Source organism: Haliotis asinina, chromosome 11 (genome assembly GCF_037392515.1).
Source record: "Haliotis asinina isolate JCU_RB_2024 chromosome 11, JCU_Hal_asi_v2, whole genome shotgun sequence".
Classification (NCBI taxonomy): domain Eukaryota; kingdom Metazoa; phylum Mollusca; class Gastropoda; order Lepetellida; family Haliotidae; genus Haliotis; species Haliotis asinina.
This window is the reverse complement of record NC_090290.1, coordinates 41,014,802-41,158,980: the sequence shown is the minus strand read 5'-3', so window position 1 is coordinate 41,158,980 and position 144,179 is coordinate 41,014,802. Positions and strand designations below refer to the sequence as shown.

The 144,179-nt window shown below is 40.2% G+C and overlaps 1 protein-coding gene across 1 annotated transcript; it reads right to left on the bottom strand.

The window, feature by feature from the left end:
- Nucleotides 1-34,663: 34,663 nt before the first annotated feature.
- Nucleotides 34,664-92,031, bottom strand: LOC137256347 (uncharacterized). Its single transcript, XM_067794127.1, has 3 exons — nt 91,804-92,031; nt 50,504-50,566; nt 34,664-35,911 (listed from the first exon to the last, which is right to left on the bottom strand). The coding sequence occupies exons 1-3, from the start codon at nt 92,017-92,019 to the stop codon at nt 35,660-35,662; spliced, it is 531 nt and encodes a 176-aa protein (XP_067650228.1). The 5' UTR covers nt 92,020-92,031; the 3' UTR covers nt 34,664-35,659.
- Nucleotides 92,032-144,179: the final 52,148 nt, after the last annotated feature.

Here is a 144,179-nt window from a genome sequence, read left to right as displayed (position 1 = left end):
CGTGGGATCAGCGTACGGGTGACGGCTAGATTTGTACGTGGACAGTTCTTTGGTCGTTCATGCTGACACCGATTTCGTGAACAGTTTTTACCCAATCTGTTCTTCGCTCTGTGAAGGACAGAGGGAGTAACAGAAGACATTGTAAGGCTTTAATCCTTTCTGTAGATTTTTAAGGGACATGTTATCACAAGCTGCTTGGGAAGTCTGTCTTCCACGTGCGTCAGTCTGTTGTGCTTGAGCGTTATAAAGTAACATGTTGCTTATGTGTTTCAGCTGTTTTTGACAGTGTTTCATCTCACTCAAGCTCAGCGAATATTGAATCAGTTGCTTCACTCCAAGCCCCAAGATGTTGGTTAAAGTGCGCATTCAACTCACAAAAAGTTGCATTCATTTAAGTTCTATAAAGGATCAACCCACGTTTAAGCGTATATATGACTGTACAAACATTGCAGGTTTTCCCATACTTTTTGTTTGTCGTAATATAATAAACATGATACTAGGTCATAATTATTGTCACATGATTGCCATGTTCTTAAACTGAATTAGCATGTTAGATGATGCTTTGTACATAAGTTAATGATTAAGAAGGACAGTTGAAGTGAACTTTGTACATATTTTAAGTGAAATGCATTACAAAATGATACAATGATTAGCATGTTAGATGATACTTTGTACATGTTTTAAACATACGTTAATGGTTAAGAAGGAAGTTATTACATGTATTAGAATAATTTTGGAAGTGAAATATTTTATAAATACATATGTATGAATCAAATGAACATGAACGTCTTGCGGTTGTTGCCTTCATCTGGGATTAAGGTTCTTGTACAAACACCCGAACCCATTGTTACAAGTGTCACCACTTTTCGCAAGGAGTCGAAAACGAAAAACGGCCCATTTTTGTACGCGCCGAGAAAAAGTCGCCTTCCTGCGAGTGACCCTTTTGTACCGACCCATTACTGTACAAAGCGGTCCTGGCACTAAGGCGATGTAAAACCCATGTTTCAACAGCGATTAATAGTTTGTAGCGCTTTGTACCGAAAATGCCCCAGATGCACAAAGTGGGCTTAGCTTTAAGGCGACCTTAATTCCCAGTTAATTCATAGATGTGTATCATGAGAGAGGCTGGCATTTTGTGTCGAATGTGGTTACTGTTCAACAAGGCGACCTCAGCTGTATGGGGAACGATCCTTACTCTTATATTTCATGCACGTGTATGGGCAGGGTATTTAGACTCCGTGTATTGAACCAGCCTTGTGCAACAGAGTTCTACAAATTGCAAACAGGCCATTGGTGCCAGGAGTTTGGTTCATGTCGGATGGGTATGATGGCACTCAGTATAGTCGACACCGCCTGCTGATTAGAACTGTATTAAGGGCAGTTGGGTGGCCGAGTGGTTACAGCGTTAGGTTCAACACATGGATACTATATGTGAAGCCCATTTTTTGGTGTCATCCGACGTGATATTGATGGAATTTGCTAAATGCGACGTAAAACCCAACTCACTCAGTGGTCCGCTGTATCAGTCCACCATCACACAATCGTTACAACCATGATATCGGTGAGTGAACAGTCTCTGAAAATACTGTTTTTTTTCAGTATTGAAGGATGTCATCGGAAATATTAGCTAATGGTAATCATGTCAACAGAAACCCGAAAGCGTACATACTGCAGGTCAGTTAACGGTGTTATATGCGGATTTATGTTTGTGGAGAGAGCTCTGTCAGTGACCTGAAAATTCTGTAAGTCCCTCCGATTCCTAAATAGTAGCCTTTGTCTGATTGGTTGAATCTATTTAACCGTATGGCGTTTGATTGGACTTCATAGGTCGCTCAAAGTTTACCTGTCGCGACCTTCTACTTGGGTTTTTTTAGACTCAGTGGTGGAATGTAACGAATCACTCTGAAACTCGGTTTACTTAGACTGCACACATACCAGAAGAATGGCTCCTAGGGTCACACTATGAACGACTACATGGAGAAGGTTAACCGTACCTACAATATGGAAATAATTCACGATTATATACTATATACTAATAACTAGTACTAATACTAACACTTGAACTAATAACTAATACTAACACTTAAACTAATAATTAGTATCAATACTAACACTTAAACTAAAAACTAATATTAAAACTAACACTTAAACTAATAATTAGTATCAATACTAACACTTAAACTAAAAACTAGTACTAATACTAACAGTAATACTGATGCCAATATTAATGCAAATACTAACTACACTTGTTTAGCTGACAGCCATGCAAACATATGTGGCTGCCACTTGAATACAGTGGGTAACAAGATCCGAGCATTGGGGTAGGCGAGTCGTTAAGCATTCGTTGGTCACACGGAACGCCCGAGTTCGATTCCCCACTGGGTATAATGTGTGAACCCCATGTCACTGCCATGATATTGCTGGAATATTGCTAAAAGCGGTATATTACCATTTGCGAAAGTTTATTCCGTTTTCTTATTTTGCCATGCTAAATCCAGGTAATAACCAATATTTGGACATCGTGATAATATGATAAAAATATTATGAAATTTTCGTTTCATAAACAGCTTCATAAAAGTTTATGAAAAATGCGTATATTTATTACACTATAGAACTTATGTATAATAAGGTTAATAATATATATTTCTATGAACACAATATCGTAACATATTCATATCAAAAGCAGATACTGGATAATTTGATATGCTATCTATTAAAAAACTTCCAGTGTTTCGAATTGGGCATTATCAATCAGATGTTGATGTTAGGATATTGCTTCCATTTGTAATAATCCTGTAATAATCCTGACACATTTGCTGCGGATTAAACGCACTCAGGCAATCATGAAAAATATTAAAGATCAGTATCTCATTGTCGTATTGTTGCGAGGCCTTTAACAGACTTCTATTTCCTGAGGCTTTTTTTTCCATACTGTGATTTTACCTCCGGGAATTTCCGGTTGACGATCGGGCGTTTCCGTGACATAATCGCACGTTTCCGACGTTATATCGACTACACGTTCACTTAGGCATGTTTGTTGACAATTACCTGTCTCTCGTCGACGGACGGCACCCGTGGCGAGCCACCTCCTCGTGGTGGGTGCTGGGTAATGCCAAGAGCTCGCCGACACCCCTGTAGTGGACCCGGGGGGATATTTGGTCCACCAACCCGTTTGCCGTGGGTTGCGGCCCTGTGTCGGTGGAGAAAGGGATCCTGGTGGTTGAGGGCAGTGGGTATCTGGAACCGTGTTCCTGCTGCTCAACACACCACTTTGGCCCTGACTTCACCTAGACGGGAGGTTGAATGGGCCCGGTTCAACCAATCGGCTGGTCATGCCAAGCCCTGCGTGTGACTTATATACCTATTCACTTTTTATATATAATATTTGATTTTGATTGGTCTTGGCTAACGTCTTTCGTTATCAAAATTAATTCTGCCTAGTCTCATGCCAGAAGGCGGTGGCTCATGGGCCAATTCGGCGATGTTGACCTCCGAAATCTGTATGTTTCCAATTTCTTGTTTTGGGCGAACCAGCCAGACATTTGATTTGGTAAACTTACGCAGCTTTTCGCGTCATATTTGCTGAAGTATACCCTTCCTGTATCCCTGGTGTTTGCATGTTGGAGATCCGATGCAAATCAACACCGCTTGTTTGGCACTCCATGGTGGGTGGGGAGCAGGGATGCTGAATTCCATTCTTTCCACTATGGCTCAACAAAATCCTGGTTCAAACAGATCGAAACGCCGACATGTTGATTCAGATGACGCTGATCATGCTGTATCTCCTGTACTTGATTTATGGCCTAGATTTATTGTCATTGAAGCAGTAGACAAGCAGCCACTTAAGCTCAATCCGTTTGCAATTTCTAAGGCCATATCCGGAATTTGCGGAGAAGTGAAGAACGTAACACGTCTTCGTAGTGGATCACTGCTTATTGAGTGTTTAAGGAGGCAACAGTCTCTTAACCTCTTATCCGTGAAAACATTTGCAAACATTGAGGTTGTTGCATCTGCACACAAAACATTAAATACTTGTCGCGGCATTGTTCGTGACAGAGCACGTTGCCTGTCCGACATGTCTGAAGAAGATATTTCACAAGAGTTACAACATCAAGGAGTGATAACAGTCAAACGTTTTACAGTGAAGACTCGGGACGGTGATATCATTCCGTCAAATACATATCTGTTTACCTTTTCGCTGTCAACCTTACCCAAATCTATAAAAGCTGGTTATGTCAACATCGGAGTGGAGGTCTATATCCCCAATCCTCTCCGATGTTTCAAGTGCCAAAAATTTGGACATGGATCCAAATCATGCAATGGATCTGCTGTTTGTCACCGTTGTGGAGAAGGACATGAGAACGTAGATTGCTCAGCAGATATCAAATGTGCAAACTGCAAGGGTCAACACGTTGCTTCATCAAGGTTATGTCCTGTGTGGCAAAAACAGTCGAAAATATTAACGATCAAACATGAAAAAAACATCTCCTTTAATGAGGCAAAAATACTTGTTGACAATCAGGTACCAATTCAAATCAATAAATCTTTTTCTTCAGTTGTTGCTTCTCCACCTATTAAATGCTCATCAGTTTCTGTTCAGACTGATTTGACATGGATCAAATCAGATCAGCCCTCTAACATGACTTCTGTCATTGAGTCCCTCACATCTTCAACTCAAACTGTAAATCAAGTTCCGATTGATGCCAATGTCCTTGATGTTCCCAGTACACCAGTCACAGTGCAACCAGCTGCTCAACCTTTGTCCAAAAATGAAAGAAAGAAATTAAATAGAAAACAGACAAACAAGAAAACTTCATCTTCAGAGATAGTTGTCCATAACTCCTTTGAAGTACTTGATATGGACACAACACCTTCGTCGCAGAGCGGAAAGAATCCGTCCTACTTCCGACGAGAACGGTCGCCAATTGAGCCTCCATGATGCACTCTTCCAACATAATCCAATGGAATTGTAGGGGACTTAGGAATAATTTTAATGATTTACAGATTTTAATACAGGATTTGAAACCATCTGCAATGTGTCTACAAGAAACGTATCTTAGGGACACAGATAAATGTGATATCAGAAAATATAATGTGTATAATCACTTTTCACCTCCAGGTCTAAAAGCCACTGGAGGCTCTTCCATCTTGGTAAGACAGGATGTTATTCACAGCGTTGTTCCATTAGCTACTCATCTCCAAGCAGTTGCAGTTCGACTTACATTTCACATAGCCTTAACACTCTGTTCTTTGTACATTCCACCCTCTTCAGCTTTACAGCAGGCGGATCTACAAGGTTTATATGATCAACTTCCGAAACCATGTGTCATCATGGGTGATTTAAACGGACATAACCCTCTATGGGGCAGTGTTAGTACTAATGCTAAAGGCAAAGTAATTGAAGATTTTATCTCTGACAATAACATATGTATCTTAAATGATTGCTCTAACACATACTTACATCCTGCTACGGGAACGTATTCAGCATTAGATCTGACTCTAACAGATGCCAATTTACTAAATGAATTTGACTGGTCTGTTCATGATGACCGATGTGGAAGTGATCATTTTCCTACATTGCTTCAAGCTATAAACCCCACTGATGAACCACCTTTAACCAGATGGAATTTTACCAAAGCAAACTGGCCATTGTTTCAAACTCGTTGTTCCGGAACACTGCAGCCTGAAAGTTTCAAAAATATTCCAGACCCTATTCAACTATTCTCGGAGAAACTGAAAGGTATAGCAGATGAAACTATTCCTAAGTCCTCTATGAACCCTCACATACGTAAACCATGGTTTACAGATGACTGCAAACGAGCTAGAAAATGTAGGAAAAAGGCAGAAAAGTATTTTCGTCGACACCCTACAGTTCATAATTTTAATATTGTGAAAATAAACAGTGCAAAGGCTAGACGAACATTTAAACAGTGTAAACGTCAGTCCTGGAGGCATTATGTGTCTAAAATTAACTCACGCACACCACTATCAAAGGTGTGGAATATGGTTCAAAGAATTAAAGGCAAGGGTTCGAAGGCAAGCATTCACCACCTCAAAGATGGTGATGATATATTAACAGATAAATCTGACATCGCAAATAAATTAGGTGAGACTTTGGCCAAACACTCTTCATCATCAAATTATAATCCTAAATTTCAGAAATTTCAACAAAACCAGGAATGTCAAAAAGTCAACTTCAGTTCGGACAATGGTGAAGATTACAATGAAATATTTTCACTTCATGAGCTCACTACTGCACTTGAGCAAGCTCATGATACTGCTACTGGAGAAGATAATATACATTATCAACTATTGAAACACTTGCCTGAATCATGTCTCCAGACACTTTTGAACATATTTGATGAAATTTGGACATCGGGCAGTTTTCCTCCTTCGTGGAGAAACGCAATTGTTATCCCTGTTCCAAAGCCTGGCCGAGATCATACAGATCCATCTAACTACCGTCCAATATCTCTCACTAGCTGTGTTTGCAAAACTATGGAGCGTATGGTGAATAATCGTTTAGTGTGGTATTTGGAAACCAATCATCTCATTACTGATATTCAATGTGGTTTCCGAAAAAATAGAAGTACTACTGATCACCTTGTGCGTCTAGAATCGTTTATAACAAATTCCTTTGTAAATAAACAACATGCTGTGTCATGCTAGTTTCAAGTCCGTGTGGGTTCTACCCTGTCTGATCATTACAATCAGGATCAGGGTGTTCCACAAGGCAGTATTTTGTCTGTTACACTTTTTAGTATAAAGATAAATAGTTTATCCAAAGTTTTAAACGATTCAATTGATGGATCGTTATTTGTGGATGATTTTAATATTTCTTGCCGTGGGAAAAATATGCATACTATTGAACGGCAACTGCAGTTGTGTTTAAACAAAATAAATAAATGGTGTCTTGAAAACGGCTTTAAGTTTTCTAAATCTAAAACTAATTGCATGCACTTTTGTCGAAAATATAAGCCACATAGGGACCCAGAACTATCTTTAGATGGCACTCCCATCAGGATTGTTAAGGAGGCCAAGTTCTTGGGCCTTATCTTTGACTCCCACTTAACATTTCGGCCTCATATTCAGTTCCTTAAAACTAAATGCCCGAAGGCTCTTGACTTGTTGAAAGTTGTTTCCAACTCAAAGTGGGGAGGGGATCAAGCTACCCTCTTACATCTATATCGATCACTCGTTCGTTCAAAACTTGATTATGGCTCCATCGTATATGGTGGAGCCTGCAAAAGCAACCTTAAACTTCTTGATTCTGTCCACCATCAAGGCCTAAGACTTTGTCTTGGGTCCTTCAGAACTTCACCTATTGACAGTCTCTACGTTGAGGCTTATGAACCATCTCTTGAGCAGCGACGTATAAAATTAGCTTTACAGTACATTACTAAGTTATACTCAAATCAATCTAACCCTGCATATAACTGTGTTTTCAATCCCCTTCATGAGGATTTATACAACAAAAAGTCTTCTCTTGTCCCGCCTCTAGGACACAGAATTAAACCCTTTCTTTCTGCTGCCGGCATTGAACTGGAAAACATAGCTCCCTCCCGTCTTATTTCTTCTCCTCCTTGGCAATTGGTTAGGCCACAAGTTGACCTAACATTAACATCATTAGATACTAATGAATTACAGTATAAACAAGAATATAATCAATTAAAACATAAATATAGGAATTATAAATCCTTATTTACAGATGGGTCCAAGGACGGTGGCGCAGTTGCTTGTGCCACTGTCATTGGATCCAGAACAATATCTTCTCGATTACCCGATAATAGTTCTATTTTTACAGCAGAAGCTAACGCCATATTAACATCTCTCAAATATATTCAAAGACACCCTAAACGTAAACAATATATAATCTATTCCGACTCTCTTTCTTGCCTTCAGGCTATTAAAAATATCTCTTGTAAACATCCACTTTTAATAGAAATTATTGAATTGTATAATAATCTTGCCACTGGCCAATACGACATCGTCTTTTGTTGGTTACCCAGCCACGTAGGTATTTCCGGTAACGCAATGGCCGATCTTGCTGCCAAGGCAGCACTCAACAAATCTGTGACACCACTTCTTATTCCATACTCAGATTATAAAGCCAGCATTAGAACTTACATCCGTGATCTGATGCAGAAGAAGTGGGACACCCAAGTGGGCATAAATAAATTACATGCAATAAAACCCTATATTGGTTATACCTACTTGGGTTGTCAGTCCATATTTGAAGAGGTCATCATGCGACGATGTCGTATTGGCCACACCAGATATACACATGAATACCTTTTGAAAGGTGAGGATCCTCCGTTCTGCATCCCTTGTGATGAAAGAATCACAGTCAGGCATATCTTGCTTGACTGTGTTGAATATTCCATCACAAGGGATCAGTATTTTAATTCACATACTATGAAGGATCTTTTTAACAGTGTTAATCCTCATTTAATTATTGCATTTTTAAAGGAATTAAATTTGTTAACCGAACTGTAAATAGATAAATATTTTAAAATTGGAAGATTAAATTAGTAACTCAAATCGTTAGTGGCTGTACCCTCAAAGGGGGTTGAAGAACCGTAAAATAATTGTCCTCCTGAGAGGGTACGTAAGTCCAAAAACATTTGACGTAAATTTCAGTTTTCCAGCTTTTTAATCGTAGAATAAGTGTGTTTTTAATTTATGGCTAGATTTGTCTAAATTGCTAACAGCTGAAGGGATGATGTAAATCCAGCTAGGGTCCATGCAGGAAGCAAATGTACTGTAAGTCCCCATGGTCCTTAGTATGGTGATCTACCTTCAGTTGTTGGCAACCTATAGCTCATTTTTATATTGTACTGTCCTCTATAGATACATTGTTTTAGGTCTATTCACTAGTTTTATATTCTATTCTGTGATATTCTAGTCAGTTTTACTGTCCTTCGTTGACAGGGTTTTACAATGTCCGTGCTAGTAATTCATTTGTATTTTTATAATTAATCGTTCTCGTCACGATATGGCTGCAATACTGCCGATGTGACGTTAAATACTAACTCACTCACTCGTCGACGGACAAAGGTGCCTTTCACTGCACGTGTTTCTTGTGCAAAGGTGGTTGAAACTAGGATCTTTCTCTCTGGCTCACCACTTTAGAATTTACTGAAAGCACATTCGCCAGTCACTTGCGTGATTTCAGTTAGGGGAAGTGAACGAATAACGAATAACATTAATGCCACTAGGTGACCCAGGCGCCCCTTAGTGGAGAGGTCTAGTTGTTCGCTCGTCACGCCAAGGATCCGGGTTCGATTCCTGCTTTCGGTTTGACTTGTTTTGAATAGAAGGAAGCATATGCTTTTGGTCATGCTTTTGTGATCAAAGGATTTGTTTAATTTTCAGAAAAAAGCCAAAGTTGCCAACCAATTTGTCAAATACATTTGAGTTTTGTACATTTAACATGGTCGTAAGATAAATGCAATTTTCTCGAGGGCAATACGGTCTGATGTACACCTCTTTGGAGCACTGTCACCCGATTTGGTACAGTATCCCTAAAACATAAAAGGACGACACAATTGCTTGATCCACGAGGTATGGAAAATTTTACGTGGTGACCAAAGATGTGATAACTTGTATATGCACTGTTTCTTTTATACTCATGACAATAAAGGTTGTCACCCCAGTCCTATTAACAAAATAGAAGGAGGTGACAAGCATTATTGACATTGGCATATTTCAATATTGATACAATCAGTTCCACTGTTTGGAATTTTTGTCAAGAAATTTGTCAAGACGTTGTCATCCTCATGAGCATGGATACAAATATAATATATATAAATATAACATAATATAATATATATGGATACAAATATAATATATATAAATATAATATAATATAATATATATGGATACAAATATAATATATATAAATATAATATAATATAATATATATGGATACAAATATAATATATAAAAATATAATATAATATAATATATATGGATACAAATATAATATATATAAATATAATATAATATAATATATATGGATACAAATATAAGTTCCAAAATCCATCAAGACCATGATGGATGACTTCATCGTTCCAACAGACATATTCCCTTTGGTCGAGTAACATTACACCAGCTCCTGATCTGGGAGCTACATTTCAGGATTTGTGAAAGTCCCGGGGTAGAATAGGCCTTCAGCAACCCATGCTTGCCATAAAAGGCAACTAAGCTTGTCGTAAGAGGCGACTAACGGGATCGGGTGGCCAGGCTCGCTGATTTGGTTGACATATGTCATCGGTTCTCAGTTGCGTAGATCGATGCTCATGCTGTTGATCACTGGATTGTCTGGTCTGATCCCCAGTAATTTCAGTCTCACAAGAACCATTCGGTACTCCAAAGTCACATCAAAGTTTCACGTCTTGATATGTCACTCTGGGAGTGAGTGAGTTTTACGCCGCGCTTAGCAATATTCCAGCTATATGGTTGAAATATCTAAGTAACAGAGTCTGGACCAGGCAGTCCTGTGATCAACGTGTTGATGAAGGCCAATGCCAAACCAGTCTTCATGGGACAGGAAATATAAAATAAATATTGCACAGTTTGGCACATGACGAACGATTGCTGTTAAGAAGCAGTGTACTTGGAAACGGGAATCTGTATGGCTAATTATGATTGGGCCTGTTCCCTCGAGACGAGACTGTTATGGGCATTACGTAGATATCCATGTCACGTGACCCTTGGAACTCCATTAAGAGCAACCCCTGTTGCGTTTGCATCCGATGGGAGTATGTATTTCACACAGATGAAACAGATTGTTCAGTTCCTATGAATAAGTTAATTACATTTGTTGGAGAAAGTTGATTTGCTGGTATCACTTTCCTCTGTCCGGGTGGAGTTATCTCCCTTCGGAGTTGTGCCCTAACGAACAGTAGATGGCGTGATAAGGTTATAATGAAACTGGCTTAATTCACCAAAGCATGTCAGCTGATTTTTCAAGTTATAGCACGTTATACTGTCACCTTGCAAAAAAAGAGGTACCAGACGGGACCGTAGAATGAGTATCTTGATTTGGGAAATGTGTGAATTTCCTTTAAATACCATAAAATGTGCCTGTTGACCTTACACAACGAAATACAAATGTGTTCGGTATTGCTGAAATAGAGAGGCGAAAACAATTTTCATTTAAGTGACAGTACCGACGTCTTTGAAATTCTTTGAAAGATTTCCAGAAAGTAACACCCTGGAGATGCAGTGTCGCGATCGATCATTTAGAAGCATCGATTATATAGCTAATACTCACTTCATGTACAGACAACCCCTGTAGTGTAGTGGATAGAGCCGACGATTGGGAGCGGAAAATAAATGGATCGATTCCCATGCTGTGTTATGCCACAGTAGAAAGTTGGCGCTAACCTGCATCAGGCGGACAAATGAAGTATCCATGTCTAATTGCAGTTTACTTCATCAAGGTTCCATTACACTAAATCAGGAACACATGCTCCCTGAGTAAATAGCGTATGTTAACATCCGAAGAAATAGACGCATGTGACAGCTGTTATTGGATGAAATAGTGTAACGTTTTTATGTTTTTAAAAGAACACCCACCCAGAAATTAAAACCGTCCACAGTTTTGACGTATAATATTTAATGCTGTCGTCTTTACCACCATGACAGAAGCTTAAAGTGTGTACATAAATTTTCAAGTAGGTGACATTTGGTATTGAACTTGTCTGGTGTGTTCAGCCTCCTGTGATCGGAAAATTGTTTATATTGTAGTTTAAAGGACTGATTGTACATACAATGACTGTTTACAGACTCGATAGTTCTTTAAAAAATATAACGTTACTGTAGAAGTTTTTAGGAAAAGATCTGGTGGTGTGTAACCTCAGCGGGCTGCTGTTGCATAAGTCCGAACTTGTATTTCACAGCATTGAGAAGCTGAAAAAGTCCTGTATGGTATTTCTATCCCGATTACAGGTAGTCAAAGTGACTAGGTTTAACTTTTGAACTTGCAAGAAGGGTTTCCATTATAAATATTTTTCACACTCTTCATACTGGATGTTCAGATCCAACTTTTCACCCTCAAGCATTTATTTGTACTTTTATGAAACTAATCATCATTGTTATATTAAGTCAGTTACTGCCTCTGACTGTAATATTTACTTTATTCTCAGGAATGCGATATATATGTTTCTAACTACTGTACAGGAAACTTTCTTCAAACACAGGCTGGTATCGGTAATCCCTGTTTGACTGACTTCTCTTTACAGCTGAACTTTATTCGTACCGCTCACAACAACCAAGAACGTCTTTGAAACTATTCCAAATTCAGCATCCTCAAAAGCACATACACTCATCTCGACTACCTGACTGTTCACGAACCGCACTGAAATATTTCAAAGCCGTTACCATCCGGCCATCAAGACACTTTGTATAATCCCAAGGAATATTTCAACGTTAAGTGTCTTATATCAGTGTTCTGGGGCCTGTTTGCCATAACACTGTCGGCGATTGCCCGTCCTTCATCTCCTGGTCACAATGACGTCTGCTTCTTTCTGCCACTTTGCCGCGCTCCGCTGAGTGATCTGAACGAGCAGCAGACGACACTTTCCCGCGGTGAAGGAAACTAACTCGTCTCAATGACCTCATTTCCATTGTCAAGTAACAGGCGTTTCAAATCCTATGACATATGTAAGTGGTCTTTATGATGAAGATGACAGCGCATGCGTCATAACAAAATCTAAATTGCTCCGCAAAGGGAAACAGTTTCGCCAAGGGTCTCCCGTTTGACGTTTTGAAATGGCTTAGCAAAGATGGGCGCCCAATAAAGTCTTTCTCGTTTCGAGATGGTTTTTTTCACAGGTTGAAGATGAACCTAATGTTCGACAACCTATGCTGTACAATGCTATTGAGCAACAGGCTTTATTTTTTTCAAGTTTCGTCGAGCTTAAAGAGGCTTTCTACACACACACACACACACACACACACATATTTTGATGTAATGGTAATTCTCGGAAGAAAGGCTTTACATATATCCGAGGTGGCACCCGCGTGTTTTGCGTGTTCCCTTCAAACAGGCATCAATAGCGGATACAATTCATTCGTGGAAGAGCGTAGGTTCATCCTTCTCGTGGCATCGATACTCATGCTATTGATCACTGGATTGTCTGGTCCAGACTCAGTTGTTTACAGACCGCCGTCTCATAGCTGGAATATTGCTGAGTGCGGCGTTAAACAACATTCGGATAGACAAAACCCGCGTTGTATCCTTAACTTGACACATTTGGTGTAGGGGACTCAAGGGAAAGGGTTATGTTCTCTGGTCATGTGGAGGGTGCCCGTCTTCATGTTAATAACCAGATGGAAACTGTCAAAAGTAACAAGGACAGGAAGGTACGTCTATAGTCATCCTCGATATCTCCAGGGTATACGTTCCGATAAATCTCCACTATACCCTGGACGCATCTACGGCTCTGCTCGATAAATTTATTACCTCCCTTTGCTGACTCCGCCTTCTCACAGTAGCCAATCAGCTAGGCCGCCGTTATAACTGATCTTGCCAGTGTCAACAAAGGTAGCGGTCGCAACTGCAAAGGTTTGCTCGCAGTGCGTCCCAGATTTCAGGGAAATCATACAAACAAATTGACAGGTCCGAAACTTTAAAACAACATATGGAAGAACGCCTTCTAACCCTTCCAGAGAACCTCTGCAAATGTTTCTGTTCCCAAGTATAATCGGTTAGATAATTCAAAAAACGAAAGTGAGTTGTGATTGGTTCGCTCAACTTCCCAGCGTAGACACCTGACTGGATCAAAAGACAGTCAAGGGAGGTAATAAATTTATCGGGCAGAGCCGTAGATGCGTCCAGGGTATAGTGGAGACTTATCGGAACGTATACCCTGGAGATATCGAGGATGGTCTATAGTATGGGAGTTATGTTCTTCGTGCAGCTAATATCGCTTTGTGCAGGTGTAACCTGGTGTCCTGTAACCTTTGCATGTCATGAGAGACGACTAACAGGTTCGGGTGGTCAGTCTCACTGATGTGGTTGACACAAGTCATCGTATTCCAGTTGCCTAGATCGATGCTCATGCTGTTGATCACTGGAATATCGCTACTTACGACAAGCTTAGATTATCTTTAGAAGGGTGTACAAATAATACCAAAAACGCATGCCGGAAGGTTGTGTATATTGTACAGGTGATAGCATTTCTGAAAAGGTTAAATTTCCTTTACATGTTTACCTGTTTCCCTGTTTACAAAGTCAAGTTAATGATTTTTTTTTCTGGTATACTTACTGCACAGTCGAAATTACCACCATAATGTGATTACCTCACCCACAAATCTCGTATAAACAAGGACGATGTCTGAAGACGTTTAAAAAAATATAAAAAATAAATATTTGTTTCCTTAATCGGAGTATGATTACACGATGTCATTTAGAAACTGGTCAAATGCAACACATGTCACACAAAGGCAGCCGCCTAGCCCGCTCAGCCACCGCAACCCAAATATGACATATGTTGCATTTGACCACTTTCTAAATGGCATCGTGTAATCATAGCTTTCGGTCGTGGGTACCTTGCCAATTCACACTTATCAGAGGGGTACACAAAGTACGCAGTCTAGACTACCAGTTGTCCGACTTTCATTTTTTGTGGAAGTCGTGGTGGCTGAGCGGGCTAGGCGGCTGAGTTTGTGTGCTGGCGATTAGGTGCCTGACCCTGGGGGTGCGGGTTCGAATCCCGGATTGGACTAGACCAAAAAAAGTACTAGAATTTGTACTTTACTAAGAAAGTGAAATCCCAAATATGACATATGTTAATCGGATTACTAGTGGATTGTGGAAAATGTTTAAAATATTCAGTAGTTTTCAAATCACTTCCCGTCAATAATCAGATAATACTTGTTTAAATCATCGAAACAAGACATTTAAGGAAAATCAATACACATCAGAACAAACCCCTTTTGTAAGCTTGAAAGTGTTATGGTTAAACATTTGCCGTGGCAAAAGGTGTAAGGAATCCCCTCTGATCCAGTAAAACAGAACAAAGATAAGTCTAAACTATTCAAATATTTATTATTAAGCAAAGAGAGCAAGTTATACAAAGTCACAAGTCAATTTCACAATACCGATTTCAAATACAATACAAATGAGACAAAATCTAAGGCAATGGGTCACAAAATATATAACAAATTCACCAAGAACGAGAGCGAGAAACAGTTATGCAGAATGTAACACAGCGAGCGGTCAGGCAAACGTTACGTAGATCAGGCGTTGATGGATATTGATGATGTATACTCCAGTAAATGTGTCCGTGTCCGTGGACAACATGGCAAGTAGCATTTATATATACATTCAGTCATTTCCTGAAAGTTCGAGCACATACGACCATCGTCACTAACGTGGAATTCTCCAGAAAAGTAGTGTTTATGTTTTTTCAAAGGGAGGTAACTCTAAAGTACTGTATTAGAGGCGTGCCGCTTGAACAATTCTCTATAGGAAATGTGACCCATAATAACCAACACTAAAACCTTAAATATTGTGATCTAAGTACAACTACCGTCATAATAATTAATAACAACTCAAATCACGGAAAATACACTGTTGTAACAAAAGCAAGAGTTAGACATTGTGTCTCGATTCCTCGAACGCTCTGAGGTGCGAATGAAGATATATTTGAGCTTGAGATTAATACGTTTTATGAATATTATAAAGAAATATACCAATATACCAACCAGGTAAAAATAGTTTTCGATGAGGAACCCGCAGATGTCTGCAAAGAAGATTTAGTAATATTGTCCAAACAATGAAGAAACATAAAGCTCTGGGTCTTGACCTTATTGTAATGAATATAATGTCAAATCCTTTGAAGTTTATGATCCACTTTATTGTGTTTACTTCAATGCTATCTCTACTGTAGCTAACATACAGTGTGCATGTTTAACTCGTGTCATAAAGTCGATCTTCAAAGAGAAAGGAAGCATGCCAATCATCCAAAATGGAAATTGTATTATTGATTTAGGAATAATTATTATTGGCCACATTTCTTTCATAAATGTTCAGTGCTTTTTGTACCTTGACAACAGGCTTTAAGGTAGCGCTTTAGAGTGACCTCCCTTTGAGTATCTGATGAGTTTACTTCCGAAAGTCACGAAAATTCTACGTTAATGGCGATAGTGGCGTATCGTGCTCGAATGTTCAGGAATCAGTGACTTTGTTTATGAAGTCTGGTTGTGTTGACGACACCGGACACACGCCGATTGCTGGAGTACATCAACAGCCTGCCTCTGTCAACGTTCGACCTACATGACCGCTGCCTGACCGCTCGTCGTGTTACATTCAGTATAACATATTATGTGAGTGGCCCATTACTTTAGATTTGACTCATTTGGATTGTACATGAAACCTCTGTTATGAATCATTGTATCTTGTTAACTGCTCAATACAATATAACTGAAAATTTTAGACTTGTTAGTGTTATGGTTCAGAGAGGATTTCGTATACCTTTTGTCACGGCATTTTTAAACCGTTACACAACAATATTCTGTCTTCAAAACAAGCGATTCTACAGTACATGACTGGTGTTTCCTCAAAATGGTCTCCCTTATTCTAAAATGGGCATGCTATGACAGATTTCTTAGTACTGTTTTAAGTTATTCAAGCATATGATACGTAACGACTCAAAGAGTTATTACACTTGAAATAGAAATAAAAAAAAACCCCACCAAAACAATTAACTATTAACATCAGTTCTTTTATTTAAAAAAAACGGGAAGGCGCCAAATAAAATGAGCGGGGTGCCAAACACAAATTTAAAGGGCTTGGCACTGCGTTAGCATATATACAATTCACATACTCTTAAAAAGAAGAAACGCATAACCTAAATATCAATGAAAATTTGGTGTCATTCAAGGACAAGTAGATCAGCGGAAAACAAAGGTACATGAATGTAATTTTGTGGAGCAATGCATTTGCTATCGTCGTCCGTAGTTCATGAGAATAGCAGTCATCACAGTCATTATTGCTGTCCCCCAGGTGGTGTTAAAGTCAGTACCTCGTATGTCCATCTCCAGCAGCTTCTACTGCTCGACACTTCTTGGGTACAGATCGATTCAGTTGTTGAATGTTTTATTGTGGAATCCTTCTCCATTCCTCCTGCAGCATGCGGAACAACTGTTGAAGATTCTGTGGTTGATTACGACGTCGACGTACCCGTCTTTATATCTGTTCCCATAGGTGTTCGATTTGGTTTAGATCCGGGGATCTGGTGGGCCAAGGAGGGTATTGATGTTGGTATTGACTAGGCAGTCCATGGTGGCACGTGCTGTGTGGGCCTGGTGTTCTGTTGGAAGAGATGCTGTTGACAGTGAAGGACGTACGGACGGAGAATCTGGTCGGTGTATTGGACAAGCACACATTCCGATCTGTGGGTGTATGAGATCTCTCCCCACACCATAACACCCGCTCTACCGAATCAGTCCACCTGTCTGATGCAGTTAGGAGCAAAACGTTCATGACGTCGTCTTTAGACCCGGTCTCTATCATCACGTCGTCTGAGGAGATAACGGGATTCATCGCTAAACCATATGCGCATCCAGTTTGCCAGGTTCCATGGCTACACCGTGTTACACCATCTCACTCGTCGACGTCGATGTAGTCGTGTCAAGGAGGGGGCACCTTTTGGACGTTTGGCACGCATTCCTACTTCTCGAAGACCGTCCATGGTTGTCTAATCAGACACTCTTCGGGCTCCAAACTGTCCTTGTGCTGTGTCCCGGTCGGTACGACGGCGGTCACGTAGGTGGGTTACCAGGATGTACCGATGTTGGGCAGGTGTTGTGACTCTAGGTCTACCCCATCTAGGACGGTCATTTGTCGAATTTGTTTGGCAAAATCGATCCCACAATCGAGTTATTGAGCTGGGATGAACGTTGAAGATCCTTGCCACGTCACTCTTTGATTCGCCAGCTTGCAATCGTCCAATTGCCTGATTTCGATCGGCTGCGTTGAGACGTTCCATTCTCGTGTACAGCACTTGCAAAGATCGTGGATAAAATTGTGAGATTCATTTGGGTCTTTCATAGCCACATGCTGTACTCATGTTTTTCACGTGAGAAACTATCATTGTGCCTGATAAAACCGTTCAAAATCATTTTTGGTTGCGTTCGGTCAAGCATGATCTCCTCAAGCTCTTAATGTTGGATGCAGGAAGCAGGATGCAAATCTCTTTCGGTAATACAAATTTGGTATTCTGGTATTAAGTCGTGTGTCATAAAAACATGTGACATATCTGAATAGTGTCCTAGTTTTAAGTGGGTCAGACAAGGTGAGAATCTATGCACCCTGTTATTTTCGATCCATTGGGATAATATTGATCAATTAGTATTAAGTATAACATGTCATGGTGTGAAGTTGGAATAAAATAAATTCTGCGTGCAAATTCCGCCTTACAGTTCCAGTTTGATATATAACCATATGTTGATAATACGGTCTTATGCAGCGAAGACCTGAGAGATCATTTCAATGAACATTGTTCAAGATTCAACCTAGACACTAACATCTCAAAAACAGACTTGATAGTTTGCTAAACTCTTCAGGCACACATCTGCATGTAGGAATTATAGACTGAGAAATACCAAAGAAATACAGTGACGGCAAGTGCAGTTAAATCCTTTGTCCTTAATTAAAACTATGTTCTTTATTCTGAAGAAAGCAGGGAATGTAAAGTTACCAGATGACAGTCGATTTCAGTGTTTGACAGTATGATATGTTCCATCCTTTCAATGGAGGAACATGGAGATAATGCAGATTTTTTAACGCGTTTGAATAATATTTTTAAAATAATAGCTGATTTAAAGAGATTTTCTACATTTCATTACCTGCTGTGAAGTAGGTACACAGACATAACTATACATGTAGATACATTCTTTCATAAGACTGCAAGGTTGTGCAGAGAAAAATACTCTCTGAAAACCTTTACTATGAATCACTGTACATCCAACGCATGGAAACTGTGACTGCATACGATTATCACTAATTGTGGTTTATAGGTGTTCACGTCTCCTAGTTCTTGTAAAACTGCGCGGTCAGCAAACATTCATCAGGTTCATTAGGGTAACACTTACTGCGTTGTGCACGTGGTAATAGAGGGAAATCGTGGTTCGTTCATAAGATGTCTGTCCTTGAAACGTTTGTTAACGTTTACACTTCCTGTCCAAATTGAAATTTCATTATACTCTACGTTTTTGAAGGGTATATTTTCTTTTCCCGGAACTGTTTTTACTATGCATTAATGTCGATAGGTAAATTAGGTCTTAGCTCGCAGTTTCTACAAGAATAGAGAGGTAAAATTTCAAGATATCATAAGGTTGTCTGTATGGACATGGGAAACCAGCAATGTATAAATACCCGCTATTAACAAAACAGATGCGCATTCCTAGTATAAAATATGGAACATGCAAACACAATCTGCCATAAGAACGTTTAAATAATGGTCAAGAATGAGGTCGCCTCTGAATATAACTGGATTCTCCTGCTGTCGCAGACGTGTTCCATTATCCTTTCAGACGTGAGATGCATCCAAAAAAGTTGTATCTATTTAAGAGTAGGCTGTAAACATTAAATCTTCTCTCGTACAACTAATCTATCAAAATGAATGGTCTAACGTTTTTAGCGCCAACAAAACTGTTGGTCATACAAGACATTAAAGATCTGACAAATTTATCAAACGGTATAACTGAAATATTTATAGCTGTAAAGAAAAGTATAATATGACAATATAATTATTCACCATTTTGTTATCATGTGAAATATTTATGTTTGTATATGAGATTATGTTTTTCCTGCACCCTTTGCACCATACTGGGTGTTTCCAAAACTCTCACTCTGTACTTTTCCTTGTCATTTCATGCAACAAATCCGGACGACCAAATTCATCAGGTTCATTAGGGTAACACCTACTGCGTTGTGCACGTGGTAATAGAGGGAAATCGTGGGTCGTCTTTCCTTGAAACATTTGTTAACGTTTACACTTCCTATCCAAATTGAAATTTCATTATACTCTACGTTTTTGAAGGGTATATTTTCTCTTCCCGGAACTGTTTTTACTATGCATTAATGTCGAGTAAAAAAAACCAAAAGGGTTTCTCACCGAGAGGTTTGATTGTGACAACTGACTGAAACATACTTTATTCACTCAAGAAAAAGATTGTACACATTATCTTATCCAGCCTAGAAAAGCATTACCCCCAACATGACACAATTCATTTTACAACAATTTACACAAGTGACAGACGAGGACAGAGATAGGTTCAACAGAAGTTTTGACTGAAAGATACAGATACGTATATATTTGAAAACATTCTCTTTTTCAGTGATTGAGAGACCTGCATTGCCGTGTTAGATAACATAAATACCAATCAATGTTCCATCTTTAACAATAATTTCAAAAGATTTTACCAGTTAATGTCTTTGCATAGTTTACATTGGAAATTCAAGAAAGTCAAGAAAAACAGTCTAAAATCCATGGCCACATGTTTACATTTATTCCTAATAAGTCATCATTACGTGTACTGGTTATATATCTTCATCTTGTGTGCAAAACACTTCACATCCTTGTTAAATCTGAATAATAATAATTAGACGCACATTTTTCACGTGGGTATAAGATTTAAATGATGCAATGTCTATGAGCTAAGGGAATGGTGTTCCATATTTTAACTACTGGGTGATGTAGAGTACCTCTGTCTTGTGCATGGTTGTGTAAAAGCATTGGAGTTTCTTAAGTCATAGCTTGGCCGGTTGCCTACTACAGGTGCGAGTAAATCCTGAAAAAAGATGTTCTGTTTAGTAGGAACTTTAATTTTCGAAATGCTCCAATCATTTTTAGATGTCTTTCCGACAACGTTATTAATACGATGATGCCAATTCCAGTTACCCGAGAAGATTGAATCCAACTTTTTATGAAAATCAACTATTTATATGTTACAGTCAGATTGTGAAAGCTGTCGTTTCGTGAAATGACTAAGATATTCAGTCATTTCGTGAAATACCTAAGACGGTGAATCAGTTTTTCGTAATTTTGTGTAACAGCAATCAATATAATTCAGTCATTTCATGAACTTTCATTTCATCTATATGTGGTGGACAAGGGTTTGTGAGGTGTGACTGCTCTGGACACACCAAGTGTCAAACAAACAGGTGTAAGTGCTTCAAAACCAAGCTGAAGTGCAACAGTCTCTGGAACACTTGGCTGAGCAAGTGACAATAAGTGCTGTTGAAATGGTGAATCACATTTGTGGAGTAAGTTATTAAGTAAAATTTCATGAAATGAGAGATGTATATTGATTGTTGTTGCACAAAATGACGCGAAATAGCTGACCCTCTTAGTAATTTCACGAAATGACTAAACATATATATTGCAGCAATCAAAATGTCTTTTCGACCATTTTCCAAAGTAAACATGTAGCTTCAGTTTTGTTCCTTGTGCTGTTATTTGGACTATCCCATTATAATGGGTAGGTAACAGGTAGTAGCTATTCTGTTTATTGAACCGTAAATGTTATTGTTTTAAGGCTTCAGCAAACTGCCTGTCTGCGTAATAAGGTGATACCTAATGAGAGGATACCCCTTGGCCTGGAAACACCATATCAATTAGAATTGTGTTCCTGCATCATGACGAGACCCTGTTTTCTACTGTGACGCTGGCACAGAGCGAAAGTTACCATGATGTCTGCAGAATCGTATCTTCATAGCTCTTCCGGCTTGTGCCCTACACACAAAGATGGATTCCTTCAAAACTGACGAGAGAGCAGCTAGACACTGAATTTGTGCACACCGAATATTGTTGATTTTGCTGGAATATTGTTAAATGCGACGTTAAACTAAAATATCGGTTCCGATCTCTTTGTTGGATATACTACTGAAACATTGAAAACCCAGCGGAACAGGTCTCTCGCGGACCAGGAAACGATCTCAGGCCGTCTAATTTTGTCTGACAAAGTCGATGTCAGCTCCTCCAGGCTGCAGGACATGCTCGAGATATGGCTTCATTTAGTGAGCTATTTCCGGTTCTTATTCCACATCTGGCTTCATTGGATAATTGGTTATCCCTCCCCAGTTGTTTTTAGTGTTAATCTGCTCTTTATCACAACGGATTATATCCTTTGTTTGGGAGTACACATTCTTACCAGAGCACTTATTCTGGTAATGCTAGCCAAAGTGTATTTCGTGCATTCTATGCATTTCATACAGTAGATAAATACTGAATACAGTGTTAACAGCATTAATCTAATGGTATGTGTGTGTGTGTGTGTGTGTATGTGTGTGTGTGTGTACGTGTGTTTGGTGACGACATTTTACAGCTTTGTCACACACAAAACGCCACACACATTGATGTTTGCAGATTTAGGAAACCATTTTATTAACCAGTGTTTGCTAGTTTGTCCTCCGACTGAAATAATTCTTCTGCAACGTTATACCTTTCGAGTGTATCCGGATGTGTACGTGTTTCATGCAATAGATTTATGGCCGAGTGCGTGGTGAATTATTTACAGGCAACGCTGATATAGCGTGACTATTCTGTGACTGCGACGAAAAATAATCTTCAGTCTCAAATTCAGCAACAGCAATAAATATTGGTCTGTGCAGCGTCCTACAAAACGATCGTATCGCTATGACTGGCGTGACGTATCGTAAGGTATCGAGCTATTGCCTCCTTTGTATGCCTGGTTTCAGTCCCTGTATATGCAGTCTGAACAACAAAAGAAACGCAAATGTCGAAAAAACGAAACCTCATTAAAGTAAGCGTTCATGTTTATGTATTCTCTTGACAAACCTGACAGAGGAAACAGAGTTGCGTTTCTTTTGTAGTTCAGTATATACCTGTTATCCGCTGTTTGTATGTTTATTTCAATTCGTCAGATGCCACTATAAGAATCGAGACATCAGGCACTGATTTGATTGACTCATGTCATCGTAGCGCCATTGCGTACATCGATACGCATGCTGTTGACCACTGGGATATCTGATTTACAGACCGTCATATCATATGGCTGGAATACTGCCAAATGCGGTGTTAAACAGCAACCAACCAACTGCTGAAACACTTCTGAGATTACACAGTCCATGTCTCAACATAAACTCCAGGCGATTTGCATTTTCAAAAATCTATTAAATACCTGTTGCGTTCAAACAATCGTCCAAATATGTAACAAAAGTGTTGATAACATGATTTACACGATTGTTGAAGTAAAAAATCGATTTTACCTGAAAATGTTGATTTTGATGAGGTTTCTTACAATTGCAAGGAATACAAAGGCATCGCCACAACACAACAGAAATCACCTTCGAGTTGATATTGTGCTGCAAAGAGCATTCACTATCTGTCAATAAAGTTTATCCAGAATTAATTTTGAAGGTGTTTCAAGCTCAAATCACCACGTCACGTCTTGATTCTGCGACTCGGAACATCCCGATTGAAAGAATGCATGCTAGAGAGTATCAATCGTCTGTTGCCAGGAATCTGAATATTAGTCTGAGCAAAGATATCACGGTTTGCAGCTCTTTGTAACTTAACAGGTACAACAGATGACTGCCCCCGTACAGGCAGACCTCGAGTTACCAGTGCAGCCCAAGATCGGGTACTGCAGTTGTGTGATCGTACTGCCACGCGTGAAAGCGCAGCAGCCAGGGTGCCTAGACATCAGATATCCCGTCAAACTGTACGGAACTGTTGAAAGAGATTGGTCTGAGAGCCAGGAGACTCGACGATGGGTCGTGCTTCTTCGTCAACATCGCCTTCAGAATCTCCATTTTCTAAATGTTTTCTATCCATTTGGTTGTATAGACACTGACTTCCTCTAAACTTTCGTGCACTAACGTCTATTTATGGACGAGTTATACATGCTTGAAAATACAGAGTTTTCGCAACAGATTTCTCGTCTATGCGTTTCTCTTTTTGGATAGTGTATATCTGTCGTAATACACACAGAAAGGTAAAATCCGATAAGCTCTGACATTAACAACTGATAAAACATTACGCCAATGCGCCTAACGACAACGTGTATGTTGCTTAGCAACACTTTATATACGTAACAAAAGAATGTTGTTCATACAGAATCACGGGTTGACTTGATGGAAGAGGAAGGTCAAATTAGCAATTCATTTCATACTGAACACCCAAATAACCTTCAAATACTATTTCCATTAAAACATGGTTGTTTCAGTTTCCATAGCAACAATAAAACGGATTTAGAACCCTAACGTTGTTAATAGAATTTCAGAATAAACACGCAAAACAGCAATATGCGCGATGAGTATTCATTGATGTAAGAGAAAGTATTTTGGTGATCATGGATTTGACCAATGATACTGTTTGCAGATCAGAGTGAAGGCAGTCCATGATACCCCCACACCCTCACCCCGACCTGCCTTCTTTAGATGATTCTAGAGTATCCCAGCATCATTAAAAATGAGAACCAGTAGGGTACGCAATACCCGTGTAACGAACACACGGAGTCTGATTATGAGAAGGAAGCAATTCATTGAGAGCTTGTTACTTTCTTTAACTTCCCTGAAGGATTGAATGTTGTGTCGGGTTTCAAAGTAATTACATTTAATTTATGGAACCAGAGCACGCAACTCTGGCGTCTGACTACAGTGTATTTTAACACAACAAACTGTTTTCTTTACAATATAATAACAACAGAAGAAGCTAAATCGGAATCCCAATGATGTATGTTTTGTGTCATTAACTTTAACGATATTTAGATGATGTTTGCTTTGAAATGATGGTAGGCGGCGAGTGGTTTATTCATATCAACAAAGTAATTGTTAAATGACGTAGTTCTAGAGTACGTTTATGCAACGAATGAAATACACCCTCCAGTTTTTTAATCGTTTCAAAGTAAATTGAATCTGAGATCAATTTGCAGAAATTCTGCAACAGATGGAGCTGACGTTTGAGGTAGTAATGTAATGTATCTAACCATTCGGTTCACATCGAGTAACGTCTCAAGAATACCTGACACACGCAGAGATGACTGGCCTATGAATTTGTCTAAAGTAAGTGAGTAAGTTGTAGATTCAAAAACTAAAACTGCCAAACCAAATATGTCTAGTATTAAAGCTTCAATATTATATATATATATATATAAATTACATTATAAATTACAAACATAAATGAAACATGAAAAAATATTCAGGCACAGTTAAGACATTCAGTTTATGTTACTTGGGTGAGTGAGGATCTTTGATACCAATCATAAGTCATAGATAGAGTTCACTTGTCATCATTGAAAGGCATTACTCCCTTTCCTCTGAATCACCAGAGAGGTCGAGAATGTATTGTTCAGGAAAAATGGATGCTTGTTATGGATATAGAACTTAGTAACTTATTATTGACAGTGACTTTGGAATGAATATCTACCATTTATTCATTAGCTTTTAACTTCAACGGTTGCTGTGACCTTGCATGTGTTGGTGATAGCGCCATAGGAGAGGCATTCGTTCGCGAACACCTGGCATCCTCACCATTTGATAGCGATTCTTTAGCTCCTACGCGTGTCTGAGATGGAATGGTGTAAATACCTATGCTTTTAGCAGAGATTTCGTCTAATTTGTTTGTTGTTTTACGACAGCAAAATTCCAGCTAGTCATATAGCAAGGACATGTTAACGTTGGGATCTGGAGCTGGGTCTGCTTTCACACAGCACTATGCTGTTGATCGTAAGTCACCAAGGTAACCTTAGTGCAATGTTAAAGAAGGGGAGTTGGGGTTAAACTTAGCAAAGGTTGCTTCGTGAAAAGGGACCCAGTCAATGATCGAGTGAGTGCGTTAACATTTAACGTCACATCGGCAGTATCTCAGCCATATCGTGACGAGAGTCAATGATCGACAACATGAACATCGCTCTACATAATCGGGATTTTGGTTGCAGTGATTATTAAACAGGTAATGTTTAATCAAAGTGAAGGCATGATGAGAAGGAGCAACCTCACTTTAATTATTTATGTGGTGAAACTTTTGGATTTGACGAGTTTTTATCATACATATGACGTCATTATAGACTGAAACAAATGCAGATTATTAAATATCTGTAAAGAAAAAGTTTAGAGAGAGAGAGACCTTAAAGGGCAGACTTTCATAACTTTGTAAAAGTACAGATTGAAGCAAGAGAGATCCTTTAAGTTTCCAAATAATCCTTTCCAATACCCTCCTCGCCGACCGTGAATGTGCTGTGGCTGTGGCGGATAGATCTTGCTGAGAGACCCCAGGCTATGAGCAAGGCTTTTGAATATTTGACAAGCAGCGGCCAATATACAACTCTGGTCTTTGTTTCTGTCGTTCAATAATCTCTCGAGATTTGCCGAATCAATCTGTTACCGATTGAACAGAACAAACCCCATAATGAGCAAAACTTGTCTGATTCCATGTTCATCCTTGTTGAGCGCCTGTTGGTATTTTCTAAAACCTATATTCTCGAACGTGATTATCGGTTCCGATTTCCGTAAATTCCGATTTCCCGATTTTCCTCCCGATTTCCATATCTTTTACATATAACTTCAGATGGAGCTAAATAAATAACCAGATATGTAAGAAGGGCATTTAAAAAGCCATGTATTTCCTCCAGCTATATTTTGAAATCCACGAATGTGTATCACAAGTCACCTCCCCTTAAAACTCAAGCATAAACGAAATTGATTCATTTGTTAAAGAAACGGAACCAGTCACAAAAATATGTATGAAGAGTAAGCGTGATAACCCGTAGTATAATAACAAGATATGGCTAACGGGATCCAGTGTTTGTCCGATGCATACAAATTTAGGAGTCACCATGACTCCCTGATATCATGAGATAGAGTCATTGACATGGTTTTAGGAGTCAACTTCACTTTAGAACTTTCATCAAGACATCAACTCTGATGTAGCATAGGCGGATTCAGAGAAGGTGGTGTTGAGGTGGAGGGAGGGGTGCGCATCCTCCCTTTTGTCCTTGAAAGTTTATTAATTTCACTTGATTGTCTGGTCGAGACTCTACTATTTACAAACTGTATCCATATAGCAGGAATATTGCTGCATACGGCGTTAAACAACCGACCAACCAAGTAACCAATTCGAGTCGCAACCGATTGTTGTTCCTCTATATACGGGGCTGCATAACCGACCGAACGTTTGTTTGAAGGTTTACTAAATATCCATCGTAAATAGCCTAAAGAAGGTCGTTCTTCGATTCCCCAAAAAGAAACACTGCATTGCTGGTTTCTCGAAGCACTTCTTGAGAGAGATGGAAACAAGATCTATATTTTGTTTCAAGACATTACCGCACGGGTATTAAGCAGATATGAAACGACACAGAAAGAGTTGTTTGGCCTATAGCATTTCTCTTTGATATTGACCAAAGCACGTGTTTAAAGATTGCAGGTATTTTTAAAACAAGTCATAAAAGTTATGTTAATGGAGTATCGATGCAGTTCATTAGGAGTTTTTTTTCTAATCCTTGAGATGCTTTAACCCAAGCTGTCGAGATACTGATGAAGGTGACATGTGTAAATTTGGCTACAACTTTGCATCTATCTTTCTGTCGATCGACTGTGTGAATGAGTCTGTCGCTATATATAAATGTGTATATATAAGTGTATATATGTATGTCTGTGTGTATGTATGTATGTATGTATGTATGTATGTATGTATGTATGTGTGTGTGTGTATGTGTGTGTGTGTGTGTGTGTGTGTGTATATATATATATATATATATATGCGTGTGTATATATGTGTGTGTGTTTATATATATACATATATGCATACACACTCACTCACTCAGGTGTCACGTGTAGTAGATGCCGAGGTTGTAGGTGTCGGCATAAGAGATGTCGGTGTAGTAGGTGTTGATGGAGCAGATGTCACGTAAGTAGATGCCTGCGTGTAATAGGTGTCGTTTTTGTAAATATCAGTGCAGCAGGTGTTGGTGTAGTAGATACTGGTGCATTAGGGGTCGGTGTGGAGCCGGTGGAGAAAGTGTCATTGTGGTATGTCAGTGTAGTAGGTGTCGGCGTAGAATGTGTCAGTGTTGTAAATTTCTGTGGCATGTTTTGAAGCTTGTGTGTCAGTTAGGGACTCACATTATGGATGAAAAACTTCATTATTCAGGTAAATATAATTCTTCACTCAGGTTTTTCTTGACAGCGATACATAAATCTGTATCCAAACGTATCTGTATCCTGAATAAAGAACTTGCTCATCCATCACGTTTGTCGTTAGTGTCGTAAATGTTAGAGTAGTATATGTTGTTGGTGAAGGTGTTGGCGTAGTACGTCTGTGAAAGATGTGTCAACTCAGGTGCCAGGTGAAGTTAGGTCCAGATATATTAAGTTAATGCTTTTTGTCCGAACATTTATTGTAACGACATCAGAACCATCCGACAGTCGATCAGACTTATTGCGACAAGGGACCCCCATGCCCGGGAATGGATGGAGTACGAGAGCCTCAAAGCAAACAGAAACAGGGATTCACCTTGGACCACAGACCGATTTATTTGCAGTTCAGTCATGCTTGTCTGAAGTTCCGCTCTCTACACTGTTGAGAAAATGCATTTCTCCGAGGTCCGAGCACCAATGTGTCAATCGGTGTAAATGCATGTACTTTTGAAACTGGAAACGGCTTTGAAATCCGAAATACTTCCTGGGCACCACTGTGAAGGTCGTGTCAACACGAAAAATGGGTAATTTTGTATTTAACCGTGTCTGTGTGAGCATGCACGTGATTATATTACACATACACATACAGACCTCTTGTTCAGAGAAGGCAGACGCCGTTGGCGATGTAACGCCGAGCGATATACCGAGGAGGCTCTTTACTATCCTTATCGGTATAGGGAGGTAGTGTCATGACGATTGGGTGATATTATGTTGCATATTATTACGACACGTTAAAAGATTTGGACACGGTGACAAGGAATTTGCCAGTTCTGTTCATTGTGAGTTGTTTTTTCTTTATATTGTGCAACACCTTAGGGCATCTTTCGATGGAGGGGCTGTGTGGTAGTGGTAAAAGCGTCCGCCCGTCTCGATGAAGAACCGGGTTCGGATGCCAACATAGTTACAATGCGTGGAGCTCATTTCTGGTGTCCCCCGCCGTGATATTGCCGGAATATTGCTAAAACTAAATGCACTCTCAAACTCACTATTGTTTGTAACATTGTGTCTTTCAGGAAAGGACCTCAGAAGAATCTGACACCACTGGGCACTTTACGTCTGGAAGGGAATGTGACGAGTAATCGTGAATGTCGTGAAAAGCAGACGAAATTGCATTCGTAACTCGTGACATTCCCGCAAGTCACTGAAAGAGGCGAGTACTTATGAATGACGACATTGTTGTTTTATCGGATGCAGGGCAAATACTACAATCTAAACTGACATATTACAACACAAATATGACGTTATATCTCTGTTTTTATTTACCAACTCAATACTCAGCCTCTCATCTTGACAGCTCAGTTTGGCGACACTTCATACATAAATACTACACGAAAGAAATTGGTCGGGTCTTAGATACAAAACAGAAGCATACCGGTTTGCATAGCTCAGTAACATACTTATATAATCTGCTCTCTAAGTCAATAGTTTGACCTTTGCGTCAAACCGTATGCCCTCTCTGTTAGGACAACCGTCTTTGTCGCTGAAGTAAACTGAAAATACCACTTAGAGATATACTGTGTGAAAATCAATGAACTTGCACCAATAGCGTTGCCTTGACAATAGACAAATAACAGTTAAATACAAAACTTACCAATATCATTGCACCATTATGTTCAATTCGACGATCGAACAATGCACTAAAACGCCTTCATTATCCAAGCGACCGTTTATTGCGGCACTTCTCGTTCACATACCTTCTTTGAAAATAATGTTTGAAACACGTTTGTAAAATACTAATGAAATCAAAGACGCTTTGACTTTAAGGATGTGTTTTCAAGGCACGATAGCGTTTTGTACTCGTATGCTCTTAATCGGCTATATTTAGTTTGTATGGGTCTCCGTATAAACATACCACTGAAATCTATGGAAGCCCAGTATTGACTTCAACGTACCACGACAAGTGTCATCTTATAAATACGAGGCAGAACATGATACATTCCTTTGAAAGAGTGTTCCATACATGCGAGTATCATTAGTATGCAGTACATATCAAGAAATGCATTATTATCTTTGATCTCTTTAATGAGAAAATATACTATCTTCCACAAAAATGTTATGCATTTGCATAGAATTAGTGTAGAGACGAAATCTGTTTCGTAGAGAAACAAGTTTATCTGCCGATATTCTCGTGGCGTCTCGTCAGATCGTGACACGAATACTGAATATTGATTCCAAGGTCATTGTTTTGATCACAAGGTCTGGACAAATGTCTCGTTAAAATACGATTTTGTTTCCTTGTGGTTTGTATGATATCAGTGAATACTGACGTGTTCTTTGGTGGAATAAATGATTTTGATACTGATTACATCCTGATACAGATACTGGTCAGATATTTATTGCATGTTTTCGAAACTGGAACGCTCTGAAAGGATGAATAGAACTGATGAAATAGTGGCGGAAAATCCAACATAATATCTGCGCATGCGCATTATCGTACTATGTGCACGGTTTCTTGTTTATTTTCGTATTAAACGACTATCCTGCTTCATCTGAACTAACTTTTCTCGTTTAATGCTTTAAAATGATTTTTTCATCACACAGATCACTGTTGATCTCGAAATACAGTTGTATGTTATTCTACATGACAAATGAATTTATGCTACTCTATCGTGTACATGCCAACATAGGTGATTACTCAATGTCTATTTCTCGTTCGTTTGTACAATGTTTCCACTCTGTTTAGTACGATGTATTTACCGATTAAGCAGCGCAACACTGTGGGCTGAACGGGATTTGTTTAACCACTGTCATTCAGATCACATTGGAGAGCTTCATTGGGGACTCCAGTCTATAAATAACAGATTGTTTTAGGATATACTTCTTTTTTTAAAAGGAGTTGTACCCCCTGGCAGGATTCTCAGAATGACAAATCCCGAAGGTCGGAGATCCATTAGCGAAACATCTATCAAATGCGTGAGGCTCCCTCGAGGTGATATCTCTAAATTTAGAATGGTTTTAGGGAAATAGCATTCTCGAGCCATCCTTCGACAAGTCCGAGCGTTCATTGATTCTTCCCACTCAGGGCGGGTTTAAGAGTTTTATCAGTAAATAATTCACCCTGATACGCTTTCTGCGAATTGCCTTTAAACCCCAGCGGCATAAAATAGAGGTTAAATACCAAACATAACTTTTTAAGCATCTGTACATTATCATTTAATGGGTTTACAATTGAATTCCGACTATAGTAAGATCTTCAATAATGGAATGATATTTCCCTTTAATTCGCCATCTGAAACTAAATATAATCAAACTTCGTTTTATTTCCTTTAAACTTCAATTGTCATTCAGCCTTTATCGATTTTACTTGACAAGAAATTTGATGAAAACCTTGAAGTGACACTCCAACAATGTCATCTCAACCTCGTCTTGTGTCTCGACACAAATGCCTAAGAAAATTGCTTCTACCACTTCGTTTGAAAGTTAAGGGTTTGCGTGTTTTCTACCTGTACTTCTGGAAGTTTGATTGATTGTATTGGCTAGGTCATTGATTGTCTGATAATGGTCATTTTATCAGGAGAAGGGATCGAAAGTGCCATTAAGTTAGATTGGTTAAACCATTTCAGTCAAATGTTAAAACCACCTCTTGTTACATCGTGAATCTTCAATAGTTAAAAGATAAAATTATCTCCAGTTAGATGGAACACCAGTCTTTAGTGAAACTCCATCTCGAGTTACAGAGCGCAACTTGTTATATGGTGAAACCATCTTTGTCAAATAATGAAACCATTTACAGTGAATACGTCCATCTATAGTTAGATTGTGAAAGAATCTTGGCTTACACAGTAAGCCAGCTTCAGTTAATCAGAGAATCTACTTCTATGTAATAAAAAAAGAAAAAGAAAAAACAAATTCACTTACTGTGACATTTAAAGATGACCTCTAGTTTTGTTCCTAACTAATTTCAGTTACGGCCCGCGTGAAAAGATCTGGGTAATGGTGACTGGTATTATTAATGTGATTAAAATGTAAGCACTTAAGAGAGACACATTTTACCCAACGATACAAACATGTATTTGGTGCTTTGTTTCAAGTTGAACAATAATACTACCTGTGTGCCGATCCCGAAACGAACGATAGTATGCATAGTTACTGTCACACAAAACAGCTACTGTCAAACAAAACAGCCATTGTCAGACAAAACAATGTCAAACACGACAACCAGAGTCAAACAAAACAGCTACTGTCAAACAAAACAGCCATAGTCAGACAACACAGTGTCAAACACGACAAGCACAGTCAAACAAAACAGCTACTGTCAAACAAATAAGCCTCTGCAAAACACGAGAAACACTGTGAAACAAAGCAATTCAAACATAACAGTCTCTGCAAAAAAACAACAACAACAAAAAAAAACAAGCAAAGTTAAAATACAAAACCCAAACAACCAAAAAACATACAAAAAATCCCCTGAACAAAACAACTACCATCAAACACGTCAGCCACTGTGAAAAAAACAACTTCTGTCAAACAAAACAGCCACTCTCAAATAAATCAAAGGATGTCATGCAAAACAGTCACTGTAAAACAAAACGACTGTCAAACAAAACAAGCTAAACAGAGACAGACACCATCAAACAACTAAATGCACAATTGTCCTAACAAATGGTCCGTCGTCTGACAACACACAAATAAATATATCCAAAAGTTCTACATCTCCATTAAATCTGATGTAAAACACACTACCTGGCAAAAGAAAGTCTACACTTTTTAAGTGTAGACATTCTTTTGTCCGACACGTTTTGTTCTCTATATAATAAAGAATGAGGAGATGACATTTCTAGTTTTCACAAGCAGACATACATTGCCAACTGAAAAGCTATTGTCAATAATCACTTGTTTGTCGTGACAAAAGTGACAGGGACTTCGTGACGGATTATCATACAATTTTATTTTTCTTTCATTGAGGCCCTTTCGTCACGAAGATCTATGTTATCACTTTCTGTAATAAAATAATCGCATTCACGAAATGTTAATTCGGCTTCACGAACAAACTTTCCTGATTCTAACAGACTGCTTTCAAATGAAAAATTAACAAACCAGTATGGTGACCCCCCTTAATCTGAACTGACTGTTTCAAATGATATCAGAATTCACGACTGGTCGGATATCATTATTCCCTCCATATCTATATTTTCTCAACGAAAAAGTGACGGACCACCCAATATTTGATATTAGGTATTACATGGGCCATAATATGAACTATTAGACAAAATATAAATAATGAGTGTGGTCCGTGACGCTTTGTGTTGAGTATAGGCAGAACCGAGGGCTTTCATAAGTAATGACTTAATGATATCCGATGCCATTTACTATTTTGACTTGTGCTACTTTGACTTGTGGGCAGCTGACTTGCCTTCGCATGTGTTTTTGACAGGCGCTACCAAAGGAACAGGATCCGCTCCCTTTCCGCAAACTTTATATGAACGATAGCGACCAACGGAGACTAGGATCAAGTGGATGGAATGTACAATGGTTTTTATTAGCAAGGTTTTCTGTTTATAGAAAGCAGTTTGTCCTGAATAACGGCGTCCAGAATAGCAAGTGTTTTCCGTAGTAACATAAATGACAAATGGTAAAAACGAGTTTCAACACTGACTTCGAATGTTTCAATAATAACGACAAATTGACTGCACACACGGCATTCTGGGCACGCCCTTGCCTGTTGCTATGACTACAGTTTTGGCTGAGGGTTGGAGGGATTGAGTTTTAATATTTTGATTTTTCTAATAAAATATATATATATATCTATTTATATAAGTGTTAAGTTAATGAAAGCCAAGCACTATTGATAAACCGCACTCACTCTCCCAGCATTCACACACGTTTTGATTTCCAGAACTAACAGGCAAATATTCCACAAAAATTGTCAAGAAATTCTAGTTTTTAACGTCCCCATTAGTCCTATTTAGTGCAGGACTGAAAAACTAAAATCAGTATAAACAAAACTGTTTCGAAAATATGACACATTTCTTTCCGATGTCCGTTCTGATAAGGTTCGGTCTACAGAGGTTCCGTAATACTGGGACTGAAAAGGGACTGTACACAAAAATGGTATCTTAATATTGACATGAGGACATTTCTTGTGTCCATCGCCGTGAAACTGATGGATGATTGCTAACAGCGGCTCAAAACAATACTCACTCTCAACAAATTATACGCATCAGTTTATATAGATGTTGACTAAGGCCTTTCTCAAAGTAAACACGAATGCGTAATAATTCATTAGAAGATCTGTGGCCGGTTTTGCACACAGTATATAATAACTGTCAATAATCCTTTAGATACACACTGAAGGCAAGGCCTTTTTCTTCAACCTCATATATATTTCGGGGCACATGTCAAAAGTTCCAAAGTCATTTCCTGACACTATATGCAAATGTTTGGAAACACGCATGAACAAATTCTGTCCGATAGTTTTCAAGTGATTATACAACCGTGACTAGTACATCTTGCTTTTACGAACATTTCCAAAATTGTGAAGTGTTGTTTATTGTTTTTGTAAATTAACCTCTGACGGAGGGCGCCATTAAAAATGTCTTAATAATGCAATGACCGTCATATACACGTTATATGCGATATTCTATATTATAAATATATGATATCTCTCGAAAAGGTGATAACCTTGCATATAAAACAAGAAGGAAACATCGCCAGTGATATCACTTGGTCGGAACAATGATAAATATTACATGGTTTTCCGTGGTAGGTTTGATGAATTAAAAAATGCCTCGGAAAATAGGAAATATTTAAAGAACTATTAGCCACGATATTTCGTTTCGACACTTGGCATTGTTCTATAGTGACTAATTTTACAAAGTTGATGATGTTTAGCAACGTATCCTAATTTCCGAACTTGAGTGCATTCCTGTCAATGAAGCACTCATTTGGAAGTTTTTACATACGACAAGTTATGCATAATCTTGCGGTCAAACAACTGTTGACCTGTGACCTTGACACGAGGTCAAAGATCCTTATGTGACCTTGACTTTGCGATGCAATTGTTCTGGTAGTCACGCCTTCTCTTCATCATCTTCGTTGGTCACGCCTGCGACGATCGGGGATGCGAGATTGGCACGTTCGGTTCAATCCAATTGTTGGCAACACCCTACCTATCGGCGCTATACTGGCCGATTTTCACATCTCGGTAAGGATACACGGCCATGGGAGACTGGATGAAGATTTGTCCAGCCATCCAAGGGTTTACACTCAGGATCGTAATCCTTGATCTGAATCCCAATCATCGATCGTGCATATCCCTGCCGCCATATTTCTTCCCAAAGCATAGACTCTGCGATTGGTATTCACTACAACATGCAAATTCTTCGCTGAATATCGAGTCCACTAGTCCGAATAGGAATACTAGATCTTCTTCCCAAGGCTACCTGGCTCGGAGGTCTTAAATCTACGTTAGGGCAACTGAGCCCTTGTCTGTGTAATACTTCAATATATCGTATGCCCATATTAGGGTGGCCGGATATACTTCTACTTTTGGAAGTGTCGAATGCTGGGAGATTTCGGTAGATATCGACCGGAAATCGGTGCTGCCACCTGCATCGGAGGAAGCGCCGCCTGTCGGAGTTTCAGGATGCGCGAACGGCAGATCACGCATCTTAGTGGCAGACTTCTTTGAGAAACGGCCACTTGTATTGTCTTAATGAAGCACTTCCGGCACACCACCTTGTGTCCGCACGGGTAGGTTTGCATTGTTGCCTTGGCGCCGAGGCATATCACACACTGAAAAAGGAAAGAAATGGAAATTAGTTTTGACTAGTAATGATATATAATACTGTATAGTCCGTTGTTTAGCTCAGCGCCATTACAGCTGTATGGCGAGGTCTTGTGTACGTGAAGACAACTGTCCATTCCTTAAATAATTGAGTTTAGACATATCATTTTTCAGGAATGGAGAGTTACGGGGATATTACCCTATTTAAATTACATCTAAAGTATTGGGAATATTTCTGCAAAATTTAATGACAAAAATGACAAAAGTCTTTTATTTGAAACTGGTACAGATCGACCCATTCCTGAAACATATTGGAGCCAACAGACAATCACTTTAACGTCGGGTATTGAACATACGAACCAGTGACTGATATTATGATCACAGACGTGGACCAACGACGCACAGTTAACCATACCATCGAGGCTAGAAGCCCGATTCATGAAAGCGTCTCTTAAAACATAATTCAACATATATCAACCCTCTGTCAAATATAAACTCGTTATGAATTTTTAAACCATAGGTCCGTAAACAATTTGTACAACACCTTCTACGTCATTAGTATACAATCAGTACAGTACTTCTTATATCATGTGTATAAAATTGATACAACTATATTTACATCACCAGTATGGATTAGTTCAACTCTCTTTATAGCATCAATATATAATTTGTACAATTCTAATTATAGAACAAATCTACGGCAATACAACTGCCACTGTCGCCAGTATACAATTAGTACACCTTTCTATACATGGTCAGTATCCAACAAGTACAACGCCCCTCAAATCACGATTATAAAACTAGTAAAGTCTACTTATATCATCTACACACAATCAGAACAACTTCACCCATCCCATCACTATACAATAAGGGCGGTCGGGTGGCCTAGTGGTTAAAGCATCCGCTTGTCATGCCGAAGACCCGGGTTCGATTCTCCACATGAAACCTATTTCTGGTGTTCTTCGACGTGGTATTGCTGGAATATTGCTCAAATCGGCGTAAGATCAAACTCACTCACTAATTACCCCCCAACACGTGTTCCCATTACGTCAACGAGTACATCTGTTTCTGCAGTGTGGTAGTCTAGTGGATAAAACGTCCGTTCGTCACGTCGGAGACCCGGGTTTGATTCCTCATATGATATGGGTACAACGCGCGAATCCCATTCCTGGTGTCCTCCTATTGAATAAAATTGGGTAAAGCTAAATTCGCTCACGATACAATAAGTACAACTCTTTTCATAAGAATACATTTACATTAACTCTCATTTTATCAATAAACATATAAGCACAATAGAAGAACCAGATATCACCCTAATGCCTGAAACAGGGAAAAGTCGTTCTTATGACATAATATGTGACACAAGCACGTAGGACCCACCAGCAACTGCCAGAGGTAATTGGTATTGGCCACACAGCGTGTGTTGGGTTCAGTAGTAAAATGTCAGGTGGTAGCCAAGTCCTTTGGGAGCTGAGCATTTCATGTATCACAAGCTCTTGACTAGCTTTCATGGATTTATTCCTGTGATACTGAGGCTATGAATTAAGCCTAAATACACCGAGATTCTCCATAAGCTATATTTTGAGCGTAATCCTCGGACCTACGCTACTCAACATTGGCAAGATGTCTTCAACCGAGGGAGTTGAGGCTGTGGACATACATATTCTCTATCAAAATGGACGCAACGTTTCGGGGTTTGCGTCCATACCAAACCACCCCAATTACAATAATGAATTTTCCTTCTCAATGAAAACATCATTAACAAAACGATAAAAGAATTTGTATGTCGACAAACGGTCTCCCGCTTTGATCATGCTGTTCTGAATTCAACGTTCAGGAGTAAGATATAAGGCGCTACATTTATAACATTTATACCTACACGCAAAACACGATGTTACATGCTCTTTTGACATGCCAAATCCGTCATGTATCTATAGAAGCTGCAAAACATTTTCATAATCACAGGAATCACAAGTATCGAATGTACTATTCTACAATTATGATAAACGTGTCATGACAGCTATCCTGAGTCAGTGTTAAATTGTCCTATCTATATATAACCAGTCTCAGTTGCACACTTTTTGGGGGCACAGAAATCTTTTGAATAAAAACAAAAACAATCTGTCCATAATCCTGCTAGAAGTAGAGTCCATGCACAAGTTGGACCCCGTCAGAAACGCACACCAAGCAACGTTAAATGTTCACCTAAAACGGCAGAGGACATGTGTTAGCGGCCTTTTAACATAAAAATTCGACACAAACAAAGTGACCGATATTATGAACACCGTCGCATATCATACGCTGACATCCAATCAACGAAGTCAAAAATCCGCAAACGTGAACCAACATCTTCGAAACGAATGAAATAAGTCAGCGAGTACGGCTTTATACAGCTTTTATCAATTTTCCAGCAATATCACAGCGGGGGACACCAGAAATGGGCCTCCCACATGGTGTCCTTCGGCGGGACGAACCAGCGCTTAAACCTGTAGGCTACCCCACCACCTCACAATAAACTGTATACAATAAAGTGCGGTTACAATGAACTCAAGGCACTACATATTTTGGTTCGTTATAAAGAGGGATCGTTATACGCATTTCGAATATAGCACATTGTAGTGTCCAGAATGTAAAAACAGTTCGGTTTAAGAGTGTCCGTAGTAATAACCGTAGTTCAATGAATTGCATTTACTTCCAAACCACCGTGAACTGTATGAGCGAATATTCTTATAAACTGCAAGGGGTAACTATTAAGGGGGGAAGCAACAATTGCGATAACGATAGTCTATGGCAATATATCGTTGCCAAACTAATGCTAAAGTTTGTTTCTCCCCGAATTGTCTCATATGAAGTCATTTCCGAAATAAAAAATTACAATTTATGTGAAAAAGAACTCACAACACCCCACCCCACCCCACCCCCCTAAAAAAAATCAAGCAAAGAAACAAAAAACAAACAAAACAAAACAAAAAAAAACAAAACAAAACAAAACAAAACCAAACCAAACCAAACAAACCAACCCCCCAAAAAACAAAAACAAAAAAAACCCCAAAACAAAACAAAATAAAACCCCCGCACATACAAGAAAACACCACCACAGAACAAAAAAAACAAACCAAACCAAAAACCAAAACCAAAGCAACAACAAAAAACACCCCTACCCCCCCAAAAAAAAAAACCAAACCAAAACAAAAAACAAAAACAAACGAAATACCCAAAAACAAACGAAAAACAAAAAAAGCCACAAAATAAAACAAAACAAAACAAAAAAACAAACAAACAAATAAAACCAAAGAAAACAAACAAACAAAAACAACCCAAAACAAAACAAAAAAAATAAAAAATAAACTAAACAATTTGAAGTAGCTTCAGTCTCTTTTCATAACTGACAAGAAACCCAGGTGAAATAAACAAATAAAACATAAAGTCAGCGAAGCTGCAATTCTACACCTAAACAATAAAATACATGCAAAACAGGTTTGTATGTTTAACTGCGTTTTTAATAAAGGAAGTCAATCATCAAGCTATCGACAGTCACACATTCTATTGGTGCATCGATAGGTTTCCCTTTCCACCATCGATAGTTCGACGCATAGTTACAGACCGAATAAATTGTGCAAATTTAACATACCTACTAGTTTATTTTGGGCTTATTTGTGATCCAAATGCAGCTAACCTGTAGGCGTATCTCGAAATACTTGTAACTTGAAGAAGATGATATCAGTTTTTATTTGTAGAAGCCATCGCATACTACACCACGCGAGTGAGACATTTAGACGATCGTAACATCTATTTTCAGTTCTTTGTTTTCAAACTGAACGTCACGTGAATCATGATAAATCATTGTACGTGTAAGACATCAACCTAGCTAGATATAAATGGAAACTGTCAAGGAAACACTATTTGGGGAACATGATAAAAACGAATTATCAGTACATTTCTCATAAGAAATATGACATATGCCTTGCAGTGCTTTGTGATCTGAATCTCTTAACAACAGGTATCTGTGCTTATATTGAACGCTTAGGCATGGAGTATCTTGTTGTCGTGGGTTTCGGAACCAGAAGTATAAGGGCATCCCAGTTTACCACAAGAGGAAAATGGCAGTATGCAGGAGAAAAATGGTTACATGCTGGTTTGAGTACTCCTCTTTATAGCACACACACTCGTGGTCCTTGTTGCTCTCCCAGTATCGGTGGATGAGTGAGTATGGTTTTACGCCGCTTTTAGCGATGTTCCTGTAATCTTATTCCGAGGGACACCCGAAATGGGCATTACACATTGTACCCATGTAGGGAGTCGAACACGGGTCTTCGGCGTGACGAGCGAACGCGTTAACCACAAGACTACTCCACCACACCTCTTCCCGTACGAGATTATGAAACATCGTAATGAAACATCGTAATAAAGCGGATTTACATTTCTTTCCTGCAGCTACTTTCACCTGGCATCAGTCCATGTTTAAGCGAGTTAACATACATACTAAGTTCTCACGACACCTTTTTTTCAAACTTTTTTCACTTGCTTGGAAGGAGGATTCTTATTACATAGTACCTTTGTAATTATATATATTTGGTAGGTTAGATAGCCATTGAAATAGTGATTCACTGATTTGAGTTTCACGACTGTTTTAGCAACATGCCATAATACTACAGCGGGGGACGCCAAAAATTGGCTTCACACACTGCGCCCATATAGGGCATTGAACTCAGTCTTGACATGAAGAGTAAACACTTCAACCCCTTGGCTACCCCAGCGCCCCGTTGAAATAGATTTGATACTCTTGGTAGCAGCGTCCATGGGAGCTCAAAGTAGTAATGGAATCGAGTCCGAATACTCTTTTTCTTTGTTCTCTTGGCACATTATTACAGAGCTCTAGGCGTGGTAATATCAAATATCTTTGACGTTGTGGGGAAGGGGCTCGACTTTCCGTTCCATCTACACACGCTCACATTATGGAGGCGGTAGTCCAGTTGAAACAGTTGATATAAAACACAGGTGACTTATACCTATTCGACTTAAGGGCATAACATCACGCTGTTCTGACAATATTTTGGCCTATATTTTATACATTAGGGGCACATGCCTTCGCTGAAGTTTCATATTAATGCAACAAAACACTTATTATCCTTAGGACTTGCCTGAAATCGATAAATGAAACTTCGAGGTGAACAGCTACCAAACAGAAACACTGTCATTTAGAGAATGTAAGCGATTGCTCCGTACATCGAAAACTGTCGCACGCGGTGTTGACGGTGCTTGCCCACCTGGTTTCAATCCCAAGGCGTGCACGAAGGGACGTAACTCTATGTGGTTCGCTTCAAATAATGGTCGTGTAATGCAATCTTGCATTAATTTATTCTGACTTCTTAATCTAAAATTGACAGCTAACTACGTAGGAGGTTACGCTGAAGACCCCGGGATCCATTCCCCATGAGGGTACAATGTATGAAGCCTACATTGCTTTAGTATTACTAAGTGGGTCGTAAAACTACACTCACTCACTCACTCCTATTCTGACATGGTATTAAATGTTCCATAAGTTCATGTTGTCGTAAAGCTTTGATTAAAACCAACTGCACATTCCATATTGCATTTAGCTAATCTAAGAAATATCACATCCAAATATTCAGTCGTTCCAATGGAATGAAGCGTTATTATTGATCATCGTATCCTAGCAACTTGGTACTGGATGGAAACGAGTATTGTCAAGACTGGTCGTACTCAAAAGTTAACCCAAGCATATTAAATATGAGATGACGGCACTTACAGTGAGAAAGGGTGTTCATTTAGGATTGACTATGACACGCCAATTGACGAGCCTAACCACTTCATTCCACGTTAGGCGCCAGATCTCTTTAATGTGTTCCATTGAGTTCCTAAGCAACCGATAATAATTTAATTTGATAATGCTCTCAGAATAGCACTGTCCTCATTTCTCCTCCCCTCCTCCCCCCTCCCCCCCCCCCCCACACACACACACTCTTTCAACAACAAAATAACAATCTCTCCTTGAGAAATTATGTGGAATATGTTTTCTTGTAACTATATTTCGAGGAACACCCTCTCGTTCCCAGAGACTGTTTGCTACTATTAGACTGCATTTTAATGTATTTTCACATTGTGAATTCTGGAAGGATTTGCTTAAATGTTTCCAATCTTAGCTAAATATGAGAAAAACTTCATTTATTGATCCACGGGGCATTTGCTATTCAGTTCAGAACTATATGTCAAAGGTGAAAATAAATGCCATCTGAAGGTTACTGAGAAAACTGATAAAAAAAATCATTACGAAGTTTTTGAACATTCATTGGATAAACTATGAATGAATTAAACGCGAATGTATATAATGTAAGCATTCCAATGAAATCCCATGTGTTCCTTTTCTCAATACGTAAAACTGTAAATTCTAAAATTAATCTTATTGTCAATAAAAAAAATACAACGACGACGATGACGACGACAATCGAGCATGGATGCCCTTTCTGAGAAGACTGATACTAAAACGTCCTTTGATCACAATTACAGCGTTAAAGGCCAATGATATCAATGGTAGATTAATAGGAGAAGATGTCATTTCTGATAGCGACAAAATAAGACGAGGTATTATTTGGATCAGTTATCGGTTTTTTAACAATTATCATTTAATAATTGAATTTCTACAGGAAAAGCAACTATTAGGTAGAATTTGAACAATATGTTTTGTAAACAGATAAATGGTATTTTATTCATGTTAGAGTAAATTAATGACTGCGATTGTTAGTCGCTCTCCCCTGAAAGTGGGTTTAAGCATTTAATTGATTTAATTTCACTAATTTTGAGTTAATGTCACCATGAGAGGGCACGTAGGTCCCAACATCTTCAAAGTTTAAATTGAAACATACCAGAGTTTTAAACGTAGTATTTTTTGTTATTTTACTAACCGGCTGAATCCTACCTACAACCACCAACGACAGAAGGAATGTTGTAAATCCCACTGGAATCCATGCACGTAGCAAAGGCGCTGTATGTTCCCATGTTTTCCTTGGCGTATCTTTAGTTGTTGGCAACCTTTAGCCTCATTTTGCATTGCATTGTCTTCGTAAATAAAATATTTTTATATCTACATGCTACTTTTAGACAGCAGTCTGTGATACTCTAGATATTTTAGTGTAGTCTTTCAGTGTTGTCACAACCCCTGGTCTACAGTATACAATCCTTTACACTTAATATAATCCACGAATCCGTTGCTAAATGACCAGATTGTGGCCACATGAATACGTGCAAACACCTAGTTACGGGTACAACAACACGTAGTATACTTGGACAAAGTTTAGTAAGAATGTGTTCCAATCCACCCAGGTGTGAATGGGTTCCTCTTACGGATGGGAAAGCCACACTAACTCGATGAGCCTAGTGCTTGCAAAAGCTGTATGATCCCCAAGGAGTTGAGATTGAAAAATGTGACGAGCGATTGAGATTGACATCTTATGATCGAGGGAAAATCAAAACGCTTTGAACAGGTGAGCTGAGCTGGATGTTGGTGGTATATTATTGTATAATGTATACTCGGCAGAACGCCAGCCGATTCGGTGAACGACAACAAAAACGTCGACCAACACATGAGGGATACAGTGACGTACGTCGACTAAGTCGGCGAGTTCGAACCCGTAAGTCGCCTAAAACATCGGTTACAGAGGATCAGTTCGCGTCTAGATCTTCAGATGACCGAGGATACCAGTCAGGTTTGAGTGAAAAATATTGAACGAATATGGTTTTACGCCACCTTTAGTGATAATCCAGCAATTAGTATAATAAGACCAGTAATCATATTGAAAATGTACAGTACTCTTGCTTCCAAAGGGGGGATGATTTGTCAAAAAAATCCCTGCCATGCAAATAACGATCCATATAGCATCAAAATCACTGAAGTGTCTGGTCCATCCCCGAATATTTCAATACTGTGGTTATATTGTTATCTATGCCGTAAAACAATAAAAATAATAAGCAAATAGAATATTTGTCTCTCAATATTTATTACTCAAAAGAAGATAAGGAACACTTGGTACGTTCCCATTACTATTATTCATTTGTCATCCGTTATTTCCATTCTGAACCATCTGAGATGAAAAAGAACAAATTAAATCATCTAAATCCTTGTGGCAATATTTCATTAGCTGTTCATGAGTCAAATGATACGGAAGAAACGGCTAATCGAAAACGGCTTATGAAGTACATCCACGTGATACGCCGGACTGGGAAATCAGGGCAATATTTAACTAATAGGGTTCTTATCAAATCAACCTCATACATATCTGATCTGAATAAACCTGGCCAGGCGACAGGAACCAGCTTTAAAGAACGCTGAACGACGTTACAAGCGTGTATTGCTTAACGTCGTCTCAAACGATATCCTAGCTCTATTACGGCGGTTTTTGAATAATTGAGCCTTAACCGGACAATCCGGTGATTGATATCATAAGCATCTATCTACACACGTAGGATACGATGACCTGTGTCCCTCCTGTCCTAGTTACTTCTAACTGAACTTATCAACGCACGCTAAACACTGTGGCTCAATTTATATATTCTGAACAGTAAAAGAAACGCAAGATTCGAAAAATGGCAAATGTAAGCGTTCATGTTTAGATCTATTTAAAAAAAAACTTGACAAAAAAAACCCAAAACAAAACAAAACCGAGTCTTTGGTCTCTCAACATACGAAAATCCACATATAACACTGATATGTGACCTGTAGCACATACGCTTTTTGGTTTCTGTTGACATAGTTACCATTACCTAATATTTCCGCAAGCTGATATTGCCATCTGACATCTGACATCTGACAAAAAGTTGTACCTGACAAAATTAATACATCAGATCACACTTCAGCATGTTATTATTAGCAACCAGTAGCAAATAACTCAGGACACATTTTTATCATTATTAATGGCGACGTGAAGCTCCTGGAATCTCGCGAGATTGCGCGTGACCCCAACACTGACGAAGATCGCTGACCTGGGAGCAGGTCATGGGCGTTCGTAAGCCGCGGCGTGGACACAGCTCGGCGCCGGCTTTATTAATGGCATCCTCCATGACATTTATCCTGACTAAGCTTAATCATAAGACATCGAGTCAACTAGCTCCTCGTTAACGTGATCGTCCTGTGATGCTCCTCGACACGAAGGAACAAGGTGGTGGCGGTTAGTGTCAGTAGTGCTTGGATGAAGAATCAACTTGATGAGAGTATCTTTCAACAATACCGTTAGAATGTCTACCTCCAGGGGACTTGTATATGGGGATGTAATGGTTGGCGATATGATTCGGGGATGTGGGTAGCGGGTGGCTGAGGATGGTTTTGGGATGATGGATGGAGATTACGGAACGCTGCAGAAGGGGATGACTGGTTGTGGGTAACGTACAAACTGGATGCATGGTACTTAGTAAGGGCGACAACTGATGGGGAAACAACTATTGCGATAGCGATAGTCTATAGCAACATATATGGCTGTTGCGACCTGATGAATTGAATAGATCTCCTTTCATTTGAAGTCATCTTTGTATAGTTTATGTGAAAGAAGTTGAAGTTTCTTCAGTGTGTTTTAATGACTGGCACTAAAACTGGAAATACAGACTAAGTAAACAGTCATGTTGGTTTTCAAAAATAGGTATCAAGGGCAGATAACTCTAAATCAAAGTGAACGAGTTTGGTACTTCCTGTATGTTGCGCTCGTTTGTACCATCGATTATGTGCTTTCGGAGATTCAACAATTACTATCTATCACGTGGCTGTGGGTCAGAGTGGGGTTACAGGTAGTTTGTCTCACAAACCCTGAACCACATCGTTTTCTCTACTGCCTAGTCCCCCCTGCAAGATAGTCTAGATCTGTCTCACAGTACCTGAACCCCATCGTTTTCTCTACTGCCTAGTCCCCCCTGTAAGATAGTCTAGATCTGTCCCACAGTCCCTGAGCCATATTATTTCCCTACTGCCTAGTCCTCTTTGCAGTGCTATGGCCCTAAATGACGCAAGCCTAGATTTGCTTAGGTTCTGAATCTCTGGTCTCCCTGCGCCTCTTTTTTAATTTATATGTGTTAGTTTCTTACTGTCAAAATATGTATTCAGAGACTAAGCATTAGTATAGGTTACAGAGTGAAAGCAGAGGGTACACGATGAAGGTTCACGGAATTGCTAATAGGTATTGAGTACAAGGTATAGGTGCATAGATTAAAATATTGGCTGCAGGGTGCATGATATATGTGCGTGATATGGGTACAAAGCAGTCTTTGCCCTTAACTTATAGTGTACAGGGGCATGGGATTATGCAAAGGGAAGACAGTCCTATATCGGCTATAGGTACATATGCACAGTGTTAATGAGTGAGTGAGTGAGTTTGGTTTTACGCCGCTTTTAGCAATATTCCAGCAATATCACGGCGGGGGACACCAGAAAATGGGCTTCACACATTGTACCCATGTGGGGAATCGAACCCGGGTCTTCGGCGTGACGAGCGAACGCTTTAACCACTAGGCTACTCCACCGCCCCCTCACAGTGTTAATGGTGGGTATAGCACAGGATACATGATACAGGGTGTCTGTAACAGTTGGATCGTGTGCTGTTTAGGACACAAGATGTATGGCACAGCAAGTGGATACGTATTAGAGAACATGGTATTGGATGCGTCAGTGAGTGTGGTGTATGGTGTTACACCGCTTTCAGAAATCTCCTAGGAATATTCCGGCGAGGGACACCAGTGATGGGCGTCACACAATGTACCCATTTGGGGAATCGAACTAGGTTCTTCGGCGTGACACGCCACTGGACTACCCCACCACCCAGGTATATGGTAAGGAGTACATTACACAAGGTATAGGAGGGTTGGTAGTGAATGTGGGGTTGAGATTTCGGGAATCTGGCGAGATGCATGAACATCGCTTTTCATATAGTTTCAGTTTCCATAGACAAGAGCCGTCAGCCATTGTCCTCCAGAGAGGAGACCTAAGCCATTGTCCTCCAGACAAGAGCCGTCAGCCATTGTCCTCCAGAGACGAAACCTTAGCCATTGTCCTCCAGACAAGAGTCGTTTGTCATTGTCCTCCAGACAAGAGACGTTAGCAACTGTCCTACACAAAAGAGATGTTGACCACTGTCCTCCCGACACTAGACATTAGCCAGTGTCCTCCACAAAAGAGACGTTAGCCACTGTCCTCCAGACAAGAGACATTAGCCACCGTACTCTACAAAACAAACGTTAGCCACTGTCCTTCAAACAAGAGACGTTGGCCGCTATCCTCCATGCAAGAGACGTTAGCCACTGTTCTCCAGAAAAGAGACTTTACCCATTGTCCAAGAGACAACAGACGTTACCCATTGCCCTCCACACAATATACGGTAGAGATTATCCTCCTGACAAGAGACATTAGCCACTGCTCTCCACAAAACAGACTTTGGCCACTGTCCCCCACGCAAGAGACATAATCCACTGTCCTCCAGAAAGATACATCAACCACTCTCAAGGGCAACAATGATCGCATATCTACACCTGAAACCCCGCGAGCTCCAGGAATAGTTAAAAGCAAATGCAGAGGGTATGTAAGCGTGTGTACAAGTCATTGTGTCCCGACCGCATCGATCGCTGTTAGTAACAAGATAACAACCACAGATTTGTCGGCCCAATTAGATTATTAACTCGACCGCACTGAACTAGCAGTAATCTCATTAGTTACAGGCCGAACAGAACATTCCCTCACTTACTCAACACAACGTACATAAATGTACCATAACATTAGCGTTACTTAGAAACTGTATTCTATCCCTCAAGCGCCACAAGCAATGAGTGGCCTATGAGTGGCCTTGCATCAACGATTATGGGTTCGGATCCCGTCGCTTCAATTATGTGTTGGTTTGCCTGCACCATACCCGTTTGATGTAATCCACCAACGTGGCGAACTGCATCATTTCCATCCTTCAATATGATGCTAAAACGCCATAACCTGCCCATTCACGCAATCAGTTTACTTCCGTTTAACAGAAACTCGGGTGGTGGGGTAGCCTTGTGGTTAAAGTGTTGACTCGTAAGAAAAAAGTTTTATTTGACAAGAACAATGACTTCAGACAACGGTATGTTATTATTAACAACCAGAAGCAAATGACACCTTTCGGGAATACAGGAAATATTAATTTTGTTATTCATTATTAATGGCGACGTACAGCTCCTGGAATCTCGCGAGAATGAGCTTGACCCCAACATTGACTGTCAGAAGCGGCGGGGTACCCTAGTGGTTAAGTCGCTCGCTCATAACGCCGAAGACCCGGGTTCGATTCCACATGGACAGCATGTGTGAATCCCATTTCGGGTGTCCAGCGCCGTGATATTGTTGGAATAATTCTAAAAGCGGCGTAAAATCAAACTCACTGATTTACTTCGACAGAGTCCTGTTGGTTCAGATGAGGTTAAATAGGTTACTTGGGACCACGCCTAATTAGATTGCCTGTGTATCTATATAAACTCTACCATACCACGAATTAATTTGTCGCAGCGTTCTGATTTGATTTCAAGAGGATTATGCCAGATTCCAGTGACAAATGACATTACGCGACCCAGAATCTACAGCACACAAACCTAGTGCCTCTAACGTTAGCATACTCCTGCTACAAGATAACATCCCGTCGGATATTTTTAGCTCCCAAATTACAAAGCGAACCAAGTAAATGAGAGATTCCTCATGGTGGTCTTATGGTCGCCGGGTTATATGTAGGGCAGGGTTACACTGAGCTCTCTTGTGAGCTGAAATTACGACATAGGACTGATTACCACAACAGCTTCTTTGGCTACATGGCAGCAACACCGTTCATCATTAAACAAATTTAATCACTGGAACACAATAAAACGTCACCGCGGGCCTTATTGGCAGCGTCGGCGGGATAACTTTCTACTACAAATATGTGTGAATCAGTCGGAATTCCCTTTAACGAGCTTTACTCTTCACGGCGACAATTTATCACCCGACAATTAGATTGTGCTCGGAAGCTTGGGCGTTCGGAATAACAGGATAGCGACACTGAGGTAGACCGCTTTAGATAGCGTCAATAGAAAGTAGACAGCGAGTAGACGGACGAAACGAGGTGCCAATTGACGTTACGGTTCTATCCTGTTATACAATCATATATCGACGCCGTAAAGCTGTTCGACATGGACAAAGAAATTTCCTGGGCTGAATTGTTACAATGGCGACCTTCGTACAAGACATTCGGCACACGTCGGACAGTTAAGAGATCAGACAAGGAGGTTCCGATAGCAAAGAACGATGAGAGGTTTCTGTCCCTCTTCCATGATTTCGTCAATGGATGAAGACGGTGCAAATCAAAGATTCATCGACAATTATCCCTGAACGTTGGAAAAAATGTATTTATTTCCCGAGCAAAACAGATATTGTTCGTGAAGTATTCCTGATCGAAATGTAAAGGCATAAAACAGGGTTCGATGACTCATTTGTCATAACCATCTCCACTCGCAGAAACATGTCAATATTGACACATTTCTATCAATCGATTCCCAGCAAACAGACCAAGTGTGCTCGCGATCGCATTATTTGAACGACACATACTGAAACAAAGCAGAAAGCAGTCATAAGCTGTATATACGTTTGAAAGCATGTGGGTTTTTACTAGCCGTGCACTAAATATAAGATGTCCCCACAAATGACACCGCCATTGGCACTATATCAGGCTTAAGACTGCTATGTCAATACAGCAGAGGTGTGTGAATGGGGAACAATCAATTTTATTGATGGGCCAAGTTTTTGCGAACTATTGTTACATTTATTTTCCGAGATATTGACACTAGGTTGCCGTGAGTGGTCTTTAGCTCTGCGATACGCTGCAACGGAAAGTCAATAATTTAAGAGTTGACTCGCCAGCGGGTAAATAGCAACTGTTTATCATCGCATGATCGGAACGTTACATACTGCTCTTCTCTATTTATTAACGTAACAAAGAGATGCAAGTCAAGCCGGTGAGGTTAAAGAGGTGTATTTGCATGATATTGTATGCGTAGCTGATACAATTCATGTCTAATGGTATATTGCACAGATCATGTGTAAAACGAAAGACGGAATTAAAAAAAAAAGTTTAAAAAAATCAAACGTTTATTTTCTAAATTTGTCTTTATCTGAAAAAATCCATAAGGCTATCAATATAAAAGCATCACTGGTAAAATTATGTGATTGTACTTAATATTTTCAGTTTCATGTATTTCTTCTTTAAAGTTCTCCCCTTCATCATCTTATAATTCAGTGGTCGGTGGGATAGCCAGGTGGTAAAAGCGTTCTCTCGTCACACGGAAGACCCGGGATCATTTCCCGACATGGTTATTGGTGTCCCTGCTGGGATATTGCCTAAAGCGGTTTAAACCCTTACTCACTGATTCACATGTAATTTCGTTATAATAAATATTTACTATTCTTGGACTTTTTTCAGATTTTGTCTTCCTTCCCGCAAAACTATGTCAGGCACTGTTGTTCGCTGTTAGTATGTCAAGGGTGGGAATGTTCAGCCCATCTGTATTTATGGTTTAGTTTTCGTTTCTATGTAAGTGCTGATCCATATTTTTGTACTCACCTCCTCCTCTTCAGTAATAGTATTGTCGGAGTCTCGGTCATCAATCCTCGACAGTAGCCGATCCTGAAACAGTAAAATATAAATATCTTTGAGGCTTTTTTATAAGCATTGTGAGTTCAGACCGAGATCTGAGACTAGACCAAGAATGGGTTCGGGCTTGGTGGGCTGGAAAACTCCATGTAATCTAACCGATGCTCGTGATATCGATCTCTGGTTTGAAACGTAGGTTACATATAGTACATATAGAAAGAAAGCATGTTACTCAAGCGGAACGTATAAAACTTGACCCTTAACTCCCCAACATTCACGTAGGAATAACACGAAGCACACTGAATGCATCAAGTGTTCTGTTATGGGACCTTTGTGGGTCTGCAGTAGATATCGATAAAGTTCTATCCGGCCGACAATAATTAGATTTTGTAAACTCCCGTGAAGCTCAGTATATGAATACCATAGAGAAAACACCACTCTACATAAAAGTACATCACGCGATAATATAAGATCACATCTCACAATGTTCAATCAGCAATGGTCATTTGAAACGAATCACCTTTTCTGACCACCACTGGAGCCGGTGATTAACTGGTCAATAAGCAATGCGATCATCAGCGTACGGCTGTTTTCTTAGCAAATAATAATAGGAAGGTAATTCTGATATTAAAAGCGTATTGAATGACAAGTTGATCAGGAAACGAATGATTGGCCCTGTAGACTCTAGTACGTCTGGCCAGTTTCGATTAAGAACGATGTTTCTGACAGTAAGTCACTGAAGTAATAGAAAGTTCCTGTTTGCTCATTAGCTTTTTTTAGTTTCTTGCCGTATACTTTGCTTAACATTCACGTATTTAATAAGTCATAATGGATTTCTACCTAAGAATCAATTGGGTACGAAGAGCTAATTTTGATTGTTCGATAAACAAGCGCGGGCTGATTATGACCACTGTTGTCCTTACAACAGATAATCAGCTGTTGTCAAAAATAGATACGGGCATAATGAAAAATGTAGACTATGACCTACTTTGTTTTGTTAGTGTATTTACTGACCTATCCCTGGGACACGCAGTACAATGGTATCTGGAATGGCGAAGGCTGTTTGTGGGTGTTGTTGGGAGCAAGAAGTCATTGTCTGGGTGTCTGTCTTCCAGAACAAAGCAGTTACTCTCGTTATAAAAATGGCGGAGTGAGTGAGATGGTTTTACAATGTTGTTAGTAATATTCCAGCAATATCATGGCGGGGGACACCAGAAATGGACTTCACACACTGTACCCATCTGGGGAATCGAACCCGGGTCTTTGGCGGGTTGAGTGAACGCTTATACCACTAGCTGGAACTAGGCTGAAGCTAACTGAGGGTGTCCGTGTATTTTTTTCTCACTAAATTTGATATCAGCAGAAAGGTTTGTCAAAACTTCAGAAACAAAATTTAGAAAACGTATCTCTGTATTTAAGTTCTCTCGTAACAAGAGATGCCTCGCATGTACGGATATAACCCGATATGGTTTAGAATCTCCCAAGCATGATTTAAAACAAAATCAATTAGTTAAAAGCAATCTCAGCATGTTTATGCTAAGGATTTACGTTTATTACATGATGCTCGTAGTCACCTAAATAACAGTAGCAAACTGTAAACACGAACGAATTATGTCACGTTCAGTCAATGTACGGCACGGTATACATGTATTTTCCATAACTGAAGGGACAGATAAACATATGGGCCATAGGGTTGCCTAGTAGTTAAGTTTACGTTTATCACGCCGACCACCCGGGGACACGTGAAAGTCCGGGGTAGAATAGGCCTTCAGCAACCCATGCTTGCCGTAAAAGGCGACTATGCTTGTCGTAAGAGGCGACTAACGGGATCGGGTGGTCAGGCTCGCTGACTTGGTTAACACATGTCATCGATCGGTTCTCAATTCAGTAGATCGATGCTCATGATGTTGATCACTGGATTGACTGGTCCAGACTTGCTTATTTACAGATTGCCGCCATATAGCTGGAGTATTGCTAAGTGCGACGTAAACCTCACTCACTCACTCACCGAAGACCCTGGTTCAATTTCCCGTTTGGGAACATTTAGTGAAGTCCATTTTGGATGTCCCCTATCGTGATAATGCCGGAATATCACAGCGGCGTAAACTTAGACTCAATAAGAAATTGATCTTCTCCGACGATTGTCAGCTAAAAGCACTTGACCACTCGCCCGGTTCGCATATACCAGAACATTGTGTATTTAGAAAACGGAAACGCTTTGACGGCGTTCATGACAACAAAATTCTTGAAACTGTTGACATGCTCTAAAATGTATCATTGACCGTATCAGACTGATTAATATCTAGTAGCCTACTTGTCACAGCCTTTGATCGTTACGCCCAAACCCCGGCGGCGTAAACCAACACTCACACTCTTCTAGTCATCACTGCGCAACCTATCAACATTCTGGGTAAACAACCTCAACAGTACAATATAGAAACTTGTGCAGCCTCCCCAATCAATACAGCCGTTACCGTCTGTGTTTAAGACCAAGCACACTGGTAATACCGTTAAAAGCAGGGGAGGTATAAAAAATGTTATATCCTTGTCGTAACCCAGTTAACATAACGGTGCCATCGAGAATCCAGACCCTGACGAGTGATCCCCCTCAGTTCCACGGGATTGGTTGTCAGTGTTTATTTCCGTAACGCTGGTCATACTAACATTAAAGGGATATATGTTTTGACAGTTTTGGTCAAATGCCAAATAATTAAATTTCATGATAGTGCACCTAACATGGAGCTAGTTTATTGTGTGATAATGGATGGGATTTCTGGGACAAGTGGGCGATGACTCATGCAGTACACATGCTCTCTCTGCAGTGCAAAAGTTGCTCCCAACACGAAACAACCTGGAATTAAGGTAATGCCCAACTTATATGATGGGAAATAGGTCCCCATAATAAAAATTACGAACGTATGTTGGGATAGTTGGGATTTGGAATGCTTTGGCGAATATTTCAAACTTGAGAACTCCATGGCAACATTCATAAATGTTTGCAAATTCATATTCAAGAGCATGCCATTTTTTGCCTCACAGTGTCATACAAATGGTATTTGAAGTTGACAATTACGATGATAGCATATTAAGTGGACAGTTTTATAATGAGGGGTGATTTTATTTGTTTCGGGCTGTAGTCACAGTGCCTATTGTTATCAACCAAGTCTCATTAAGCAACTCTCATTTATGTTCAAATTTATGACCAATATAATCTGGATCCTCCATATGCTTCCATCAGCGTTTCCGTAATTGAGTTCTTGTGTGTGTCTTTAGTTTTCTGTCGTCTCTGCCCAGTCAACATAACACTTCACCCTTTTCCAAAAATAGAATCGTCTTCTTCTGAAACGTGTCCTATCACTAACACTACACCCCCTAATTTTCGTTGAATAAACATGGGCCGAATTCATATCCGTGATAACAGTGCTAAATAAATATTCTTAAGAAGATAGTTTACAGTGATTGTGTTGAAGGCAATGTCAGGTATGAAAGTGTGTTATTTTGAGATAATTACCGCTCACCTGCTTACGTAACCATTCCGTTGCTAAGTAACGAGCAATAACAATGTCTTTCAACTATTAATGACGTGATGACAGCCTTCCCCGATTGTAAAACTTGCTGGCACTGAAATAGTTTGAGCATAGTCTTCAAGCCTATTAGAACACTATAAAATCTCACAGCTAATATCATTTCATCATTGCAATGAGTGGGTTGAGTTTAATGTTTGCGCAATATTTCAATTAAATTACAGCATGTCAGCCTAATAATGAAGATTCTCAAATGATGCCTATCTCAGACTTTTTCCAGTTTGTTGAAACACCGGCATCTGCATTCTGTGGACAAATAGACAAGGATCAAACGTAAATCACGGTAATAGTTTTGCGCGTAAGGTTTAAGCCACCCGTTTCCAGCAAAACAGACTAAAAAGTGTTATTTATTTTCTTCCCTTCAAATGAACGGTTTAATGAAAACTACCTGAAAAGCAGCCTGAATGGTGAACATCTCGCACAATTCGTCAAACGGGTCATGTCATGCAAAACACTCAAGGCAGTGCTCGCGTATCTCAGTTCCCAGCTGCAAATATTAATCATGTTCAATAACATTCCTCAGTTTCTTATCGCAAAGTTTCTGCGACAGGCGTAACAAAGAAACCAACTTCAGCTCCGATGATTACTTCCACCTTTCTACTGGGAGTTGAGGATATGAAAAACTTGTTTGGCACAGAACCGGATCGAAATCGGGGGCGGATGTAGACCGTGCCCCTCGAACTTGTATCGATCAACCCCCAGTGGCTCCTCCTCATTGATTCGCGGGGTTCTTTGCTCTTGTGACGTCATCGGCTGACTACAAATCAATAAATGACGTCACGACGACAGACTCATGTTGACATAGCAAGCTCAGCACGGTCTATACACGGGGCGAGATCGCAGCAAACGCTCTTTCTCAGACATGTGCCGTGCATATTAATCAAACGATTTTCCCTTCTATTCACTCATGAAGAAAGATAGACATATATTTATGTCTTTATACTGCATGTCAATGTTAGATTTGAAGGGAAAGGTCTCGTTATTCCAATCAATGACCATACACTATTTTACAAAGGTTGAAAGGCTGTCTGAGTTATGGGGGTCGATCTCGTCTGATCATCTTTACATTCGCCTTCGTATCTCGTATCAAAAACATTTTTATTCAGGAAGCGGCTTTAAGAGCTGATCTCGTTACATAGCTTCGTGTTTGATTCCGAACATGTTTCTATAGGTGATACTAAAAAGTGGCAATATTGCTACAGTGTTACTAAAAGAGTTGTGAAAATATGCCCAATCATCTACCTTTTTGTGATGTGTTCTACCATATATCCATCACCGTGTCCACTGCAATAACTCGCATCCATTTATCCATCATCATCCATCAGTATCCACTACTATTGATCTTACAAATATCCTTCTTGCCAGGTGCAAAAGCTTCGAAAACCCGGGTTCGATTCCCCTCACGGGTACAGTATGGGCATCCCATTCATGTTGTCTCCAACCCTTATTTTTATCCCGTCAATGAGCAAATTACACTGTCAATGTATCCACGTTTTAATTTTGTCCATCACCAATCTATCAAAATCCATTTTTGTGTATACTGTTAATGTACCTGGACATGTCCACGTTCAGTTCACCCATGCACAAGCACCTATGCAAGCACACCAGAATTCTCTAGTAATTCTCACAAATCTCCCACCATCGTGGACACCAGCAGTGAAACAACCATAGCAAGGCACCCATCTCTTAGCCATCAGGACCAGTCTCCACCATCGTGGACACCAACAGTGAAACAACCATAGCAAGGCACCCATCTCCTAGCCATCAGGACCAGTCTCCACCATCGTGGACACCAGCAGTGAAACAACCATAGCAAGGCACCCATCTCTTAGCCATCAGAACCAGTCTCCACCATCGTGGACACCAACAGTGAAACAACCATAGCAAGGCACCCATCTCCTAGCCATCAGGACCAGTCTCCACCATCGTGGACACCAGCAGTGAAACAACCATAGCAAGGCACCCATCTCTTAGCCATCAGGACCAGTCTCCACCATCGTGGACACCAACAGTGAACCAACCATAGCAAGGCACCCATCTCCTAGCCATCAGGACCAGTCTCCACCATCGTGGACACCAGCAGTGAACCATCCATAGCAATGCCATCCATCTCTCATCCACGAGGACTAATCTCCACCATCGTGGACACCAACAGCGTACCACCCTCGTCAATCCCATCCATCCTCCATCTTCCACGACCACCCCACCTTAGCCTAGCCATCTCTTCCATCTGCCCATCCATTCACCAGCATCATACACCTCTCTCCGTTATCAGCAACTCGCTATCAGCCCAAACCTATAACCAGTCATCCATCATCCCTCCCCTTAACGCTTAACATCAAGCGGCCTGCCACATACCTCCATATACCCTGATAATCAGACTATCGCTCTTTGCACTGATTAGCCCGATAGTGTAATGCATAATGTATATTGTGCACACTTCTACGAATACCAAAACCAATGATATACATACAGAGGCATTCACAATGAAACTAATGCTTCGCTCTGTAGGTTTTCATGTCCTTGCGATTCAGTCTCTGTCATAACATGACATTATATCCCAGTTAATGTCATAATGATATCGCCACTAATGCATATTAATATCCTGACTAAATCAATATCTGGTCGGAAACTGGAAGGGCGTATTATCGCCATAAAACGATCATTACCGGCAATATTTCTGCTACAGTAATTAACTATTGGAAATCAATACAACAAAAGCTAAAATGACAAGGTTGTGTAAATAGAGTTTTTTATCAGTTAAGACAGTCATTTATGTTGGGACTTATAATTAAATATTCCTGTATTAATACAGTCCACTGTGGTTTGTTGCTAAGTATGTTTAATACGCTTTGATAAAGCTTGTTCCCAAAATGACGTTGCGATTCACGCTTTAGAATGGCGTTCTGTGTCATGGGCGTAAATAGGGACATCCCATAGGGTATTGTGGGTATAACATGTTATATATTACGTGAAAAAGTTGTTTCGACCAGATTAAAGGTTCACGGAAGGAACTGCTTTGCAACAGTGATGAATGATGAATTCTGTTTTGATAAAACTTCCAAGTGATTCCAAGATTAAACAGTTTTTCTTGATCATTCACTGAACAACTGGACAAGGATATATTGTGGTGCGTCTATGCATGTCTGTGTGTATATGTCTTTGTATGTGTGTGTTACTGTGTGTTTGTCCGTGTGTGCAAGTTGTGTCTCTCTGTATGAGTATGTTCGTGTGTCATGCATGAATGTATACATGTATACACATACACACATCAGTACACACACATACACAGATGAATACGTCCATACGTCCATACATCCATCATCCATCCGTACGTACATACATACATACATACACACATACACATTCATACATACATACACACATACAGTAAATTAAAGCTGTACTGTTTACAACGAAAAGACACATATAAAGAGCAGTTACTTCAGCAAGGCAACTCGCTTGTTGCTTTAGTTGTAATGACCATAACTAACAACGGTTATATTGATATCGAACTTTATTTAGTAGTCCTTTTGTTTGTTATAACCTTAGTTTGCTGTTTAGTACACATTTTCAAATCATAAACACTGGAGATCATCAACTCCCGACATTTGAGCAGCAGGTCGAGATGAGAAGTCCTACTTTCTTATTTTACCTCCGAACTACGAGCAACGCTTTGCCGCGAAACAAGTACAACGTGGTCGACATGCGCGAATCGTCCAAATCGATCGTAGACAGCTGTTCACTCTGATATACCTGCTGCGAGGAAGGGCACCGAGCACCGAGCACCGAAACAACAGCACACGTCCAGGAGGCAGACGCTGGCAATATTCGGCCTCACAGTCGGCAAGCAGGAACACTCGCGTGAGGCACGCGTCTACTTGCGACGTTCACCCGGGCCGCGATGGACACAATCATGTCCTATCAATAAAATATCAAACGTCAGCGCCAGACAATAATCAGCCTCGATAATCTGCCCAAACAGATTCTGCTTGGCGTTGAAGACAAAATAGCAGTGATAACTATATGTATGGATAATTAAAAATTAGTCAGGACACCGGAAGTCGTCTGCTTGTCAGCAAGTTATGCTCACAAGCGTTTTTTCACAAACACGTTACGACTCTTTATCACTGATTTCGAGCTGCCGGAAGTTCGGAAGAAGCGGGATGTAAACATATTAGGTCATCATTCCAATTTATAAATGTATAGTCACTATTTCGTGTTTCGTCCTGTAGGTATCTTGGCTCAACGAAATAACCTTTTGATAGGTACTACTTTCAAGCGAGACCTGCTGGAAGATTTTACATGTGTATTGTAACACATGCTAGTTTGATTTGACTGTACGGTTAACCTGTAACATCAACATTGTAATAAGCATTAAACATTGCTATTTTTTTCTGATTAAAAATCATGTATAAATTATAATATGTGACTTGTCAATCTGCTTTTCATGACAGATCTGTTTTATAAAATATATCAGATATTGTACATGTACTTCCTTTAGTGGTATATTCATATATAGCTGTTATTTTTGTGATTAACGTCAGGTATTAAAACGTCACATTATATAATTATTTACATAACCGATATCAAATTTACAGCATTACCTATTATGAAGACGATGAGGCTGACAGAACAACTTCCTCAAGCCTCCGAAATTAAACTCAAATAGAAGTTGTCTGCAAAGGTACATTACCCTATGAATATCGTTCCTAAAACACGTATATTGTACTGTGTTCCCATACACACACCGATAAATATTAGTAAAGGTTGATGTCAAAATTCGTCGGATTATGTCCAAATTTGTAACAAGACTGGTCAGTAACATATCCGTCTTTGGGGGTTCTCCACGGTGCTACACGCCAGAGAGTTTTATCACTTCCATTACATTGTCCCTGCGGGTTCCATTACCCTGGGTGCAACGTGTAAAGTCCATTTCTGGTATTCCCCGCCGTGGTATTGCTGGAATATTGCTAAAAGTATTGCTATTGCTAAAATAACTCACTCACTCACTCACTCACTCACTCACAGCTACATTAAGGTGACGCGCCGTGATATAAATAGAAAACTGTTCAAAGCGGCGTTAACACAACTTTACCCGCTCACTCAAGACTCGACCTTTAATCATCTTTGTTTACAACAGGGCACAAGGTACACAGGTTCAAGTGTCTTAGGAATTTCACAAGCGCTTATTGATCTCAGCTACACTAACGCTAAATGACAAGACACAATCAAGATGAACTGCGGAACGATTATAACCTGTGTTCAATCCGCGTCCGTAGCTGCTCAGCACACCCGTTGTCAATTCATGTAAACACATGCTTAATAATCTGCAGTAGACACATTATTAAAGCCACTGATACAGAGATAATGACATGCGAGTAATTCACAATACCCACGAAACGGCATCGATTTGGCAGCGGTAAAAACTGGGCGAATTTGACATGAACGCCCCTTTTCACCTATCTGAACTCACTACTCTTGCTGAAAGGTTCTTGTTATTTTATTGATCCTAATCCGTCAAATATTAGTAACCACCGAACCTCGGGGATGGGGACGGCACCGAAAAGTGAAATTAGGAAAGGATGTAATCGATTTTAAGAACGTGAGGTTCGTAAAACAGGGAGAATGCGCAGTTGTAATTACGTCGCCTGTTGACGAAGGCGTTATGTCAAATTTGGGAGAACCTACTAAAATGGTGATAGCTTCACAAAGTGGTATGGCACCATGAGTAGCTTTTCTTTCTCTTAGTATTCTCCTAAATGAGTCTCTGGAGACGCGTGGAACTCTCACATTATATATTGTCGACGTTTGTATAGATTCAAGAGATTTTACAGAGGACTTGAACGAGAAACGTAATTAAGATATTAAGGGAATGGCTTATCTGCAGAATATCTCGAGTATATTTAGAGCGGAGTTGTCGGTAATGGCGGTGCGTCTCCCGAATTGGAAGTGATTCTGAAACAACATCCATGGTCTTGATGCTGGTGGCTGGATACGGTTCAATCATCTACTTTTCTGTCAGATTAATTTGTCTGTGTCTTGCCTGTATTGTGTCTTTATTATCTCCAGATCGACGCCTGGACATCATAAGCCCATCCTCAGGGCTACACGTGGTCTGCTAGGAAACACCCAGCAGCATGAGGATAGGTTTGCCCTTAAACATACAACAGAGTGAAGCAAGCTCCGTCTGGAAACATTCAACTGACTGATATTAGGTGTGCCTGGATACATCAGATAGACTGATAGAAGGTTTGCCTTGAAACACCGTACAGACTGACAGTAGGTCTGTCTGGAAACATAGGTCAGACTGACAGTGGGTTTGTGAGAAAACGTCGGACAGACTCACGGTAAGTCTGTCTGGAATCATTGGACAGAGTGGCACTAGGTCTACCTGAGAACATCGGACAGACGGAAAGTCTGTCGTGAAATGTCGGACAGACTGACAATAGGTCTGCCTTGAAACATAGGTCAGGCTGACAGTAGGTCTGTCTGGAAACGTAAGTGTGACTGACAGTAGGTTTGTCTGGAAACATCGGACAGATTGCTGTTGCAAAACAAGGTCATTTCGACCTAAACAGAATTCTTTATTCGGACATTTTATTCTCACTCTAGTTATTTAACATTATCTTATTCATAAGTGTGCGAGACTATGTTGTGTTTACAAAAAGTTTACCTTAACATTTCTATCTATTGCAATATTGACATCTAAGTTATATGTTGTTTCAACATTTAAAACCTCTCACCAATTGATTGATACGCAGTATTCATCACAATACTCAAAGTCAGTGATTCAGTTGATATTTATCCTCACATCGGCACTATTTCAGCCAGATCGTGAAGAGAACAATGAATAATTATATCATTGGTCAGTAGAATTCGAAATATAAAGCCAGTTGATGAAGAGCAGTAATACTACTAGTGCATCACCGACATCCATGGACGACTGGTATTTAATCTAAAAATCTAAATAACTTAACAAGAAAAATATTCAAAGTATTATTACTATTACGTAGGTACTTATTTCTGTCACTGTTTCACAGACACGATATTGTAGACGTCCGATTTTGTCCGTATATGCGTTTATAGAAACGGAGTTTAAATCATGGCTCTGTTGGCAAATACATTAAACCGTTATTATGATATGCCCTGACACGAAAAGAAGGTATTTTAAGTTTCTTCTGCATATAATTCAAAATCGTAGGAATCGCAGTAAAATTTTACTAATTCTGCTCGCGATTAGTTATAGTTTGCAAAAACATTTGTGACTCTGTAATTGTGTGGAAAATTATATCGGTTCAATAAAGACTGGGATACAAGTAAACAAGAAAACACATAACCTCTGCCATTTTTAATGTTAACAATTTTGAGCGAAAAAGCAAAATCATTGATTTTGTTAGATAGATGTTTAAAATATACATAAGTAGCTGCCTCTTAAATGAAGTTATCTTCTACAAAGTACATCATGCAGGGGTTTCTACTGAGTGCTGGATAAAAGTTGCTCTGTTCAGGATATAATGCCCCTTCCTTCATATGTGTCGATTTGAAAATGAAACATTATACAAGCAACAGAGAATTAACATTGCAGCTTTGTCAACCCAGTTTGTATTTGGAAATGGAGTTGTAAGTTAGACTACTGTTGACAATGCCACTTAACCTTTCAACGTCAGTAAGTGTATAATATACTGAGGGTAAAAAACAAGGGATCACACGAAAGCATAAGTGTTCCTTCAGTTTTTTTCAGAGTGGCTTCACTAGCTTTGTATTGCATCTGTTGTAAAGAAACCCGGATAAAGGTAAAGATAAAGATAAAGGAACACTTGCCCTTTCATGTGCTTACCTGTTTTTCTCACAGTATATATATGTTGACAAACAAGAAAAAACAACAAAGAACACAACAAACAGGCATAAAAAAAACCCCAAAACAAAAACGAAAACCCAACCAAACAAAACAAACCCCAAGCAAGCAAGCAAGCAAACAAACAAACAAACAAACAAATCCCAAAGAACAGCAACATCTACAACAACAACAACAAAAAATACAATCGATTGAAAGGAAAAAGTAGAGAATGTTTAGAGTCCAGGACGTACTTTATAGCTACATTGCATGTAAGATGACCGGGTAGCCGCGGTCACAAACAACTCCCCAGTCATAATCAAATCCAAGGCCACTGAACAGGGCAGTAATTAGGGTCAAATGACCTTCTGTCCCTCGACGGTGATTTCTGTAATGCGATAAGTTAAGATTGTGATTGATAAGGAAACCACTCGATCACCGCTTTTCTTCTAGGGCATTGACTGCAACACCTGATGCCATGCACAGTACAGGTGAGAAGCTGGCATCACACAGCTCTAATCGTGCCCACAAATTGGACATCTCTCGCTCTCTAGTGCCGCCGGATATTGACACTGTACACGGAGCATCATGGGATAATTTACGCCAAAGGTCAAGGCCTTTTGCGTTAAGGTCCTTTCCTGTTCGATTGTTGTTGGGATCCATGAACTTAACTTTGTGAATATACAGTAGTTTAGCTACCATTATAAACAACGGTATTGCTTATACATGGTTTATGTTATTCCAATTCTTGCCAAAAATATGTACAAACATGTTATCGGAACAATTTAAAAAGAAAGGGAATCCCTCTATGAATACACTAGTGAGTGGGTGAGTGAGTTTAGGTTTACGCTGCATTTTAGCAATATTCCTGCAATATCACGCCTGGGGACACCAAAAAATGGGCTTCGCACATTGTACTCATGTGGGGAGTCGAACCCGGGTCTTCGGCGTGACGTGCGAACGCTTTAACCACTAGGTTACCACAGCGCCTAAATGAATACACTTAACATGTAATATTTTGTTACAGATTTGATTATATGTGAATCATAACTGAAATCAACAAATGTCCAACGATACCATTTTAAGTGTCAGAAAAGTATGAAAGTTGGGCATGTCATCAATATATGCTAATTATTATGTCTTGTAATCTGTCGAACTTACACGGAGGAATTGGCTATAAATATAATACGGCGATACTGCATTCAGTTTGTTCTTCAAATATGCATAATACCTCCTCCACAAAACAGTTACAATGTGAGAGGGGTCAAGCGTTTTACACTGAGTGAATATGATTTTACACCGCAATTCCAGCAATATCATGAACAGCTGAAATGGGCTTCACACATTGTGCCCATGTGGGGAATCGAACCCAGATCTTCAGCGTGACGAGCAAACGGTTTACACATCTGATTTACTGTACAATATCAAATTATGTATCAAATAATTTTCACGTCTACTTAATCATCAATCTTTGTTAATTCCATAGAAGTAGGTGATCTCTCCAAGCTTTTGTTTTTCTGTTTTGTACAATAACGTGCTTATATCTAAACCATTAAACACACTGTACTGCTATCGGTATGTACATTCTAGAAAGTAACTATATAATAAATAAATACAAAAACGTTACAATGGATCACCTTGCCTTACTCAAAACAACATATCCTTCAATCCTTTGAATGAGTATGTTTTGAGATGCTTTAAAAATAATTCAGCATTATTAACTGTCTGGATATAAGCCTACGTCCAACTTCCCCAGTAAAACTTCCTGTTTTGAAAAAAGAGCTTTACATTTCCAAAATGATGTAGGATCCATATTTTATTCATCACGTGAAGTGTGCAAAATATACACTGGTCCGCTAGCTCGTGACTTGTAAAAATCCAACCGGACAAGTTAATTATGTTGTAGGCTAATAAATGTCAGGCATGAGTAGTCCCACTGGAGAACAAAGCTATTTCGCGTATACTGACCTCATGCATATTTTTTTCAGTATCACAGGAATCTAACAAGAACATATTAACAACAATATGGAAACTCTACTTTAGTCGTACATCATTATTCGATTATTCCAGGATCCAGGAATGAAGCTACAAAGGGGATTCACAAAAAGGACACACCGGCGCTCGACACAAACTCATAAGCAAGGATAGTGTTCAAGTAAAAACCACGGGATACACAGTACAAAGCAAAAAAACTACACAGAGCATCGCACACTAAAACCCTATATGTCCTAAACCTATGAACCGTAAATTTTATTTAATGGATACCAAAAGACGTTAAAATATGGTACTTGATGGCCACTGCCTGGCTCTCGGCATTGATGGGTACACCAAGGGCGGGTCGACTCGGAGTCTGAGTGGAATACCTATGCTTATCTCTGGCATGGTATCTTAGCAAGCTAGCACTACAAAACCAGCTGCAGTCTGGACTACTACAAGCAGTCACACATACACACCCAGGCACGTCGTCATATGAGGGAAATACTTTTAAATATGATGTTAAACCCATTTTCCTCACCTTATAACTTTGAAATCTTTACTCAGACCCTTTTATTCAAACATCTATAGAGCAAGGTTACAAGATCTGCAATCATGTAGCCATGCAGCAAAAACCAAATGAACATAAAATCCTTTAATGTGACATAGCAATCACTTCATCACAACACGGCATATACCAATTTGAATTTGGTCAGTGCACTATACACCATCTTCCCAGCATAGATAGGTTAGAGTCGGTTACAAGGAGCGTCTTCCTGCACTTATCATGTCTGGCAGCTCTATAATTCTTATGAAACATTATTGTCATCTTTATGCTAGAAGTGATTTATGTTGCTGATACTGACATAGTTTCTTTGGAATGCAACCGTTTGAAGTCCAGTCATGCAACATCGTATTCCCTATACAAAATTATTAAGAAACTTCATATCATATCCAATTGCTTATGTGATTCATACAAGGCCGGATTCGTAAATGAGCAATGTTTTCCATTCACTTTTGCAGCTTGTGTTACAAGATCACATTGATGGAAAGATTCCTATTAAAATAATGTTACCCTGGATACTTGTTATTTGAAATTGATGATTTTTTCAATAAATGTCATACATTACTTGTAATGTGGGGAAACGAACCCGGATCTTCTTCGTGACGAGTGAACGCTTTAACCATTCGGCTACCACCACCAAACCGAACCTAGAGAAATATAGCTATGCAAAACTTTGTCATCACTGTGCATAACCTTCCACCACACTGGTACGTTGCTCTCTGTCAGATTATCAATATCTTCTACAGTTTCACAGGTTTGAATAAGGCCTGGCGCCATCGTCCTTGGAAGCAAAGCAAATATATTCATTTCTACCATGCAAATACTGATCTTCCTCTCCAATAGCATCTTGGCCAATACGTATGAACAAAATAATATTATTAAAAATCGACCCAAACCAAGACGTCCATTCCTCGGCTGATGTATAATTTGCAAACTGCTTTTCCATTAGTGATCTGATTTAATTCCAGAATTAATTGGTCCAACCAAGACTGTAATAATGTGTTAACCAATATTCCCCAAACATTTTTTTATGAAAGACAGCGATATGTCTTCCTCTTTTGTACAAAGAGTTTGAGTTTAACTTTAGCTTTATGTATGTCCTTGATCTGGTGCATTCCAGTAGTCATATCTTTCACAGATTTGCTAACATATTCCATACATGTATGGCCAGATATACATACGCATCTGTGTAATATTGAAATATGTGTTGTGTTACAGTCATTCTGTCAAACCAGTCATTTAGTCAAATGGCTGTAACGATCAGTCATTTGACCAAATGACAAAATTTTTCGACCAGTTATTTAACCAGATGACTACATCATTTACGTTAAAAAGAAGCGCAAAAAGTAAAATAAAATGTGATTAGATAAATTTTTAAAAATCCAAAAATAAAAGAAAACAAGCTAAGAGAACGCGTTCTTCATCCAGTTTCACTATAGAGCCTTGCATATCTTGTACGTTACTAGTTTTGAGAAGTGAGGCTTGCATGACACCAGGACCCAATTTCTCGAAACAAACTTAAGTCTGAGTTTTGACTTAAGTCTGAGATTTTACTCAAATTTGAGAAAAAGCATTTCTCAGAATAAACTGAAATCGGCACAAAACTCAAACTGTAGGAAACAGTTTGAGTTTCATGAACAGATTACTTAATTTGTTTTGGGTTTTATATGTCAAAACTGCAGTTGAGTTTAAAATTCAGCTGTTTCAAATTGTGAAACTCAGTTTGGGATTTGAGTAAAAACTTAAGTGTGTTTCGAGAAATTGGGGCCAGATGTTGCAAAGAAGACTTAAACATTCACATTTATTTACGAGAAAAGATGTGCAGCATGAGCTTTGATTGAAGACCCTTTGTTGAGCAGCATTCAAAACAAATACTTTGCATTAATTTTGATAGATTGGCTAAAACTAGAACTGAGTCTCTAAGTTAAAGTCATATTGTCTAATGACAGAAATTTGTAATCTTGTCACCAAATGATTGATCGTTTTGGTAATTTGGCCAAATGACTGAAAATTATTGTGACACATTGAATGTAAAACATATACTATATTATTAGATATTCTGGGTTACGATCCACACGTTCGTAAGGTTAAGACTTATCTCAATTCTATAGTTTACCATAGGCTTACGAATGTCGTAGCTCTAAGAACGCTTTGTATATTGGTACCAATAGTTACAAACAACTATCCACAGAACTGTATGTAGAAGAGGACCCATTCCCACAATCCTTTATGACGTGTAAGATTTCAGCAGCTCCAAAATACCAGACCTTCCAGGTACACGAGAGCAAGTTCTTTCTTAAAACATTAAATGATGCCGCCTCCGTTGTGTACTGGTTAGCACGTCCGCCCGGAGAGCGGAAGGTCGCGGGTTTCATCCACGGACGCGTCATGTCAAAAGACGGTACTTTTTGGTCCCTGCCTGGGCTTCGGTGGTAATGGGCTCAACAAGAAATGGTCTGGTCGGAGTCAGTATGATGTGCTTAACTGCCGCATGGCACTATAAAAGGCCCTCTAAGTAACTGAAGGAATTACGGCAAATTTAAAGGAATTGCATCTCAAATGTAAACAGACGCAGCCCATTCGCGAAACAATTGCAGTTATATCGCTAGTTTAGCGGTAATAACATAAACACAACATCCCTATCGGAAACAATACCGGTAATGCTTGAAAGAAGATCGGCCATCTTCGGAGATTTCTCGGTTCAGTTCTGTGATTTGTCGCTCGCGTCCTGAAACTCACACATCAAAACATGGCGTCACTGGAAGGAGCACCCGTCTCGGTGGTTGCTATCTGAGAGTTGTTCGTAAACACGTTCCAATATGAACTGTATGAATCGAAGCTGCATTCTCCTTATAGTATGATTTTTTTTACCGATTTCTGGAATGGATCTGTCGGTATTATTATCTCATGCTGGGCTTCCTCGAGAACGTCATTGAATCAAAACAGCTAAAAGGTTTCATATTGTATACCAAACGGTTTCCACGTAAAAATATTCTATCGTAAACATTGTGTCTCTGAGATTCCTCCGACCTCGTAATCCGTCCATTCAATAAGATTACATGAAGTGACCGCTGAAGGCGTTTATTGCCGCCCACGCTCCATTCGGTATATGCTATCTACAAGAAAGCCTCAGAGGCTCTCACTAGACCTCGTGTAGTTTCTGAGATTCTCACTGTTGATTTCAACGCATTCTATTGATCCTAAAGATACGTTGAAGTCTCGCCGAGTATATTTCTCGCGAGACTTTCATCAGTGAGTGCAGTCGACTGAGGGATAAGACAAATACCCTTGCATCTCACTGGCTTTAATTTACAATAGATAAACTCGTTTGGGGCGGTGGAATTTAACGCCGTATTAAGCAATCACGCAAGCGCTGACCATTGTGGTCACAAGGATGAAGGACTGCAGGTCGGTTTGACCTGACTAGAAATGCTACATAATTGACCCCTGTATTAAACGGCGAAGACTGAATAATTTACACAGTGAACCAGATTTTAGCAGGAATGAATGAATATTGTTTAACGCAGCATCAGTAATTTTGCAGCGCTGGATATGCGTTTTCCACTGTAATAATATAAAACAGAAGACGATATTGATATAATTGTTAGACAAAATTATATAAAACGCCAACACTTGAGAATATCCAATCCCGGTTAAGTGCCGAAACGGTTTCCACTGGGCTTACAAGGTAATCTCGCTTTGAAAATTCTGTGAATGGACCAATAGTGAAATTATGTGTTTTTGCATGGTGAAAATATTACAATGCAGCAAAATGGAAAATTTGACTGAATAATACAACAAGCATGTAATTCACTTCAATCTGAAATGAATTATGTATTATATCGATGTATCAATCTGATGATCCATAATATGAAGTAATCTTGCCGTCTACCTGTAATTTGCATGTATCTATCTGTCGACCTGTGATGTTCATAAATCTACCAGTCTGACTGTAACATGCATGCATCTATCTGTCCATCTTTGATATAAATCTATATATCCTTCGACATGTGATATTCATTAATCTACCCGTCTGGCTGTGAAATGTAAGCATCTGTCTGTCCATCTTTGACATGCATCTATACATTCCTCGACCTGATGTCCACGTATCTACCCGTCTGGCTGTGAAATGCATGCATCTATCCGTGGACCTTTGATATACATCTATATATCCGTTGGCATGAGGTATTCACAAATCTACCCGTCTGACTGTGAAATACATACATCTGTCTGTCGATCTTTGATATGCATCCATGTTCGTGAATCTACCCGTCTGGCTGTGAAATACATACAACTGTCTATCGATCTTTGATATGCATATCCTTCGACCTGTGATGTTCGTGAATCTACCCGTCTGGCTGTGAAATCCATGCATCTCTATGTCCGTTCATAAATGATATCCATGCATATTGTCGGTCAAAGTGTGACAAGCATGTCGTCAGGTGTATTCTGTATCTATTCGTCTGTCGATGATATGCAGACATCTACCTGCCGATGTGTGATTTCCGTTTATCTCTCTATCTGAGATATTCTTCGATATGTGGCATGCTTGAAACTATCTGTCAAGGGGCGATGCGGGTAGCCAGGTGGTAAAAGTGTTCGCTCGTCACTCCGAAGGGTCGGGTACGGGTACAATGTCCATTTGGTGTCCCTCGCCGTGATATTGCTAGAATATTGCGAAATGCCGCCTAAACCTAAGCTCACTTACTCACTGCCTGACGATATCAGATGTTTATCTCGTAAGTCTTTGATATGCATGCATGCATTCACCGATTAGTGAGATATGCATGGATGCATCTATCAATCTGTGAAATGTCTGTATCTAGCCACTGGTCTATCCAGCGTTCTATCAACATATCAACAAGGCTGTGGCACCATCAGTAGCTTGGCGTTGCTTCGCCGCTTTATGGCACTTGAATACGATTGCGTCTGTCCGTGTAATGCTCGATGTGAATAGCATTTGTGGATGCATTAAGTAAGGAAAACATTTATACCTCTCTACTATGCATGAATCAAACAGTAAGTGTCTTCGGGGAGGACTCACTCGTGTCAGACTGGTATCAGACTTCTGTGAAGGAGCCAGCAAAGGGCAATAAACAGAAATATGAATATTGAAATACAGAGAGACAGCATGACTACACAATTGACCAGAGATACGGAACTAAACTGAGCACACCTGGAATGGGGTTTTAGCCGCCCTTCAAGAGTGTTGCACTTTAACTACAACGTGCATGTGCGTGTGCGTCTGCGTGAGTGAGTGAGTGAGGGGGTGGGGTGGTGAGTGAGTGAATGAGTGAGTGAGTGAATTTAACTTTGGCATAACTGAAGCCATGTTGTGACAGCATCCAGTTGTAGTGATTCAATAATTTTCAACCATAAATGTCAAACAGCTATAGATGATCGCAGCTATAGTTCTATAACTAGTATGTGATTATTAAAGGATGATTGTTCATTATAATGCCATCTAAACTATACCTCGACTAGACTCATAGTTAGGCCACCACAACAGAAACCGTGGGCATTACTTCTGCTGCTTATATGGCTTAATAGTGAGGGCCCGGCAGGGAAACATCTCAGACTTGGGCCTCTCCACTGAGTGTGCGTGCGTACATGCGTACATGCGTGCGTGAGTGAATGAGTGAGTGAGTTTCCGGAATCCAACATGTGTACTAACCAAAGGGAGACAAGCAACTCGTATAAAGGTGAACCCAAATGAATTTAAACAACCTAATACTTTCAAGCCTCTAACGGTTCATTTCCGTGGGTAGGGTCCTTTATTTTAATGTGTACAGCCCCAAAGGACAGGAAACCGAATTTCTTTTTGGTGTGGAACTCCACTTTCAAATAATATCGGCGTCAAACAAAACGATATATGTGCCTGTCACGATTGGTTAACAGCTGGCCTTCTCGTACTGGTTGTAAGCTTTTATTGGCCGCCACGAAATGTGCATCAGCATGGCCCGGAATTGGAATTCGATGAGACTAAGCACACAGACTCCAAGAGCACGGAGGCAGCATCAACGGCGGCAGGAACGGCTGTTGTTGGTGCCACTGTCCTGCGCATGGAAGTATATAACTATTGCAGCTTATATCGAAGGGAGAGTCCGCGCTCTTTGAACAAAACACTTATCTTGATTGATCTTGGAGGAATCATATTTGCACAGGTAAAGAGCTGCGACGTTTTTCACACCCGTACTGATAATCAAAGGATACTGAGAAGTAACAGGTGTATTTTGTATAACTTGATACAGTTAAGATTACAGGCTATTCACACTTCGAACCAATGTCCCAGGTGATTATATATACAAGGCATTCTCTAGCCTCAGGTAAGAATGTCGAGTTTTGATTGGTCCACGTGACTCTGATAAAATACTTTAAACTACTTCTATATATGGAGTAAGTTGTGCATATAATATGTTTAACACAAAGTGCAACTTGAAGTTTATTACTTCGTCAATATTCAATGTGTGGAGAACGTCGTGTATAAAACATGTATAACATGAAGTGGAAATAAAAAGACAAAAAAAGAGACAGAATGCTACTTTTTTAACGAACACACTTGTATTGAATAGTCGGATATAACGAATTGTGTAGTTTACTCAAACCACATATGATCTTGACCGCCCGATCCCTCAAGTTGCTTCTTACTACAGGCATGAATTACTAAACACCAATAATTTTAACATGGGTCTTCTGTGGTTAGTATTTCGGGTAACTTAATTATGGTATGTTAAGAATGTTTCAGATCACTCAGTAAGGGCTGATCAGCAATAGTAGGTAACTCAATATGGGTTGATCACCAATATTTCAGGAAACTCAATTACGTCTCGTCAGCACTATTTCAGGTTACTCAATAGGGGTTTATCAGCTATATTTCTGGCACCCCATTTAGGGTTTATCATCAATATTTCTGGCACCCCATTTAGGGTTTATCAGCAATATTTCTGGTACCTCATTTAGGGTTTATCAGCAATATTTCTGGTACCTCATTTAGGGTTTATCAGCAATATTTCTGGTTCCTCATATAGGGTTTATCATCAATATTTCTGGTACCTCATTTAGGGTTTATCAGCACTATTTCAGGTAACTCAATTGAGTCTGCTCAGGAGTATTTCAGGTAAGTCAATAACGGTTTATCAGCAATATTTCTGGTACCATCAGCAGCATGTTAGATAACTGCGTTATCAGTTCAGCAATAGCACATCTAGATCTCGCATATCGCATTCAGTCCAGAGTCATAATTTTCTCATCATTATATTTGGTTCGCAGCCTGTAACTATTGATTAACAGTTGATCCTAACAATAAATCCATAAAATCTCAATATCTTATTAGTATTTATCTATGGACCATGAAACATGCATATTGCATACGTATCCTAGTTATTAAACCGACAAGCGTATTTTACCGTTTCCTCATAACAAAGCAATTCTCCTTGTTGCTTTGATTTCATCATCGGCGTATTAAAGTAATTACTAGATAAAATTATTTATTTAAAACGGAACGAGTTATTTTCCAATTACGAGTCAATAATGTTACAGTGTGGATTAATTTCTATGTAGCACAACCTAAAACATTCAATCATACTGGACTAATGTATCAGTTTAGTTAAATACAAGTTTCTCATCGATCGTTGCGGGATGAGTTTTGACAATGCATGGCATGACAAAGGTCTGCTAACAAGAGACGGTATCTGTGGATCGGTACAAATCAACACGTCTCGCTCAAGCCATGAAACAAGTCGCTCATTAATAACGATACAGCTTGTCATACGGACCCCCTTGCAGAGTAACCTCCCCTGAAAGGATCCGCTGGCTTTGTGTTTGAATCCAAGTGATAACGATTGTTAATGCGGTAAAGTTAAAAAAATCGTTATGAATGAGTAATGAGCATACTCTCTTGTTAAGCAATATTTATGTATTTAATCAGTATCACGGCGGGGTACAGAAATTGGCTTCGAGTATAGTACCTACAACCAGCATGGGATGCTTGGCCTCGACCGACAAGGCATGCAAGCGTAGCCCAAAGGAGATCTTCAGTCTCACACTTATGAAAGACTTAAATTGGCTTTCTGAAACGGAGCCCTGGGGTCTATCTCACCCTCGGCGTTCAAATGTAGCTCATGAATATGCATGTACATAAATGCATCATATTCTTTTAGATGCCACGGATAGAAGACACAGATAAATCTATGAATTAAATCGCAGCTGTAGACTCTCGATAGAAATGAAGTTTAAAATTGTGACTGTACCGCTTCACAGTCACTGAGTTTGCTTACTACCTCCGAGGTGTGATATATCGCGGCAAAAGGCTTTTAGTCGCAAAGAAGATTTGCTCTGAGATTCATTTAAATGACAAGAATGGTGAAGGCCACGGGGAATGACACAAGCATGGGATTCTGATGGGATTGCCTGTGATTATTGCGTAAAGTCTAGACACAAATGTCAGTACGACCATTACCAAACTGACTCTACAAATGTCAATCTCTCAGTCGACACGGTCAGATTATGCATTCAATTAATCAAGAAACGTGTGACTGCTCAGTGGGAATTAGAGGATCGTAAGTGAGTAGTTTCCATGTGCGAAACAGTCAGTGGCCTGCTAGCCCGTGGCTAGTAAAAAAACAATCGGGCCAGTAAATATACAGAGTCTCTGGCCCGACTGGTTAGTGAATTATCAGGGGGTAATTTCGTAAATATGTCACTCTCTCCGACTTGTTAAGTGATGTTACACTTTTTAATCATGCAAGATTATGACCCATAAATTGTTCATCATATTAGCATCACAATGAAGAAACGTTTGTCTACATCCAAATTTAGGGCTAGTGAAGTATTTTGTGGGATTGTCAATTTCAGGCACAGCGAGCCCAAATGACTAGCCAAATTTGGATACTATTTCGCACTATGGTAGTACCAGATAAACGCCCCAACCAAAGGTATTTTGGTTGTTTCGGTTTGAAGGCTTTGGAAGACGATGTCCACGGTGATTCCTGACCTCGAACTATTCTATACTGATGTAATGCTGAAGGGTGTAATGCTCATCATGGCAAATTAATTTGCGCTTCGACCTCATAGATCTTGACACGACTACGGGAAACAACTCTGTAACGTGATACGCGCATCTTATACAACTAGTCAGCTATCTTAGCTTTAGGTAAATTTCACGTATGGATAGTTGCATGTGACAATTTAACAAATGTCAATACACCAACGGCATTTATCTCGCGTTATATACTGGATCAAATAGAGGAAATATTCAGGAAACGTTTTTACAGTATTCAGTTAAAAACTCTCTGAGAATTTCTCAATCATGCCCTCCCACCCGGCTTCTCTCTATACTTTTCACAAACTCTCTCTCTCTCTCTCTCTCTCTCTCTCTCTCTCCCTCTCTCTCTCTCCAGCTTACACACAGAGTTCTTATGTCCCATGTGTTTCGTTATTTGTGCCCATGCGTCTATTGACAACAATGGTAAATGAGTCGATTCAAAATTATGCAAAAGATCTCCTTCTGTTTTTTAACCCGTCGTCTGACGCACAGGGGCCACATACAGAAACGCTCATGTGAAGTATAGTAGATACTATCGATGTGCTCTGTGAAACTATATCTCACACGGTATCCTCGTCGTCGATTGCACGGTATTGATTTTCAAACTGATCAATAACAATTGAACGCTTTACGTTGTATCCAACATGTAAACTCTCATGCTTGGTAACGTTTTCAAAAAACAAACCCCCAAAACATATCCCTCAACATTTTGTCGGCGTTTTACAGTTTCATACATCTGAGGACTTACTAAACATGTACTGATCTTGAAGAACTAAAAGTCATGTTGTCGTTTTTCTTTTAATAAAACAGAAAACAGACATTCGGTAAGGTTGTAACATTTGGTATCATGAAACGATTAAGGTTAGTGGGGGTAGGCTAGTGCTGAAAGCGTTCACTCGTCGCGCAGAAAGCTCTACTTTCTATTCCACAAGTGGTCTCAATATGTAAAGTACATTTCTGGTGTTGCCCGCGGTGATCTTACTTTATTACTGCTACGATACTCACTCTCACTCTCACTCACTCACTCACTCACTCACTCACTCACTCACTCACTCACTCACTCACTCACTCACTCACTCACTCACTCACTCACTCACTCACTCACGGCTCTTCAGGCTATATGTTTAATTTGTTTGCCTGTATCTCCCGCCATACCCCCAGCAATGCTGTTTTACCTAACGGAGACAAGCATGCGCACCTCTGCCCTTCTTTATCTTTGCACTTTGACATATGTTTATTTATCATAATTATGACATGTCATTACACGAAGTAACCTTTCCATTCCGCACAATTATGATTCAATAGTCACGTCATAATTAACATTAGATGGGGACAGTAATGATTTAATCGTCACATCATAATTAACATCAGAGGGGGACGTTTGGAAGGTTAAACACGAGACTAACAGCGCTTTACGCTAAATCAGGAATATTAACTTCGGTTTATTGGTATTAATAGAACGTTTATCGAATTACGAAACTAACCTGCTAAATTGGCTATGACAATAATGGCTACTGGTACCGCCGAACAACTAGACGTGATAAGTCAGTCATTACTCGATCATGCCCATGTCAATCAGAAAGGCCGTACGTGCTCTGATTTTTGTGTCCGATGCTTTATGATTCCTGACGTTTTCTGGAACCTGTTTGGTCTTGTTATGGAACAACTATATCAGTTAATGGCACATTAATCGCAGTTCTTTAAAATACGAAACTTAGGCTATTGCAATTTGGAAATAACTTTGGCTTGTTAAAAAATACCGCTAAACTATTTCTACAGTTGTTAGTATTTGAGAAAGCTTTCCAATTGTTTAAAATCTCGTGAAAGTCACGTTTTATGCGTTATTTTCGCTTTAGTAAAGTGTGAAATCCTTTCCTTCCTGAAAATCTTCCCGGTCCAGCTGAGCGGATATGGAATAGGGAGTACCATTGCCTTTCATCATGCGAATGGACAGTTTAATCTAGGTCAGCCTCGTTCTCGTGATTGATCATGGCGCATCATGGGAATTAATATAGGGACTAGCTTTTAGCTTGGATTATCACTTAAGTGACACGTGACTAAGAATCAAAGCCTCGTTATTTTAGGATGGATTAGTCGTAATTGGAAGACCATGAATAAAACATGTTTTATTCGATTGTCTTTAGAATCTCAAGAATCTCTATCTTTTCAAACACTCCGTATAACGTGACGTTCGGCAGTCCGTGGGTTGTTTTAGACATTAGCAACACCAGGTGACAGATGATTGCTAGGAGACTGACCTACGCGGTATATGTGAAAGACCCCTACATATTCCCTGACCCCTTTCGACACCAATCCCCTATCACCCCATCCCCCTTCTACAGACTCCTACAGACTCTACTGTAGAGTAGAGACCTCCAGACTACAATCCTTTCTTCTACAGACCCCTCAAAGGCTCTTGCCACAATCCTTGTCTTACACTACCTTCTGCCATTTCGTCTGTTTTACTCCTTTCCACCTCCAGTCTTCCTGTTTTTCCATTCTATACTTCTATACCGTCTTCTACAGACGCATTTTTTCTTTTCTGATCAGCTCTTCTACCGCACCCTTTTGTCTACAGACCGTTATATAGACATCATGGAGTCTCCACACACACACACACACACACGCACGCACGCACGCACACACACACACACACACACACACACACACAAACATCCCTTCCCTACTTCAGCCCACCCACCCCAATCTTGAATATTGCAGTTTAAAAGCAAACCCCCTTCTAAACCATACAACCGTTCCTCACTCGTTCTGTAATTCTCCCCTCCGCCACCTTGGGACTCCCCCACCCTCTGTCAGTTGCTCTTGTTATGCAATCCTCAGCACTTGATGATCAAGCCTGTTTACGTTGGTAACATTAGGAATGCAGTCGCCATTGATGCGCGACGTTGCATAACGTTCCAATCAATACTCCACTCTCATGAGAATATGAGAATATGAAAACACTGAAAGACAAAACCGAGCTTTCTCAACCACCATCCGCAATCAATTGACGAAGCTCCACTGACGAATCTACATATAAATGAATACACTGAAATATTAATTGACTTTGGAAAAAGTGTTTTCGTTACGAACGGATAATGAATAACGGTTTGCACTTTGAAACTCTTCTTGGATACGTTTGATAGAAAACGCTCGATAAAGACCCTTTCTTTTATTGCATAGACCCCAATTAATCCAAGTGCCTTCATGCTAGATATAACCCTTATAAAATTTAAGCTAACGACGAATATTTTAATGTTAAAATAGGCGATTCGATGAACGTTAACAAAGGTCACATTTTACATTGATATGAGCTTGCACTAATACTCTTGGCGGGACCACAAGTGGAAGTTCGATATAACCGTAGTTCTGTATATACATAGCGTTCGATATCGTAAGTTCGCAATAAGCGTGTTCGTAAAATGCGTAGTGCATGGTGCACGGGACGTAGTTCTTCATACGTCTATTGGAAGTATCAGGGACATCGAAACTGTTCGATATGCATGTTAGTTCGTGATATGAGCGTTCGTTAAAAGCGTAATGTCGTGTAGGACTCCGGGACGGTGAGGTAGCCTAGTGGTTAAAGCGTTTACTCGTCACGCCGAAAACCCGGGCTCATTTCCCCACATGGGAACAATTTTTGAAGTCCATTTTCAAGTCTCCCACGCCGTGATATTGCTAGAATATTGCTAAAAGCGGCGTAAAACTAAACTCACTCACTCACCGTGGGACTCACTTTCTGCATCGAGATACTTCAACCAATTCCGGAATGCTTTATTCCAGTCACGTTGGCGTAATCCGGAATCAGTGCGTATTTGTAAGATGCAATCTTTCCTGGTAAGCAATCGATAAGATCCACAAGACAGAATTACTATATTTATATAGATAGAAATATCTCCATACGTGTATGACACAATGGTGTTCACACGGACATCGACTGTGGGAGTATATCAGATGACATTTGGGGTGTTTCATATGTTGGAGATCATCTGTAGAAAAGCCACTGGAGAGGATGAAATGGTGGATATAGTGGGGCGTAGAGACGAGGAGAGAAAGGATTGAGGCTAACGAGAGACAGATACAAACAGAAAGAGGAAAGAGAGAGAGGGAAAAGAGGAAACAGTGAAAGAGTTTCTGAGAGCACAGATAGTATCTACTATCTATCATACTTAAGGGGTGTTTCTGTAGGTAGCTAGGCCATGTATGTCAGACAAGTTAAGAACAGAACCAGCATAAACCAAACTTTAGTTTGGAACTGATTTATTCATCATTGTTATCAATATACTCACGTTATCAATATACTCACGTTATCAATATACTCACGTTATCAATATACTCACGTTATCAATATACTCACGTTATCAATATACTCACGTTATCAATATACTCATGGGATTAAACAAGGAACACACATTTTCCAAAAACCTGTGAGTGAATGAGTTGGCGAGAGAGAATGAGAGAGATGGGGATAAAGAGTGGTCGAGAAAGATGGAAAGAGAGATTGTCATCAAGAAAGAGTGAGAGATGTAGACAAAGTGGTGGAAAGACTTGAAAAATGACATGTGATAGAGAGATAGGAGCGAGAGAGATAAATAAATAGATAAATAGTGATATAGGAAGTGACAGAGGGAGATATAAAGAGGGAGGGAGAGGAAAAGATAAGCGAAAGAGAGAGGGGAAGATAAAGGAGGTGAAAAAGCGATGGAGAGAGAGAAAGCGGGAGAAAGTGAGGCAGTGAGACGGCGGATGGATAAAGAATGAGAGACATGGAGTGATAAGTGATACGAATAGAGTGACATAGAGGTGGGAGAGAGAGAGAGAGAGAGAGAGAGAGAGAGAGAGAGAGAGAGAGAGAGAATTTGTGAAAAGTAGAGAGAGAAGCCGGATGGCAGGGCATGATTGAGAAATTTCTATACATATAGAGACAGCAATACCTTTAAACCTCTCTTCATCTTGCTTGTCATATATTCCCACCGTATACAGAAGGACCGCTACCTCGTTATAACGAAATGTCCCATATTTAATTGAAATTCTATTTACCTCTATAATCGATTAATTTTTACATCGAGTAAAATCAACCTCTTATCGATAGTCTGTCACTAGACCACTGCATATGGCTGCTAAGTACTAGCAGCGTTTGCAGGCATTTCTAGGTGGAGGCTTATCGGTAAATAACACATGTAAATTTAAACAGTTGCGTGCTGAAAATGTCGAAGTCATATATTCCAACGCATTGCCGGAACGTTGCTGACTACAGCCACGTCGTGCACGAGTTGGCCACGTTGGGCTGACTCGGTTTAACCTTCGAGGTTTTCTTGTAAATGTTTTAAGCACGTTGATTGAAATAGGTTCTGATAAAAGATTGGCTCGCGCCTCGTGCCGGATGCGACTGACGAGGTCACGTAACGGTATATCAGCGTTACAGTTACAAGTGTATACCTGGTCGTAACTTCTTTGTTTTCAGGTGCCGTGGGGTAGCCTTGTGGAAAAGTGCTCGCTCGTCTCACCGAAAGTCCGGGTTCGACTGCCAATATGGTAGAATGTTTGATGACCATTCTTCCTGATATTGATGGAATATTGGTAAAAGTGGCAATCATCGTCGTGGTCGTGGTCATGGTCGTCGTCTTTATCATCATCGGCGTCGTCGTTATCATAGTAATCATAATCATAATTATCACCGTCATTGTCATCGTCGTTGTCATCATCATCATTATCGTCGTCGTTATTATAGTAAGTATAATTATAATTATCATTACCGTCGTCGTCATCATCGTCATCGTCGTCTTCAACATCATCATCACCACCTATGTCAACGTGTCCCGCGAATACAGAGACATCCATGTCGCAGAGACATCCTTGCCTCTTTAGCAAACTTGGCCGGAGGCAGCTCTATTATGACACCAGACGTGATTCCTCTGGCTGACAAACCGACCGTAGGCCTATCCTTCCTGGGCAGAAATGACGAAAAATAAATACATGACATTACACAATTTCTTTGATCGTTTAGGCCACAGTGTCATCATCCAGATGGGATGGGAAGTCTTACTGCTGAGAGGTGGCTTGAGTGTAATCATGGTCAGAAGATCTATATCAGCGTCCTTGACTCTGTCTGCAGCTAGGGCAGCTGATTCGTCAGTTGGAACAGCTGCAGTGCAAGAACAGACCGAAACCACGGTACGCACAAGCGTGTTTGTTAGTTGTGACAATGAGTGTGTCAACGGCATGGCGACTGGGTTTCTTGGCGCAGTTTTGTGTCTGTGGGTGTAACAGTATGTCTCTTCGAGTAACAGACTGTCTGTTGGTGTAACCGTGAGCGTCTGTTGGTGCAACTGTGAGTGTCTGTCGCCGTAATTGTGACTGTCTGTTGCTGTAACTGTGAGTGTCTGCTGGTGTAACTGTGAGTGTCTGTCGCTGTATCTGTGACTATATGTTGCTCTGAGTGCGTGCTGGTGTAATTGTGTGTGTCTGTTAGTGTAACTGTGACTGTCTGTTGCTGTAGCGGTGGCTGTCCGTTGCTGTAACTGTGACTGTTGCTATGAGTGTCTGCTGGTGTAGCTGTGTGTGTCTGTTAGAGTAATTGTGAGTGTCTGTTAGTTTAACTTAACTCAAGACTGTGCCTATTGTAACTGTGACAATCCGCTTGTGTATGTATCTATGAGTTGAAGGTGACAGCATCTATGTAAATGCCACCCGGAACTGCATCTGTAATGACAGGTCTGTACGTCCATACACAATACTCAAACACATGTCCGTTTGTCCGTCACACTATAGAATATCCGGGTCACCACCCGTGAATATCCGGGTCAGAAATGAACCACGACCGCCGTAAGAGGCAACTAACGGGATCGGGTGCTCAGACTCGCTGACCTGGTTGACACATGCCATCGTGTCCCCATAGCGGAGATCGATGCCCATGATGTTGATCACTGGATTGTCTGGTCAAAACTCGATTGTTTATAGACTGCCGTAAAAGCTGGAATATTGCTGAGTGCGGGGTAAAACTATACACTCGCTCATTCACTGTTTATCTCCGTCCGTCAATACAGATGCACTGACACAGGACATAAAGAGCATGAAAACCAAAATAATGTTTCACCCTCATTTCCCTAACCATGGACATAAGACATGTACCAAGACGCCATATCACCCGATCATCATATTGTGTAGGGGAAGGACCTCTCCGAGTCAAGATTTCCTCTCAAGCGATAGGTCATTGCAGGTCTCATTACCTTGTTCTGTCTATACGTACGTGCTGGTATTGCATTAGTACCTCGAGTATCCACCATATTAGTTTCGCCTAAAATCTAATTAGATTCGATGTCATAAAATACGACACCTGCTTGGAGTTTCATCAGAAGTAAATGTGAAATTAGCTGATGACAACACACAGCGAGCTTTGAACTGAGACTCAATAAAACACTTTGCATTTTGCGTTACCGGAAAGAAAGTGATTATATATTAGCGGTGGAACAACGATGAGATTGCATCACACGATGATTCACAGACAGCTGTCGCCACAAAAAGCTGCTGCAACATTTGAACGACTATTTATGTGTTCCACGTTAACGTATAAGGTATGAAGTCACGAGATGCCTCCCTTACTTGCACTACGATCCTATGATCTTTCATTCCAGTTCATAATTTGTCAGCTATCAACACAACCTGCTACTGAAACATTTCAACGACTATCTAACGTCTTCCACGCGCATGTATAAATTGTCAAGGCACGAGTTGCCTCCCTTACTTGCACTAGGATCCTGTGTTCCTTGGTTGAAGTCCACGATTTGCCACGATTATTGCTATTGGTTCGTTAACATATACATGCTGCAGTGTTTCTCCTGCGTACTAAATGTCTGGTGAAAAATGCTATGTCCGAAAATAACCGGTCATAAGATAAAACCATGGCTTTGAAATTTATATGAATCGAAATCTGATAACCATGGACGACCCCGGGCTTGTGCCCATATGTATTCGGCCTATATTAATATATAGTCTTCTGGTGCTACTTCAGTTCAGTAACGACAACGACAGCTATGAGTACTACTGAAATTGCTGTTACTACTACTACTACTACTACTACTACTACTACTACTACTACTACTACTACGACCCTACAAGATCAAGGTCAGAATCGGTCTTCACCAGCCCCTGTTTGTCTTACGAAGTGAATACGGGATAGGGCTGTAAGTCTCATTGATTTGCTTGAGGCGTGCTGTCTTATCCCAGTTGCGTAACTTGATGTTGGATTGTTTAGACCAGACATGATAAATTACAGACAGCCTTTCTGTAGCTGTGATAATGTAGCGTTTAACAACGACACACCTCTACATATCGCGACCACCTCTACAATCGACACCGCGGTCACTTACAGAACTTTAATTGAGCAAGTGAGTTTAGTTTTACGCCGCGGTGGACACCAGGGGTTTCGACGAGAGAGCGCTTTATCCATTAGTCTACCCCATCGCCCTTCAGACTAGACTACAGGGTCTATTCATGGTACCCTATTCACACAAACATTCGCATTACTCTCAGCCAATACTAATCAACTTCAGCTGTTACAGGTTTTGCAACTGCAACGTGAACTGCCCACCACCGCCACTATTCCTTTTCAATGTAGTAAGTATCTTACTTCGCCGCGGTAGATGTTATTAATTACACTATCCATGTAACACTATCAACCGCCACGGACTTGTAATGGTTAATAAAGAGCGCCACAACAATAACCCAGCCAACGAATAGGAAGTCATTAGCTGCACATTCAATATCACACAGTCAGAGCAGCGGAACTGATAATGAGTTTCTCTTGTAAAATTAATGAAGAGAAATGACCCGGGTATAGTTTAAAACGCAACATCTTAAAATAGCCCCGAGCTTGGCAAATGAACACCTCACTTGCAACGACAAACAGATGCAAATACACAACCACTGTTGATAGAATCATGAAAACAACCTTTGAGAAAAAGAGACCATATATGATGACAGATATACAAGAACTGTGGTATCCCATCAGAACTCTCTAGAAGGCCGAAACGGACAAGCCTCTCAGCGTTAAGTAGCATGGAAGCACAAATGTTACGAACAAGCGCTACCATTTACAGGACGATCGTGGTGGGCCTCGTCGATTGCCTTGTGGTTATTCCTGCGGGGAATCGATACCACATTCCCATTCTTGGAGAGCTCCCCTAGCACAGTGCCAGTGGACATTGTAATCTACGACGATATCGTTGATAACTGCCATCAACCATGTTCCTCGAACTTCTGACAGTTATAGGGGCAATTCCGACACTATCCTAGCCCTGCTACTATGTATGGAAATGCTCTATGGCTCTAGTGTTGACAATAATGACATTATGTAATTGTGAGAATTTCTTAAAAATGCAATGATTCTTCCCTTAACGCAAATTGACATTTGATTAACAGCTGATTGCGGAGATAGGAACCGTGGGCGTGCATCGTGGACAACAATTCCGATCACAGATTGGTTAATATAATTTCTTCCTTCAATCTTACTTATCACGTGGTTTCTTTGTCGTACACTATTTCTAGCTTCGGAGACGTATACGTTGAATGTGTGTAACGGTCAAATGTGTCTGGCTGATTCTTACCGATTAAATCTATAATTCAAAATAGACTTAGGGGCAAAGGAAGATGAACAGTGTCTAGTTTTTAGGTAATTTTAAATTGAAAGACGTGTTGCTAAATTTGATCATGCCTGTTTACATCAATCATTCCTGCAAGAGTTTCTGAAAAGTAATTTGTGTCATGGAAATTGTGTGTAAAAAAGAACGGGTAAATGAAGACTGGGGCCAGAAATATGTCTACAGTTACGTGACCGTGATAGAGATCATGCAAGTTATGCCAAAAGAAATACATTTATTGATTTTCAGAGCATTTTGTCAAAGATACTATCAACATTGTGACACGTCATTTCAGAAAAAAATCATATAGAGGTTATGTAAAATCATATGTGCAGATATAACCACGCAGAAGAATTAATTCATGACTGTGCACCCTTACAATTCAGCTTGCATACATACATATTATAACTAAGTATTTGCGATTGACAATTAAACCTCTGATTAATTCAGCTGAGGGGCATTTTAATGTTATCTGTAGACCTCTAGTCATGTTCATTGTGAGTGTTTAGGTCATTGCGCCCAACAGGCAGCACGACTTTATGATTCCAGTTGAGTTTAATATGATATCGAAAAGTACGATTGTCTACTAGAGCCGAGAGCAGACAATGTGCCTGGAAATGACCAGATCATACGTTGTCTGTGATATGAAATTAGTACATACAGACCAAATTCTACTCTGGTCACAGTGCAAAACGAACATTCCTGACTCACGTTATTATTAAATATGAGGTCAAGAATATTATTATCTTGAGTGCTGATACTGAATAACGTGATATATATACACAAAGCATGTGAAGTCGCATCACTGCAGAGGGGCAGTGAGTGAGTGAGTGAGTGAGTTTAGTTTAGTTTTACGCCGCTTTTAGCAATATTCCAACAATATCACTGCGGGGGACTGCAGGAAATGGGCATTACACATTGTACCCAATCGAACCCAGGTCTTCGGCGTGACGAGCGAACGCTTTAACCACTAGGCTAGGTGAGGTAGACTAGATGGTGAAAAGTGTGCGAGGCCCGCCTTCTATTCCCAACACGGGTTCTATGTGTATAAGCCATTTCCTTGTCATCCACTGTGATATTGCTGGAATGTTGCTACAAGCGGCGTAAAACCATACTCACTCACTCAATGTACAAGGATTTAATGATATTGCTATTTCACTTAAAGACTATTAAATTTCAATCACTCGTTTAAATCGAAATATCGAGTTATACATACAACCAAACATCGTTTTGAGAAACTCTGATGTGTCGAACGACGGTTTTCTCGAAGAGTACTTTTAATCAATCATTCAGTCATCACGTTACAGTTTTGTAGACCCAGGGATACCTCAAGGCATTTACACAGTTCCCTTAACCTTGGACTCACCGCTGTTCGACTGTATGTAAAAGCGCACACGTATTCTATGAGTTCTCAACGTAGTCATACATCTTAACATTTGCGTGTTCCAAAAGCACACGCCCACAAATGGCTGTTAGCGTGGACGTATCGGAACATGCACGAACGGTTTAATATGGGATTATGTCTCATGCCAGGAACTCAATGTCCCTGTAACAAGGAAGGAAGCACATGCTTGATAGACTATTGTCGGAGTTGGCCCACTGGCCCCAGTCGGGTCCCATATATGGCCGACCTTATTGATCGTATTGACAATGTCGTAAAGTTGTTTGGAAGCGTACAAAAAAATAAAATTTCCCAGACAGACACTGCACGTAATGCTTATAAATCAGACTGGTAACTTCATTTTTTTTCAGATATAATTTCGTCTTATTTTCTCATATAAAATGAAATTTATAGGTTTCGCCCTTTATACGGCTCGGTCTTCAATGGATGAACGTATATAACATGTGCCTTTAACAGCCCTTTGTGTCGTTGCGTTGAGCATCCATAACGCCAGAAGTTGCAAATGTGTGCGCTGATCTGCCTGGTAAATCATGCCTCTTTTCTGTGCTGAGTGATAATAATGGTAGTATGGAAACGTATAAGTGCCATTTTTAAAATATAATTTATCTGCTTAGAGGGCACATCTACATAGAAGATACTTGCATGTATGTAGAACATGCTTACATCTACCTCGGTTTCGACCTTAGTTGACTATAGTTTATATGAAATGAAAATTTAAAATGTAATTAATATGTATGATCATTTAAATCTTAGTATGTTGGTAGTATAAAATTATGTATATTTGGCCTTTTCAGTATTTTAGGAATTTAATGGTCATTTCAAATTGTCAGAATATCAGCGTTAAATAAATTAAAAATATATTTCACTTAGCAATCCTTCGACACATTTAAATGACCCAAATCGGGTTTCGTACATTGTACCTATGTCGGGAATAGAACCCGGGTCTCCGGAGTTTTCAGCCTTCGCTTTAACTACTTGGCTACCCCACCTTCGCCAAACAAATAGATAATTATTAACAAAGTCAAGTGGCATAACTTATGAAAGTATCACTTATGGAGATGAAAGTATCCTTTACCTTTATTCCGTGCAAATGAAAGTATCTTCTACGCAGTCTTCTGCGCTGGTGATAATTCCTTTGCGACTGTGGCACAAATGCGCTTCCATAGAAATGCGCTTTCAGAGGACAAAAAAAAATACCACTCATGCTGTTCCAACGTCGATATAAAAAAGTCTTACAAGTTAAACAATACCGAGAAACGCCGTCCTTTTATAAATCGATTATAATTCTTAATTCTCAATTACGTTTTCGATTGCTTGTCGAAGATTTATAACCCATGTTCCATGTGAAAAATTGTTTCTCATTATTTTCAGTTATTTGTACCTCGTATGACGCAACCATTGGGACTGTCAAACATGGCTGCTCGGGCAGTTCACGTTTCAAATGAAAATTAGATTTGGCTCCAAATTAAATTTCATTCGACTTGCGTATGGTTCTAAATTGGTACATTTACAGTGTTTGTAACTATTCAACTGCGAGAATGTACCAAGGGTCGGTGTTTGAACCGCTGTTTGCTCCTGGCACGGGGAACTGGGCATTGATTAATGCTGGCTTTTCTGAATAGCACCGGTTTCTGCAGAATGCAGTTTTTTCACGTGAAGTGTTAGAATTAAATTTGATTCGTGCGTGACCGCTTCTCAATTGCATTGCGTAGTTTGATTAATTTCTCTTATCAAATTTTGAATCGAAATAGTTTGTTTAATAAATGGAACAATTACGATTGCCTATTTATGAAACAGAGAAATATAATATCATGTTTATGAATTAAACATTCACGATACATATGTCATATCAAAATTAAATTATAACCCCCCAAAAAGGCATCCAAGCTGACAATCGTGTGGACAAGAAGTCGATACAGCTTTTGTTCAGCACCTGGTGTTCTAAACGGATTATGAAAGAAATATCAAATAAATATTTATGTATATACAGGTATTCTATGTATCATATAATGCGATCTAGATACTTGGTGCAGTTACATGAGTTAATGATTTTCGGTATTTATAAGACATTGTAGAATCCGTCTGTCTAGTCAAACAGCATTCGCTTCATTCTATCTGTACCCATGCTTGCCATTAAAGGCGACTATGTCTGTTGTACGAGGCCTCTAACGGGATCGGGTGGTCAGACTCGCAGATTGATGCTCATGCTGTTGAACACTGTATTGTCTGGTCCAGACTCGAATATTTACAGACCGCCGCCATATAGCAGGAATATTGCTGAGTGCGGTGTAAAACTAAACTCACTCATTTTATCTGCGATAAAACAGAGGCACTGATGAATCACTCAGGCCAGGCGCTGGAATTTACAGTGTTGAGATTTATCAATATGCAAGCAATATCACGGCAAGGGACACCAGAAATGTATTTTACACATTTAACAAATGTGGGGAATCGAACATGAGTCTTCGAGGGAACGACGAACGTGTCTACTGCTTGGTTACACCATTTCCCAAAAAGCGCTCCATAATTAGTTAACTAAACTCTAAACAGATAATTTCTTCAGGTATTGTGGGTAGAAGCATGGAACTATTGAAGTGTTGCCAAATTATAGATCTGGAATAATGAAGATATTCAACAGCTGGCATGAATGTTTACAAAATCTACACCTCTAATCATCTTTTGTATTATTCAATTCAAAAAATTGATTATTTATACTGTATATCAAATATCAAACACAAATAGAATGTTCTGTTTCAACAGCTCGCAGAACTAGATATGCTATTGGATTGCGATTTAGTCCAAGGTCTGCCAACTGTCGCGCAGTGATCTAAACTTGAAGTTCCACCGCGCCAGATGTGACGTTAATGTTGTATTTTCGATCGTTGTGTCTGGAAAAGAAATGTGTCTAGTCTGAAGTGCTCTACTGCTGCATATGCGCTTCCGTTGTCTGAAGTCCATGTCCAGAATAACCGCCCCATACTTAACGATATGAGTCGTTGCGCTGACAATGGCATACGGGCGCTTTCCCAAGTACTGACGTTTACGTGCATATCTCTATGGCTGACATTTGTAGAGATGTTGAACGTGGATGTTGTTAGTGAAGCTGCGTATTTGGGTTACTTTTGACACATGGCGATAATTCCAGTCAGTACAATCAGTAAACAATGTTTGTGAGGTGTGAGGTTACCGCTGTTTAAGTTTAACCAGCACATACACGACCAACACATACAGAGAGAGAGAGAGAGAGAGAGAGAGAGAGAGGGAGAGAGAGAGAGAGAGAGAGAGAGAGAGAGGCTTCTCTGCTCACAAAGAATCTTATGTTTACTTGCTAATTCATGCAACACAATGAATGAGAAACATGGAGAGATAGTGTGATAGAGTGCGCTCCTCAATATTGCACCGCCTCAATATTGCAATATTCCAACAATGTTCTGTTTTCCCAAATTATATCATATTCAATGAAAATACACACAATCGTAAGGTGTCCTTGCCACTATCACTCACAACATCAACAATTTAATAAATCCCGCACCGATACTATATAAAGCACAAATCTAGAATGTTGGTATAAAGGAACGGTTAAAGGGACTATGATTCCAAACACTTGCGAATCCGAAAGATTTCACAGGGACGACACCGGCTACATCATCGGGTTTCAGAGTGAATAATTTCAAAGTATTTCGGCACAACAGCTTGCATTAAAGCAAGGTTATTGGATAATAGGAGTCGTTGCAATCAATCGAACAATACATTAACGTCACAATGAATTAACTGCTTGGATACAATGCTATCTATCGTAAAGCAAGACCTATAGGCCCTTTCTCATGAATTATTCACAATTGCTTGTTTCTGTGTGTTAATGACTCTTGTACCTGCGTAGTATTTCTCTGTTTACACACGTGAGATGAAACACGTACATGTTTAAAATACGTACTTCAGTGTATTTGTCAAAAGAGGGAATTCAAAAACGAAAAACGATTCTTAAAGAATTACATATGCGGCATGCTATTGGGGTAGATAAATGCAAATTGGTCCAAAGGGCGTGCATAATTTTGCTAAGTACATTGGTACCTATATCTCATGCATACGTAGGATATCGGGAGGATGATTTATTAATTTGGGAAGGGTTTTGTCGTTTAATAAATGACTTCTCCCGATACGCGTTACCGTAGTGAATGCAAACCAGTGAAAAGAAATAGTATCACTGCTGGGGGTGTTTGTTTACATTTTTTAAATATTTACAGGAGTCGGCTGGATAAATAATAAACGTATTTCAGTTACCGGGCGGCGACAGCTGAAAGAGCGAGGACGTTTCTCTCTCTGTCTCTCTCTCTGTCTCCCCCCACCCCCTCTCTGTCTTTTAGAGAGTAGTATGTACACTTAGTATTTAGAAAATATCTAAGGCAAATTCTAAATCTTTGCTTACTTAGAAATTCTGTTGATAACTAAATGTCATCATGTCAGGCATTACCTACTACTCGAGAGAGAGAGGGAGAGAGAGAGAGAGGGGGGGGGGGGGGCGTTAAGGGTGTGTGTTCAGACTGAAGAACTCTAACTTGCTTTATTTAGTGCTGTAGCATCGCAGAAAGGCCTCGATGGATGGGGAAATAAAGCGGTTTAGGAACCGTGAGACAGAACCGTGTATTGTATAGTATTACAATGCTCCCACGGCATATATGAAGACAATGCGTGCCACACCGTGCTGTGTGAATCTGTTACAACGTAGAACAAGTTAATACCATCAGAGAAAGTCAAGCCTGGCCCTTAGCAAGCCCTCGCATGACAACACGGCTTACCGTGTCAGTGCGTGGCTTGACACTGACCATGAAGGCTAAGCTATGTCACGTCTTACACTTCGCTGTATAACAGTACTGGGCTGACTTGCACGAAGCGATCTTAGCGCTACGATAGTCGTAAGTTAATGTTAATGTATGGCACTTACGACTCTCTTAGCGTTTAAAATCTGGACCCTGGGCTGACCTGCCCGAAGCGATCTTAGCGACACCTAGTTTTCAACACAGGATTACGACATCCGTAACGCTAAGAATTCTTTGTGAGAGTGGGCCTAGGTCTGAGTCATTGGAGCATGAGACGATACGTGCAGGACACCGTACATGTTTTGCTTCCTCGGTGGTGTCAGGCTATCCCGATGTTAAATGGTTGATAACGTAATATCTGACATATGTGAAGACACCATTTAGCCTTGTCGTTTATGTCACCGCGGCATGTGGATAAGCTGGGAATGACTGATGTTATCGTATTAGGTTTGGCGTGAGTCATGTACGTGGTAGAATGTCATATTGGGACTGCGTGGCTGCAGGTGGTGGACATTCATCTTGTTTATAGTTAATATCGGAATGAATCATTTTATATGAAACCTTGCTATTATCATCGTCGTATCCCTGATGTAGCGGCTGGGTGTATCTATGCGTTTTAGTATGACTTTGGGATACATCGCAGAAGTGGCATGAATGTCATTAGAGTGAGTGAGTTTAGTTTTAAGCCGCTTTTAGCAATATTCCAGCGATATCACGGCGGGGGACACCAGGAAATGGGCTTCACACATTGTGCCCATGTGGGAAATCGAACCCTGGACTTCGGCGTGACGAGCGAACGCTTTATCCACTAGGCTACCCCACCGCCCCCGAATGACATTAGAAGCGGTATCAAAAGTAGTAGTAGTAGTCGTTGTGACAGTGATTGTAATAGTAGCGGTAGAAGTAGTAGTTCTTGTGGTAGTTAATGTCATACTAGTAGTAGTAGTAGTAGTAGTAGTAGTAGTATAGTGGCAATGGTAGTAATGAGCATTGCCGTATACTTGGTATTTATAATTATTGTAATAGAAGACCTACTACAAGTAGTAGTAGTCGTCGTCGTCGTAGTAGTAGTAGTAGTGGTAGTACTACTACTAATAGTAGTAGTAGTAATAATAATAACAGGGATATTACCAATAGCGTGGTATTACTACTACTACTAGTAGTGTATATTTATTTAGAAGTAACAGTCGTAGTTTGCGTAGTAGCCGGAACAGCAGTAACTGTAGTTGTTGTTGCAGCAGCACGCGGCGGTATGGGTGATTGAAGAGTTTTTCAAAGCATTATCGTTAGATAAACTTTTATGAAACATGCTGATACTGGCTTTCGAACAATACATGCATGTCATGTACTGTCCTAACGATGCACGTTTAGTCCAGACCAAACTTGCACACTGTCTGTACAGGAATGCACATATTTATACACTCTGATATGCATCGATATTGTCACTGACGTACGTTAAATATTAATGTGTTTCTTCCCCCGAATGATGTAGGTTGTGCTAACAGTCAAGTCACAGTACGGTCTGTATTAATTCAGAAATCAAATCACAAAGAACATGCAACTGTAGATCTTGACTTACATTGCAACACATCGACAACCAATGCATGTAACACATTCTCATAATGTACTGTAAGTGGGTTTAATATGTTACAAGCAGATTCAGTAGTTGCTGTGGTTGTATGTTTGGTCAACACCAAACCATTATTCAAAGAGGCGCTTAGCGAATCTAACCCTCGCTCACTTTAAACACGATAAACGATTGATTGATGGTGAAAGCAACACGGTATCATAAAACGTCCGCTAGACTTTGAGTCATTCTAGAAGAGTAAAGTCTGTAAAATGTGATGGATATATGATTAACAGACCTCTTGTGATTGTTCCTGTTCTTTTACATTATTGTCAAGGGAGTTCTTTAAGTTTCTTTCACCGTACATGCGAATAACGCTTTGTCTTGAAAGTTCCATACATAAAAATATATCCCCGTTTTGATCGTATGTTCTGATTCTGAGATGTAGAACGGCTTTATCAGATTGAGCAGGACTCGTGTAAATTAGATTGGAGATATGTAATGTAGTTGTCGTTTTGCGTTGTGGTCGCAGAAATCCATAATTTCGTTCGTGGGACAAGTCAATATTAGGCGCAAATAACAGGTCTTTCAGCTGTGGCAGGCTTCCCAAGGGACCTATGAATGTTGAGGCTATAACAACAGCGTGTTCGACTCGGCTGGAACAGCTTGAGATTTCCTAGCAGACGACGGTGAATTTATCGTCTGCTCTCAATGAAGCAGACGTACAGTGTGGTGACATGGCTCTGACATACAGAAATCAATGACAAGATAGAACTTTGGACTGGCAACGTTGTAGAACATGCGCTGGGGATGGGATGGGGGTAGAAAAAATGTGGTACTCACTATTTTGTGGTTAAGGCTTTCCAATTCTTTCTCGGTAACCTTGCGCTTTTGCTGTTCCTGTTGTTGTCGCTTATATTCGTTGTATTTTGAAAACAGATACATCCCCGGTGTCGCTAAAGCATTGAAAGGCTTCAGTAATGGAGAATGAGTCGGCCGTCCATGCGGCATTTTTTCGCAATGCTGCGAAGATGTACGTCGCTTCCAAAAGTGAACCATTATTCCCCGATTTTGGCTTTTCAAGTCATTTGCCGGAATCAATCCTTGACGCAAGATCGTGTGTTGCTCACCAGCCGCAAGACCGTACTCTCGTCTGATTGGACGATATTCGCCGTCTGGAAGAATCCATGTCATCGATTGGCTGAGCAAGGCACCTGCTGGTCATTCATCAGCTAGAAGCATATTTTATACTCACAACGATGGGGGTTCACTGTATGGGACGATGGTCAGGCTCGGTACCCGGGTAGATGGGGAACAAGATCCCCCGTCCGTCAGTTCCCCGAAACAGAAATGCCAGGCATGTCAGAGGCCAAATTCCTCAACGCGAGTACTCCTCGCGTGGTGGGACTTTACCACAGATCGAATCAATACTGGCTGTGCGCGGAAAATAATATAACTGTAGGCACTCTCGTTACAAAAGATGCGTTGCTAATACCTCTCACAACTACACTTAGCACCTCGACGTGGCATGCTTCTCACGGAGTTATCAAGTCTGTTTTACAATTAAGGCAGTTTAGCAACGCTGTTTCAAATGACAGGACGTTGTCGGTGTTGTCTCTCAGGCTGACGCAGCACCTGCTGCGCGTACGCTTCGTTGGTGACCTTTGTTTGATTATATACAATCAGGCATATATTTCTAATGTGATGCGATTGTTGTGTGCTTTGTCTGAGTGTTTGTGTAAATAATGGAGCGGTGTGGCTGAGTTTGTACAGTCGGTTGGGTGGATGAGTCAGACTTGTGGATCTGAAGCTGTTTACTTTGGTTTAGAGTCACTTGGTTAAGTCAAACAAAGGAATCGTGTAGACATTGTAGGCTGTACATAGTGACAGGTTTTGTTTGTTAAGTGCACATTCACCAATACATGATTATGGAGACAGTCTGTGAATAATCGAATCTGGGCTGTACAATCCAGTGATTGCCATCATGACCATCGATCTGCGTAATTGTGATACGATGACATGCTTGAACCAAGTCGAGCATGACCACCCGATCAAGTTGGTCTTATCTTGTAACGATCGTTGGTTGCTGAAGATAAGTTCTTACTCGGATGTTCACTGGGGCATTATGACAGTTTATGTAATGAGATGCTGCCATGAGATGATGTTGCATGCTTTTAAGTGCGTGATCGATGTTAAAAGGAAGTTGGAGTGAGTGCGTTTAGGTTTACGCCGCAATCAGCAATATTCCAGCTATATGACGGCGGCCTGTAAATAATAGTCTGGACCAGACAATCCAGTGATCAACAGTATGAACATCAATATACGCAACTGGTATTTAGATATTGGATATTTATACTGCGCATATATCCACGAACTAGTGCATGCTCAAGGCACTGGTATTTTTCCCTCGATCACTGGATGTCAATCTCAACAGCACATCGTATTTCAATCTCAACTCCCTGGGGCGTATACAACTCTTGCTGCCACTAGGCGCACCGAGTTTATTGTGGCTCTCTCATTCTAATGAGGTACCAAACTGACATCTGGGTGGACTAGGACACATAGTCACAACACTTTGTCCAAGTTTACTGCACGTTGCTGTACCAGAAACTAGGTGTATGCACGTGTTCATGTGGCCACCATCTGGTCATATATGATGACATGCGTCAGCCAGGTCAGCGAGTCTGACCACCCGATCCCGTTAGTCACCTCTTATGACAAGCATGTCAGTTCTACCCGGAATGTTCAACGGAAGGTGGCAGGATACACACAGTTTGATAAACAGAAGTGCATGGCACGAATGAAAGAGTGCGTAACATGAACTGGAGTGTATGACAAATAGACGGGTATGACAAAGGGTACAACATGGTTCTGACGTTATGAGTGAACGAGTGAATTTACTTTTTATGGCGAATTACAGCACAACGGGGCTTCGTACATTGTGGACATGTGGGGAATGGAATTGAACCCGGCTCTTCGACATGACGAGCGAACCCGTTAACCACTAAGCTACCCAGCCGCCTCTCACTCAGTTTGAAGATTAAACAATCGACGTCTTCTGTCTCACAGTGCCTGAACCACATTAGTTTCAATATTGCCTAGTCCACATTGCAATTCCAAATCCCTAAGTGAAGCAAGTCCAGATTCTGAATTTCCCATCTGAATGGAGCTCCTTTTGAAGGGGATTTATTTGCTACTATCAAAATTACATAGATTACAGCTTGTTCGGTTTGACCTGGGCTACTCTACATATGCATGATCCTGGAGGTCAAATGGCACAAAGGGCAGGTCGTTTCCTTAAATAGAAAGGAGAGAATGTTATTATATATGTTCCTTTCGTGGGAAGCATGAAACCATTTGTAGAAAGACAGTTAGAACATTGCTGACAATTTCTCGACACTCAGATGTCAAACGGCAACCTTGTCTCGGCTCTTCAGACATGTTGACAATCAACGGACAAAGGTGCACCTCTTCACATAAGTAGAACCAGTCAGTTGTGACACGGTCACGCAGTGCACTAGTTTTCACTTGATCAAGCTGTCGAAGATGTAAGAGACTAAGGGTTAGTCTGCCATTGACGGAATGTACAGTGTATTAAGAGTAGCCGGGTAACGGGTATGTCACTAAGGGGAAAGTGTATGGAGGTAACTGACAGGTATGACAGATGTATGGGTATGACGCAGGGTATGACAAATGTATTATAGAAAGATCTGACGAACACTGAGAAGTACGGCTAACGTCTTTTGTACGACAGTAGATGACATAACGATGTGTGAACCCATTTCTGGTGTTCCCTGTCGTGGTATTGTTAAAGTATTGTTAAAAGCAGCGTAAAACCCAACTCACTCACTCAGGCAAGTGGAACATAATCGAACCTTGTTGTGTTCTGACTTTTAAAATGTACATGAAGTTAGAAGGTTGAGAAGATTTTCTTTCTCTCTTCCCTTTCTCAAAGTTTAAAGACAAAATGTTGTCACAGTGGTACTGAGGAGTGCAAGGAATATTAAATGATTTTTAATGTTAAACAATACGTCGGTTAGTATTCAACTGTAATACCACTGAATGCAGCGTCACACAAGCACAAACATATGATACGCCAGAATTGTATAATCGATTCTGCTTTAGCAGAGATTTCTGACGATGATGGACAGGGTGTTTATCGTTTCTAATAGAACAGTCTGTCAGTTCAAAGTTCAAAGACGCAGACACAATACATTAAACCTATAAATACACCAGAGAGACATATGGTCTAATATAGACTACCAGGAGACACTAACGATCAGGGTTTCCCAGCTCATAAACTAGTGAACGTAATTGTGATGGCTACGTTGCTTGGAACCAAGACTTTACAAGACAAGTACCTTCTGGGCGCTCGTCTTCCAACGGCAACACCATTGTCACGTGATGTCACCGTGACCTTTAAGAAACGCTGTGCTGAGCGTTGTCAAGGAGTTTAAATGAAGATCGATAATTTGGAATTCCGAGTTTTCTTTGACAGTTTTGGATAACCACAACCACGCATACAGGATTAAGCATCGGCATGTTTGGATAGACGTCTCATTGTGTTTATAGAACTTTCATGACGACTTGTACACACAACTCCTGTAGTAGAGGATGTTGTACCGGTAGTAGTGGTCGTAAGCTTTAAGTGAAACCACTTCTTTGTTACGTTCAGTTTGATTTAATCGAAATTCGCCTGTTGTGGATTCCTGTAGCTGTAAATGACACATGTTTGTCTCTTTTAGGGAGTTTTTAACTAGTTCTTCTTTTGTGCATGACCGTTCTTTTAAGGCACACAGTGACATCAAGCAGACCAGATCTAATTATGGGTCATGACCTCAGCAGACTGCACGTGCCTCATTTCATTTATCCAAAATGGCGCTCAGTTATGGAAATACCACTATTTATCCTGCTAGTGGGTAATGGCATTATACACTGTGAAATGTACTAGGTGCTTGGCGCATAAAGAAAGACTGGCTTTACTGTTTATTCACGCAGCACGTTTGGCGCCTTCGAAGCAGTGTGGTGAGAATCTGTACTAGCCACAGTTGTTAGTGTATATGCGCATTTTGTCTTATTTCAAAATTTAAGAGTGTATGGATACATGTCTGAATGTGGCAAAGCTTTTAAGATTATTTTCTCATTAAATTCCCGATGCTCATTTGGCGGGATCCATTGTTTTCTTACACACAAACTCATCATTCTCCGATACTAATTTCTCACTAACACGAGGGCCAATGAATGCTCTTGTTAGTATCGTCCAATCGCTGCCTTCGAGAAATCGGCCTCCGATTGTTTTAACAAGATTCTCTCATGGTATTGTTTTTCCAAGCTAAAAGCCTTTTGTGTATTTTGTGTGTGAGAAAACCTGTCTCCAAACTAAGAGAGAGCGTGTGAGTGAGTGAGTTTAGTTTACCGCCACACTCGGCAATATCACAGCTATATGGCGGCGGTCTGTAAGCAATCGAGTCTTCACCAGACAGTCCAGTAGTCAACAGCATGAGTATCGGTCTACGTAAATGGGAACAATGACATGTGCCAACCAAGTCAGAGAACTTGACCACCCGATCTCATTAGTCACTTCTTAGGGCAAGCGTAGTCGCCATTAGTGGCAAACATGGGTTGCTAAAGTCCTATTCTACCCCGGTTATTCAGGGGTCTTAAACTAAGAACAACTTGACATTGTGATTGTTAAGAGTCGACTATGGTCACAATGTTGACATAATGACGTCATGTTGGGATGTAGTGATGTCGTCGACGTTGATGTCGTAATGTGCTGAGAAAGTTCGAGCTTTGTGAGAAAGTTCGGTCATTTTGAAAACAGATGTATTCTACTTAATAAACTTTTCAAATATCATTTTAATGATGGTCAGCATAGTAACATATACGATTCCTCTGTTCTCTGACTTGTCACCAATTTTTGTCCATAACAGATTAAGTATAGTAATATGAAAGAATCAGGGGTTCTTTAATGTCCTTTAAGTAGTAATCATGAATAATAAAATGGTGTTGATCTCATCTCGACAATGAGAAAGTAGAATATTGTGATATATAATTGCATGAATATTTCATAAATCGGTGGTCTTTATTCTATTGTATCTAAAATAATGAATAGAAATGATTACAAAGGAAACATTCATCAATTTAATAAACGCATTAATAAAGAGTTTTATAACAGTCGTTAACACATAACGGAAGTAGGATAAAGGAATACGAAAAAAAGCTCGTGCAAGTCGATTTGATGAGGCTATTTTGTAACATGTGGCAAGAGATAGCTAGTCGGGTAATAAATGTATTTCCTTTTATTATTCTCCGTATCTAATTAATCTGGGAGGAAACCGGAAATAATATAAGTCGCCTACGTCTTATTTTTTTTCAGAAAATAAAGAAACGTAAACTGGGATTCGAACCCACATTCAGTAGTGCCTGGCATGCCAAGTCTGCAAAGATGAACGGACCACCTGTACACCTCGTTATATTAGGCGGTAATTGAACTGAAAAACCTGCTTCATATAAAAACTACACATTTGATAGATAAATAAGGAGTCTAAATGTGTTGGTATGAACGGTTATCAGTTCTAACGAACTACAGTTGACAATACGACTTAAAGACCGTCATAAATCTGCTACATTAATTCCATTTGCGACGCAATCATCGTCCATATTACCGGTGATATTCACAAACCTTCTAATCATCACAGTTAATGGCATGCCTGAATGATTCACGGATGGGGCGCTATATCTTTCGGCCGTGTTATCAGTCTTTTGTCGAGCTACCCCAATACAACAGCATGAGTCGTTGTCTGCGGATGAATACGAACCTCGTCCGTCATGCGCGAAAGAGACCGGATGTGACACACTCATTCATCATAACCATGGGTTAGAGTCACCCGATGAACGCGGAATATTGAACGCTGGATGACGTAATCAATCAAGATAACACTGTTTTCATAAGTCGACGACTGGCGTAATTTGGGGGCAAGTCCTGTCCGCCTCAGTGAACGTTTCTGGGCAATGTTTTTAAACACAAGAGCATCTATGTGACGTCGCTTAGCCAAAATGAGTTAAATTCGCCCCCAACTTGAAAACCAGTATTGATCAAGAGCCCTCGACTGACAGAACGGCGTGGGGGTGATGGAAAGTCAGACCCTCACGTCAACGGCAAGAACACTTTCTATATACTTCATTAGCAGTGAGATGGGTTCAATTGCCAACAGCTACTATCTTCTGTGGTAGTTTTACTTAATGGCGCTCAAGGATTGAAGTCGAGTTGTGTCTGAGAATATTTTCGTTATTTTCCAGATACTCAGATGCGTACATGCAAATATCAGTAATCACTCCAACACTCGGATAAAAATATTCTGTTAGCGAGGTGTCCTGGGGTTATTTGGGAATGTTTCTGTAAGCAAAATATTGACTATGTAGCTGAAGGTTAAAGTACAGACATATTCAGGCGTGATTCGGTGCTTGTTGACATGCTAGCACTTAAAAAACTGATCAGACATTTTAAAATACTATTTTCATTCAGTTGCCTGTTACCACTTGAAGAGATGAACTTTGGAGTCATCGGTATATTCAAACTGAATTCTATTTTCAAACATAATTTGAATCGAACTCGGGAAAAATTAATCGCTAAAAAGCCCGCCTTCTAAAACACGATAATCCTGAAATGACTTAATGCAGAACGTCACTTCTCCGAGTCTTATTGTTGGGAATTTATCTAAATGGGAAAATGCAAAATGGACATTTTTTACTCTTGACCGATGGAGCCGGGTCCCAACTGACCCCAGTGCTGTAAATAGTGTGTTAGATTCGCTCAGCGGTAAAATGTCTTAATGGGACTTAAGGTAATGTTCAAGTGTCGTTTCTTCCGTTAAACATCATGTTTAAATGTTAGTAAGAATTTCCATAATAAAATATTTAGCACATGTTATATTTTGGGATTACACAAATTCTAGTACTTTTTAGAGTTGAGTCCCATCGAGGATTTGAACCCATACTCTCAGAGTCAGACACCTAATCTCCAGGACATGAAGACAGCCGCCTCAGTTATTGCACATAGCCTGCACATATTACAGTTATTGCACATATATACAGACCCCGTTGAGAAATCTTTGACAGATCATTTCTATTTTGCAGCCAGTGTCACATGATTCTCCGATTGAAACTCTCTCACATGACGAAGACCCGATTATTTAGAGCATGCATTTCATGACAGTTGTTCGAGCGACGTCAGAAGAAGCACACAATGACCTGACCACGTGCAGTACATAGACAGGACATACGTATACCTCGTATACCTCACAATTATCATTGCCTTCATGATTCATTCATCACGTTCATCACTATATGTGCCTTTTGCACCCGATGGTGTTGGTTCGTCTGTTTGGCTGGTTGGTTACCCTTAGCCTCAGTATCGTCCCAGTAATAGGGGGCAGTCTGAAAATAATCGAGTCTGAACCAGACAATTCAATGATCAACAGCATGAACATCGATCGACGCAACCTAACCATTCGATCCCTTTGTCACCTCTTACGGGAAGCATGGGTTCCAGGAGGCCACTTCTAACCCTGGTCTTAAATGGTCTGCTGTCGATATGATCTCTTATGGCAGATGCTCTACCTTAATTAGTTTTAGAGTTAGCTTGCAATTCATTGGTAAGCTGTTGAGTCAAATGGACTTTTACTGATAAGAGACGCTACAAACGGTATTGGTCGACAGGAAATGCCTCCCGCCCCGCTTAGCCACATCTGACTCAATACATTTGTTTTGTAGGTCATTGTCCTTTCAAGATACACAATGTAAGTGTATATTCTTCACATAACAATCCACCATTGATTAGAATGAAACCATCTCTTATCTAGTATTGAAGACATCCCAGAATTGTATCAATCAATCCTTTTAAGTGCAGCAAGCATCTCCCTCCTTAAAAATCAAATACATTAAACTTATTATACCCTTCTATTCAAATCGATCACACATAACGTTTAGTACCATGTGGACGATGTATGGTTATAGCTTTTACTCAATTTCCGTCAATAAATGCAATATACTTTAATGGCTTGTAACATTAGGTCAGGCCGTTCAATATTACTTGAAAAGTCTTAACCAGGGTATATTTTTTCCCCGAAAACTCAGATCTCAAACTCTCATCAACAAGACTCGAATCAATGAATGATGAATAGGAAGCGATTTCCTCGGTTCAATCGAGAGCATCTAGACCAGAGCTGATTTACCTCGAGGCAAGGCAACTTGGCAAAGGGAAGCCAGTAAGATATTAATGGGTCTTTTGTAAACCGGTTGCAAGCACGTGGCGAAGTAAACGACCCATTCGTCATGTTTTGAAAAAGACATTGAAATGAGTTTGTTTTTTCGGCCATTCTGATTATGCCATGTTTGACATGTAAAAAACTGCTACAGAAAAATAACGTTCGAGTTTGTTTGAATCACTTCGAATTCCGAGCAGCTCCTGACTAGTTATCCGGAACAACTGCAATGACCAAAACAGAATCAACGTTTCTTGAAAAACCGATGTATTTTTGTATGTGGGCGGACGTCTGTTTATGCGCGCTTGCGTGCATAATTCCGAGTATGTGGGTGTCCGTAATGTGTTATGTTCGACATTTTCTGTTTCTAGGAAGACAAGTTTGTGCGTGCGTGTGCGTGTGCGTGTGCGTCTGTGTGTCTGTGCCTGTGTGTCTGCAGGGGCAGTGGGTTAGCCTAATTGTTAAAGCTATAGCTCGTCAAGCTGGAGAACCGGTTCAATTCTCACATTGGTACAATGCCTGAAGCTCGTTTTTCGAGCATAAATCCTCGTAAAACAACTCACCCACTCACTTACCATGCGTCTTTCTCCATATGATGCAAGACAGTGAAGGGTTAATGGAGGGAATGCTAACATTACCTCTGTTTCACGAAGTCTGAGCGTTTTTATCCCGTTTCTCATCGTCCATTAACATTTACTTCTAATCCTACACAGTCCATAAAGCACACGTCATTGCGTTATTGAATTCAGAACTTTAAACCACGCTTTCAACGGTGGGAGTAAGAACACAATAGGAAGGATCACATTTATCCAGTGTGCTCGCATTTAATTATCAGTTTGTTCGCTGTTTACAGGGAATCTCTATATATACAATATGATGGTTAAACTGAAAGTGGAGACGCTCGTGTTTAACGATGACATCAACAGAGTCGCGTACGTCATTTCTTTGTTCAAACACTGGCGTTTTTTCGTCTCCCCTTAATATACGCGAAACAATATATCCTCTGATCAGTTGGAACGAAAATATGTTTAAACCAATTTACAAAATTACAAATTTCCAGAATTACTACTTTCAATATTTCATGCAATATCGGAATATCAATACACAAATACGCCATGTATGTATTTCCAACTGACAATCGAGATAATTAGGATTTGTCTAGGGACTGCTGTTCAAACTCCAGTAATGGAATTAGCGAGGCCGTTGGCAATTCACACAATCATTGAATTAATATTGACAAAAACATAAGGGAAAGAAAAAAATTAGCACGGAGTGAAAAATTACATGCTTTTATTAGTAAAATTTGTGATCAATACAGCTTTGATACACCATAAAGGTGGCTACTTCCAGTTTCAGGTTAGGTCGTTATGACATAAAAGAATAATATCTCAGATACACTTGAACTTGGGATGACTCTCGGAAATATTGTCTGCTGTCTCATATCTGTATTGTAGTGCTGAGCCATTGTTTATCGTATAAATATATGTAAATTATTCCAAACGTTATGCTTGGTTCGGCTTTAACTACGGCCTTTTGAGTGCATATAATCATGCTGATCTGGTACAAATTGATTACCTGTGCATTGAAATGGAAGCACTTTTGAGGCGTTGGTTAAAGTACAACCTAGATAATCCAGTCCATCTTGCTAACCAGATGTCCATTTTGGGAACGTGTACATAAAGGGCTATATGTATAAGCAAGCGATACAGTTATTGATTTAAGCGACCATGATCAAAGTTTGTTCGCCGTTGAACACTGCATTCTGTAATGTAATGCAGTTGTCGAGAGTGATCGAATATGGACCCGAAAATCTTGTGACTAACACAATAAGCATCAACGAGCTAGGTGACCTCATCTTGTGAATGACCTCTCGTGGCAAGCATGGGTTTCTGGAGATCACTTCATCCCGGAGGTCCTCGACTTATAACGAATATGTAAAAGTTTAACCTTTTATTTTCCATGACCGCAAGATCGTTATAATTTCAAAAGTAACTGCGAATGACAGATTCCTGGATCTAAAAGGTCAGTGTGACCATCGAGAGTTTCTGAGGTGCTTAAATCCTGGCCATTCATTCCATTTTGGATACAATAGGATGCCAATCATCCCTTACAAAAACGAAGAGGATTTATTTTTTTTAAAATTAACAATAAAACCCCTAAAAAGAGAATAACTCGAACCTACTCAGCAGGCTTGTTAATCAGCACAGAGGCAGGTTTTGGGAAATTGGATATTTCCTAATATCCCTCAAAGTTGATCAGATCTCCAGCGCAAACTCATGACAAACGTTCCACAAAAGGCGCTTTACAGAATTTCGTGCAATCAGGAAAATAGGAAGGGATGCTGAACGGAATCAATGAATTGAAAAGATGGATCCTAATTCCAGTATGATGCTCAGTTAACTTTTAACATTTCAAAATGTATCAGCTAAAATAGGAGAAAAATTCGTTGCATTACTCAGGGGATCTCTCCAATGGGGTTTTGTTGAAGAAATAAGAAAGCCATGTAAATTAGGAGTATACACTTGGAAATTGAATTTGACCCCCAGAAAACGTTTAATTTTAAAACGTTATTTGTCCGGGGACAATCACCGAAAACCCTCAAGCTTAAGACATGATACACAACTATGAAATCAGAGACGTAACGCTGGGTTGTTTGACGTTGTTTGTCGCCGCACTCAGCAAAGTTCCAGCTGTATGACGGAGGTCTGCAGATAATCGAATCTGGACCAGACAATCCAGTGACCAACATCATGAGCATCAATGTTCGCAAATGGGAAACAGTGTCAACCAAGTCAGCCAGCCTGACCACCCGATCCCGTTTATCGCCTCACGAATGGGTTGATGTAGACCAATTCTAACCCTTCCTCTATAAGTTAAATACGGAGCGATATGATTTGGGACGCGATCCGATTACTAAGCTGGTACTGTTAAAACTCGACTCCAGAAACATTACTTTGATTTCATGTTTCCTTTTGAAGTAAATTTTAATACTGAATCACTTCTTTAAAATGTTTCAGACATGGAAGATGTAGTGCAGAAACATGGGTTAAAGAGCAATGTGAATGTTACGCTATAGTTGTGTCATGTTAACCATGAACATACAAGAGAATCAAAGCTGTTGTACAGATTCGGTAGTGATGTTTTCAAAATCACTCAGAAAGTGTCACGCAATTGAATTCTGTCAAAAGAGTACACGAAATGAGCGTGGGTTCGACATGGCATAAGTGAGTGAGCGATTGAATGAATGAAGGTGCGAGTGAGTGAGTGGCTGAGTGAGTGAGTGAGTGGAGGAGTGAGTGGCGGAGTGAGTGAGCGGTGGATTGAGTGGTGGAGTGGAGGGATGAGTGAGTGAGTGAGTGAGTGGTGGAGCGAGTGTGTGGTGGAGTGAGCGGTGGAGTGAGTGAGTGGTGGAGAGAGAGTGAGTGAGCGGCGGAGTGAGTGAGTGGCGAAGTGAGTGAGTGAATGAGTGGCGGAGTGAGTGGTGGAGTGAGTGGTGAAGTGAATGAGTGAATGAGTGGCGGAGTGAGTGGTGGAGTGAGTTGGTGAGTGGTAGAGTGAGTGAGTGGTGGAGTGAGTGAGTGAGTGAGTGGTGGAGTGAGTGAGTGGTGGAGTGAGTGAGTGAGTGAATAGTGGAGTGATTGAGTGAGTGGCGGAGTGAGTGAGAGTGGTGGAGGGAGTTAGTGGTGAAGTGAGTGAGTGGCGGAGTGAGTGAGTGGTGGAGTGAGTGAGCGGCGGAGTGAATGTGTGGCGGAGTGAGTGAGTGAGCGACGAAGTGAGTGGGTGATGGAGTGAGTGAGTGGTGGAGTGAGTGAGTGGCGGAGTGAGTGAGTGATGGTGTGAGTGAGTGAGTGAGTGAGTGTGTGAGTGAGTAGCAGAGTGAGTGAGTATCGGAGTGAGTAAGTGAGTGAGTGGTGGAGTGATTGAGTGAGTGGTGGTGTGAGTGAGTGTGTGGTGGAGTGAGTGAGTGAGTGGTGGTGTGATTGAGTAGCAGAGTGAGTGAGTGGTGGGGTGAGTGAGTGAGTGGCGGAGTGAGTGAGTGGCGGAGTTCATGGTTTGCCACACACATTGTATTACAAAGCCAGAATAGCACTTGGGTGTGGACTGACATATCTGAAATCCCGGTAGAGTTATGGTTTAAACACCCCTTACATGATGCACTGGCAGCATTGTTCGAAACCTGACTCTGTTCATCAATGGGTACTCATTAAGAGGTGAAAGTAATGTGACTGACTGCTTGCCTTCTAGCACCTCTGAGGCAGCTCTCGTCATAGAACCGAGGGTGACATCAAGTACAGCCTTTTGCGTTTCTAAAATGTCTACCGATTCATCCAAATCACCTTGATTTTGACCAATTCTTTCAAAACTAATACATACATTATTTCCTAGCAACGTGTTTTCATCCTATAACATCATTATGAGTATCAGACGTCTCATAGATGCTAGGATGCTACAGCCCAGCAGTAATGTCCTGCAGACTGCCATCCGACCTTTACATAAAACTCCTTTCCAATCCTCCCAACGTTACCTTTTTAAACCACATGCAAAAAAATTACACTTCGCACGTCTGTGTAACAAAGCCCCTAAGAAACCATCATACCTAACCCCCTCGAGCAGTCGTCGAGTTTAAGAACTTAAATTCCTCAATAAACCATGTCTTTGTCTAAGAGGTCAGTGTACATGGTCGGGCCTATGTGATATTTGTAAGTAAGGGTCTGCATATTGGAAATCACTCAACATGAGAATTACCTCCGGGCTTTTTCGCCGTCTGTCAGCACAAACGCAGACCTGGCCTAATGTTTTTACAGAATTTATTTCCTTCTACAAATATCGTGCATCGGAAATCGGTAAGCTTGTCTATAGCCAAGGCCCCGGTCAACAAACAAATCTGAGGTAAGCTTGTCTCGACTGTGGTCTTCCGAATGTTGCGCCATCATTCGTCCGCGCGTTGGACCATTTCAAAACTAGTTAGCCTGATAAACACAGTTTATCTCCAACTGATTTCAGAGACGAAATTGAGATTGCAGAACGAACCAATCTGCTAATAGCACTTGATCCTGAAATGATTATCATGCTGTCTCAGAACAGGAACGAGATTTAAGGTAAAGTGTTTTAGTTTGTGAGACAGATCCCGGTTAGATTTGAAAATAACGCCGGTGTAACTTCTTTATGGCGCAACTGCTCTAATAACCAGTCTGGCTCGGTGTTTTTTCAGTGCAGTGGAGCGTGTAGGTTACTTCTTGTTGTTGATAGAGTAAACGCAACTAGATGCATGGACGTGAGTGAGTGAGTTTGGTTTTACGCCGCTTTTAGCAATATTCCAGCGATATCACGGCGGGGGACACCAGAAAATGGGCCTCACACATTGTACCCATGTGGGGAATCGAACCCGGGTCTTCAGCGTGACGAGCGAACGCTTTAACCACTAGGCTACCCCACCGTCCCCATGGACGTCCTCTCGGTTTGGGATGGAGTTTGGGATCGGGTGTAGGAGATAGGGGTGCGGTTGGGGTTTGGATTTGAGTTTTGTTTGGAGATGGAGTTGGGGTCAGGTTTAGGGTGTAGGGAGATAGTTGGGTTCAGGCTTTTGGTTTGGGTTGGAGATAAAGTTTGGTTTAGGCTTTGGGGATAGGCATGAAGTTGGGCCTTAGTGTTAGGTTTTGCAATAGGGTTGAGCTTGGGTTTTTATGTCTGAGGGATAAGGTTGGGATCGGGTTAGGGTTGGGGTTGTACGATACACGTACAAACCATTTCACGACCGAGGACGCGGTTGTAATGAACGGTGTCATCAAGGAAAGGTCATCATCATCAAAATTAAGATCCATATTAGGTATGAAGGATACAGACCCATATACACATCAATACACTTATTTTACATAGGTATAAAAGCGCGAACGAAAATTCATAGCATTTATCTGTCTACCTGCATAGATTGTCTTACACCCCAGTGAAAAATATCAGTGACATACATATTGATAGCTTTACTGGATATTTTTAGAATTTAAGATCTTTTTCTTTTTTTCTAACTTTTCTCTCATTTTGTATACATAATTTATAACACGAGCTAGATTCAGTAAGTCTTCGGTTTTGTTTTGTTTAAGGATATTGCTGAACGATATCATATTAACTTGCAAATTCGTAATCAAATATCTACCACGAAGTCCTTTATAAGTTGGACATTTCAACAAAAGGTGATATTCATCTTCTAACGCTAGTTTACATACAGAGCAATATCTTTGAGATGCATCTATATTTTGCCACCTTCCAACGTTATTCTTTAAACGTGAGACACCAGCTCTGAATATGTCCAATGCATATATAACACAATTTGACACCAAAGATAGATGGTCGAAGTGTTAATACGAAAAAGAACAGACACGTACATATGTATGGAAGAATAGATACTCTATAAAAAGAAATAACCAAGTCCACCAACATCGCATATAAATAAATTTCATCACTTTTTCAGAATCATGATTGAAACTCACACGTACAAACACTTATCATCTATGTTGACAAGGGCTGTAACGATGCATCGAACTATCGATGATAACAATGGTTGAGTCTCCCATAGCAATTAATCGATGGTAGAAGTGAAACACTATCGATGCATCGACATTATGTGTGACTATAGATGGTTTAACAAATTGATTTCCGTTGATAAATGCGCAGCGCAAAATACAAGACGTACCAGATTCAGACGCTTTGATTTAAAGTTGTCTGCCCCTTTTCTATCTGAAAGAAACATGGTCTTGCAAGTTATCGAAAGGGACTGAAACTACTTCAGCTTGTTTTTATTTCATGTAAAGTATTCATTTAGTTTTGAAATGACTCCTTCAAATGAGACAATTCGAGGAGAAAAAACTATCGCATTAACATTGCAATAGTTGGAAGCAATAGTATGTTGCCACAGACGTTTGCTATCAGAATAGTTGTTTCTCCCTCTAAGGTCGCCCCTAATGATTACACTAAAATTGCACTTGTATTCTGTTCGTTGCATGAATGTAATCGTATGAGTATGAAAGTTGTCCCATAATTACAGAACATGTGGCACCGAGGACTAACTGAATCGTTCAAATGTTTGAACTGTGACTTTACTGACAAGCAAGCATCATAATGACAACTATGCAACAACGGAATCACATGCGATACACACCAGGATTAGACGGTTGGACGTTGGAAAGGTATGTATGCAGATGATGATGACGACGACGATGATGATGATGATGGTTATCATCATCATCATCATCATCTTCATGTGGTTGTCAAGTTGTCACGTCCTGACATCCTCCCATTCCTTGATCGGACCTCATCTGGACAGTGCAGGATATCAGTAAACAAAAGGACATGACCAAACTCCTATTTGGCACAGATCCCATTTAAATTGATATTGGATGAAGCGAGCGTCGTTTTCTCCAAATACCAAACCAACCGGTGACATTGGTCCAGCCACAACAGACCCTGATCCAGACCACGAGTGACCTACGGTAATGTTGTGTCGTCAGTCAATCTCAAGCTTGTCAAGCTTGTGTGCCGTGGCAAACGCATTCTCTTCCCACAGAGGTTACTTGTCATATATCTTCCTACGAACCTCTGTTCTAATATTTCTCGGTTCTCATAAAATCCCCTAGCGGCAAAAAATGGCATCAGATTTATCTCCCTTTTTTCTGTCCAATCAGAACACGTGTTACATCGACATAGATTCAACTTGTCAAATGCAAGCAATGTGACTGAGTTCTGACACGTGAACTCACTACTGACTCAGAGCCACTTTCAGCCTTAAATGGCGTTCACAGAAGTGGTGGCAGAGTCATGGTGAGTGAAGGGTCGGGTTGGTGGAGATGCGTCAGGTCGGGTCGGATTTGGTAAAAGAGAATGTAAGGTTGGGGAAGGGAGCGTGTAGGTTTGGTGGTGGACCTGGATCGGGTTGGTTAAAAGAGAGGGTCGGGTTGAGGAAGGGAGTGTGTCGGTTTTTAAGGGTGGAGTTGGATCGGGTTAGGTTAAAGAGAGGGTCGGACTGAGGAAGGGAGTGTGTCGGTTTTGATGGGTCGAGTTGGGTAAAAGAGAGGGTCTGGTTTGGGAAGGCAGTGCGTCGGTTTGGAAGGGTGGAGTTGGGTCGGGTTGGGTAAAAGAGAGGTTTGGGGATAGTTGGATAGTTGGGTGTGGTTGGAAATGGAGTTTTGGATGTGGTTGAGAAGGTGAGATTTGGGTCTGTTTGGGATATTTCGGGTGGATTGGGGAGGAGATTTAGATCGGGTTGTGAACTGAGGGTTAGGTAAGAGGAATGATGCAACTACTTTAGAATTAGTTTAGTGCCAGTTTAGGGTGCGTTGTGTGAGTCAGCAGATCGGGGAAATTATCCGGAGTGGTGAAGGGACCAGTCATCTTTAACTGGATTAAGTGCGTTATTACCAGCCTTTCTTGACTTTCGGTGATAGGGTAATTGGTCAAATACACTCTTGCTTGTTCGACATAATTGAGGCAATCTTTGAAAGCATTCGGGTCATAGCAATCACCCAGGATCAATGCCGACTGTACCTAGTGTCTGTAGAAATCAAGTACATGTATATATGATCTTCGTAGACGAGACGGATGAGTTATGTCGCAAATTTCACTCACTCACTCTGACAAATGGGACTAACCCCATAAAAGCTTTTCATGTCCAGCTTTGCTATAAGCCAGTGTACATTGGGATCGGATTTGTTTGGACTTGGATGGTATTTATTGACATTGCACACAACGTGTGAAATAGTTTCCATTTTTTTTGTCTAGTTGTATCTTTTTTATGTGGATCAATTATAGTCTTCAACTATGTACCATGTATGGGGTTACACGGGTATACGAATAGGCAACACATGTGCTTGAGTGAGTGAGTGAGTGAATTGGGGAAAGGAGGGATGGACGGGTGAATGAGTGAATGAATGAGCGGGTGAGTGTGTGTGTGTGTGTGAGTGGACGGGTGAATGAATGGGTTGAGTGGGTAAGTGAATGAGTGAGTGAATGAACGAGCTATGGTATCTTACACATTACCTATACACAAACCTACGTATGTATGTTTCAAATGTTATTAATTTTGTATCGTCTATAACACCATGTGTGACGCTTCTTAATAAACAGTCTTTCCAGGCAGTCAGTCTGTATGAAGCCAGATTAATTCTAACACCTCTCAAGTCGATCGTAGCTATATCTGTCGAAGTCAGATTAATTCGTTACATTCCCGCACACTGACGTAATCTAACCTGGACGACCCGCCATCTAACCGAACAGGCCACATTCGTGTTGCTGTAACTACGGAGACTAACACATGTTACCGGTGTCGTGTCAGTTTTGACCCCATTCACTGATTGACCGGTCGTGTTACGGTATGAATAATTTAACTGCCGTATTAGCTCCAGCCCGTTCTAATTGAACCTGGGTGCTAACTTAAAGATTTTTAATGTCCACTAAAAGCCACGTCCGATTAGCAGGGACTTCTTAAGTTCTCCCAACTCAGACAATATGTCGAAAAAAATATATAAAAAACAATCTAATTATTCCATTGACACATTTGTGACAGAAAATACATGTCGTTGATTTTTACGATCACATGCCAAGAAATTTGTTTTTGATATTCAAGTCAAATTACGTTTCGTCATTTTTATGACTGCAAGTGCTACGTATTATGCACAGGTGATAAAAAGGATTAACTATGTTTACACGATGTTATTTTATCTTTGATACCTCTAGTGTCTAGTGGATTACAGGCTGAGTACGCCACTTTAACAATTTTCCAGCAAGACTACGGCGTGAACATTCAAAATCTGCCTCACACTTTGTACCCATGTAGGGAATCGAACCCGGATCTTCAGCGTGACAAGCGAACACCTTAACCACTAGGCTACCCTACTGCCCCGCTGAGTACGTATTGACTTTAATGAAGAGTACATTAAATGAAATGATGGGGAACAAATCGAACGTAATGATACACTTACTACAAAGCAATATTGATACTTCAAATACTTTATGCTTCAATATCGGGTCAAGCGTAGGTGAAATTAAACCCAGTCTACAAAATGCTTCATGTACGGTATTCCAGAGAATGGCGCACACTCGTTTCACCCGTTGGAACTGATTGAAACGGAGCACTTGTTAAATCGCAACTGATAAACAATTATGAAAACAGGCTATCAGTGGGTATAATTGTGGAGGTCAAATGGTTTAATTGATGCACTAACGTCAATAGCCTCGAGTTATCTTTGTTGATTCAACCAGAATCTTCTTTGATAGCATCTACTTATACCCTCTGAACTGATATATTTGGAACTGTATTATGATGGCGAAGTCCGACTTTCCTTTAGGGTAAATGGATTGATATTAATTTATTTAGAGGAGTTAAAAATGACAAACAGTTGTAAATTCAACGCCCTTGATGGATGTCTTTACAGCCTGACATAAGTGGGGTCATTAAGTGACTGAGTGTGGTTTTACGCCGCTTTTAGCAATACTGCAGCAATATCACGGCTGTGGACGTCACACAGTTACACATGTGGGGAATGAAACTCGGCTCTTCAACGTGGCGAGCCAACGCTTTAACCATCAGGATACCCCGCGCCTCTAAAGGCGTAAGCAACTCTGTGTGGTTGGAATGATATCATCGACAGCAGTATTTATCAGTGCACAGGAAATGATCCTAAACAACCCAGGCTTGTTGCAAGAACCGACAAACGGGATCTGGTGGTCAGTCTCGCTCATTTGATTCACACGTTATCGTATCCCATTTGCTAACGCACCGGTCATTTGCCATAAAAGGCGTCTATCCTTGTCGTAAGAGGCGACTAACGGGATCGGGTGGTCAGGCTCGCTGACTTGGTTGACACATGTCATCGGTTCCCAATTGCGCAGATAGATGCTCAGACAGACCGCCGCCATTTAGCTGGAATATTGCTGAGTGCGGCGTAAGACTAAACTCACTCACCATAGGGGTCATTTCTGAACTGACTCGTGTCTTTGAAGTGCTAGTCAAAGAGTTCGTTACGGTCTCGACGAACGATCTCTTGGGTCAGACATCACGGGAAGTCGCCAGTGGTCAGTGTTAGCGATAACTGTTGTGCCAACGGTTGCTCAACGACCCAGGACAGACAGATGGACTGCAGACACATCGAGCAAGTTGTAGAGCTAATGTCATACTTCAAGGTCAGCTTGATACCCACGAGACCGGTTATTCAATACCAATCAAGTATATTGCTATTAATGACCTTGAATGGATCGATTTGATCCAATGTATCAAGGGTTTTCGTTTGTCGGCATGAGTATGTGTGTGTGTGTGTGTGTGTGTGTGTGTGTGTGTGTGTACGTGCATGTGTGGTGTGTGTGTGGTGTGTGTGGTATGTGCACCAGTGCATTTATCTACATTTATTATGTTGAATAGCAAAAGAAACGCGACTCTGTCATTTTGCCAAGGTTTTAACTGAAACATGAACGCTTACTTTTATGAGATTTAATTTTTTTCGAAAACTGCGTTTCCTTTGCTGTTCAGCATATCATACATTTAGTGTTCATCGTTGAAATTACCTAAAGTGGTTTATTTGATAACATTTTGTTTGTAGCTAAAATGCTTAAACAACGTTGTACAGAAATCGAGAAAACCACTGTGTGATTAGCGTCTAAATGATGCACGGCTTGAAATGTGAGCTAATGACAAGGTCTCGAGACGTTTAACGTCTGTGTCATGGAACACATATCCCGGTGTAATTGTACAATTCATATTTGACCGACTCCAGCACATCTACGAATCACATTAATCTTATTTACCTTTGTTGATGGGCGTATAATGAGCAAACATAGCCCCAAACAAGACATGAGTAACATACAGATTAAATCACAAATAGTCATATAAATAAACTGATTAAACCTTAGCTTTGATGTCAGTAAACATGTCACGATTAATTCCACACCATTCCATCTTGGCGTATCACAGAATTCATTTGATAGCCATCTGTATGCAGTTCTCGGGTTCGAAACCTGCTGGCATTGAGGGAACGTCTCTGTCTGGGTAAATAAGGGGGACAGAACGTTCGGTCACTGTCAATGTTTAACTAATACTTCAGTTACGATATGCTTGTTCAAAGTTAAAGAAATTAAGTATGAACTGTGCAATAGTTCTTCATTTTTAGGCCAGTTTTGCAATCGTGGTGATTATCAGTGGCCGTGAGGAGTCAGTTGCTTGGCTGTTTGATTCTCATTTATTACCGACTGTGACGCTGCGGGCGAGAAATAACGACCGATCATCAGTAAAGCGTCAGAGTGTTGTGGGGGCTTTAACTCTGGTAATGAGATAATGTGGCATGGCACGACGAGATGTTATGACATGACTCGACATATTATATGACATAGCATGACACGACATGACATAACATGTCAGCGCACCGTACGACACCAAACGACTTGGCATGAAACGACACAACACTACTCGACATTCAAAACACAACACGGCATGCAGTAACACATCGACATCGACGAGACATCGACACAACATGACATACATTACGTAAGGCTGGGTTTCAGTGCATTCCAGTTAGACCAGGACAGGACAGGATGCTACCTAACAATGACATGACACAACACAAAATGGAATGAAACGACACTTGCCATGACACAACTCGACACTTATCATGGCAAAAAAATACCATAACCAAAGACGACTGTTATTATGACATAACACAATTACGATAACACAATACAACACTTGCCTGACACAACACGGCATTTATCATGACAATACACTCACCCTTACCCTTACAAGATGACACTTATCCTGACACGTATAATGACACAACACGACACTTATCATAACACAACATTTACCATAACACAACACTATGACACAAGACACCATGACGCAAAAAGAAATTCACCATTACACAAGGTGATACTAATCATGACACAATACAACACGAGACAATAAAAGATGACACGTAACACGTAACGTAACTCAGCACGACACTAATGACACTAAAATGACACAAAATGACGCTTATCAAGACAAAACACCATTACAAAAGCGACACTTACAATGACACGACTTAGCAATTACCGTGACACAAAACGACACTTACAATGATACAACACGACTTTTACCATGACTAAAAACTAACATTACACAAGACGCCACTTACTATGACACAACACGACTTTTATGGAGCAACACGACACATATCACGTCACGATACAGCACTTTACATAACACCTCCCGACACCTAGGATGGCACAACATGACACTTATTTTGACACAATACGACACTTACCAAGACACAAGAAACCACTTATGACTAAACACAACATTAATCACACAATACAACCAAAATGACACAATAGATCACTTACCAAGGAAAAACTCGACGCTTATCATGACACAACACAATGCTTTTCATGAGGCAGCCCGACACGTATCATGACACAACACAATGCTTTTCATGAGGCAGCCCGACACTTATCATGACACAACACAATGCTTTTCGTGAGGCAGCCCGACACTTATCCTGACACAGTACCATACTAATTCAGATTAACTCCATTATTCCGAGGGTACGTTTTCATTAATCGTCAGTATATCTCAGTATATTTGATATCAATTTATATAGTAATGACTTCAGGTGGCATTTAGAAGTCAGAATTGGGAGATTTATGTATACCAACTTCTGTAATATTATGAAGACGAAGGAGTAAGAATATATATTCCCCGTTATACAGAAACCGACATTTTATACAATAGGTGACCCACAGATGATTAATTCCCAAGGCCCTGCGTGTAATGACTCAACGTGTGTGGTACAAGCCGAACACAATGTACCTGTCTCGGTTTATAACTCGTGACCTCTGTAACCATGACAACACCATGACAACGACAACAACAATTAGTTCTGCAGTTATACAACATATACATCATTAAGAAGGCAATATATATTGACAGCAATACATTAGCTGCAATAGCTGTCATCTATCACTCAAGCTTGTTGTACAACCCCTATGACTAGAACAGGCCATGACAATGGTTCCCCCAATGAGGTGATAGCAAGGGTTATTAGCGTTGTGAATAGCATGTTTTCAAGACTGGGGGATCACTCTAGGGAATCGATACCGTTCAACCAATGTTTTGAAATTTATGATTGAAAATAATGCTGAAAAAGAGGATTAAATCGATCCTACAAATCCACTCGAAACAAATTATGCATCGCCCGAACTATTCCGATTCTTGTATAACATATTAAATAGAGTAATATGAAAGTATCTGTCGGCCGTAAAGCTTTTGTGACTAGTACATGAAAGACTATAATGTGTCGAACGATGTTGTTTTACGGCGTAGGCAGCGATATTAAAGTTCTTCCACTCAAAGAAAGTAACCATAGACAAGAATGCGTGAAAATATTCCTAAAAGAAAACCTGGTGGAAGAAAACCTATTTTAGTGGTATCGATTTTCAGGACTAGGAGAAGAAATATGAGTAAATTTGCAAGTGGCATAAGAAAGCCAATTACTTTAAATACCTCCCGGATAACATTTAACAAGTGCATTATTTGTGAATTACGTAATTCACGGGTAAATAGATACAGGTATATAATTAGGATTCACTCTCACGAGTAAGTTTTGAGCGTATCACTGCTAGTGTCATCTTTCACCTACACCCTCAACCCTCAGTATTGGTCTTCAGCATCCAATGCTTGGAGGTGACAATATCGTGGCCAGGCTCGCTAACATTGTTGTCGCATGTCATCGCATCCCACACTTGCAGACGGTGAAACAGGAAGCCAATATTCTATAGTTTGTTATTGTTTCTTCAAGAATGTAAAATTGTGAAAATCTTTTGCTTGTGACAATGAAGTAACGAACTGACCAAAGGCTATCCATGTCTGTAGATCTACTAACTGAACAAATCCTGTAGAAATTCATCTCTGTTCAAAGGTGTATAAAACCCATCTCACACCAAGTCATGTTAAACAAACGCTCAATTTAACCTAAAGAGAGTATAGGTAGACGACCGATATTGTCAATGGACAAGCAACAAAAGACTTAGCCTTACCGACCGGGCGATATTTAAGCTGTCATCAGTTAAATGTTAATGGTCTTTAAAACGAACATTAAAATAATAAAGAAATGTCACATCATACGCTCCAGTACTTTCGGAAAGTGATTTTTCTGATTAAAACATGTTATGAGTGAGTGACTGAGTGAGTTTTGTTTTACGCCGCACTCAACAATATTCCAGCTTTATGGCGAGGGTCGGTAAAACTTTAGTAATCGAGTCTGGACCAGACAATCCAGTGATCAACAACATGAGCATCGATCTGCGCAATTGGGAACCGATAACATGTGTCAACCAAGTCAGCAAGCCTGACTACCCGATCCCGTTAGTCGCCTCTTACGACAGACTGAGTCGCCTTTGCAGCAAGCATGGGTTGCTGAAGACCTATGCTACCCAGGACCTTCACCTGTCACCATGTTATTGTTTGATACATATTTGTATATTTTCGCATAATGACTAGGGGTTTTATTAGGTTTGTTGCAAAAAAGGCATTAACTATAAGAAGAATAGTGTGATGTCGTTATAATGGTTTGCAATAAAAATATAAAATAATAAAAAAACGCTCAAGCAACATTTATGAAGAACATTAGGTTGCCCGGAAACATATTTCATTGAGCGGCACCACAAAGCTACAACAAAGCTACAGCAGTTCTCAAGATTCAAAGCCCGTCTGTTTCCTGTAATTCGAAGAACACAAGAGGAAGTAGCGAAGTGCCATATTCGATACAATCTGTAGGCTAATAACACCGTCTGGTACCAGCCATGGTGGAACTCTCGTTTACATTAAGAATATTCCGAGACATATAAACGATACCAGGAATATGTATTATTGTGTTTGTAAGCAAACTGTCTACCGATACAAGGCGTTATGTCCCGAGGATTATGAATAATCGCTATTTATGTTTCAATATCCGCTTGAACGACCAGCGTCAATACCCAGTTTACTTGCCTGGAACTAAGAGAGGAATTATTGATGCTATTAGAAGCACGCATGGCCAAGAAGAGCTCGTAATGTCACGGCGTAATTGCCCCAAGAATGCGGGGATGTTGTGGAATTTGTACCGTCATAATTCATTTATCCAATGCAGTATTGATAACAAATACATCAATGCCATGTAGCAATTAAGCAGCTCTATTTAACAACCAGCTTACTTCACAGTTTAGATATTATTGAACAGTTTTAAATGAAATCCATTCATAGCCAGAATTCTCTCTATAATCTGCTGCAAAAATTACTCAACTACTCTTTCACACTTCGCCAACCATCACTACTACCATCACTAAACACGCACCCACTACTACTACTACTACTACTACTACTACTACTACTACTACTACTACTACTACTACTACTACTACTACTACTACTACTACTACTACTACTACTACTACTACTACTACTACTACTACTACTACTACGGGGACGATAGAGTAGCCAAGTGATTAAAGCTTGCGAAGGCCCAGGTTCGATTCCTCACATGAATTCAATGTGTGAAGCTCATTTCTGGTGTTCCCCGGTGTGATGTTACTGGACTATTGCTAAAGGCGACGTAATACTCACTCACTCACTCACTCACTCACAACCACTGCTACTACTGCCGCTATTACTACCGTTACCACAGCCGCCGATTTAGAGGAGCACACTGTTAGTCTGACGTGAATGCTAGCTGTAAGAGTAGCATGTTATCAGATGGAGAGACGCACACTGTCACTGACAGATCCAAGCTATAAAACACGAAGGTTATCTCATAAAGACACTTGTTGTCAGGTATAGGCGCATGCTGTCACTTTGTGGATCTTGATTTCAGATAGCGTCACTTGTTTCCAGTGACAAAACATTTTAGGCAGATACGCATGATTTAACATTGAGGTGCATGCTCTCTGACACATGCCTTTGGGTGGACACATACTTTCAGGTAGAGACACGATCATGTTCCTAGTTTGTAATAATCCTTCCAGGTCGAAACACATGCTTTCTGGTAGATACATAATGTCATGCTATCGATTTGGTGTGCATGCACTCGGGCATATGCTAATATTTTTATGACGCATGCTATCCGATTGTGACACATGCCTTCAGGCAGAGGCATGTGCTATCTGATTGAAACACATACTTTCAGGTACAGAGACACGTGCTATCCAATTGTGACATATACTTTCAGGTACAGAGACACGTGCTATCTGATTGTGACACATACTTTCAGGTACAAAAACACGTGCTATCCGACTGTGACACATTCTTTCAGGTAGAGACACGTGCTATCCGATTATGACACATGTTTTCAGGCAGAGACACGTGTTACTAGTTTGTGACACATGCTTACAGACAGAAACAGATGCAGTTAGGCTGAGATACATGTCATTTGTTTGTTACGGTTTGTTATAATTCTTTTAGGCAGAGACAAATACTCTCATATAGAGACACATGCTCATAGTGTGTGATACATGCCTTCAAATATAGTCACATGCCTTCAGTTAGAGGCACTTGCTACCATTTAGAAACGCATTCCATGACAGATTTTAGACCTGGTCCACGTCCAAGCTCCGTCATCCACTAGTCCATAGTCCCTCATTCATAAATACTTCAGCTACTTTCCTTTATAGTTTGACATCAACAGCGTAACAGCATTCCGAACATCAACTTGCCCACACTTTCATATCATCAGTACATGTCGTTAGCTGTAGAGGCACAAGTATCAGATATAGCCTTCTTAGCTTATTTGACCTTTCATCATAGAGCCTTGTCTAGACAGCAGTGATGTGTAGCATCTATTGTATGATGATTAAGTGAGAATCATCTTAAAGGCTCCTGATGGGGCTTTAATCAGCCATGTGTTTGACGAATTGTTTGGAGGCAAGGGAACATTTGCCACTAAGAGGCTTCGCCCGAGTGATCCATTGGGAGACACTCCGCTTGAAGTGTTAATTCTGAGAACACTGATGTCGACATTGAGAGATGATGTGGTAGGACAGAGAGTTCATGAGTGAGTGCAAGTCGGATCGCATGCTGCTGATAAATATTCAATTATTTTTATTTCTCATAGGACATCATTTGTCTGGGTTACAACGGTGCTTGTGAAGGCCCACACGAGGTCGACTGAGTGAGTGAGTGGATCGTTGAGTGAGTGAGTGAGTCATCTAGTAAGAGGTGTAAACAGAAGCAACAGCTTGTTTGCAGGCTATTTTCCACTGACGTATCTTAATATAAAGCTGCAAAACTAGATATTTGTTGAAGAAAATACCTTTGAAAAAAGTAAAGTATATTTCACTTTTATCGATGAACTTATCTTTATTGAGAACTGGATGAGCAAGTTCATATCAGGCGAACCAAATGCCTCTCATTACCATGTTGTCAAAACGGTCATAATAGGTGTTTGGTTTGTGTGGCGGAAAATAGGAGATTATCACTAGTCTTGTAGACAGGAGACGTGGTTTACATTTCCCAAATCGGATTTGAGTCTCACATATTGAGAGAAAGACTCTTCTGTCACTGGATTATCTGGTCCATCATATGATTATCTGGTCAGATAACTGGTCAGTTACTGGTAGAGTAATGTGTACATGTGATTCTTCCGTTAAATATTGTTTAGGTTCCTTTGGAATTTGTTTTGTTTGGTACAGTCAGGATGTTGGGTATATTGCTCAGCTTTTTTATAGTGTTTTTTATAACAAACTAATTAATTGTGATAAACCGTGTACTTTGGGGAACATAAATAAACCTTCTCATCTCATGTACTTCAAAGAAATTAAGTCACTTTTAAATGTTGTGCATTATCTAAACTTTGTCAACCAAGTAACTGTTAGAAGAAACATTCACCTTCTCAGATTAAATTCCTTCCCTTTACGGGGTATTATAAGAGGTGTGAATGCACATGCATATTTGCAGAATGAGTGACGAGGGGTTAAATAAATTTTAAAAATTTTTTCTTTGAATGTCATGCTCACATTGTAATCGTAGAGAGATATGTCCCTGTAAACAGTCAGTTAAATTTATAGGCTAATTATCATAATGTATTAAGTATTCATTGTGTTTATATCCCTGTATGTTCTAATTACATCAAAGATGCTCTTGCTTATAGAAAGAACACATGTTACATCATTTGCCATTTAATTGAATTACTTTCAAAGGTTTTTCCTTTTCTGTAAAAAAAATCTTTTGCATGTACTGAACATGGGCCAATGGCCTACAAACCGAAATAAGAGAGGAACTGCACTGTTGTGTGAGTGAGTGAGTTTAGTTTTACGCCGCACTCAGTAGTAATCCAGCAATATGGCGGCGGTCTGTAAATAATCGAGTCTGGACCAGACAATCCAGTGACCAACAGCACGAGCATCGATCTGGGCAGTTGGGAACCGATGACATGTGCCAACCAAGTCAGCAAGTCTCACCACCCGATCCCATTAGTCGAGTCTTACAACACGCAGAGTCGCCTTTCACAGCAAGCATGGATTGCTGAAGGCCTATTCTACCTTGCATCTTCACGAGTCACTGCTGTGTAGAGGCAGGCAACAAACACTTCTTAGTGATCAAACCATACATTTTTCACGGCTAACATCACCATCAGATTCAGTTCAAGTAGATAACAGAGACATTATATATATATATTACTGTAAACATACATAGTCAGTAAATATGCATATTTACTGATTCCGAAAGGGATTATGTATATTTACTAGAATCTACACTAATTCATCACATGTTTACTGAAATCTACACTAATTCACTAGATGGTTACTGAATCAAAATCTTATACAAGTAAAGTTAGTACATGATCAAAGGTTAAGAGCAGGCTTGGGTTATCAATAGTACTAACAGTCTCTACGGGATTAGCACCCAAAGATGACTATATACTTGAACCGACTACCAATTGGTTAAGGTGACTGTGTGTGATCTGGGATTAAGCTTCAATTATCAAGTCTTTATTAGGATACATTCATATGGCTACATTCCCACGGTAAAGCCATTTAGATGCATATTTAAACTGCCAAATGATATACTGGAATGCTTGCATTGCGATCGGAAGTGCCATAACGTTTAGTAATACCATTCAAAGACCTAATACCACATTGTGTATGTGGCAGGGCTTCATTTAACAGCCACAGCTATATCATCTTCGTGACCCTAATCACATCAGGTTTTGCAATATCAACATTAAATGGGCTTTAATCAACGACACTGAATTTGTTTATTCGTTCAGTATACCATCACACTTCAATATGACAAACTGTATCACGTCTAATGATGGTCCATCCCGCTGCTGAACAACCGTCTCCACAGGCATTGACCATCGTGAACTGGTCGGGATAAGTAACCCAGTTAAATGGTGACCCTTGGTCAAGCTGGGGTAATGAATTGCTTGGCAAGTGTTAAGTATGACCCTGGGGTGGGATTGTGGTTGGTTAGATACGGAGTCAAGAACATACATGATGAGTTTATAGCGGTCTGTAGCCCAAAACGACCTGGCTGGAGAAAGAGATCTATGTTCCAATGATCTATGTCAGTCGATAAACCGCTAATAACGCTGTATTGACCACGGTGGTTCGTGGACGGAAATTAAGTATAATTTGGTGATACACCATCTCCGACCCATCACCTTTTACCATTATTACGTGAAATGAATCACACGGACAATATTCACGCTACTGTCCCTTGTGTGACCAGTTCGAAATGTCACGTTGGTGTAATGGCTGATTTCGATCGGATTATTTTTTTTTAAGTTTAATAAACATGATACCTGAAATCCATTGGGTTTTCGCTCATTCGATCAAATTACTCTTGAATCAAAACTCAATCCACTTTAAGGAATTTAGAAAAAAATCTAATATCAGGTGAGTTAAAGCACTTAAATATATTGTTCTATTATTTTTTAGATTAAATATTGATTATTTTTCCGATTAGACTTATTTGTCACATGATCTGTCCTTGACATTGCTAATGTTTCATTTCTTTTCATGATTACAAGTTTTGTGAATTACAATGAGTGTGTAATACTATGGTTTTACGCCGCTTTTAGCAATAATCCAGAAATATCACGACGGGGAACACCAGAAATGGGTTTCGCACATTGTACCCATATGTGGATTCGAACCCGGGTCTTCAGTGTGACGAGCGGATGCTTTAACCATTAGACAGAGAAAGTTCATACATTGTCAGTGAGTGAATGAGGAGTGAGTGAGTAGTTTTGGTGTTTTTAACGCTTTTAGCATTGTTCTAACAATACCATGTGCTTTAAACACTGGGAGTAGAACCTGGGTTTTCTGCTTAACTGGATGGTGGGGGACCTAGTGGTTAAACCGTTCACTCGTCATGATAAACCCTGGTTCGATCCCCCACATGGGTACAATGCGTAAAATCCATTCCTGGTGTACGGTGTAAAATTCAACTCAATCACATCACATATTTAAACAAATGAAACTATGGGATTATTTGTGTAATGATATTTTTTGCCAATTATTGACAAATCGAAGCTTATCTGGAGCTCTGACGCAGTTTGACAAATCGCTTCCTGTTTTTGCTGTTGGGCTCGGTAACCCGATGGACGTGTGTCTATTATGCCGTATTGCATTATGCATATTGTGAAATTCAGAGTGTATGAGTGAGTGAGTGAGTGAGTGAGTGAGTGAGTGAGTGAGTGAGTTTAGATTTACGCCGTCACAACGCCTGAACAAGGTAGATTTGAAAATGGTGTGGGATTTGTCATGGCGAAAAGACGCAGCTAGTTGTTAGATGGACGCGTGAAGGTCCGGGGTAGAACAGGCCTTCAGCAAACCTACGTTTGCCATAAAAGGCGACTATGTTTGCCGTAAGAGGCGACTAACGGGATCGGGTGGTCAGGCTCGCTGACTCGGTTAACACGTGTCATCAGTTCAAGATTTCGTTGTGGTTGAACAAGAATGTTTTGAGTCTTGATTTAAAGATGGAGACGGAAGGCGATGACTTGACATGAAAAGGTAGTGAGTTCCAGTGGGAACATGCGTGTACACTGAAAGATCTTCAGCCAAAAGTTTGCAACTTGTATTTTGGGACACTGAGAAGACCTTTGTCTTGAGATCTGAGAGACCGTGCTGGAATGTAGGGTGTTACAAGGTAAGATGTAGGAGGGCAATGAACTGTTTAGTGCTGAATATACAAGAGACAATGTTTTGAATTTTATTCTTTCTCAAATGGAAAGCCAATGGACTGACTGTAGTGTGGGAGATGCGTGACTTCCGGATTTGGTTCTATTGACAATTTTTGCTGAGCTGTTCTGGATCTTCTGAAGTCTGTCTAGTTGTTCAGAAGTGATTCCTGCACGAAGACTGTTGCAATAGTCCAGTCTGGATAAGATGAGGGATCTTGCCAGTGTGGCAGCAGCATCAGTTGTTAAGAGATTGCGGATGGCGCCAATGTTCCTGAGATGGAAGTGACAGGAACGAGACCTGAATCTAGGTAAACGGCAAGATTCTTTACCACAGAAGAAAACACTATGTTTGCATCTCCAATCCTGATGTTAGGAACATGGCATTTCAGTAGTCGGGAAATCGGAGCAATATGGATAGCCACGGTTTTATCATCATTGTGGGCTACTGGATTGTCTGGTCCAATATTGCTGAGTGCGGGGTAAACTTCAATTCACTCACTTGGTGTTTCACGTGGCTACCTGAATGCAAAGCGGCATAATGACGAAGGCCAGAGACCGGAAGCAGTGCCATTCTTGCAGCAACAACCAAGGGGTCCCCTCTGCATCGCGACAGTGCACGTCTTCACATGGCTAGGATCACTTAGACCTTCCTAAACAACGTCAATGTTGCCAGTCAACTGGACCGTGAGAATGCTTTAGACGATGCATTGCAACGAATACCGGCTTACGTCTTGAGAGAGTTGACGTCATCCATGAGATGGCTTTCTGAAACATTCATTCTTGGCAGAGGAAGTCACACGAGGTATTGACCGCATTACTCAATTCCCTAGTCACGAGGTTCACCAAGATACTACCCAAAGTGGCTTTTGCAGCTTGTGTGAAACATTTTGTACCTCAGTGTTTAGCAGTTAATGGTGATATTATGAGTCTTTCACCTGGATATTGTGCAAGATGGACAACACATATCATGACATATCAACCATGACATGTTTCTTTCGTTTTTTGGTTTATGACACTAGTAACGGCTACATCACCATCAACAAACCATTTGTTGTTTCTTCAGGGCGGTGAGGGTAGCCTAGTGGTTAAAGCTTTCGTATGTCACATGTCACACATAAGACCCGGGTTCGATTCCCCATATGGGTACAGTGTGTTAAGCCCAATGCTCGTATCTTCCGCTCTAATATTGCTGAAATATTGCTAAAAGCGGCGTAAAATTCAACTCAATCGCCACTCACATTTCAGCCACCATACATCTGCCTATACCTACTTTAGCCCGGCAGGTCAGCACTTAAAAGAGTCACGTTATCTTATCCACAAAAGGAAATCAAGCTATACAGTTGTATGCTCGGTTTAAACATTTGGCCCAAGTCCTGCATAATTTCATGCATGGGGAATTCAATCTGAAGACTCCGAACAAATTCAATCCACGCTCTCCACGTTCTCCGTCACCTGCCAATATAAAAACCTGACAGGCACTTACTTTACCTCATGCATATGCCTTAATAGAAACCTGCCAATTCCCATGCCAAGACAGTCTCCGATTCAGCCGTTAGGTGAAATTGAAAATAAAATAAACTTGAACAAGAAGATTCGTCTCTTGAGCAAGAGGATTCGTCACGTGTACGTACAATTGATGGAAGACACCTTTAATCGAGATGTCACTGAATGAAAAAAGAGAGTCTATATATTCCATGCCGAAACACGCTCTCGACTGGGGATACATTTAAAACTGTTGACAAGAGCCCGCCAGGCACTTTGTCATTGTAGAAACATTTCCGCCGGATATTATGCACATGGCATGTAATTTAGTCAGCACCGGCAACCGAGATATCACGTGACGTGGATATTTCCATTGTTATGTAATTAGCACGTTCTGCTGTCATAACCCTTCACCACCGGAAAAGCCCGATTCAATAAATTGACGATTGCGACTGACACTTGCCGAATAAATCAAATATCGTTTTTGCGTCTCCAGATAAAGTATTCTTCCCGAATTTGAAACAGTTGGTTAAAAAGATCTAGTGAATAAGCGTAAAACTCTCTGCGGGACGTTAATCATTTTCCATGGAGCAACGCTCAACGTGGCGTTTTTTTTTTATATCAGTAACGAGGTTGGCAATGTTCAGATCGAGGTCGTGTCAGGATGAAATTTCTTGGGACCGATATTTCAATAGAGACGCGTTGTTCTGTATTAATGGAACACACTGAAATAAATATCTTGAAATAAGGCACGCACAAAACCAATTTGGTAGTGCTGGTTATTTTCGCCGTGTAACGCATTTGTCGATAGACCTTGGTTTGTTTTCATGATATGAAAACGTGCTCTGTTACCATGGCTTCCTGAAACTTCGCGGTTAAACATCCTTTCAGTGTGAGAGGAGATTAATTAGTACATTGCAATTTGTGATACCATGGGTCTTTGTCGTATCATTTTTCGTGGACACATAGGACAGCATGTAATCTCCTAGCAAGGAATAGACCCGTGAAGGTCGGGGTAGAACAGGCTTCAACAACCCATGTTTGCCGTAAAAGGCGACTATACTTGTCGTAAGAGGCGACTTACGGGATCGGGTGGTCAAGCTCGCTGACCCGTGTTCCCAATGGCGCAGAATGATGCTCGTCCTGTTGATCAATGGATTGTCAGGTCCAGACTCGATTATTTACAGACCGCCGCCACATAGCTGTAATATTGCTGAATGCGGCGTAAAACTAAACTCACTCACTACTAAGGAATATGGGACTGAGATTGTTGCATGTAATCTGAAAAGCTGTTAGCATATAGTAGTGAGTGACTTTGGCTTGACGCCGCTTTTAGCTATTTTCCAGCACCATCACGGCGGGAGATACCAGCAATGGGCTTCACACATTGTACCCATGTGGGGAATCGAACCAGGGTCTTCGGCGTGACGAGCGAACGCATTAACCACTAGGCTACTCCATATCCTCTAGGGTACTAAGCATCTTCTTATTATCGGAATGATAACATCGACAGGAGTGTTTGTCCGTATAGGTCCAGCAAATGACCTTCAGTAACTCATGCTTGTCGCAAGAGGCGAATAACGGGATCAGGTCTGGTTGACACACACTATCGTATCCGGTTACGTAGATCGATGCTCATGCTGTTGATCACTGCATTGTCTGTTCCATACTCTATTTACACACAACCGCTATATAGCTGGAATATTGCTTAGTGCAGCGTAAAACTAAACTCACTCACTCACTCACGGTACATGTAATATGCACTAACATTTCAGTGGGCGTACAATCCGTATTCACACCGTTCCAAAATGCTACGTACTTGTTGAACACTCCAAAGGTCAGAACACCCATATTCAGGCTGATATCGATTTATTTTGATTGTAAAACATGAAACTAGCAATAAATCATAGACATCAGAGAAAATAATATTTTTGCTGCAAAAAGTTGATTATTTCAAAACAAAGACGAAGACATAGTTTCTTTAAAATTGCGATAAATGAGTTGTCCATTGTGTTTTCCAAATAAAAGTCGTCATTATGGGAGGAATTAAAGATAAACTCCTTCAAATATCTTATGACCTTCCTTTAAAAGTCAGAGTGTGTGAGTAAACTTGTAGAAATAGCTTCAGTCGGTGAAGTCATAATTAATGGAATAAACGCGAAATTATGACTGGTTGTTGTTTAAAGAAACACTGCACTGTATTCCAGCTATATGGTGGCGGTCTGTAAATAACCGAATCTGGACCATACAATCCAGTGATCAACAGCATGAGCTGTGGTCTATGCAATAGCCATTCAATGGCATGGTGGTCAATCAAATTAGCGAGTTTGTCACGACACTCAGGGGATGCTCTAGGCCAAATCTTAAAGAGCTTTAAGCATTTAAAGAGGTTTAAGCATTTCTTGTAAGCACAGTATACCAACTACAATAGACCCATATAGGTAAACTAAACAGATAGTGCCTCATGGTTTCTCACATAAAGGAAAGGTCAACATGATTACGAAGCAAGTTTTCAATTCTATAATCTTTGAACGTTGTTTTAGCAGACTGTGGCGGTCTTTCACAAATACGATTGGCCGTTGTCCTCAGATAAGCCTTTCGTAGAATTTGATTAGATGAAAATACCACACAAAGTATATATATTGGCAAGGTTTACTCCCACATCGTCCACACTGGGGATTAGGGTATAGTCTGTATCAGTGGACAGTGGTAAATAGAACCTGAAGCTGCAGCTTTTGACAAGGTTGGTTGTTAGATATAAGGGATATATTACCAACATGAAACGTAGGATTTCAGCTGACATACCCGATAGCGCCTCTTGATACATGGCAGAAACTGATCTAGGTGTCTATCGAAGAGGGTATGAATCAAACACTAAAGGATAAGATCTGTGTGGATCAACCTCTTGGTAATGCATTTTGCTGTATATTTACTTAGTGACAAGTCCTTCATTCATACTGAGTGAGTGAGTGAGTTTAGTTTTACGCCGCTTTTAGCAATATTCCAGCAATATCACGGCGGGGGACACCAGAAAATGGGCTTCACACATTGTGCCCAAGTGGGGAATCGAACCCGGGTCTTCGGCGTGACGAGCGAACGCTTTAACCACTAGACTACCCCACCGCCCCTTCATTCATACTGAGTGTCGCTCAGCGGTCTTTGTTGCAGCATTTCCAGCTGACGCTATTATTCCTTAACCCTATACTTATCGTTGCCGTAAATCAACTTTTGTTCACCATGTGCATTATATATGTACTGACTGTCAACTTGAGCATTACCTACGATGATGATGATGATGATGATGATGAAGATGAAGATGATGATGATGAAGAAGAAGGAGAAGAAGAAGAAGAAGAAGATGATGATGATGAAGAAGAAGAAGAAGATGATGATGATGATGATGATGATGAAGAAGAAGAAGATGAAGATGAAGATGATGATGATGAAGATGATGATGATGAAGAAGAAGAAGAAGAAGAAGAAGAAGATGATGATGATGATGATGAAGAAGAAGAAGATGAAGATGATAATGACGACGATGACGATGGTGATGAAGTTGGGTTCGTTTTCTTACATACACATATACGTTAATGTGATGTTTGTTAGTGCTCATCGATTTGTTCATTCATGTCACTACTCGTGTCATTCCGGAATGCCGTCGTGGAAAGAGGTGAGTTGTTACGATTGCAATTTGTTCAGAAGTATGGTCAAGGTGTCACTAGGCTTACCGTGAAACAGACTATAACTAACCCTCAATTGTTCTACGAGTGACTGCATTTTGTTGTTTTAAGAAAAGTGGGAACATTGGGGTACACCAACGGCAACATCACTACATTGATGCCATACCACAAAGAGATCGCAGTTGCAGTAGTTTCACAATCACAGTTACCATACTCATACGCAGATCGTACCTCAACATCGTACACCATCGATGACGAGGTTGACAAAAAATCATCTTTAATTAAAAGTGACAAATCTATTGCGATTGATCAACAACAGAATGCAAAATTACTTTGACTGGACCGGCTGATGAACGCACGGCTGCACTGGTTTGTCCTCTGATCCACCCCATCCCCTGGGGCAGGCTTCGACGGCTTTCGGAAGGACACATTTCCGCCAATTTGACGAATCGGGCCGATCGCCTTGTCGAGTATTTCCGGATAACGTCAATTCCCGATGCGATTGTCCCAGCGGTCAGCAGAGTCTAATTACCCCTGACTGACCGATTGCTCAGTTGGTCAAATTGCTCTGTTTGTTGGTGATCTCTAAATAGAGCTTCGCGTCCATGAATGGCCGTGAGGACCTAAATACATTTGTAAGAATAACAACACTGGAATCCAAACACACGGAACACTGGAACCCAAACACGCCGAATGTCAACGTTTACTTACGTGTGCGTAAAGACAAGAGGGATAATTACCGAAATGACTTTGAAATGACTTGAGATATGAAAATCAAATTTCGCTCATTGATTAATTCCGTTGCAATTTCTTCTCTGTGTCATACAAGAAACAGTGATCTTGAGTTCGAATCCGAAAATAGCCATGATTGTGATTATTGTAATTAGCAAAATATGTAATAATAAAGATGATATTTATAACGCCCCTTTTCCGTACTAGATATCCTGCTCAAAGACTACAGTCTAATCATTGTTCATTCGGATAACCGAAACTGATTATTATGCGCTAGAAGTGATCTAAGGATTTATTTCACCGGGTACCCATTTTCTGCTGGGTGAATAAATTCACTTGTCTAAGGTGAAAGCACATGCGTCACATGCGTTTCATTGTTGTGTAGGACTGAAGTCCCAGGAACTGTCAGTCAAGCTGTCACACACGATCACCCACCCAAGGGCCTCCTGCGCCCAACGTTGCTTATCTTCAGCTGATCGGTTACCTGAGCTCTATGCACAGGACCACACCACCAATAGGTTTCATGCCACTTCAGGGACATGTTCACTATCACTTACTTCATTGAAAACGGTTGGCGCAAGGAAATATTAATGCCAGTACTTTTCAATATACAGACATGAGTCTCTTTGCTCGGGATCCGTGGTTGGGCGTTAACGAAAGTAATAAACCTAACCACATTCGCGCGTTGGGGCTCTCGTATCGTTAGGTTTGTGTGACAGGCGTTTCTGAACGCCTGTCGCAGTTCTGTTAACTAAACACGCTCATTAATCATGACCATCGTTTAGCTTTTTGTGCCGAGGGACAAACTGTTCAGCAAATGAACGGAGGTGAATTCAGTTCCAGTTTTATCTAGGTTATAGTAAGTATATGGTGATATGAAAGAACAACCAACACAGTTACCACTTTAGCCAATTCCACAACCTAATCTCACTCACTCCACAACCACGACAATGATCACAGTAGAGGACAGGATGGGATCCAAACCCATCACCAGAGGATCCTGAGGAAAAGCGGCAATATTGTGCATATCGAAATACTAGTGAGTGAATGAGTGAGTTTAGTTTTACGCCGCACTCAGCAATATTCCAGCCATGCGGCAGCGGTCTGTAAATAATCGAGTCTGGACCAGACAGTCCAGTGACCAACAACATGAGCATCGATCTGCGCAATTGGGAATCAATGACATGTGTCAACCAAGTCAGCGAGCCTGACCACCCGATCCTGTTAGTCTTACGACAAGCATAGTCGCCTGTTATGGCATCGAAATACTAGCGTTCATATGCCTGCGTCAAAAGGTTTCCACTGTGTATAAAACAGCGGAAAAGTTCGTAAAAATTCACGCAAATTTTATTTCGAAAAGCTATCTTATACATTTTTATAAAATCTAACTGAAATATTGCTTAAAATGCATCGAACAAAACACGCAATAAAACAGTTTGATGTGAAATGACTTTGCATTCTATTATGTAATGTTTAACATTTACTTTTTGCTTTTGAAACAGTTTCCTGTAATTTCCTCTAAAAGCGAACAGTGAAACTTATTTCGGAAACCGCCACTGCTGCTAAATCGCCGTGATATGTTCAGCCACACGAGCAGAAAACTTTCCTGGCGACCTGGTATCAGTGGGAGGCTGTTGACTTCCAATTATAGGCCCTACGAAGGTTCTATCAGAGAACGACTCAGCACCGATCACGATGGATAAGCGGAAGGGGGTCAAGTGCACGTGGAGGACGGACATTTAGACACCAGTGTTTAGGCGCCAGTGTTGCTGTTAATATTGCGTATTTAATGGCGAGCTTTCGAATGAATCCTCTTGTTTTGAAATAATTATGATAAATAATGATGATACAAAAATCACAATGCTTACTATCAACGTGAACGAAAAAACGAAATACCATTTGTTTTTTTTAAGGATATTTTTCACGTACACGTACGTTAGTGCGCGTTCCGGGATGATTATTTTTATTGTTGCACGCACACTCAAAAAATACATTCAAACATGACTACATTAATTTGCGAAATGCCAGGTCCCCTGACAATAAAAGGTATGTTTTCATGTCGGTCACAAAAATACCTCTCCTGGAAAGCAAAATAAAATCAAAATCGCCAAGGAAATGAGGCTAGATATATAATATGTGTTGGAAACGTTTCGCTATTCAACTAATAAGAAAAGTTAATCAGTCTTCATAATAATCATTCGTCCATCGTGCCCCAACTGCGAATTTCGATGTTCATGATTTCAGTCACTGGTCTGTCTGGACCAGCCTGGATTATTTACACACCGCTGTCATACATCAGGAAAATTGCTGAGTTTGGCATGAAACAATAAACAGCACACTTAGCAGTTCCATTACATAACATGGAGTATATAACATAAAATGAAAGGATATTCCATGATATACAAAATCAGTACTACGCCGTGGAATCAGGTAATGTCGCATTTTCAGGGATCATACATGAGTACTGTAGTACATGTAGTACTAATTCATACGATGGACCAACTTATCTTTATGTTGAACTCAGATTCAAGACTCTGCCCCGACTACATCTGCAGCAACGTGTAGGCTCGTGAATGGGAATGAGATCCCAGTTAACCTTAATTGTTGTTCCTGAGATGACAAAGGTGTAGGTACTATATTGCTAAGAAGAGCCTACGCTCACACATGATTTTGCTATGAAAGTTCCGCAAGCCCCCAATACTCTCTAAATATAAAATTTAAATATTTGATATTTGAAATATCTCTGTTCTCCTTGGTAACGGTTTCAAAATATCTGTCAGTTTATCCATTTCGAATACTAGTATATTACACTATTACGATTCATCTTACCAAAAGGATATTCAGTAAAGAATCACAATCATTTATCATTCAGTGGTACCCAAAGTTGTACCTCCCATTATGCACCTATATATTGAATTAATAATAATAAAGTGTGTATTTATATTGCGCCAAACTCAACGCACGAGGTGAATGGTCATAGCGCTAACAGTCATATTATTACCCCGATTAACCCAGACTGCCTGTTATGGGCTAGAGGGTTATAGTCATACGACCTATTCCCCCGGGTACCCATTTTCTACTGGGTGAACAGAGGCAATTGTGAACAAACTCACTTGCCTAAGGTGAGACCACATATTTCCTGTGCTTCGTTGTGGGGCAGGACTGAAGTCCTCTCTCAGGAGTTAAGCTGTCGGTAATTCCAAAAGTTTGTACCAGAAAGGTGTCTCTTTACGCTCGAATGAAAGTAAAACCACTCTTGCTCAGTTTACATTTTCACATTTATGGACCTCCCTAACTTCAAAATACATATATTCACCGCTCTGAAAGAAAACTCAAAACGCCCACTGACATCGACTTCTTCCCCCACGCTTTCCCAGTTGTACCTGACTTGAGGATTACATCGACGTTCCAAAGAAAGATTTCTTGTTCCACCAGTCAAATTAGTCTTGAAGAACTGCCACAGCAACTAGTGTTTTTGCATTCACAGCCAAACGTAACGTCAATACTCTCCGACAACGTCTGCGACTGAATAAATGTCTACAAGGTTCTGACTGTCCAGTGTCTCATCGCCGTCGTCGGCAATTGTTTTGCATGCCCCAAGATGATAAATGTCTTTTATGGATAGGTGTATTTTTAGATATAGATTCAATATTTCCAGTTGCGATAAATTGAGTTATTTTGCGTCATATTCCTGACGTCGTTTCACAGTTGAAATGTCAAAGGATACTAATGTGCTCATTGTCATCTTGAGAATTAGATTTTTATGGTAATACCGTCCTTCTCTTCTCACACATTGTTGATACTGATCACGATGAAAAACGATGGCTCTGTTTTCAGAGAACATGTGGTGCCATCAATGATTCTAATGGCTCTGCATAAAGTCATGTTTTCTTATATTGTACTTTTACGCTGTACGGCAGATGTTCCAGACTAACAGTTTTCTAGCGTTGAGCTAATTTTTGTAATGTCAATGTACTGTGTGTGTATCATTTTGTGTTTTGTTTGTTGAGTTTGATACAGACAAGAATAAACCAACAAAATAGCTACAGAGCAATATACCAGCAACATAGCTACAGAGCAATATACCAGCAACATAAGTACCCAGTAATGTACAAGCATATTAACTACACAGATATAATAAATAAATAAATAAATAAATAAATAAATAAATAAATAAATAAAAAAATAAAAAAATGAATGAATGAATGCATGAATGAATGAATGAATGAATGAATGAATAAAATAAAGTCTTATCACACAGTCTAGTGATCAACAACATGAGCATCAACCTTCGTTAAATGGTATTCGATGACATGCTTCAAGTTGACTACTATGACCGTCCGATTTCTTAAGTCGCCTCTCACAACCAACATGGGTGTCTGAAGACGAGTTCTAACCCGTATTTTCACATGAGTATCGCTATGTAAAGAGTAAAGTATTTATATTTATTGCCACATCGGCTGTATTTCAGCCATACCGTGACGAGAGAAAACGATGTCTCAATGACAAATATCTATCAACAGTATGTGTATTGCTATGTCAAGCAGTCGATTCTCCATGTGTTACTGTGTCTTGAGGTCATATTTAACACCTTGTACTAATAACAAAGCTAATTATCGTTGTGGCTCATATTTCATCACTCATATGTTTTTAGCAACAATTGCTAGGAAGGTACGATGATTGGTGCTAGAGATGGGACAGGCGTAGGTACAGAACCCGTTTATGAATATCTTGGAATCATCACCTAAAATGGACCCTACGGTGAGGACAGGATGGTCGACATACTCCTTGCATAGTATAGTTCTTAAAGGTTTGAGACAGTTCAGGATTTGGGTTAGATCAGATCTTCAGAAACCTATGCTTGTCGTAAGAGGCGACTAACGGGACTCTGTGGTGAGGCTTCGCTGACTTGGTTGACACATGTCACCGTATCCTATTTGCGAAGATCGACGCACATACTGTTGGTTACTAGATTGTCAGATCACTGAATTTTCAATTGCGTAGATCGATGCTCATACTTTTGATCACTGGATACTCTGGTCCAGACTTGATTAGTGACAGACCGCCTTGTTGTAGCTGGAATATTGATGAGTGCGGAGTTAAACAAAAAAGTCAAATCAGAATATTCTGCTCAATGCTTTATTGTTTCCAAGGCCATATGGTCCATACTACATCGTTACATGTTTTATACATTAATTACTAACATGCGTATCAAAGATATTCTCCTCTCATACGAAACATATTATACAGATATTTTCCCAACATAAACAAGTGGTTACAATCAGTAGAAATCGTAATGATTTAAATTATCAACAGCTTTGCTGTGCTATATGAAACATCCTTACGAAAATCTTTGTACAAAGGACAATGATATATAATATGACATTCATCTTCGGTAACTTTACAAAGAGAACACATAGAATCATTATCTTGATAACGGCTTAAGCCTTTTCTAATACACTGCATGTCTAATCGATCAAAACAGCATCCAAATAAGAGAAGCGCTTTTCTATATTTAATGTTTTTAACATTGCATATGTACAATTCTGGAGAAAGTAAATGTTTTATTAAGGAATAAAGTTGCAATGACGCAAAACAATTGTAATCCGGCGTCAAAAACTGTATATAAACATCGTGAATCTGGAGTGCTATCTGCCCACAGTCATGAAGCGCCATTGTATCGGCAGCAGAACCTTCAGCTGCAGCAGACACGAACGTTCGCATTTGCCTTGTCTTAAAATTGCCTCTGGAAGATGCTATTGAAGACCTTACACATGGACCCATAAAATAAAATTTCTAATAGTTTCGGCCTGAACGATTTTGAGTTTTCTCCCAATTCTGATAGTTTCCTCCTAAAGATCTATCTGATAATCTCTTGTATATTTAGTTGATGTCACTTTATAATCAAATCTGTGATTTACCGATAAAGTAGCGGAGGGCAGCTCAAACAATCAAACAAATCACACCCGGGGCATCAACTCGCTAAATGAAATGAAAATATTTCTGTCACTCTCAATGCAGACTGTTCTTTGCACGCCGTTAACAGTTGCATGCGAGCTGCTGTCGAATGAAGGAACACCCTTTTCAAGTTTTCAAGGACTTGGACCAAAATGGTAATAAACAAAATTATCAATGGAAAAAGAGTTTCCATGGTAACCAAAATAAGGAAACGTATAACCTCGACAGCATATTGTTTGAAACTACATTCCTGGGGACAATCAGTGACAAGTCTAAAATAAGTTTGAATAAGATATAAAAATGAATATCTAGGCCAAAAATACAAATGGAAATAATTTAGAATCGAATTCTTAAAGATTTGGACAGAACAGAAAAGAGAGGTAACCAGGAAACATAATTTTGTTAATCAAAATATACTTTTTAAATGTGATGGAAAACAATGTTACAGGCAAATTGCGTGCATCCCACGAGAGACAGGCCTTAAAACGGCTGAAACTGAAATGTGTGTGGGGGAGTGAGTTTAATTGTACCCCGTTGTTTTGTAATATTGAAGCAACATCACGGTGGTAGACACCATAAAGAGTCTTCACAGTCTGTACCCATGTTGGGAGGTGATGAGCAAACGTTTTTACTACTAGGCTACCCCACCGCCTAAAAGGGTCTTGGACAGACAACGTTCTTGGAACAGCAAACATGGAAAGGTAGTAGTAATGTAGGGAATGGGAGGATAAGTTTAGGGCGAACACACTGATCAGTCTGTTCAATCACTTCAATAAAGCATCTTCGATGCTTAAATAACGTAATCCAGACGAACCTAGGTTCGACACTCGACTAAAGGTTATGTTGAAGAACGTCAGCAATATGTAAGGGGCACTTCTTTTTTCACTCGAGTGTGTAATTTTGTGCTTGTCTACTTGAGGTGTATTCTGTCAGAGAAGGAAGACGTCAGGCCTTTCACTGTATTTATGTGAGTGCGTGAGTGAGTGAGTGCGCTTAATCTTACTCCGCACTCAGCAATATCCAAGCTACATGGCAGAGGCCTATAAATATTCTAGCCAATCAGTGTCACAGACAATCCAGTGATCACCTGCATGAGGATCGATCTACGCAAACTCTGATTCGTTGACCTGTGTCAACCAAATCAGCGAGTGTGACCACACGTTCCTTTAGTTGCCTCTTACGACCAGCATGGAATACTGAAGATCAATTCAGGCCTGGTCTTCACGGATCTGTCAGTCAATCCTTTATGCTCTATTTGTAACAGCAAAGGTTATCCAAAACTTCATATTTACCCCCTTACGGGTGACATTGAGCGTTTAGCCATGAAAGAATCAATACTGTAATGAAAGACGAAAAAGACCCAAATTTTCCTTGTCCAGTATTTTCCCTATCGTGTTTTTCGGTCTTCACAAATGCGACTTCATACTTTTAAAACATGGAAATGTTGAAGAGGGGGATCAGTTACCGATCATCTCGTGGAAGATCATACACATTTCGGAATGGAGGTTGTAGACAAATTCCACAACGCCGACATAAAAGAAAAACTTTAGGCAGAATATAAATATCGACTTCAGAGCTGAACGCTCACAATAATGTCAACAAAATGCATATGCTGTGCCTGTCCTTTCTGATTATTTTGTGCTGATCATTTTGGTGTTGTTGATTGAACAAAGGTATAATGACATGCTAGACCCTGTCATCCTCTCCTCTCCCTCAGTTGCTTACGTTTATAAAAAATAATCAAGGACCCGATCAGAATAACTGGACAGAATCACGCTGTGAACCTTCCTACATCAGTTTGAAAGATAAACCTGAGACATATCAAAACTCTAGATGAAAACAATGTATTACGGAGTTTTCGAGAACGAGCGAGGATGACAATGTTATTGCTGATTTCTAATGGTTGAGTAATGGTAGATGGTCCAGATGTAAGTGCTAACCACAGCTGCACAGCTTTGTTATATCATGGGTAGACTCTCTGCAGTGTGTGAATAGTCCTTTGCACTATAAGTGAAACTGGCGTGAATGTATAACAGAAGGCGTGCGGTTCGCGGCTCATTACCTGGGCTCTTATTCTCGAAACGTTCGTAGTCCTAAGAATTCGTAACTTTGATCGTAGCCAGTGTGTTAAGAATAGGCCTAAGAAGTTCGTAGGGCTACGAACGTTCGAGAATAGCTTGCCTGTTGGTTTCCAAAGCCTAATTGTACATCAACATGTCAGTATGGAGTGTAGATCATGCAATGGATTTAATGAGACTTACCAACACCTTGCCGGTGGATGTCCAGCTTTTTCACAGGCACAGCGCCTTATGAGACATGAAACATAACCGTCTTCGTCAGTATTGTGGCTTTTCAATTGCTTCTGTGGACATGTCAAATGATCGCTATTAAAGGCAAAGGCCTACTTCCAAGTTTAGACGTGTTTTGTCCATTTGGACACGAACGTGAATGATAAGATTAGGGAAATATCGCATACAAAATGTGTTACCAATTTGTTCAACAGCATTGATCGTGGTGCGTTAGCTTAGGTACTTCATTTGGGAGACGGGCTGTGTTCCCTGGATTGTGACCCAAACCAAACCTTTCTCACATTTGATCATGCTGTATTGCCTTAACGTTGTTTACCATATGAATAACCTCCTCAACATACCCCGCTCACTCACAATACATCAACTTCGAGACCTTTCTAATAGGTAAGGACGCAAATCCTATCGTTTAAGACTTTGAATGCGGTATGGAGTCGATCAACCAACTTTCCACTCATAAGTCGTTCTGTCCGTTGGACCAGGGAGTCAGTGGACGCGATATTGATGTTCGTCTCTGCATAAACCCAACTGAACATGGATATGATATTAGATGACCCGTGGGGTTATTCTTTTCGTTAAATTATGTCAGTCACAAAATGACGAAAATATGGAGATACGATATTGACGTCCCAGGGGACCGATACCACTAAATGCTTTAAAATATACTAACATCTTCTTTCTATCCTTAGAAATAGTTTTAAAGATACGGACATCTGACCACCATGATATGTTTACAGTATGCGTATATTTAATACTAGTAAACAGATGTAATATCGTAAACACGTTAAAACTTTTACCATTTACATTAACCTATAGATAGTTGTTAGAACAAAATGAACTCATTTAAGCTCATTTTAAATTCAGCATCACACTAGGCAATTTTTCCGGTATGTAAACAGAGAGTATGTATATTTGAATAATGTGTATGTACCATTTTTAAGCTAATAACTTTAGTGGGTGGGTAGGGGATGGATGGCTACTCCAGTGTCTTGTGTCAGTTTCCTATAGGGCATGAAAGGATCTACCGCCTCTGCCCTGTGAAAACCATAAATACTGGTCTTTCGGTTTGTACCTTCGTCTTCGCGCACGTCTCGTTTGAGATCTCGCGAGATCTCCCGACAGATCACGTTCACAAGCTTTTCGCTCATTATTTCCAAACGCTTCGTCTAAGAGATGGCATTAATTGTATATCTAGGGTTCATTCTAAGCCTGCCAATCTATTCATGGTCACATCATGCAGTTATCCCAGACGTGTTTGGGTAGCATCCTCTCCTTGAGATGCTATAAGCTGAAAACACGGGACGATTTAACCCTATCCCCTTCACATACCCTCGCCCCCTTCCTTTACCCTCCCGGGGATCACATGCACATTGATTTCCCTTCTCTAATGTATGCTGTAATTACGATTCCGATATTTGGGGCTTCCTTGCGAAAGACGGAACTTTATGTTTTTTGTCTGCATTTGATACGAATAATAATGATAATGCATGATTTGTTTCAGGAACACTCGCGAATGATGCTATGACAACAGTCAGCTGCACGATCGCACACTTCATCCAGATGTATTCGCATTAGGAAACAAACAGGTAGCAAGAGATGCAACACGTTTTTGACTCAGTTAACTGCTTATGCTATCAGTTCACCAAGAACTTTACGCTTCAAATTCTCGTCTGAGAACCACTATTTCTGTGTCGAATCCTGGTTGGTCCCCATAGAAACCACACACTTGATTGTGAGTTTCCTTAACGCAGTGAGTTGATGTGCGAATGTATTGTTATGAAGCTTTTAGCAATATCAGCAATATCAGTCAGGCCGCGTTAGTCCGGACCCCGACAATCCGATTCCCGCGATATCCGAACAGTAGCTGGCTGTAACCAATCTTGTTTACTATGTCAAAGTATGTCAAAGGGAAGTAACCCTCCTGAAGTGGTGTTTGCTTCAGTAGTCCGTATGTTTCACTATCCGAACGGTTTTGATGAAAAACAGAAGTGTTCGGATTAACGCGGTTTGACTGTATTCTGCAACACATCCATATATCCACGACAGGTGACACAAGAAATGGGATTCACACACTATACATATATATGTTGGGGTCGTACCCGCGTCTTCGGTGTGATGAGCGGGTATTTTCACCACTAGTGTACCAATCGCCTAACCAACTACTACTAATGGCATTTATTATTTGTCTGTATCCACGCATTTGTGCGTTGTCACGGCGGTAGTTCTACTCGGCTATTTCCACGCCCTGGCATATCAGAATTACCAATCAAAGCGATATATCCAACGGTTTGACTTTATTTTACCTACTTTCCCATTTTAGAACAATTCTAACACTTGACATTACGTCTTGCAAAATCAAGATAACATTTTTTGTACATTCAAGTTCTCATAATCTTTCATTGCATGTTTTTTTATGATGTTTGTGCAGCATGGTCCATTATTTCCCTCATAGAATTTACATATACAAACTGAAGACAGTGTTTGATGATAACTCAACTTTTCTTGCAAGTAATATTTGACGTTTGACATTTGACAGATCAGTCCCGAAAGACGACGTATTTTACTGATGGGTCATATCATCTCACATCGCGAAGTTTCAGTTGATTCGAAATAAGAATTAATCGTCTATTAAAGCTCATGTTGTAGACGAGTTGTTGTCATAAGCAAGTATTTTCGTTTGGAAATTGCCTCCTTCAGCCCTGCAGTGACTGGGTACCCGGATGGATGGAATGGTGATGCGATTGTTCCGACAATCAACATGTCTTCTGTATTCCTGGTAACCGAGCATTAAAATCAAGCACTAACAGTTCCTGATCAATAGCTTTTTCAAGTGATAAGTGACATTTCAAGTGACAAGTTTATTAGCATTCGGGGCCACGTGACCCATAGTACAAGTACATAAACACCTCAAATTTCTTGTCAAATAGAACGACACAGATTTAAGAAGTTTGTTTTACTTTTGTGTCAGTGGATGTTTATAACTGATACATTTTGGAAGTGGACGGATTCTTTTATTGATAACATTCAGGTAAAAACAATTCTTTGCTTGTTTTTCAATACTGAAAATGGAGTTCAACAGCCATCATGAACGTGGACTTTTAAGACATCTAATAATGGACAACAGAACGCCACACAACGACGATCGAGTGATCGATCAACCTGACATTCCAGTTGTTAATATTGAATTATGACAAATGTGTTGAATTTTAGAAATTCCGCTTACAAGGAATTAGGAACGTTAGATTTGTTTTCAACTGCTCTAAAGCATCGATCTATATAGAAAAGTGCTATAAGCGATCTTAAAGAAGAGTAAAAAGTATCAAATTTCTATGGCAAGTTGGCAGATTTCTCAAGTCAGCAAAACATTATTATAAAACACACTTTGTACGCCTGATTTGACCCAGATTCACGCTAAATCAAGTAACAGTAGATTGTTGCATGGTAAACAGTTCGCCCAAGATTGACAAAAAAACTCGCTGGCATTTTACTTCTACACTCCCGGGCAAAAGAAAGTCTACACTGTAATATTGGATTTGAGTAAAACAAGCCAAACACTAACGTCACTTTTTTCCCATTATTAAGCTGTACATGCCCGCGTAATACTGCACACCCAAGGTCCAAATTACAACCATCACCAAATATTGCATCATTTGTCTTTCATACTAAACCACCATTATTCACTGCACAACCAAGATCCAAATATTACAAAGATAACCGAATATTGCACCATTTTGTCTTTCATGTTAAACCACCATCATTAACTGCATACCCAAGATCCAAATTACAACGATAACCGAATATTGCCTTATGTGTCTTTCATGTTAAACCACCATTATTAACTATGCAACCAAGGTCTAAATTACAACGATAACCGAAAATTGCCTGATTTATCTTTCATGTTAAACCACCATCATTAACTATGCAACCAAGGTCTAAATTACAACGATAACCGAAAATTGTCTGATTTATCTTTCATGTTAAACCACCATTATTAACTATGCAACCAAGGTCTAAATTACAACGATAACCGAAAATTGCCTGATTTATCTTTCATGTTAAACCACCATTATTAACTATGCAACCAAGGTCTAAATTACAACGATAACCGAAAATTGTCTGATTTATCTTTCATGTTAAACCACCATTATTAACTATGCAACCAAGGTCTAAATTACAACGATAACCGAAAATTGCCTGATTTATCTTTCATGTTAAACCACCATTATTAACTATGCAACCAAGGTCTAAATTACAACGATAACCGAAAATTGCCTGATTTATCTTTCATGTTAAACCACCATTATTAACTATGCAACCAAGGTCTAAATTACAACGATAACCGAAAATTGCCTCACTTGTCTTTCATGTTGAACCACCATCATTAACTGGATACCCAAGATCCATATTGCAACGATATCTGTGTATTCCATCACATTTGCAAAGATTCATCATTGCAAGTTTGTTTGATTGTTATCATACGCCACTTGCGTCTGTGTACATTCTTCCCTGAATTTTAACAAAATTATTCCGATTAATGAAGTAATGAAATATTCCTCTTTGTATCACTACCGATTAAAACCTGAAGTAAGGATTTAACAAAAAGGATGACGTTGTCCGGTGTCTTTCGCATTACATATTTACCTATTTATGACGTTGTAAAGCTCAGTGTCGAAAGGAACAAGAAGCTATTCTGTCGTTCTTGACTACAGACTTAAGGTTCACGAGTTGAAAAGGTCCTGTGTCAGATGGTCGACTTGGTGAATGTGGCAGTGGGTTTAGTGAGTGAGTGAGTGAGTTTTACGCCGCACTCGGCACTATTCCCGCTATATGGCGACGGTCTGTAAATAATCGAGTCTGGACCAGACAATCCAGTGATCAACGGCATGAGCATCGATCTGTGCAATTGAGAACGATGTCACGTGTCAACCAAGTCAGCCAGCCTGACCACCCGATCCCGTTAGTCCTATATTACGACCAGCATATTCGCCGGTTATGGCAAATATGGGTTGGTGAAAACCTATTCTACCCCGGACCTTCACGGGTGAGTCTAGAGATTGTATGTCATCGTATATACCCAGACAGTGTATGTTGATCGATGCTCACAATATCGATCTTGGGATTGCCTTTGATAGTGAACATGATCATGTTCATGAAGACCTCCTTCATCTGCAAAGCATGTTACGTTTGACTTGAGGATTCAGTTACAACAAGATCACCATCAAGGATTAAACCAAAAAGAGTGAGTATGTTTAGTTGTACGCCTCATTCAGCAATATGACAACAATATCACTGCGGGGGACTCAAGAAATGGACTTCACACATTGTACCCATGTGTGGAATCGAACCCGGGTCGTCAGCGTGACGTGCGAGCTACCTCACCGTCAAAACAAGAAGAAAAGCTTCAAGACTTCTAGTTACTGGTGCCTACAGGTGGACCTTCACTGGTTTCCGTAATCTCAACATCAGAACTAAGATAGATTTAATCTCTACATGTCGATATCTCCTTCCCTAACGCATTTAAGTAATTTACTTATTAATATTCCAATTACACAATTTTGAAAATGTTTTCCTCCGCGAACCCAAACATGCATTACAACGGCGCCAGGCTACCCGTGTTCATGCAACAACATTTAACAATCACTGAAGCTCAATGTATCAAAACCAGTATTATTTTTTTCACTCCCAATAGATTTATTTGTTACTATGGCAGTGAATTACCAGTTCAAGTTGATTATTTTTTTGCTTAATATTCTTTTCGAGGCAACAACACCCATCAAACCAAACTGGAGTTTCCCGAAGAATATCTGCCCTCATATAATCCATCAAATTTTTCTCAACTTGTATTCACCTTGAGCCAACTGCATCCCAAATCTCAACTAATCATTTCCCGAAGCAAAATTGTTGCGGCCAGAAGCTTACCAGCATGACTAATCTTATAAAAAATCTTATAAAAAATGTCTCTTTCATGTTAAACTATTTGCACCATGTGCAACTCGGAGCGCAAAGAACATGGCAAGTAATTCTAAGAATGTTGCATTACCAAGATTTTTTCCCTGAAAACACTTACTTTTATTAACTTTACATTGATACAGCTCCACTCCCCTGAAACAGCAGAAAAGGTCAGCGAGATCTCAACAAGGAAATCCACTTGTCACTGAGTCAGAACGTACTGATTAAAATGCATTCTAAATAAATAAGTAAAAAGGACAATAAAAGGAATGAAATAATTTGAATAAAATGATACAGCTCTGAAATCCAGGAACAGCCGAAAGGTCAAAGAGATCTCGACAAGGAAATCTAATTGTGAGGGAGCTAGAAGATGTTTTATTACACTGGATTCTAAAGAGATATGTTTCCGACAAAAGGATTTTAATCATTTTAATGAAGAATTTAGCTAACGTGAATTCTTAATTCTGTTTATTACAGATGTAATAATTAAGGATATACAGTTGTAATCAGGAACCGAGCGTTTCATCTTTGACCTTCGTCTCCTGGTAATTGCGTATATCAACAATCGTAGATGTCATGTGTAGGGGCGATTCATTACATTCGATGAATGTTTTATAATTTCAAGGTGTAAGGGGAAGGTAGAAGCATCATTTCGTCTCATTAGCTGATTGAAAGTCAGCTCTGTTGCACTGAGGTTCTGCTGTTGACATAATGGTAGGAAACGGACGCGCCTACTGTTGTAACCATGGGTGATAGGAATTGTCTTGAATATCAAAATTTACTATTCTCCCAAAGTTAATTTGCCAGGTGAAATGTCAACAAAATGGTGTAGTCTAGGAAAATAATATAATGATCCAAGTACTTTGTTTCCACTAGTTGAATTTTGATTAAAGGGAAGTTTGAATGTGTGCATTATTAATCACCCCTAATGAAAGGTCAGTTCATTTCCATACGTCAAAACATGGCCGAGACGGGTTGTACATTACTATAATTAGCACTGTGAGACATCACTCGGTGTAATTGGTGCTTTTAATCACCAAGTATCCCGGTATTGCGTGATAATGCAAAGGTCACGTGCTGCGTGTTAATTACAGAGTAGCACGTGGTGGATGAAAGTGTATATACGGTATCAGTGACAAACAGTACATAACATAGTTTACTGCGCTATCCGACCGAGTGATAGTATGACCAGTTTTTGCTTCCTCCTCGTGTGTGTGTGCGCGCGCGTGGGTGACAGTGTTTTCGTCTCTTTCTCTAGCTGCAGCGTCTTCTGATTTTCCAGAGATATAATTTCTCACATCACCTATTTATCCTATGCTTTCATCTCCTCACCTGCAGAAGTGAGAACAGGAGTTCTCACCGCTCCTCTCCTCGTCTGCCCACCTTCTCAGCTAACCTACTTCTCCCATACTCCTCTCCTCACGTGCACATTTCCTCACCCGATTCTCTCTCACATACTGCACTTCTCACCTGCTCATCTGATCAACTGTTCCTCTTTTTCTGCTCCTCTCATCACCAGCTCTTCTTTTCACATTCTCCCCTCTTCACCCTCCCCTTTCCTCACCTGCTCCTCTTCTTACCTCCTTCTCTCCTCACTTGGTCCTTTTCACACCTGCTCTTTTTACCTGCTCCTCTCCTCTCCTGCTCCTCTACTCATCTGCTCTTCTTCTC

Excerpts from the sequence above, each read along its gene's own strand:
- LOC137256347 (XM_067794127.1), bottom strand. The coding sequence starts at position 92,019 with ATGGTTCACTTTTGGAAGCGACGTACATCTTCGCAGCATTGCGAAAAA. Across the intron at positions 50,567-91,803 it reads AAAGCCTTAACCACAAAATA|GATCGGCTACTGTCGAGGAT; the intron begins GTGAGTACCACA and ends TTACTGTTTCAG. Across the intron at positions 35,912-50,503 it reads CTATTACTGAAGAGGAGGAG|TGTGTGATATGCCTCGGCGC; the intron begins GTGAGTACAAAA and ends TTCCTTTTTCAG.